Genomic DNA, 133864 nt, shown 5'->3' on the forward strand with positions numbered 1-133864 from the left:
TACGTGTGCTCTTACACTTTTAATCATCAAAAAGCTTTTTATCAATTTCTAGCTAAAAAGACTTTATCACATGGGTTCTTGCATTTTTTATCCAATTTTAGCTAAAATAGTAAACTTGTAATTTTTTAAAGAGTTGTACTAACACTTAATACACTAAAGAGGTGACAAGTGCTAACTGTCTTAAGAGATTAACTTATTTTTTACTAAAGCTTTTGCAACAACTCTTTTTCTTCCAAAAATAGAAATGTAGCCGTTTCTAACATAGATGGAAGAACACATCAAAAATCAAAATATTTTAACCCCATCTTGTTTGTGTGAGTAACAGCCATGGTGGTCTTTTTGCCTGTAAATATCACTCTTTCACTTTAAGTGTAGAACACACAACTCTATTTTTACAACATTCTCTTATCTAAAAAAACTTGTATTATTTTCATAATCTTTACATAGCTTTCTTTGCATCAAATCCCTATTTCACATTCATGTTAGATTACATTCATAAAGACTTGAACTCAATTTACTGTAATCTTCTTTTCATTGTAAGGTGTGAAAAATCCTTGTGAGAGATACTTATTGTAAAAGTATAAGTGACACTTGAACTACTTGGAAAAAACTTTGGTTGTGAGTCATTGAAAGGTTTAATCTTAAGCCTTGAAAAAGATTGTGATTGAAAGGCTTGATCCTTGAAAAAGATTGTGAGTGAAAGGTTTTTTAATCTAGATCCTGTAAAAAGATTAGTGTATCGGTAAGATCTCACTCGTTAAGAAGACCATGAGTGGATAATGAATGCTTGAACGGAGGTTTAAAGAGTGTAGTAGGTGATTGTCTAAACCACTATAAATTGGTATCTCTCTTATTCTCAATCTCATTTTATTTGTGCCTAGCATAATTGTGTGTTGTATCCGGAATTGATGTGTTAAATTTCTTGAAGTATCAAACTTTCAATTGAACACCTAATTCACCCCTCTAAGGTTCTATTTTAGACTTTCAGGTATTGTTAGCTTCAACTTTGATTTTTTTTTTTTTTTTTTTTCCTTAAGCATTTATTTTCATGAATATTTGCAGGCAGCTGCCGAAGAGAGATTCAAACTTTGTGTTAACGCATACAGATCATTATGTGATGCTCTCGCCTGAGTTTAAGCACCATGCTGCAACTGAATTCCTCACTGTCAGTCGCACCTTTTTCTTAATGGAAGCAGCAATAATGGAGAAGAGGTGTACTATATCATTTACTTATATTTCTTCACAATATTATAAACTAATTCTTTTGATTTTCTTTTTCGCTCTACCAACCCTTTCCTTAACCCATTTTCAATAGCAAGGGTTCAATTTGAGATTTCGATCATATTAGATAAATGGACACAGATGGAATTTTTTTTAAGTTTTAGAGAAGCTTGAAATAAATAATAATAATAAAAACCATGTTCTAAAATGGTTCATGTTCAATGCCTTTGATTAAAATATATAAATATAGGATGAAATGGATAAAATTAATTGATTAGGCATTAAAAAGAGAATATCCCATTAGAGATGATAGAAAAAAATTTCCAAAAAAAATTCTAGAAGATTCATCGAACTCCAAAAATATTTCACTTTTACCAGTTCTGCAGTAGAAAAAGATCATGTGAATAAAGAAAAAAAAAACAATAAATTATTTGATTTTATTTGGATTTGGCTTCCAATAGAAGATTATCTTTCAAAAATAATCTTCCATTTTTCCATATAAACAGCCTTCTTACATTGTAAAATGCAAAAGCCATCTTATTTGGTAGAGATGATAGGGCTCTGGTGCCTGAAAGTGTACGTATGAGTTGCTGTGGATTATCTGGGCCATTATTGTGATTTTAACACTGGCATGATCCATGTGGGACCCTTTAATTTGGACAAAAGCCGTGAATAGTTTACTTGTGTTTGAGAGATTGCGGTACTAATTAAATAATTAAGATAGTTTTTGTTTGGAATTATATTAAAATAATATTTTATTATTATTTTTTAAAATTATTTTTTAATATTAGCATATTAAAATAAAAAAAATTAATTTTTATAAAAAAAGATTCAAATTTTAATAAATTACCGTTTAAAATGCAATTTCAAACTCCACTTGATTCATCAAAGGATTCTAGCCGTGTTTGACTGAAGAGGTCATTTTGTGATAGCATGAAATAGAATGTCTTTTAGACACTTTTATGAATTAGATAGTTAAAGTAAAGTCTATGACGTAGCTCAAAAATGTCAAACATGTGGTTAATTTAACAAAAAAATAATCAAAAATTTAAATTCAAAATAACTATAATTTTAAATCCGATATTATTTTGATCTTATCAATATATTTTCTTGATTCTATATTCTCCTCACTTGTGATTTCCATATTGGTTATATTCCCAGTAGGAATAAAAATATATATTTAGTTAATATATGGGTTGAAAGTGAGTTCTATTCCCTCCTTTTTTATTATGGTTTTGTTCTTCCTTTTCTTTTCTTTTTTTAATTTTATCTTTATTTTTTTTTAACAATTACATGTAATGTTTTTACATTGATGAGTTGATTAGATCATGTCAAAATAACTTTTACATAAATAAAAAGATAAGTTAAAAAAAATTATGATAATTTCATTTTTTTTTTTAATTTCATTCTTAAATTTCTTTTATTGATTGAAACCGATTAAATTAACACATAAAAGTATAATATAAATTTTAAACCAGTGACTACTCACTTTCTGGCTACAAGTTTTCAACGGGTAGTTTTCCTCCTCCACTCAAATTTCAAACTATAAATATAAATATAAATATTAACACAGCTGCATCTATTTATAGATAAATAAATAAATATAAAAATTACAATGTCACTAGAATAGTGAAAACTTTATTTTATTTCTAGTTCTATGGTTTAGTAATAATTAAATATTAAGATCTAAACCCTTTATTTTATAGTTATTTAAAAAAAAAAACAATAATTTATAACTTTTGAACTACAATCAAAATCAAAAGCCATAGTCACAGCTAAAAATCATAACTTTTCTAAATTCAAATTTTAAAAAACTTAATTAATCAGATAAAATCCAAAAACCCAATTAAGTCAAAAACCAATAGAAACAATTGACCTACTCTCTCCCTGAATTGGGTGTAACAAGTATACACCTATTAACCTTACCCCCACAAAAAGAGTGTAAAAAAAAGGTAGCAAAAGTATTCATGATACATCCCTCAAAAGCAGTCCTCATCATGAGCAGTCATCATCATGAGCAGTCATCATGCCCAAGACCAAGCTCCTAGCATCTTTGAATGGCAATAATAAATTATTTCCAAAGAGAATATTAAATTAAGCATATCTACATATGAGTTCCTCTCTTGTTTTTGGGTATGCAAAAAAAAAAAAAAAAAAAAAAAAAAAAGGGAAACAATAGCTTAGCATTAAAACCAATCAAGGAAACATAAAAATGGGACTCCAATTTCCAAATTGTAATTTAAATCAAGAATTTAATTCTCAAAAATGAAAACAAATTCTTTCTCACATCAAATTATTGAGATTTGAAGCTATTTTCTTGCTCAACCTCTAACACTAAGCTTACACTTCTAAAAGACAACATGAATTTGACCAGCAAGCAAGGTACTAAAAGCAAAGAAGCACAACTGAAGTAGATACCATGAAGGCATAGATGAAGATCAAGAACCCAAAATGCAAAGCCCAGTTCCTCTTGAACTTACCGAAGTAGCTCTCAGGCGGTTCTTGATAATGAATCTCAAGCTCACCCTCATCACTAACAACAACGTGATCATGACCATACTCGTTGCTACCACTAGGCGCTGTTCTCATCTTCAACTCCCTTAACTTCTCAGTAGCCAAGCCAAGAGTGAGCTTGTGACACCTTCTTTGGTACTTGAAACCATTGATGCACCTAAGGGTCTGAGCCACGGAGACATAGAAGATGAGGTGTGATAAAGAGAGGAGGATAATGGGTGCCCAACAATGGCGGCATTGAAGGCGATTGGGCTGTGCCTCAGCCATGAAAATGAGAGAAAGGAAGATGAAGAAGAGGAGGAAAAGCTTGTGGAGTTCTTTCTTTTGGAGGTCTATGGCTCTTTTCTTTTCAAGGGTCTTCTCAAAGTGGAGCTGGATTATGGTGTTTATAGCTTGGAAAGCTGTTTCTTTTGGGATTTGTTGGTGGTGGTTGCTCTGGTGGTGGGTTTCATAATCTGCCATTGTTGAGAGAGGGGGCTGTAGGGTGGGGGGGACTCCTTGTTGTATGTGGCAGGGGAGGGCTAGGGGTCTGTGGAAAAGGCAATATTTTATAGTGGCTGTAATCCAATGGGACATAAAATTCTTGTGAGTATGTTCATCGACTGTTATAATAATGGGAAATTTGGAGCATTCAATTTATGGTTTGTTAATTTTGTTTTGTAAGTGAGTGTGTCCGAATTGTTGAGGGAATAGGTATTAAACTCGGGAATGGATCATGTTTTGAGTTATAAATCCGGAGAGGTAATTTCTTTTTTAATTATTATTATTAATAATATGAACGTTCGGCAACTTTCATTCACCTCAATTAATTCTACAGGTCCTGAATTTAATAATAATGTAAGTCTCTAGTGATCCTGAGAGGACTCAATCTTATGACCATTATGGAACAAACCCAAAATCTGACTAGTTAAGCTACCTTTCAAGTTTGAGTTAATTCATACTTTTTTTTTTTTATTAGCGTGAGGTGTCCAGGCCAGCTTGCGCGCATCACAACTAGTCCCCACGGCTCACTGAACACCCTGCAAGCCCAATAAGCAAGTAAGGCACCGCGGGGGTGACAGGCGTACGCATAGAGAGTCGAACCTGGGACGGCAGTAGGAGACAAGCCCCCACACACCGCTGGAGCACGACCCTCAAACGAGTTAATTCATACTTGTTTAGAAGAGTGGTAGGTTTTGTTTATTGAAAATATATTTGGTTTTAAAAAATATTAAATTGATGTTTTTTAATATATTTTTAATGATTTTAATGTACTAATATATAAAAAAAAAATCATTTTGATGTGTTTTCAAACAAAAAAAATATTTTTAAAAATACTTTGCTTCACAATACAAAACATATACTCAAATTAATTTAAAAAAGCATATATTTTTTTTAAAAAATAAAAGGTTAGAACAACATCGCTTTTAAAAAAAAAAAAAAAATCAACGGTTATTTTAAACCGACTTTCCCTGGATCAACTTAAATGTTTGATCAAATTCTGAAATAACTCCATCATTATTATTTTTTATGAAAGTTCAATCTAGTTTAATACTTACAAAAAAAAAATCATCAATTTAATATTAAAAAAATAATTTAAAAGGAAAAGGCTATAATAATGCTAAACAGGCACAAAACCATCCATTAGCTTGAGTTCGAGTTGATACGAAACTGAAATATAAAAGACACTCGGCTCTTACTAAAATCAGTAAAACTTGTCCAAATTAGGAAAAATCTTGCCAAATAATGAGTTTAAAACAGAAGGGGGAGATGGTTTAGCCTATTTTGATATAGTGGTGTGAGTTTCTGGTCTGTTATTATATCTTTAATTGAAATAATTTAATCTCTAAATAATTTATTTTCCCTGTCATTTTGTCTGTTTCTTTATCTAAATTAACATAAAAATCATATGATTTATACATAATATATTTTGATATAAAAAATATCCCTTACTTTATTTTATTTTTTGATTAACATGAAAATTTGGGTCAGCTTGCATACCCCTCGAGTAATCTCACAAGCTCTGAAGTTAACAACTATGTAAGCCTCTAATAACTATTATATTAGCAACCATATGGTTCGAACCTGATATCACAGGGGAAGCAAACTTCTTAATTTCAAATTTTTACAACTAGACCACCTACTAAATAATTATATTGTAGTCTTAATATGATAAGTAATTTATATATCTTTATATTTTACAAATTGTGTTCAATAACCCTTGTATATATAACTATATCAATTATGTTCTTAATTTTTAATTAGCTTATTCGAAGGAGGGTAGTTCATATAAAAATTAAATTTGGAATGAGAAATTTATTTGAAAAAAAAATCAGTTAATTTAAATTACGTATCACAATTTTAGTTATTTTTTAAAAAAACAAAACCCATAATATCTTGAAAACATGAAACGAACATTTATTATTAGAATTTAATGTTTATTAATTAAATATATAAAAATAACAAATTATATATTTTCTCATATAAACGTGCTCATCAGTTAATTTCAATTACGTATCACAATTTTAGTTATTTTTCAAAAACAAAACACATAATATCTTAAAAAACATGAAAAAAAAAACATTTATTATTAGAATTTGATGTTTATTTTAAATATGTTTGTTTGTTATGTATTAATTAAATATATAAAAATAACAAATTATATATTTTCTCATATTTTTAGTTACTAGGAGAAGAATGAAGAGGTTGTCTGGGAAGGCATAAACTTTATGATATAAACTAAGCTCATCTGTTAGCTGCACTGCTGCATGTAATTCCTGGGAAGCTGAAATCTAATCCCAAGTAACTGTTAGTCACATAATCACAAAGGACAGGGAAGCCTGAAATTTTTTATCATATAGTATAAGAATTGGCTGGTGATCCTAATGAAAATATTTTCCCATTAAAAATCTTCACCCTCTTGTTGCTAACATAATGATATTTAATTCCGAGTATAACCAATTTAAAAATAAAAATAGTTGTGATTGAGTCCTTCCAATTTTTTTAAAATAAATTTACATCAAAACTGTTTCAAAATTTATTTTTATATTTGTTCTTGTAACTAAACATGTTTTTATCTGTTTTGTTCTGGGACGCTTAACAAATGCAACTCCAAAGACATGCCTCTTACCTCTACCATAATTGTTATTTTTTATTGGATTAAGATGGTTTCAATATTAATCATTCTTCACATGCTTGATGGTGATCTCTGACTTCTTTAGCAAATTGTTAGCAGTGTTGAATACTTTACAAAGAAGTTGCAAGGGAGCCCAGATTTGCAGAGCTCGTCTTCATGGCCAGTCTTCACAAGACTGGAAACCTCCTCATCTCTTGGCACTATCAGAACCATGACCTTCACGCACCCCTTTCAACAGGAGTGTCCATTTTTCTCTACCATGATCACCACAGCGGCACCAATTTGCAGCAGTGAAACTTTCCAAGATCAAGAATGTTACACACATATGCCACAGAAGTGCAGAGCATTTTTCTTCCAAGCTTCAGGATTGGAGGCCTGCCAGGGCAAAGATACAAGGATGGATAGTAGATGGGAGGAGTCAAAAGGTACTGCTTTTGCCAATCACACCAGATCAGCTTGCGCACGGGTGATAATGATAGGCACTAGTCAAAAAAGGGAATCACTTTCAACGTGGTGTTAGTGATGAGGGCAGTCTGCCATTTTTTTTATCCCATAGTTTATTCCCTCTTTACCTGCTCCATGGACTGGTCCCTCCTACACAAAAATAACCAAACTATTTGCAATTTGTCATGTAAAAAAGTGATGCTAGTCTGCACTGCTCATGTAACATTTGATTGATACAAATATGAACAAACATTTTCCCACCTTTGCATACATGTGTGAGCTTTCAAAAGCTAAAAAAGTGAAGTGTAAACTATTTTAGTACATATTAACCTACTACTAATTTCAACCTCTATCTCTCTTGACATGTTTATTCAACAAATGATGACCATATACACTATACAAATGCAAAGATGCCTCTTTCTATGAGATGTATTCCTAATTGGTTCTTGACAATAAGGTCTTCGAAACTGGAAAGTTCATGGAACCATGGAAGAACTCCATAATCACTTTAACCCGCATCTCAGAATAAGGCAAGCTAAGTTTAGCTGTGGAAAGAAATTCGTTGTCTAAATACTCCATAATTTCCATTGAAGAGGGATCAATAGCTACAATTCCATTACTCCATAATTTCCAATGAAGAGGGATCAATAGCTACAATTCCATAACCATCTCCATCTTCTCTGCCTCTATAGTCTACTTGAATCTGATCAACATTTTCACTTTCTCTGTCTTCTGTTGTGGCAGAGTCTGGCAGTTGTTGATCTCCTTGGCCACCCATCATATGCATTAAAAGTTCTTCAGGCTTCAACTCGTAACTGGGATTATCAACCCTCCTCGTCTTCTCTCTGTATAGAGCATCAAGCTGCTGAAAATAAGGACAAGTCTTAGAATCCCCAGGTCTTTTTTTATTGCTATCTTTTACCCTCTTGAAGTACTTGTTCATATTCTCCCATTTCTCTTTGCACCTCTTTGCACTCCTATCATAACCGAGATTTTTCATTGATGTTGATATCTCCTCCCACAGCGGCCCTTTTGGTCCGTTTTCTTGATACTGGAATTCAAGATAAGTTCTTATCTTGATCAAAGATTCAATTTCTTCTTTAGGCCATCTTGATGAGCTCATGCTGACAAAACTCTCAATACTGCTATTTTCATGTGTCTTCACTAAATTCTCCACTGGAACTGCTTGGTTCTTGGACATCTGCACTGGAGCTGTTTGATTGTCAGGAAATTTCATCGGGACTGTAGGGTTGTCAGGAAATTGCACTGGGATACCTTGCTCAGAGAACTTCTGTAAGAATGCAAGCACAGCTGCATCTTTCGCAGCTGCAATCGCTCTTTCGTGAACTAAAAGCTCTTGTTCTCTCTTAATCCTATCCAATTCTTGCATCTTCCACACTTCTTCTCTGGCTATCCTTTCTTGCTCGCATTTCTCTATTGCTTCTAGAAACTTATTTTGCAAATTCTCTTGCTTTTCTATCACTTCCTTCATCAACCTCTCAAAAAAATTTGTTAATCTCCGCTTCTTCTTTCTTGTTCCTTCTGATTCCTCACTCGAAGTAGATGCAGTTGAAGTAGAGGTGGCATCAGTGCAATTCATACTAGGACTCTGGATAGAACATGGAACATCATTTGGGATGAAGCTCACTGGGTTTACCGAGGCCGAAGGCATTAAACAATGATCTTTATCTGACGATGTAGGTGACACTAATGCATTGGTCTTATCTATAGCTTGTAATTGTTCAAAAAACCTATATGTCTTGCCATTCGGCCTACCGGACTGACTTCCTTTGGTTCTTCTATGATACTTGTAAATATTTTCAAACTTCTCTTTGCATTTCTTGGCACTTCTGTTATACCCAAGCCCATTCAATTTCCTGATATCAACAGTACCAATAGGAAAAAAAAAAATTCATGGTCTCACTAACGGCTTAAACTTTGAATAAACCAATAACAAATATCAAACATGATTCAATAACTAAAAAAATTAACACGCAGTAATTTGAGCTAAAAAGCCATCCTTATTAGACCCTTCTGACATTATACACAAAATTTAATGCTAATTAACTTAGACTATAAAAAATGAACACAATAGACAAAAAGAACAGTACTTTTGCAATTCTGCTCAGATGGGTACCTAAAGATTGATTATCATGCAATAATTTGCTAAAAACAAGGTTTTCTCCACCATTTTCTCAGCAACCAAACGTAAAATGACAAAAAAACATAAAGCTCAAAACTTTACGTCATTTTCTATCAAACTCTCCAGAAGAAGCTAAAAAACTCACCTCGAAACCTCTTCCCAAAGAGGAGCTTTAACAACAGAGTCTCTAAATGCAACATCCATATCAGACCTTATCTCCAACAAAGCTAAAGTCTCTTGCTTTGGCCACCTGTTAGCTGTTGAGCACTGCACACCCTCTTCAGCTTGCACCCTCATCCCCTCATCGCCTTCCTCGTCCTCCCAGTCACCGGCGGCGGCGCTTGAATTTTCCAGGAAAGTGGTTGATGCTTCCATGATTTTGATACGAAAAAGAAAAATTACAGCTTTAGACAAGAAAGGTGAATTCTTGGAGTTAAATTTTCTCTCTTTTTTTTTGGGTTTTTGTTTTTTTTAAATAAAAATGGGGTTTTCAACTTCTCTCTTACTGCTACTACCTACAATTCTACCTTGTGGTTATGGTTCAATACAATGGTGGTGAAATTAAATTAGGGTTTTTGGTTTTTATAAAGGGATAAAGTTGGGAAGGTGTAATCAAGTGGTGGGTACAACAAAATAATAAGCTTGATTTTTTTGACATGTAAGTTTTGGAAATATTTTGGGGTTAAAGGAGATGGAGCTGGGGGTTGACTTTTGGTAAAAAATAGGAGGCTTACAAATAATTAAAAAATAAAATAAAATAATTGATAGATATTAAAGGGTAAAATTAAAAAAGTAAAAAGGTGAAAGAATATGGAGATGATTGTGGTGGCAAAGTTGTTTGTTCTTGTCTTAATTGCTAAATAAGAGGCCTACCAAGCCCATTGTTTTCCCTTTTCAGTGTCTCCATTTTACATAATGAGACTAGAGAGGAGGAATCCATGCCTTTGGATAGATATAAAAAAATGATCTTTAAGTTGTAATATTTAATATTTTTTATACTAAAGAGAGATATAAAGAAAGAATTCATTTCTCATATTTCTCACCCTTAATCCAAAATCTTGATAGATTTTGTATATCAATATTGACATATTAAGAAAGTTCAAGAAATCCAAAAAATATTTTTAAAAAATATTCTGTATATTATAATCTAAAAATCATATATATATATATAAAATGAATGCTTGTGGGTGTAGATGAGGCTCCATGTCATGATGCCAAGTTTTCGAGATAAGATGCATTTCACAATGATCTAGAGATCATTAAACAATTAAATTTGACAGCTTTGCATAGGAAATTAGGACCTCACTTTTACACCAAGGAATATGAGTGGAATACAATAGAATTGATTTTGATCATCCTAATCATGCAAAGCTGGTGAGAAAAATTAGTTTATATATATATATATATATATATTATATATATATAAGTGCTAGAATGGATTACTCAAAGTGTCTTTTTTTATAATACTTGGAGGCTGATTTTATAAAAATAGTTTTTAACTAAAAATATATTAAAATAATTTTGTTTTAATTTTTAACATGCTAATATATCAAAAACATTAAAAAATACGTTAAAAAATTAATTTAATATCTTTCAAGAAAAAATAATTTAAAAAACAAATTGAAACACAAGAAAAACCAACTCGGATAATCCTGAATGCCTTTTTCATAGATACCAAGCAAGCAACTACACGAAACAACTCACAAAAGTCCAATTTTTCAACCATAGGTTAAGGTGGTGAAATTGTGTTCTTAAACCACCTATGTATGTAGATAAATGGGACCTTTGTGAGCGTGACCATCCATTTTTATAGACCTTTTGTCCTCTACTTTGCTTCAAAATATCTTGAATGGATGCTTGCTGGAGATTTCATAGTGTCAAAATTGAAGTAAAATGGAAGTTATTATCATGGCGCCATGCATGAATGTTTTAATCCCACAAGTAACTCTCTATTCTTGACGAAGACGTCGTTTTAATTTCTAGCATTTGATTGTGGTTTAAAATACATAATTACTTTCTTCTTGCGTAAGGGAGTTCACTTTGTCAATAATTTCAACTAGCACGTATGTATGTGATTGTTTACGAGGTAAAAAGGGAGCTTCTAGTATGTTTTTTGTTTTTATTATTATTATTATAGAGTGTATTAATCAAAAAATAATTATTTAAAAAGTATCATCTAGAAAGTTGAATGACTTTTATAAAAAAAATAAAATATTTGGGTTATAAATATGTAGCATGTTATTATTAAATTTAAAGAAGAAACTAAAGCAAGTGGGAGAATTATTGTGAATCCTCTTTCATTTGTTTGTGGATTTTATTGTATGATATGGTGTTAATAATTGTTTTTTCAAAATATTTATTTATTTTTTAATAAAAAAAACTTTTCAATCACAAAAAGTAAATGTTTTGTCTTGCCCTATTAGATGTTGTGTTTGCTTGGTGGCAAGTTGGTTTCTTTGACTTTTGACGATTTCATCTCAAATGCTTAATGAGGTGCTGGTTTAAACCTAAAAACAGTATAGAAGATTTCCCCTTGTTTTTTTTAGTGTGGGTGAGAATATGGTAGTTTTTATTTTAAAAGTATTTTTTAAAAATATATTTTATTTAAAATAATAAACCGATGTTATTCTTAGTTTTTTTTTATAGTTTCTATGTATTAATATTAAAAATAAAAAATTATTTAAATAAAATTTTAAGTAAAAAATATTCTTAAAATGAACTCTACATCACAATACCATACAAGCACTTAATCTAACAAATTTTGTTTTCTTTTTCCTAACATTTAAGACCCGTGAATACATGAAAATCTTATGATTTTCAAGTTATAAATAGTGACATCTTATAAATTACTCGATGAGATTTAATTTAAAGAAAAAGACAAACACAAGTCACTTTCCATTGCAGCAAGAAGGGTGCTAGCTGCCTATTTCGCAAAGGAAAGAAATCCAGCTTACCTAAATCATACATGGGGTCAAGTTGAAATTTCCACCATGGAAAGTGAAAAGCATAGCTATCATCAACCAAATGGAATGGAGGGTGAGAAGTAAGCATATGAATGTGAAAGCTTCGAGGCTAAAAAAGAAAGGATTAAACTCAATGCATGTATAGTCTTTCTTTTTATATATAAAAAAAAAAAAATTGTATTCAAGTGTGTTTTAAAAATGTTTCGACATGAAAAATTATCAAATTAATTTTTTATTTTGTGAATTTAATAATTCTGATATGTTGATATCAAAAGTAAAAAACAATATATAAAAAATTATTTTAATATATTTTTAATTCAATAATATTTTTAAAAAAGCATTTGTACACTCTCTAATGATTGAGGAATTGCTTTAAAGGTGGGTAGAATGTGAAAACTTGTAGCTAAAAAGGAAAAGGTTAAGCCATAAGGCTTATGCAGAAATTGGTTGGTAATCCTCAATTTTTTTAAATCAAAGTTTCAATAAGGGATAATTAAAAAAAAAAAGTCTAATAGTTTGTTAATTCTTTTACTTTATCTTTATTTTTATTTTTAAATTACACTTTAGATACTAAATCAAACAAAATGATCAAATTACTGTTAAATATATAAAGCACAACTTCAAACTCAGCCTGCTTGCCTCTTTCTTGATCCTCTACTCTTTATTGCTTAACAGAACAGGTTTTATTTTCCTGTAATTTCAATGCATTAGAGAGCACATTGGCTAATGGCTTCATCATATCAGGTTATGTCCAGTTATGTACTTTGTTTCAAAGGTGTTTGAAAGAATAGTAAAAGTTGAGGTGGTTTAAAATGTTTCGTTTAAAAATATATTTAAATAATATATTTTAATTTTTAAAAAAATATTTTTTCACATCAACATATTAAAATAATTAAAAAATTATAAAAAATTAATTTTAAACAAACATAATTTCAACTATATTCTTAAACATTAACGACGATGCCAAGTGCTAGCAGCTTCGGCCACATTTATCTCTTCACACTCAGCCCCCTTCAGCTTCCCTAGCCCATTGACAATCTCAGTCAACTGTTCTTGGGAAGCACAGATAGGATAATTTAAGCCTGTCTTGGCCGAGGAGAGAGTGGTCGGAATTGAAAGTGGTGAAATGTAATTGATCCTAACCCCAATTTAAGAATGGAGCTTGAAAAAGAAAATGAAAAATTAGAGAAGGGATACCCTCCTTTACCTTTGGAAAAACTAAACGCCCTCAAGAGCGAAAAGATTCAAATCAAGATTGTAAAAAAATATTTTTTTTTTATAAGATACGGAATATACAATACAAAATTGAATCGTAAAATTATAAGTAAAATATATTTTAATTAATTATATATTAACAATTTCAATCAAGTATTTAATTAACAATATAACATAATTAAAAATAAACAATAAAAAAGTCCAAACACCTTTATTTTATTCATATTAATTCATCTACTTCTTGGACAAATCGACCCACTTACTTCGTCATTTACAATAAATGAGTCCCTTTAAATTTTGATAGACCATAAAAGGTCAAGCTTGCTAATTTACAACTTTTATTCTATATATTTGTTAGCTAAAATAGAATAATATATCAATTGATATGTTAATAGTCTACATAAGAAATTATGAAGAATGAATATGTATTTTAATTTTATGGAAATGAAATCCACAAATAACTTCTTTCGTTAAAAAAATTATAATAATTATAGTCAAAATCAAGTCCTTGATTATTAAATTGCACAAGTTTTGCAAAATATAAATTTAAAACAATGAAATGTTAAGATATAGATTACCAGAATGCACAATTTTATATTTTTTCAAACTCGTAGAATCGGTCCGATTTTACTGATTTTACCGAGTTTGAACGAGTTTGACCGAGCTTGCCCGATTTTCGAGTTTTAATTCGATTTGACATGTTAGATACATATTAAATCGTAAAATTTTAAAAATCAACTTGTTTTTTTAACTACCTTGATTCAAATGATCACAAACCCCACCATCATCCTTGTAAAATTATCACTCAAAAACAAAAATTATCACACTTTAACGAGGTGTTAAAGAATTACTCTCCACAATCCCAACTGTAAAATTAGTTCTCGGGAGCCATAAATGGGGAAATGACTCACATGAACCCCACCAAAATATTCAAATGACTCGCATGAACCCCACCAAAATTAATTGTTTTGCAATCATTTTGTCAAGAAATTGATTAAATTTTGGGTCCAAATTCCACTCATCTTCTTTGCCCAGCCTTGCAAAATCGAATCTAGCTCCAAGGCAGGAAAAGGGCGCCCCCAATAACTTTGTCTTGTCCAAAAATAATGGCTTCAATTATTTCCTGTGGGCTTGATAGAGATTGAAAAGAAAAGGAAGGAAAAAAAAAAAAAAAGTTTGCTACGATAGTGGTTTAGAGTTTTTGAGGTCAATGACAGAGGTATGATATTAGAATTAAATGGGTTTTTTAGTTATTAAATCAAATATAATAATAATTAATTTGTTGATTAATTCTTGGTTCACAGACTTTAGGATATAAATTATTATAAACATATAAAATTTAGGATACAATGTCTTCGTACCTGAGAGATCCCAAGAATTTGAAACTTGTAAAGATCAAAAGTTGTTGCTACGAGAGCAAATTCATTATTTTAGTGATACAATCTTCTAGAATTATGATGATTTCTGTTAAGAAACTATCTCAATTTAATAATTTAAATTGAAATTTATATAAGTTTTAAATATTATTTTTTAACATACCCTTACAAGTTTCAAGCTTGAAACTTGCACAAGTTCATATTAATTTATGTTTAATTTTTATCAAATAAATATAGATGGTAAGATTCGAACTTGTGACCTGGTCATCAAAACTCTAATATCATATTAAGAAACTATCTCAATCTAATATCTTAAGCTGATATTATTCTCTAACAATTTCTTCATTGATTTCAGTTGGAAATTGACTCATTGCAAGCACAACACATGTAATATATTCCATTCTGGAAAAACCAAATTCATCACTGCTAGGTTTTTACAAGCAAGCAAGAGATTGTCTCTGCAACCATTGAAAATGAAAAATCAGCCCAGCTGAATTGCCTAACTGCTGATATACGCAAATTTCCTCACCACATGCATCTTCTTTACAAAAATGAAATAATCAAACCGAAAGATCATCGATTTTTTAAGGGTTTATGAGGAAAAAACTCTACAACTCGTATACCCACACAATTCTCAATTACTTCTTATTCACATAAAGTGATCCTAAAAATAATATTTGTATCTGTCAAATGTTAGAATGAACATTACATGCAATTGGTTTTGATAGATCAGCAAAATAAATGAAAATGTACCATGATTTAATCATAATCAATAAATTCCAATCCAACATATCAGGCATTATAAATGAACAACAATGATGATTTGAGGGGGGAAAAATGAATCCGCTGTGTATATGAAACAACTCCTCATCGGAAACCTAACTAAGGCCGTTAAACGGATCAACTCGGAGACTTTAAACCTAAAATTAGCTTAAACCTACCAGCGAGCCAGACAAGTAAACTAACATCAAACTTTAACCTCACATCAATGGAAAACATAATTTTTTGGATTCAAGAAAACAAACTTAATCTGTAGTACATTTTCTGTAGATAAAATTTTGAAACTTAAATTGTAAGGGGTCAACACTCAGGAGAACCCCTCCAAAAATAGAGGTATGCCGCTATCTATGGAGAGCACACGGTATTCTTTAGTAAAAGGCGAAAGAATAGTTCGCTCTGTGCTCACCACACGGCTCCATGGTTTTTGGAATTAGCGATATGTTTTGTTATATAGAGATGAGGGCTAGTGTTGTATGTTTCTTTTGTCGATGTGGGACTGTCTTTTTCTTTCAAAACATTCTGCAACTCCTCAACTAGGTTTTCTTATACCATTAATCATACATCACCTTTCATATCCCATCATCTGTGCATCTAAAAACAATACAGTTGAAGAATGAAGCATATTTTTGAATGATTGCTGAAAGATAACAACTGGATAAGTACCATCCCTGGTATGTTTATAGTTATAAGACCCGATCTGACTTGACAATTTTATTTTATAAGTCACCGATCAATCTTGTGTAATTAAGGTCAGTGGAAAACATTATGGAGAAAATAGATATAAATAAGTAAAACCTTGTAATTAAAGCCAAAGAAAACAACTTTTAAGTTTATAAAAAGTATTTTTAGTTGTAATTAATTAAATTTAGATACATGTTTGATAAAAATTATGATTGAAATTTATATATAATAAAAAACATGTATAAAATGTTTGGATAAAACTTTTTAACTTTCTTACAAACAATGAAAAGGAGAACAATAAAGACTTTTTGATAACTACGTGTAAGTGTATTAGAAATATTTACGAAACTTGATTAAAAAAAACATATAAAAACTACTGCATAATAATTGCATTTGAAACTTAATTTTTTTATAGATCCCGCGACATAAAACTCAAACTCAATTATTTTAAAAACCAAATATGTTGTTGAGTGTAATTCACCGCTAACATGAAAGCTACCAGAAACAAACACAGTTTTAGTTAGAGAAGGATAAAAATCTTAGTCTTAAGTAGCGTTTGTAAAATTATATACAGTCACCTTAAACATTCAAAATTATATTAAAGAAAGTATAAGCAAATAATAAAGAGAAAGTATTAGCTGCTGTGTTTTTCTTAGAGCAAAACCAACGTATCAGAGCCTATAGGTTGGAAAGAAGGACCAATAGGTTGGGAAGAAGAAAAGGCGCGTGTGAAGCAGCAATGTATTTAGCAAATTAATCTTCCAAAACGATGACGTTAACAAGATTTATTTTTCAGAAGTTCGAGCACAAGACGTAACAGCAGTCTATGTTGTGAAGAAAACGAACCAGCAACGATATGTTCTTTGGAAGAAGAAAATCAGCAGCTTGTAACAGGCTCGAGGCAGCAGCAAGTCTCCTAGAACATGACAGTAGCAACGTTTGCAGTTGCAGAATCAAGTGGGCTGCAGACTCGTAGCAATGGAGTCTCCACTGAAGCAGTAGAAAAACCAGTTGCAGCAGTCATTGATTCCAGCTTCAGTTCCAGCATAAATAAACAAACAAAGCAGTAGCTTTTTACGTGACAGGTGTCCCAAAATAACATAGCGTGGTGGCAAAGGGCTTGAGATCTGTACAGCAGGTCTCGAGTTGAAGTCAGGGCGTACATCTCTTGTAAGAGCCTGGGACAGCCGGGGTTTTACTCACTCACCTGGACCCACAAAGTACGCTTTCCGGGGATGAGGTTTTCTCGAATCCAAAAAAAAAAAAAAATTATGTGACAGCTGTAAGTAAAGAAGGAAATTTGGTAATTGTAAAATCTTTATTAAAATCTTACGTTTACACTGTTGTAGTATATATACAAAAAAAAAAGAATTTGTAACGTTCTAGGTTCCTATTATAATTAGGAAATTTACAACTGTAGAATAAATCAATTCCTAGAATCTCTCCAATGACAGTAAATGCTAACACTCCCCCTCAAGTTGGTGCAAAGATATCTTCGATGCCCAACTTGTCAAGTGAATTCTGAAAATTTTGCTGGAGACGGCCTTTGTAAGGATATCTGCGAGCTGGTTTTCTGACCTCACGAATGGAAAATTAATCACCCCTTCTTCGAGATTTTGTTTGATGAAATGCCTGTCTATCTCGATATGTTTTGTGCGGTCATGTTGAACTGGGTTGTGAGATATTTCGATGGCAGCTTTATTATCGCAGTATAGGTTCATCTTTGATTCTGGACTGAACCCAATTTCGGACAATAACCTCTTGAGCCATAATAATTCGCATAGTCCCTTTGCCATTCCTCGAAACTCGGCTTCTGCACTTGACAAGGCAACTACCTTTTGTTTCTTGCTCCTCCATGTGACTAAGTTGCCGCCAACAAATGTGAAGTATCCCGACGTAGATTTTCTATCCGATATGCTTCCTGCCCAGTCAGCATCTGTGTATCCTTCAACCGCTAGATGACCATTTTTAGAAAATAAAAGGCCTCTTCCAGGAGCTGATTTTAAGTAACGTAGTATTCTAATTACAGCATCCATGTGTTCTTCATTCGGACAATGCATAAATTTGCTGACTATGCTTACTGCATAACAAATATCAGGGCGAGTATGTGACAAATAAATTAATTTTCCCACCAGCCGTTGATACCTTTCCTTATTAGTTGAAGCCCTTTCCGTAGAGTCCCCAAATTTCTGATTTTGAATCATGGGGGGTGTCAGCCGGTTTGCAGTCAAGCATTCCTACTTCGGTTAGTAGGTCTAGCACATATTTCCTTTGTGAAAGAAATATGCCTCGGTTTGATCTAGCCACTTCAATCCCAAGGAAATACTTTAGTCCTCCTAAGTTCTTCATCTCGAATTCGGTAGCCAATTGTTCCTGTAGTTTCAAGATTTCTTCTGTATCGTCTCCAGTAATGATCATGTCATCCACATAGATTATCAATGCAGTCACCTTTCCCTGTCGTTGTTTTAGAAATAGAGTATGATCCGAGTTGCTTTGTTGAAAGCCATATTTCTTCATTTCCATACTGAATCTCCCAAACCACGCGCGAGGTGATTGCTTTAGCCCATATAATGCCTTCTGTAGTTTGCAAACAATTCCAGTATTTGGGGATGAGGTATATCCAGGTGGGATGTCCATATACACCTCTTCTTCCAGGTCTCCATGCAAGAAAGCATTTTTTACATCAAATTGGTGTAGCGGCCAATCTAGATTTTCTGCTAGTGATAACAGCACTCGAACAGTGTTTAACTTTGCTACCGGAGAAAAAGTCTCCTGATAGTCCACTCCATATGTCTGAGTATATCCTTTTGCTACCAGTCTTGCTTTAAACCGCTCAATGGTTCCATCCGCTTTGTGTTTGATAGAGAAGACCCATCTACACCCAACTGTTTTCTTCCCCTTCGGCAGTGGAATAAGTGCCCATGTTTTATTTTTTCATCAGTGCTTCCATCTCCTCTTCTACTGCTCGTGCCCACTTAGGATCGGTCAAGGCTTCCTGAATTTCATGCGGGATATGATGAGCTGACAGCTTATTGGTAAAGTCTCTAAGTGGTTTGGTCAGCATTTGAGTTGTTACATGGTTGGAGATGGGATACTTCGATTGTTTTCCCTCTGTGCTAGGGGAGTATCTAGCTGGAGGCTTTCCCCTATTTTTCCTGGCAGGTAATTTGTAACCAATAGGAGTATTCAAAACAGGATTGGAGGATAGAGCAAGAGAGTTTACCTCATGGATATTCTCTGGCGAGGAATGATCATCGTCGAGTACAGAGAGTAGAGGGGTCTGACTACTAGATGTGTGTTCAGTTTCACTTTCCATTTCAGCTTCTTTATCCCCGGTGTCGACTGCCAAGTCTGCAATTAAGTCCTCCTCTCCCATGTCCACAGATACACCCATCTCTTCCTCAACCGTGGCTGCCCTTTTTGTTTCCATGTCTTCTGATGGAGTACCCGTGGCATCATCGTCATCTTCCCTTTCCACGTTGATGACTGCCCGTATGTCCCTCTCTTCGTCTGCATGTATAGGCAGTATGCCCATCTCTTCGTTTCCTGCATTGCCCGTTCCATCATCCGCGGGCAGTGCAGGTATTGGTTCTATATTTGGGCAGCTCCACCACTTCTCTTCTTCCGTCCATGTCTCCCCCTGAAGCTGAGAAGTGGACACTGGAGAATAATAATTTTCAGCTTCTGAGAAGGTTACATCCATTGTGATGTATGTGCATTTAGTTACTGGATTGTAGCAACAATAGCCCTTCTTTGATGCGCCATATCCCAGAAAGATGCACCGATCAGCACATGCATCCAGCTTGTTTCGTTGGTTCTTGTGAAGATGAACAAAACGCTAACACATCCAAATACACGTGGGGGCAACATTAGTATAGATGGTAGTGTAGTATGAGTGGCCAAGACTTGCAGCGGAGTCTTAAATTCTAAGACTTTAGAAGGCATCCGGTTCATTAGGTGCACAGCCGTGACCACAGCTTTATCCCAGTATCTATGGGGAACGTTTGCTCCAATTAGTAGTGCACGAGCAGTTTTCTAAAATGTGTCTGTTTTTCCGTTCAGCTATACCATTTTGCTGTGGTGTTTGACTGCAAGAAAATTCATGTAGGAGACCAGCATTGTGGAAGTATTTCACAAAGTCTTGATTGATATATTCCCCTCCATTATCCGACCTCAAAATTCTGATTTTTGCTGAGAATTGGTTCTGTATCATAGCATGAAACGCACAAAATACACCAAAGACTTCATTCTTATTTTTGAGCAAATATATCCACGTCATCCGGGTGCAATCATCTATAAAAGTCACAAACCATCGAAACACCATGAACCGTGGTGATCGGGGATGGTCCCCAAACATCCGAATGGATTAATGCAAAAGGAATATCACTTTTATTATAGCTAACCGGAAATGATACACGGTGGCTTTTTGCAAAAAATGCATGTATCACATTTGAGGTCTAAATGTTTTTGACTAGAAAATAAATCTGGAAATAATTGCCTCATATAGCCGAATGACGGGTGCCCCAAACGAGCATGCCATAGCCGAATCTGTTTTTCTTGTGCAGTGGTTGAGTTCTTCACCATATTGATTTTTCCGATACTGAACTCATCTATGTAGTATAACCCCTCTCTCTTAGTACCACGCCCAATGATCTTCTTCGTGAGAATATCCTGAAAAAGGCAAAAATGTGGATACATTAAAACAATGCAATTTAGGTCTTCAGTAGCTTGTCCCACAGATATTAATTTTGTTGTAAGAGAAGGAACTAAAAGAGTATTAGTTAAGGATATTGATGGTGATAATTGTACTGTTCCAGCCCCTGTTACTGGATACAAGACCCCATTAGCATTTGAAATATTGTTCCTTCTTGGCGTTATGTATTCATCAAGGTCGTCTGGATTGTAGGTCATATGGTCTGTTGCACCAGAGTCTACAATCCAGTCATCATCCTTTTGTTTCGTAGAAACTACCAAAGCACTGCTGGTATAACAGCAGCCTTTACCTTGATCACTGCCATTACTAGCCGTCTCTGCCTTTGTCTCTACACAGGGAATGAGAGAAAGAGTAGGTTCTGCATGTGCTATTGCTGGCCGTTCAACTCCTCCATGTGCTATTGCTGCCCGTCCAACTCCTCCATTAGCTTCCTGTGATTTCTTTGCTTTAAATTCATTCCACCATTCCGGATAACCATGTAGCTTGAAGCACGTTTCCCGTGTGTGTTTGGCATTACCACAATGGGAGCAGCCAAGTCCTCCAGACAGATTTTTGCTTCCCCCCGTTGCTGCATATCCGGGTGCTCTTTTGGTCATGCGCATCATTTGATTTTGTTTCCCACTCTTCGTTGCCATAACTGAAGCAGTAGGGCCACCATTTGTTTCAAGCATTACAGACTGCCTAATGTCCTCTCTTCGAACATATGCGTAGGCCTGCTCAACAGATGGAAACGGTTGTAATTGTAGAACATCACTTCTGATTTTATCTAGCCGATCGTCCAGTCCATCAAGGAACACATACACCCGATCCTCTTGAAGCAGGGTGTTGTGTCTCTGTACATCAATTGCACACTCCATTGGGTTTGGTCGCCGGTAATCAATTTCCCTTCATAAGCCCTGAAGACAATTGTAATATCCCTCAATAGATTCCCCATTTTGTTTCATTCGAGTGACCCTTCTCTTCAAATCGTATACCTGCGATTTATCATTCCCATCAAAATAAGTTGTGGCAATTGATTCCCATACCTGTTTTGCTGTTGGAAATCGGATAAAGTTGCCGACTAGAGAAGGGTCCATTGAATTAATCAGCCAACCCTTTACAATAGAGTTTTCTGTCCTCCATCTTCTGAATGTTGGATCATTCAATTCTGGTTGCGGAAGATCACCATTGATATATCCTAGTTTGTCTTTTCCTGAGATATACATCTCGACAATCTGAGACCATAGAGCATAATTAGTTCCATTGAGTTTGATAGCAATCGGTGCAGCAGTATCATATGTTACTGCAGGGGTCTGGTTCAGGCTTTGTCTCAAAGCCTGGGTCATTCTCGTAGTCAAATCTTCCAGGATAGCCTCTGTTCCTTGTTGATTTTGTTCTACTAAATCGGTAGGGGCTGCCATCGTATCTACTAAATCAGTAGGAATTTCCATCAAGTTTCTACGCTAACAGGGAGAGATAGTTTGTTCTGGGTGGCGGCTGCCTCTTTGTTTCACAACTCAAAGGAAAAAAAGGTTAAAAAATTTAGGGTATTTGCTCTGATACCATGTAAGTAAAGAAGGAAATTTGGTAATTGTAAAATCTTTATTAAAATCTTACGTTTACACTGTTGTAGTATATATACAAAAAAAAAAAGAATTTGTAACGTTCTAGGTTCCTATTATAATTAGGAAATTTACAACTGTAGAATAAATCAATTCCTAGAATCTCTCCAATGACAGTAAATGCTAACAACAGCAAGTCTCCGGCAGTCGCAGCTTGCAAACAAGAAGTTCAGCAGCAGTTGATTGCAGCAGCAACAAGTAAGTAGCACACAGTCCTGCAGCAGTAGCATCAAAATTTTTGGTTTTCCAGAAGCCAAAACAACAGTAGCATGGGCAGCAGCAGACAATTTTATTAAGGGGGACTTCGAAGAATTATGGCAATGATAGAAGATTTGAATGTGGATGTCATAATTATGGAAAACATGGTCACGTGAAAAAAGATTGTTGTTTTAAGAAGCTTATAGAAAACAATGTTGCTATTTAAGTTTAAAAATTCAGGTTGAAGATGAATGGGATGTTGAAGCATTCTTTGCCATAGAAGAGGAAGAATTGGCATCGACAATGATAATTAAAGATCAAATCAATTATGACCTTTATGTCTTGTTTGACGTTAAAGTATACTTGGAATTGTGATTTTGATCAAGATTATGACCATAATCTTTATCATAATGAGAACCCAATTCAATAATTAAAATTCTCTTTTATTATTTTTTAGATTAACCTGGTTATCCGGATCAATTTTCATCCATCTCGATTTATTTCATGAGCCCTTAAATTAACGATCATTTAAGTCTACAGTGGCCTTGAGATTTGTAGAACTCGAACTAGTAATCTCTAAAGAGCTCGGGTCAACTTGAGTGCATCTCGACTAATCTCACGGGCCATGATCCATGGGTTCTGAAGTTAACGACCATGTAAACCTTTAATGGTCCTAAAATTTATAGAACTCGAACTGGTAATCTTTAGAACTCGAACTGGTAATCTTTAAGTATTAATTTAGGAAGAAGAGATCTCAAAATTCAAAAGATCTTTTGCCTTCATACAAAGAAAATGACAAACAAGACGAAGAGCTCAATGATTTTAATAAGCCTGAAGTGTTTATAATTTCAAGTAAAAGTTTTGAAGCTTTAATTATAATTTTTGGGATTCAAACAATTAAACTAAAATACACCGAAAACGCAAAAATTTGGAGCTTGAATTGTTTGGGGGTCGACACAGAGGAGAACCCCTCCAAAAATAGAGGTATGCCGCTATCAATGAAGAGCACACGGTATTCTTTAGTAAAAGGCGAAAGAATAGTTCGCTCTGTGCTCACCACACGGCTCCATGGTTTCTGGAACTGGCGATGTGTTTCATTATATAGAGATGAGGGCTAGCTGTCGTATATTCCTTTTGTCGATGTGGGACGGTCTTGATTTAACTTAAAAATACATTTTTAAAAAAAATATATTAAAACAACTTCTTTTTAGATATATCATGCTGCTTTTAAAAAAACAAAAAGGGAGTTTTAGATTATTTCAATTTATTTCTATAGGATTGTGCAAATGGATCTGAAGTTCCCTCCAAAACCAATTGTCTCTTCTGCTGCAAAGGACCTTAGTTACTACTCAGGGAGCCTAGCGTGCTTGCGATCTGTGCTCATGTTCTCTTGTTTTTTTCTCTCTCTATGATCAATAGATGCTTGCCAGGGCTTCTGTAGAGAGATCACCGCTGCATAAGCTACCTGAGCATCCCTGGATTGTTCAAAATGTTGATCCCTCAGGCATCTTTAGAGGTTGTTTTGTCTCTATGAGATGCTTTGCTGCTTCGAGGGAATTGACGGTGTAAGATTTTGGAGAAGAACGCAAAGAACCTTCTGGCAAGTTCTGTGAATTTATGAAGAACAGGATCACACACTTTACAAGAGTTCAATATTGCCCGTGCTGTCTCCAAGCTCTATAGAACTAAAAAGGAAATCGGTTTATTGAATTTATTTCAATTCAATTTTATATATGTTGATATAGAGCCTGTGTTCTTTTCTTTTAAGATCCTCTATTTCCATTTCTAAATTGTACACTTTCTGCAACCCATGCCTGTTTCTTTTCCATTTTCAAACATCATGAGACAAAGCCTTTGAGATTCTGATGAATTCAAGATATATGCCTGATAAAAGTATTATTAATGCTAAATATAAATTATTGGGATATTTTTGTACATTTATTTAAAAACTGATGTAATTAAAATGAGAAAACTGAAGTGATTGTTTTTACTATTTTTATGGATAATAACTTACATATTTATTATTTAGTTTTGTAAAAAAATATTATTTGATAAATATTAAATATTCAAATAAACATGAATTTTTAGATCTATATAAATATGAAATTTATAACTTATCAAAATTTCGACGAGGGGGACATCCAAGAAGTGAAGAAGCATTCATAAATGTATATTTATCAATATGTAATGTGATGGAACGTATTTTTAGAGGGTAGAAAAGGAGATGGAAAGTTCTACAAAACATGTCCACTTAGCCTTATAAAACATAAGTTCCAATTATTATTGCATCAATAACACTAGATAACTACTATATAAAAAGAAAGTATCAAGATGATTGAATTTGATCATCATTTAAATTTTGTACCCAATGATATTTAATCAATGTTATGTCATGTTTATAAAGTCATGCAAATCATAGACCATCTCAAACATATGGTGTTAATGATGAGATTGGAATAATTAAACTAATTTATATTTCAGGATATTTATAAATAATAATAATATTTATATTCTTACTCGGATCAACTTCCCATTGATACATTTATTGTTAGCTTCTTTTTTTGGTTAAAGCAGGACATTAATGTTGTTTTGCTATATTTATTACATATTAATAATCATATATTTCTTATATAACCTCAAGTTATGAAATAACTACAGGTTCATTTTAGTTATTTTATTATCAACTGTTTTAATACACCTAGTAGCATTTTTTTTTAAAAAAAATTATATTTTTCAAACCAGAATGCCAAACACACACAGACTAAGCTTAGTAACTTATAACTTTGCCTTGGTCAATGCTTAATTGATTTCAATGGAGGAAACATGTGTTTTATTATTTCTTATTTATTTCAATAGAAAAGCAAAGGCAGAGAGCATTAGTCTAATATTGAAGTCATTTTGGCAATCGCTTGCTTTCTCTCCTTCGCATGTCCCTAAAGAACTCTTTATCAAGGAATTGAAAGAGTCCATTCCATAGGCTAAGTTACAGTTAATTCTAATAAAATAAATGCTCTTGGTTAGAATGCTAAGAATAAAATATTTTTCTCCAGGTATGCTTTCCAATTTTTTTTATTAGCCACCAAAGTGACGTAGACTAAGGAAGTCCCGTAAAAGAGGGGATCAATTCAAACTTAACATTTCAGTAGTGGTATTATTTTGTCGTTTTCCGTTCATTTCTTCTCTTGATTTGACCAGTCAACTAAAAATAAAAATAGTACTCACAGTCGTCCAAATGGAATCACTTCAACCAAACTGATCTCAAGTCAAACACCGCAGTATCTAACAAATAGTCCTCCCAAACATAGCTTTCAACCCCCAGACCGACTCCAGGACTGACCCTAAAAAACCTGGGGTTACTAGAATACTATAGGCCAACCCCGCCAAGCCAATTTTAGTTCTTAGTAATGCAGCTCAAAAACAAAAAATTAATTTAAAATACATCAAATGTATTTTTTTATTTAATTTTTTATATCATCGAATCCAATTGAACTACCGCAGGATACCAAAAGAACCTCCTTGTCTACTTCCAAATGTAAAAATCTGTTTTGTAATATAATGCAGTGTTGGTTAAAACCACAATTTAGAAAACATTTTTAAAACCTTGCTTGAAAAATAAAAAACAATTTATAGCTTTTGCAAAAACTAACACTACACCAAAACACAATAAGAGAGAGCTTGTTATTGCAGTGTGGCGGCACTTTAAAAAAAAAAAAATTGTGTTTTTATTAATGTGCTTTTGAAATTCAGATGTTAAAAATATAGTTAAATAAATATTATTTTAATATATTTCTAATCAAATTCACTTTAAAAAACAAAAACACAATAACAAACAATACTAACCCGCCAATCTAATGAGGTTGAAAGGCAACAGAAACTGATGACAAATTATGGATTGGATGCACCCAACCAATCATAAAAGGCACTAAGTGTCTGCCTTTATAAACAGAACGGCTTTGTACGGGAATAATTATTACTAAGCAACATTAAAATTAGATACTTCTACTAATTATGTCCTGACAGGCAAGCCGGCCTCTTATACAGTAGACAGACATGATTAAAAAAAAACCCTGCAGCCGTGTAAAACAAACCAACAAAGATATTCTAGAAAGGACTCAGAGATCCGTTCAAAGCTCAAACGGAGTATCAAGTACGATTTCAACAGGGTTTATGAAAGCAAATTGACACTAACACAAAATTTCTCATACAATAACTATTAACATTAATGTTCCCAAGGAAAAAAAAACACCTTCAAATGTTGAGATGGAAAAAAATAAAAATAAAAAAGCATCATCACAACCACTCTCCGTCTACAAGCATCCTACTAAAAAGACGCAAGGTTGAACCACAGATGATGTGGAGGAAAGCAAAGAGCTTGACTACCAAAGTCGCCACATCGAGAGGGAGGACCATTACAGTTACGCATCTTAAAAAGCAGCAATAACAACATTGAATCACAAGCCTATTCAATACATTGAATATCAGAATGTTCCCTCCTTCAATGACCCCCACCTCAACAAATTCTCCATATCAGCTAGGACTTTGAGTTCATGACACCTTGACACGAAAAAAGCCAACTAAATAGAAAAATAGAACTCACCATCACCGCTCTGTTGGAACTTAGAAGCACTTCCTGTGGACGATGGATGGGCCAGACTCGTCGTACTCACCCTTGGAAATCCACATCTGACACGACACAAGCCATGCACGTCAGTCTCGATCAAACACACAACCACACACTCAAGATATAAAGCAAAAGATAAAACGTTATTGAAGAGAAATCTTCACCTGCTGGAAGGTGCTGAGAGATGCAAGGATTGACCCTCCAATCCAGACACTGTATTTTCTCTCTGGTGGTGCAACCACCTTAATCTTCATGCTGCTTGGGGCAAGGGCAGTGATTTCCTTGCTCATACGGTCAGCAATACCAGGGAACATAGTGGAACCACCACTGAGCACAATATTACCATATAGATCCTTTCTGATATCCACATCACACTTCATGATGGAATTGTAAGTAGTCTCGTGGATACCAGCAGCTTCCATTCCAATGAGAGATGGCTGGAAGAGGACTTCCGGGCAACGGAATCTCTCAGCTCCAATGGTGATGACCTGACCATCAGGTAGCTCATAGTTCTTCTCAACAGAGGAGCTGCTCTTGGCAGTCTCAAGCTCCTGCTCATAGTCAAGGGCAACATATGCGAGTTTCTCCTTCATGTCACGGACAATTTCCCGTTCAGCTGTGGTGGTGAACATGTAACCTCTCTCGGTGAGGATCTTCATCAAAGCATCAGTGAGATCACGACCAGCAAGATCCAAACGAAGGATGGCATGTGGAAGGGCATACCCTTCATAGATTGGCACAGTGTGAGACACACCATCACCAGAATCCAGCACGATACCTGTTCACATGAGTAGCCACTCAGTTCCAAAATCATTTACCCAACCAATGCAAATACAACACAGATTTCAATAGAAATAGTTACAAACCAGTTGTACGACCACTGGCATACAGAGAAAGGACAGCCTGGATAGCAACATACATTGCAGGCACATTGAAGGTCTCAAACATGATTTGAGTCATCTTCTCTCTGTTAGCCTTAGGGTTAAGAGGAGCCTCTGTAAGGAGGACTGGGTGCTCCTCGGGAGCAACACGAAGCTCATTGTAGAAAGTGTGATGCCAAATCTTCTCCATATCATCCCAGTTGCTAACAATACCATGCTCAATAGGGTATTTCAAGGTCAAGATACCTCTCTTAGATTGTGCTTCATCACCAACATAAGCATCCTTCTGCCCCATTCCAACCATGACACCAGTGTGTCTTGGTCTACCCACAATACTTGGAAACACTGCCCTGGGAGCATCATCCCCAGCAAACCCAGCCTGCAAACATTACAACACAATATAACTTATTAAATCCAAACAAATTATGAGTAATAAAATGCAAAACCGAATTTTCACTAGTAAAGCAACCAACCCACCTTCACCATTCCAGTTCCATTGTCGCAGACAAGGGGCTGAATATCCTCAGAATCGGCCATTTTCTACAAGTTCTGTACAAAAAGTCAATAAATGAGTAAAAGAAACAAACTTCACACCAGAAAAATACATTCTACATAATTTACAAATACATCTACATATCTATGAGGCGTATAATCAAATACAACATATCTAGTTCCTCCACTATTTACAAATCAAAATAAACTAGCCAATTAACTATTCCAAATCATTAACCATCCAAAGCTTAATCCAATCAGCATGATTATCTTTCGTTATCACTCTACTATAATAGAATCCAAATATCCATCGAAAATCATCAATTTTAAGCTTAAAACACAGAAATGTAACCTAAATCACAATCAATTACCACATCATTTCCAATTTACCAAAATCTTCTAATTCACACTGGCAGATTATAATCTAACAATGACCAAACGAAGTAGGTCAAAATCAAACAGATCTAATAACTTGTCACAAAAACATACAGATCTAGATTCAACACAATCAGATCAAGCTCTCAAATCAAACGATCCAAATCAAACCACCAAAAACCTCTAGATCTAACCTTCAACAGCACAAAAATCATAGATCGGAAACAAAAAAACGATAAAACTTACCGATTCCAAACCAAAAACAACAAAAAGACGGCGTTTAACCAAAACACGATCTACAAAGCTCAAACCAAGACGAAGAGATAGAGAAACGGGTCCTTTACTTACCTTAAGCGGAGAAGTGTAAGAGAGAATGATCAGAGAACGAACCAAGCCAAATCTAGCTATAGACGTGGCCTGGCCTAAATTGCTTGCTTGTATTGCGGTTGCTGGTGCGAGCGAGAGAAAGAGAGAGAGTAAGGGTTAGCTGAGGAAAGGAGACGACGATTTTATATATACTAAGAGACAGATAGAAAGGAAGGGATTTTTGAAATGCAAATGAAATTAAGACTAAATTTTTAGACAGAGGAATCATTTCCACCACGAGAAAAGATAGGGTGACCTGGCTGGCTGACAGCCTTTTTTTATTTTATTTTATTTATGACTTCACTTGTGTTACCTACATGTTCTGGCCTTGAGGGCAAAGGACTCTTTCGGCTTTTGCTGACTTGGTTTTTGACCTTTTTTCCCTTATAATTTCAGCCGTCCGATCTCTATTTCGACGGCTTTGGCGGCTGGGATAATTGGTTTTTTTTTTTTAATTTATATAAAGTGTCTGAGTTAGCTTGCCCGTACCTCGATTAATCCCACAAACCTTAAAGTTAATAACCGGATAAGCCTCTAGTGGCCATTAATATTAACAACCACAAAACTCGAATCTAAAACCACAGGAGAAATAAACCTTTAGATCTCAAATTTTTATTATTGAACCATCTACTAAATAGTTTGTTTTGAATGGTCGGTCGGTTATGATGGGATTATTATTTGAGATACAATTGTGTTTGTTTATGTCCTAGTGTTTTATAAATTTTAATTTTAAAAAAAATAATTTTTTATATATTTAGATAATTTTGATATACTATATTTCATGATTTTTGTTCCAATTACATTATAAATCATATATTTAATAATTTAAGTTGTTAATATATTATTGTAGTTAAGAAACATTCTAAAGGGTTAAATTGAAATCGAGTTAAATAATTAAGGATAAAAGAAAATTTTAAGCTATTTTAGGGTATTTTAGGGTGCCAAATCTTACAAAATATATTTTTAAATAAGGACCGAATTATCATAATTTATAATGTTTGTGCGCTTACGGCCCCTCAAAATATATGAATTCATGCCACTGCAATAACTTGAAATAGATTATTTACTCAAAACTCAAGCAACAAGAGATTTATTTTTAATTCATGAAATTGGTTTTAAGGCATCCTCTTATTAAAAAAAAATGCAAAATATTTATGAACCAACATCTATTAATAGACATGTAAGATTTGTTTCCTTATAAAATTTTATTTGTTTTTATTAAATCAAGTATTCTTCCCACTTTCCTAAATCAGTCCAATTTTTACATCTTTTCAATAAATAAAAATAAATGTTGCCAAGTTGAAAGGTTTTATGACTTATAATTCTTTAAAGATAAAAATATTTTACAAGCCATCACTTGAATCTATTTAAAAGTGTGATTACGGTTATATTTTAAAGATTTTTTTATTAAAATAATATATTTTTTGTGTTTTTTAAAAATTATTTTTTATATCAGCGTATCAAAATGATTTAAAAATACTAAATATATATAAATTTATAAAAAAAAATTAATTTTTTTAAAAAATATTTTTAAAATACGAAAACAAATAGTTCTAATTTAAATAGAATTTATTATAAATATACGTTACAGTAACTCTTTGCAGCCCTTACTAGTACAAACCATTATTAGCAGCCCTTGTAAACGGCAATAAAGTAGCCACTTCAAGCTTCGAAAAAAAAAAATCGAGTCAATTTCAACTCAAATAAAGTTGATGATATCTTTTTTACAAAATTCTTGATTTTCATATTAAAATATATAACTGATCTAATATATCATAATATAAAATGTTAAAACATAAAATGATAGTATTTTGTCGAAAATTCTAATATTTAAATGATAAAAATCAATATTCACTTTAAGGCCTCGTTTGTTTCTTTGGAAACTGATTTTCGAAAACCAGTTTCCAAACTTTCTTGTGTTTGTTTGTCATTAGGAAAGTTGGTCAACGGAAAATACTTTCCGGTCAACGAAAAATACTTTCCAGTCAATTTTAGTCAATGAAAAATTTGTTTTGGTTTTCAGAAAAGTGTTTTCCCTTTAGCTGTGTTTGTTTTCTGAAAAGTGGTTTCCGGGAAATCACTTTCCAAACTTTCTTGTGTTTGTTTGCTATTAGGAAAGTTGGTCAATGAAAAACACTTTCCAGTAAAAGGAAAATTTGGCTTGGTTTTCAGGAAAGTGTTTTCTTAAAAAATTTGGGGGAAAACACTTTCCGGAAGTTGTGAAAAATTTAGAAATGTCATTATTTGCTGATTATATCAAATTTGATTCTCAAACTTTTGATCGCTATATATATTTTGTTTTTAATATTTATTTTCAATTTCATCTCTTAAAATTTTATTTTTATATTAATTTTGGTCCGTATTTTTATAATTGTTATTTACTTTTTTCTTATCATTTTTTTATTGAAAATTTTTATCTATCAGATTTGGTCCTCATTCTTTTGATTGTTACTTATTTTATTTGAAATAATTTATGAAATGTTGATTATTATTATTATTATTATTTTAATTTCTTCATCTTTTATTTTTTTAATTTTTTAGATTTGATCTTTATTATTTTGATTATTATTTATTTTATTTGAGATAATTTATGAAATTATTTTTTTTTCAATTTCATTCTCATTCAACTTTTTAATTTGTAAGATTTGTTTCTTATTATTTTAATAAACTTGAGAAAAATAAAATGTTAATAATAAGTTATTTTCCAGCTCATTTTCCATGACATAACCAAACACTGGAAACTGGAAAGTGTTTTCCAGCTTATTTTTCATTACACTACCAAATATCGAAAAATACTTTCTCGGAATTCACTTTCCAAAAAGAAACTACTTTCCAACAAACAAACGGGGCCTAAGTGTTGTGAGAAATTACTTATAATCTCTTTAAAGCAATTATTTTTAAGAGAACATAAGAGAGAAAGTCGTGAAAAAAAAGAAGCTTCATGTCTATTTTTCTATCAATTATATTTTCATTTAACTTATATTTTAGAATATAAAAAACCTTATAAATTTATTTAATTTATATTATAGGAGAAAATCATAATTCATATTCTTAATCTTATCATAAAATATCCATGTTCTTATTTGGTGAATTATTCTTTCACTTGATTAGACTAGAAACTTTCCTTCTTGAGAAAAAATATGATAATTAGAGAAACTTTGAAATGGAGGAGCAGAGTAATTGCATTCAGAGAAAAACTCAAAATTATATTCCAGTTATATAGGTAATATAAACTTCACCATTAAACAATTTCTTATATCAATTTTATTTAATTTTTTTTAAAAAAATAATTAAGAATACTCACCTATTTTTAAGACTTTTTATTCATATTTCTACCCAAATTATACTTTAAAAAATAACAAAATTATCTTGTAAAATTATTAATGGTCTCTGTTAATTTATTTTGAAAAAATAAAATAATTTGAATGTAAAACTATGGCTGTGTTTGTTTTTCAAAAAATGATTTTTAAGAAACTATTTTTCAAATTTTCTTGTATTTGTTTGCTATTAAAAAAGTTGGTTAACGGAAAACACTTTCTGGTCAACGAAAAAACTTTCTAGTTAAAAAAAAATTTTAACTTGGTTTTCAGAAAAGTGTTTTCCTTTTATTTTGGACGGAAAACACTTTCCGGAAGTTGTGAAAAATTTAGAAATATCATAATATTTACTGATTATATTAAATTTGGTCCTTAAACTTTTGATTGCTATATATATTTTGTTTTGAATATTTGTTTTTTAATTTCATCCCTTAGAATTTAATTTTTATATTAACTTTGGTCCTCGTTTTTATAATTGTTATTTGTTTTTTCCTTGTTATTTTTTAATTGAAATTTTTTATCTATCAAATTTAATCCCCATTCTTTTGATTGTTTCTTATTTTATTTGAACTAATTTATGAAATTTTAATTATTATTATTTTAATTTCTTCATCTTTCAATTTTTTTTATTTTTTAGATTTGATCTCTATTATTTTAATTATTATTTATTTTATTTGAGATAATTTATGAAATTATTATTTTTTTCAATTTCGCTCTCATTTAACCTTTTAATTTGTAAAACTTGTTATTTATTATTTTAATAAACTTGAAAAAATAAAACATTAAAAAGTTATTTTCCAGCTTATTTTTCATGACATAAACCAAATACTGGAAAGTGTTTTCCAACTTAAAATAATTCACTTTTCTGGAATTTACTTTCTAAAAAGAAATTACTTTCAGCAAACAAACAGGACCTACACCATCTTAATATTTTGTGTGTGTATTAAACTTGTGCCCTTATATTTATTATTAATGCCCTATTTATTTTTGCATTTCAAAAGTATTTTAAAAAAATATAAATTTTTTTTTATTTTTTTTTCTTTCAAATTAATATGTTTTTAGTATTTACAAATTATTTTGATGTACTGATGTTAAAAATAATTTTTAAAAAATAAAAAATATATATTATATTAATATATTTTCATATAAAAAATATTTTAAAAAATAATCATTAAACAAAATATAAATAAGGACACGAGGAGTCGAGTCTGAAAAATGGCAAGCTGGGGTCGGCTTGGCTTACAAGTTTTTTTTTGTCAAAAACATGAGAATCTTTTATTTCTTTTTGGCATTTAATATTTTCTCTCATGTCATTATTGCAGACAGCGAAAAATCAAAATCAGAGGGAAAAAATGTGGCCCTTTCGGCCTTACTTGCCACTGTTGCTCTGAAGAAATATTCATGCAACAGAAAATAGCTTGACATTTGGACAAAACCATTTCATGTGTATTATTGTCTTGTTTACAATTTGTTTGGTACTAATGGTAGTATTTGTCTTTTCCTCCAACTACGTATAAAAAAAAATTGTATGATTAGTTAAATAGTATAACGGGCTTTATATATAATTGCATTTTAATTTTTAATTTTGTAAAAATTAAAATAATATATATTTTTATAGAGATTTATTTTTTATTTATTTTAAATATAAAAGTTTATATCACAACATTTTTAATTAAATATATATTTTTTTAAAATTTTAATTAAGAGTTTTTTTAATTTATTTTTTTAAATCATAACTACAAATACTACATCCGTCAAATATACTTTATTTATATGTAATTTTGAATAGATGTACATCCAACAAATGCCTCACTTGAGTCGTATAATTAGGGTGCGCTCCGTCAAAAGAATTTAAACTTCTAGCAATGTTGTGAGAAATGGAAAAGAGTTTGGGTTACCATGTTAATTTACATGACATTGAGTGTTTGGATTTATTATTTTTATTTAAATAATATTATTTTATTTTATTTTATTTTAGGTGTTGATCCAATTGGATTTTGATCAAATTAGTTAGATGAACTAAATTATTAAAAACCCAATTAGATTGAATGAGTTTTGTCGAGTTCATATATTATCTAATTCAACTAAATACTCATCTTGGATCATATTTAAAATCCTGAGTTCTTAAGTTAATTTGTTAAACCAAATCAAGTTTAATAATTATACTCTTAGTACTATATTGATAATTTTTTTTTATTAAATTGAAGAGGTAAAATCAAATTTTAGTTAGTAAAAACTGATATAAAAATACCCATGATCATAAAAATCAAAAGAAAAGATAAAAATATCTAAAAATTAAATTAATGAAAAATAGAAAAGCAACTAATCAATAATTAGTTTTGAAATATTACCAATGTGTTTTACCTCATCCAAGGAGATAGGCATTGCCTACATGCATTTTATAGAATGGTCGAGTTTAAATACTGACTGGGACTACGATATTTGTTTAGAAAATTATTAAAATAATATTTTTTTTATTTTAAAAAAAATTATTTTTAATACCAATATATTAAAACAATTTAAAAAATTTTTAAAAATTTAAAAACTTGATAAAATGCTATGCAATTCTAAACATCCTCTAAGGCAATAGATGGTATGGGAACCTTGCTTATTATGGCTTATTTTGTTTGATAATAACATTATAGAAAGTGAAACTTAAAACTGATACTCTTACACAATAAGAAGAATATACCTTAAGTTTTAATATTAGTTTTGATAATTTAATTATACTGATCTTTTCAAAAAATAGCTGAAAAGATTTAGCTTGAAACTAAAAGTTTCCATCATTTTTAGTAAGAAAAATAGAAATTGGAGAAAAAAAAGAAATTTTTTTTTTTTATCTTCTAATCTTACTATGATCTAACACAAAGAGGAGAGTTAACATTCAACAACTCAAATATGCTTGGAGATGGAATTGGTTCCATTCCAAATAAAAATTCACGTTGTAATTTTTATTTATTATATGTTGGTGACGTTGTGTACATATAGATATAGACCGAACACTATATTTAAAATAAAATAGGGATGATTATTTTGGGTTTAGTTTGGTTTTTATATATAAAAAGTAACCAAATAAAAAAAACATTTTAAAAAACCCGAAACGAAACCAATTAATTTTAGTTCGGTTCAAGTTTCTTAGGACAAAAATCGGTTTAAACTGGTTTGGCTCGATTTTTCACTTTAATGCAGTTTTTTCCGACGTGGCTTTGTTTTTTTCCGGTTTGGGTTCGGTTCAATTTTTTTGGTTTCAGGCTTATAAAAACTAAACCGAACCAAACCGGTCATTTTTTTAAAATTTTAATCAGTTTTTTTCACGGTTCGATTTTTTCAGTTATTATTTTTCCTGTTTTCTCAGTTTAATTAGTTTTTTTATTTTTTTGCTCACCCCTAAAAAAATTAAAAAGGTTATTTTGTTCATGGGTTGACCCGTCAAGCATCATGGTTTGATTGGATCAATTATATGAACAATTTAAAAAACCAATCTAGGACACAATGCGTGCTAAAGTTTATTGTATTTTTTTTTAGAAAGTGAAAACATCATCATTTTAAACAAAAAAAAAGTAGTTAACAAGGTTATTTTGATCGTGGATTAATCTATCAAACACCATTATTTAATTGAATCAATTAGATAACCGGTCCAAAAAAACCAATTTAGAACACGATTTATGTTAGCATGTCATCAAGTTAACTAGTTGAGCTACCCTTAATTTCAGAACAATAAATAGGGTACTCAAGAACATGTAAGAAACGAGGGATAAAGTAGATGTAAATGGATCTAAAATATTTATCTCATTTGCCTGCAAACTTGCATGTGCTTACATGTGCAAATGCACAACTATTTCTTGCTAGACAAATTATCAATGAAGGTAGAGGGGGGAGCTGGGATTGGTCGGGGCTGCACATAAAATAATAGTGAATGTCAGGGGATATTGCTTGGGATTTCAGGATCTGCAAGAATATTAATCAAATCAAGGTGTTGATCAATGCATGTTTGCACTGTCTAAATGTCACCTTTTTTGGCAGCCACATTTCCACACTAAGGAAGAAGAACTTTCGTGTACTCTTAGTGGCATGCCATTACAGGGAATCGTGAATATTTATTCCTTGTGATAAAGTTCCCTCACGTGGATAGTGTCGTCAATACAAATCCATTTCCATTTTCCTTTTTATTATTATTATTATTTTTTTTTTTTTCCAGTTTCAATGATGGATTATCTTATTAACAAGTCAAGTTCAAGCATTTTCGAGACTTTATTGTATTTGATATTATAGTATAAGTGTTTTTTTTTAATTAAAAATATATAAAAATAATATTGATTTAGAACTTTTATATCAACATATTAAAACTATTGAAAAATATTTAAAAAATATATTTTTTAGACAAAAAACCACTTAAAAAAAACAAAAACTAATGCAATATTCTTATGATTAAAGAAAGTATGCATCTCAACCTTGAGAGATGTAGCTTAGCTGATCAGGCTTTAAGTTTGTGCTCTAGAGGTCATCAGTTCGAATCTCACAAATCTCATGGTCATTAGAGACTTATATGGTTGTTAATTTCAAGGTCCATGAAATTAGTTTAGATAGTCACAAACTAATTCGGACACTCACATTAATAAAAAAAGAAGAAGAAAGATGCATCTCATGGTGTAAATAATCAATCATGCTTTCTCTTACAAGAGTTTGCAATTGTGTATTGATTTTGCTTTACAATTATTTTACATAGAATCACCACGGAAAAAAAAGTGGATTCCAAGCAAAGACTCAATTATCACTTTGGGAATGTATGTCTAATGTAATTCAACGCAATGTCAAAAAGTATTGGTGTAAAATCAGTTCCGTGCTCTCTACTCACCCGTACCATAACCTAATCTTGTCCACTACCTAAGGAATCGAAAACAGAAGCTATCACCGCAATGCATTTTCCCACATTTGGTAGATCTAGTCATTTATGAGTCACCGAAAGCTTTATGGAGTTGCTGTAGCCTTGAATGATGATAATAAATCAATCTATATATAAGTTAGAAATGGTGATGTAAGGGATTTTGTATCCTGTTTATTTTTATGTTTTAAAAATATTTTAAAAAAAATTAAGATTTTTTATTTTTTTCTTTGCTTTAAATTAATTTTTTTTATATTTTTAGATCGTTTTAATGTGCTGATATCAACAATAAATTTTAAAAATAAAAAAAAATATTATTTTAATATATTTTCAAGTGAAAGTTTTTTTTTTAAAAAACAATCATTATCACGATATTCAAACAAGCTTTAATTCATATATAAAATATAAATAAACAACCCAGAGTCACATGTATAAGATAGTTAAAAGTAAGAATTGAACATTTTTATCCCATCTTTATACTAGATGTGATAGTTATAAAATTTGATATGGTTGAAGTCTTGGGTTATGAATTAATCAGATCAATTTACAAGTTGACGGACAATTTCAATTTTTAGATCAAGTTGTTGCTATTTTTGTTTTTAAAAATACAATCATGTTTTAGTTTTTTTTTTTTTAAAGATTCTAATTCAAAATAAAATCCAATTCAAGTTTTTTGATCAACATGTAATCAAATTAACCTATTAGGCAAGTGGGTGTTTTATAACTATTCTTGATAATTTTAAGGACCAGGAAGGAGAGCTAGAAAGTGTGATTAATTGCAAGTTGCAAAGTCCTCCGTCTTGTATCACTCTACTAACAAAGAAGAGGATATATCTCTCTCTTTTCCGGATTAAGTGAGATTCTTAGCAAAGAGAATATTTTTGGTGTGCAATTGAGGAGATGAAATAATGTGAACCGAATGCTAGAACTGCTAGCACGTGGAGTAAGTAAAAAAATCAAAAACTGATTAAATTCAAAAAAAATAAAAAAATAATAAAAAAATTGAATCATGAAAAAAAAATCGATTAAAATTTTGAAAAAAAAACTGGCCGGTTCGGTTTAGTTTTATAAGGCTAAAATAAAAAAAAAAAAAACCAAGCCAAACCGGATTGAACCGGTTTTTGTCTTAAAAACAGAACCAAACTGAAATCGGTCAATTTAAATCAATTTTTTTTTTTTAAAAAAAAATTTTAGTTTGGTTACTTTTATTTTAAAAAAAAAAATCAAACAAAAAATAATTACCTCTGCATGCTAGAACCAATATGATCCATCACTTATTGAACTCTTTTTTCTCTTTTCTCCGTGAAGTGACATGACAATGTCGAGCAAGCAAAAAAAGTTGAACTATCAAGGCCGTATTTACTTTCTTGACAAAATTCCTTTTTGTGAAAATGGATGGAAATTAATAGTTATTTTGAAATATAGTGGTTGCTTATTTTTTATATTAAAATATATTAAAATAATATTTTTTAAAAATTATTTTTTACAGTGCATCAAAATAATCTAATCATATATAAGACAAATTAACTTTTAACCAAAAACAAATTAAAATTTTTAAAAACATAATTAACCTGCATTTCCTAACACTCAACCATTGAATTCACAATTGCATGTGGTAAAGCCACAACTCCCAAGTAGAATTTAATTACAGGCATTGACTACATGGACACAAAGACAAAAAAGAAGCAAGACCAGGCACCTACTTGTCAAGAAATTCAAAAGTCGGTGCAGAAATCTTGTGGTCATGTGTATTATTTAATACATCTAAAAAGAGTTGGATGTCATCTCTCCTTTCACATAGTAGGTTTTTTTTTTTTAAAAAAAAAAAATTATTATTTAATATTTACTTGATTTTGAATTTCTTTTTATAAATTATATTAATATATTTTTTATAATGTTATTATAGTCTCAATTAAATATCCTAATATTTGATTCTATGCTCAATTTTATAAGCAACTATTTTTATTATTATATAATTAAGGTAAAAAATAATTTTAAAAAACAAAATTCTTAAACCTAAGTAGAGTCCATAATTAGGATCATGAATTTAACAGGTTAAATAGAAAAACCTAAGTCAATCTAATATATTGACATCTCAATATTAAAATAACAATGTTATCTTAATTTTTCTAAAATCAAACCAAAATTTGTACTAGTCATTTTTATTGTCTTAGAACCCGCCAATTCAACTAAATTATATTAGAATAATTTTCATATAATTTATTTTGATTTTTTTAAATTACTTGAGCAATAAAAAAATCCTATTGAAACTAGTTTGTACTATTTGATGAATCCCATGAGTGACAAAAGTCAAACAGTCTAATTAGAATCATGAATTAAGGTTTTTTAAAGTTTTTTACACTTAAAAATATATTCAAAATAATTTTTTTAAAATTTATTTTTAACATCAATACATTAAAAACATGTAAAAAATTAATTTGAAAAAAAAATCAAAATTTACTAAAATTTTTGTGCAAACACAACTCCGAACATGCATAAAAAACATGTTGTTTTCAATTCCGTTTTAGGAGTTACGGTGCAACCCACTTTTCATTAAAAAATGAATTTTTTTTCTTGCTTCAAATTAATATTTTAGTGTTATTGAATCATTTTAATTTTAATGTACTAATATAGAAAATAAATTTTTTAAAAAATAAAAATAAAAATTATTTTTAAAATAACTTATAAAACTTCTCCCAAACAACCCCGATTAATATTTTTATCCCAAAAACGTGTAAACGTGTCCGAATCATGGAAGTAAGAGCAGATCTTTCACAATCAATGATGACTAGTGGTGAACATACCGCCATGTTAATTTGAAGAAGAGATGGTAAAGCAGACACCACACCATTTAAAATTCAAGCATTAGTGGTGGAACTGGAGGCAATATTACCCAACAACCGCGAGCCATCATTTAACATGTTTCAAACAACAAATATATAAAATGAAAACTCTCTCTTTTTTACTTCAATGTATGCGCAATTAGTAGTATAATTATTAAATCTATACTGATCTGGGTAAGTTGATTTGATAACTTATTGATTTGAAGAATAATTTAAGTTTTATTTCATTTTAAATTAGTTTTGAAATTGACCCAAATAAATTTAAATGAGACTCAATCAAATTAATTTCAAGAATATTTTTCTTAATTTTTTTATTTATTGAAAACATCATTGTATTTGATTTGACAAACATGTTGCTCAGAAATGATAACTATGATTCTTACTTCCATTCCAAATTTATTGATATCGATTTAATAATAAACTACACATTTAAAAACACATATATAAAAAAATAAGGATTTTTTCAAAATAAAAAATAACTTTGTTTAATATTAATTGAATTTTGAATTCAATTGATAACATTAATAAATTAAAAATGAATCAGGAACGACCCTTATTTTTTGACTTGTTTGAAAATGTGATTACAATTATTTTTTCAAAGTGTTTTTCACTCATAAATATATTACAATAATATTTTTTTTTATTTTTTAAAAATGATTTTTTATATTAACATATTAAAATAATATAAAAACATATAAAAAAATTATTATTTAAAAAAAAAATATTAAAATATTTTAATTTTTTTTAAAATACAAAAACAAACATTATCTTTATATATTATGTCAAGAACTTAAACACCATCATCATAAAACGACATGGGAGTCGTGGTAGCCTCTACCTAACAATTGAGCCATTCTGCACCCTAATTTTAACGAATCTCTTGTAACCCTAAATAAATGTAGTGGCCCCTAAAGATGGCTACTTGTGTTTACGTTTGGTTTTGTTTGGCTAGGGACTATTTGGACCAACTAAAGTTCTCCTTCACACTTCAAACGGTCTTTTAATTATACTTTCTAGTTTCTCCATGAAATATAAAAGTATGTTGGGAAATATGGTTGTACCCATATTTTTAAAAAAAAATTAATTTTTTTTTAATATATTTTAAATTGTTTTAATGTGTTGATTTTAAAAATAATTTTTAAAAAATAAAAAAAATATTATTTTAGTGTATTTCGGATATGAAAAACACTTTGAAAAGTAACCGCAACCACACTCCCAAACAGACTCGTACTATTTGAGTGTTAAACAAGGTGATATCTACATAGCGACAGAGATTGGTTTTTGAAATATTTTTTATTAAAAATATATTAAAATATTTATCAAAATGATCTAGAAATATAAAAAATTATTAATTTTAAACAAAAAAAAATTAAAATTTAACAAGATAATAGTTACACCACATAGCCAAACATCCCTAAATTCAAAACATAAGATCATCCACCCCATATGGAGAAGGAAAGACCAAGGTCTCATGATCCCATTTTTTGCCTAAAAATAATCTATTTGCTGGCCATTCTTGAATGTGGAAAAGGTTCAAAAAAGCTTTGAGGCAAAAAACAAGCAATCACTTGATATGAAAATACCAATAGGAACGTAGTTTGGTAGTGGATTACCATCTAACATAGTACACAATTGATATTTATAAAAAAAAATTAGCGTAATTGATAAGTTGATTTTCAAAAAACATTTAGCGTAATTAATAAGTTGATTTTCTGTTTACGCTATAATTCAAGGTTAATTTGGACCCTAAGAACGGAGACAATAAAATATACGAATATACCAACCAAGCTAAGATGCTTTATGAGAAATCTTATCAAGAATGTAATTAGTTTTGAATGAATGGAGCTAGCTTGAAAGCTGACTCAAGAATATTCTTATTGATTAAAAAACAAAAACAATTAACCTTTTTCCTATGAATGCAAGCTCTTTTTTTTTTTTTTTTTTTTTACTATGAACACAATATTTTTTTGGTTAATTGTCAATATTTGGATTAGTTTACGTGTATCTCGATTAATCCCTTAAGGTCTTGAAGTTAACGACCATGTAAGTCTTCAATGACTCTAAAATTTGTATTGTTCAAACTAGTGATTTTTAGAAAATAAACTCAGGATCTGATTAATTAAACCGCATCTCTCATAATAATAAATATAATGTTTTTCATTGATCAAAAGGCACGATTATTACTCACCGAATCTCATTCATTCTAAAAAAAGAGATATAAATTGCAAGAACTCATAACTTGAAAGATTGATTTGGACTCGTTGCCATAGTTGGAGGATTGATTTGTACGTTTGCCTTACACACGCACACAACTAGTTTTAGTGCCACTATCTTTCGAATTAGGGTTTGGTAAGAGGAGGCCAGGGATTGTGGATTAGTGGTTCAAAATCAAGCGATACTGATTGGCTGGGACATGATTTAGCTTCAACATCAAAATTTACTTTTGGATTTTCTCTTCGATTGATAAAGATGTTGCCATCACTTTCTCCTACAGGGCTTTGATTTGAGCCCCGATTTTGTGCCCCCCATGTCAAGGTGTGGGAGTTATCTTGAAGGCTGGTGCCATGTCCATCACAAGTTAAACTCTCATTTTCTAATCCCATGGAGATTCTTCAACATGTTTGGTGACCACAAAATAAAAATAAAAATGGCATTTTAAGCTCAAAAGACAGGTTGCCATCGTCGATGGTCATCTTGCATCAGGCTCTTGTAATCACCAGCCTAGTTTTCCTTCGAGTTTGGATCTTTTACAATAAAATATCTTTTAAAATGTGTTTATGATTATTTTTTAAAATATAAAAAAGTAATATATTTTTTATTTTTAAAAAATTATTTTTAACATCAACACATTAAAATGATTTAAAAACACTAATTTGAAATAAAAAAAAAATAAAAAAAAAAAATACTTTTTTTAAAAAAAAAAATATAGCTTTTGATGTAAAAAAAAAATTAGTTATGATTTTTAAAAATATATATTTGGTTAAAATTGACGTGAGATAGATTTTTTTACATAAAAAAAACAGTTTTCTATATATAAAAAAACAAGTAAACACATATTTCTATACATAAAAAAATAAGTTATTTTAACTTTTATAAAATTAAGATTTGAAATATATATACGACTCAGTGTAAAAAATAAAAAATATTTGGCTAACAAAACTATTTTTTTTCTTTATAGTTAGGCAAAATCTAATTAACTCTATAATTCTAAATGATCTCTAAATATACAAAAAAAAAATCATGTTTCTTTTTATTAGACGAAACAATAGTTTTACTTGATTAATTTATATGTAATTAAATCACTTTAATGAGTTTTTTTATTCTTTATTTGAGCACATGAGATTTGAAATGAAGAACTCAAGTGAGAAAGCAAACTATTTTTTTAAAGGTGTTGGAGTTGATTCAAATGTTCGATGAGCTTTAAGAAAATATGTTTTTTATGAATAAATGAAATAAATAATTTAATTTTGGGTTGAAAATAATATATTCTTAATACATTAAAACTAATAAGATAATATTGGCATTAATATCAAAATTATATCTATGCAAGTTAGGCATATTGGTGAATTGGGCTGAGTACTTGACCCATTAAAAGTTGAGAAAACCTAAGCCCAGGGCCGTCCCATGAGATATTCAACACAACTGGGCATTGTTACTGATGCATTTATGCAAGTGTGATTGGCCCTTGGGGGAGGAGACTCCAATTTTTTAAATATCTGATGGTAGTTTTGTAAGATTATCATTTTAGGGTATTAATTGATTTTAGAGGCGGCCTTTCATTTTTACATATTTTTTCTTGGAAAATATCAATTTAGTCACATAACATATAAATTATATAATACATTTATTAATGAACAAAATTTACTTTTCTAGTTTTAAAATTCTAATCTTATCATATTTATATAGCATACCATAGTGTTTATAATGTTTCCATTTATATTGGAAATCTCAATTTTCCTTTTAAAAAAACATTTATATTCTCACATGTTGATATGTGGAAACTTTGATTTTAAATTAAATTAATCAGTTTCTAGAGTGTTGTTATTTTTTAAAATGTTTTTTGTGCTGAAATGCATCAAAATAATATTTTTTTAATTTTTTAATTTTTAAAAATTAAATTTAAAATTAGTGCATCAAAATCATTCCAAACATATAAAAAATATTAATTGAGCTTCCCAGTGGTTATTTTGTAAGTTGCCAGACTTTGAGTGAATGCAGCCCATGTCTGAACCAAGAATTTTCACCAGATATGCACATCTCATGTTGATTAAACTTTTCGTTTAATAACTTAAACTTTTCTGATATGATTTGTGAAGAGTTTGGATTTTATCATCTCAAATTCGTTCAAATTTCAAGTTCATAAAAGGTTTTATTATGTGTTAATGAAAATATAAAATCATTCTCGAGAATTCATCAAATAACATGTTTCTTTGACAAGATGAGCGCTTGTCTACAGATTTTCTCCCCCTATTCACCAGCTTCCGTTGTCTTTCTTTGTCTGATAGCAAGTTCATAATTTTCTTTGGTGCACACTTTTGAACTGATAGCTGTCCTGAAGCCCCTCTGTGCTTCCTTCTGTGCCCTAAACATAAACATTCAGACTTTTGCTTCCACTCTGGCATGGTTCTTATAATGAGGAGACCGATCCATCTCCACGATGAACATGATCAATCTTGAATAAACTATGTACTTTTGATTGGCTTGACTATCAGGTGTTCGTTTATGTCTACGTTTTTTTCCTGTTTTATCTCCCGTCTCAACTCTCTGAGAAAACGTCTAGAGTGACAAGGTGACTTTATAGACAACGTGTATATGTATATATATACATGAAATCTTTAATCTATATAAAAAATCATATAATGTTCAATGACATTTATCTTTTCTAAAAAAGTTGTCTTGAGATGTCCTCTCTATGGCTTGATGATGCACCTTTATGGGCTAAAGATTAGATCATAATCTATCTTCAATAATTTAACAAGGCATCAAGAACGTGGAAGATCTTTGCTTCTTCGATTCCAGGCCTACCTTAAGGTGTAAACCTACCCGATCTTTGTTCCTTGATGGCTTCAAGAGACTCTATACTTCATTTTGTTTACAGAAATTTTGTATTCACTGCAATGCAATAAAACTTGATCTAAAAGTCGACTTGATTCAAGGCTCAAGAAGCAGATTTGGGATTGACTCGGATCAACCTCATCAATAAATCATTAGGTTCATCTACCTAGCCAGACCAGTCGAATCTTAACTAGTCACGGTGCCAATGCCTTGGCTTCTCTTTAGTGTCATTTAAGCATTACAGTCAGATCAAGGACCCACCTTCAACATCCATAGCGCATTACATGATTCTTTGCAGCCAGGGAGGAGTGATTTTTAACTCTTCTCTACGTGTCACTTTCATGCTACTACTATGATACAAAACTCCCCTTTATTTCATTTGGGAATGTGTATTGCGTTCATCCTCAGCTTCCATTGATCTTTGAAGCTCCTTTGATTGGATGAACTTATTGTTTTACACATTATTGCGATGTTTTCAAGTCTTTTCAAGTGCTCTTACAATGAGGCTGTTTCCCTTGCTGTTGATTTCTTTGAAGTAAAGCTAATGAAAACAATGAGCACTCCTAGTGGGTCAAGATTCTTGGAAAAAAATTTGTGCTTGCTTGCCATGAATATAGTATGAGGGATTTTCCTTTACTCTTTACACTCCCTCTTGACATTTATTCCTATGTTGAGCTGCTCCTATATGAATATTACTATATATTATACTGCTGCAATACCGTCCTTTGTAGGTCTAGCACTAATACTGAGACTTGCAGCATTCTTTTATTATTAGTAAAGAGAAATCTTTAGCTAATTCACTCACCTTATTGGCCTTCCACATTAAGACAAGGGAGTTTTTCAGTGATTTTCCTTCTCAGTTTCCTCTAGCCAGCATATTGAACCAGCTAGGTGTTTGAGGGATCCTACATGGTTCCAGGTCCTTCAAGCTCTGTTTTTGGCCTGCAATTCTGATTTAAGAACTACTGTTTAACACATTGTGAGGAAAGAAAAATTGTGCATTATGTTAATAATTTCAAACTGCTAAAAATTTACATGTGTACTGCACTTCTTGTGGATGGTAGCCTATAACCTGTGGCAAATTAAGGCCTTCAAGTATCATCCTTCAAGGGGCAGGGCTAAACATATCATACAATAAAAAGTGAAAAAAAGAAAGGAAAATTCTTAGCTATTTGCCCTGTAATCTCGTATCAAACCTTCAGGTTCTAGTGGCAATATGCTCACAATGGTTTCTTGTACTGGTAGAGAGGGTCCTGATGTGCTAGCCTGGCTACAACCAATAATTTTTTGACATGTCTCTATCAGGCAGTGCCTGCATGTAGGGCAGGATGAGTGGGAGCTAAGCCACTTATCAATGCATTTGACATGGAATCCATGGTGGCACTTAGGAAGAAGCCGCACACGCTCACCAGGAGTGAACTCTGAGAGGCATATTACACACTCTGTGTCAAGGCCAGGCAGGTTCAAGTCACTCGAGTAATTTACCACTGGAAAAGACTTTAATGCTTTTCGATTCACTCCAGTGTTTGCTGACTGAGTCGAGGGGTTCGCAGCAGATTCTGAAGCTGCTATGTTAGAGCACCTTAATGCACACCTAATGATGGAATTTAGCCCTAGTGAGCAAATCAGTGCACACAACAGAACTGAAAGGACCATAACAACATTCGCATCAAAGCTGCTGCCAGTGCCAGTGTTAGGTTCAGATGGGGCACTGTTTCCAGGAGCTGGAGGAGTTGCTGTGTTTGTTGATTGGTAAAGAGGGCTATGTAATAGCAATCTTCTTGAGTAGAAGTCCCCAAGAAAATCTTGAAAGAGTTGAGTAGTTGAGGTAGAAGCAGACATGTTCAGATAGCTTGGACTTCGGAGGGTAGAAGACAGAAATATTTGTAAGTGGTTGCGTATTGATGTTATATATATATAGGGAAAGTTGAAAGGATCCAAATTTCCACTTGATCTTTGATATAATATTCACAATTATTACACTAATGAAGCTATAATTTCGAATATTCTGAGGGTTTTAGCACGCAACAAGTCATTATCTCTTATTTTATGTAGGTCTCTGACATGTGGATGCTCCACTGAACCTTTTGTATTTTAATGGGTTTTCTTATCAAACTGGGGCCATTCCACTTGCCTCTGTTCAGACAACTACATGCATCAATTTCATTTCAGGAATCAAAACCTCAAAATGCTGTCAGGGACCCAGAAAACTCCAGGAAGGACTCACGAAGGTTCCTTGGCTAAAGGTGACATGAAAAATATGGTTTCGAAGTCAATTCAAATGATCTTTTGTACACTTTTCTATAAGATAGAGGTTCTAGTTTTTCATTTTCAATTTGATTCCGGAATTGTTTTGAGTCAGACACAACTCAGTTGTGATTGAGCACAAATCAGTTAACAGATACGCAGCTAGTATTTACACTCATTGGTCTCTCTGTAGCAAATTCACCTTGTTTTTCCACCCCCTTTTTGCTTGGCCTTTAGAATCTTAATTTATCCTTTTCAGTGTGCTGAATCAACCTTAGCTAATAGATTAGCTACTGAGTGGTTTGCCTCTCAAATTCTAACTAGCTGCAGTAAACATTCTGTATGAAACCTGCTAGAAAGAAGTTCATAGTTTTTTCCTTCTCTTTTAGCATAACCTGAGTGATCTGTCTGCATCTCAATAATTATGTAAACCTCCACTAATTGGGAGGACATGACACTCCCAACTGTAAGCCACAACATTGTGTTCAACCTCCATTTCACATTGGTAGCATCATGGGTATATTCTTATTATCATACTAACCTCAACATTCTTAAATATCTGTTATATATGTTGTCTAGATGGGTTACTGTGCGTCACCAGCCCTCGATTATACTTCGACAAGAATCATAAAAGTTAGATTTGGGAATTGTACTAAAGATCCCATGTTTTGTTGGTCTGCAAGCTGTGATCTTTTGCCACACAAGTAGGTTGATTGTAATCCTAGCATGTTCTATTTGTTAGCTTCTTCATGTGGCTGTAAATTAAAGCAATATTCTTAACTAGATCTTCAAGGAATCTGTGGTAATATAAAAATTCATGTTAGTGCTTGATGAAAATGTTAAAAATTTGAAGGCTAATGTCAAGGCTAGTGTAAATCTATTTTGGTTATTGCATTCAAACGCCAAAAAAATAAAAGGCAAAAAAAAAAAAAAACTTGCAAAATCTACGTGTCAAAAGATAATCTGAACTTAAAAAGACTGCATGACCCAGGAAGATCCAAGCTAGGCCGCAAAGTCACAACTTGTAGTCATACCTTGTTTTGCAAAACCAGCAGCCATATGGTTAGTATCGTGCCAAACACGAGAGAAAGATACCGATCCTCTGTGTTATTATCCCCATATTATAGCAAGACCTCTTAGTTGCATGCCCCGATCCAGTGAGACAATTTTGCTTAAGCTAAGAGCAAGATCATGCATCACAGTCACAGATAACATGAAGATACAGATTATGGGGAAGATTTTATTATGGGGAAGATACAGACAATTTTGCTTAAGATACAGATTATGGGGAAGATACAGACAATTTTGCTTAAGATACAGATTATGGGGAAGATTTTATTGCTTGTTAAGCTAAGAGCAAGATCATGCATCACAGTCACAGATAACATGGCAGCCCACTAAGTTAATGGGGGTCAAGCTTCATGCATGGCTGACATTGATTATTAAGTGAACAAAAACAGCTCAATAGAGAAGAGGGGGGTTGACTTTTGGAGAAGACGAGCAACGAGCTGAGGTCCCTCCATGAAGACATGAATAGGGAGACCATGCGATGAGGCAATTAAATTGATAGGGCGAGTATTTGTAAGTGCTTGAAGTTTCAGAACACTTGAATTATGGTTTTTGTGCTCTTAATCACATCAGCTAAAGTAGAACACAGAGATTGAAACAAGGAATAATTGGAATATATCTTTCAAGCTTTTATTAATCCGAGGCAGGATTCATGGCTTCAAATCTATTTCTCGGCCATCATCAAGCTTATCATATTGGATAGTGAAAAGATGTGTTCTCCAGTGGCACACCATGATTTTTTTATTTAACAGTATCAAAGAACTATTTCAACCTAATAGCTTAAGCGGTTAGGTAAGATCTAAATATATAATTTATATTATTCTATAAGATACCCTTTCAAGTGAAAGCCTTTTTAATCTTGAAACTTTCACAGGTCTATATTACCTTATGCTTCATTTTTATCAAATAAATAAGAATTGTGAGATTCAAACTCGTGACTGTTTGATCATCAAGGTTTTGATATCATATCAAAGAACTATTTCAATCTATAAACTTAAGCTATTAAATGAAATTTAAATATATAATATATATTATTTTCAATAAATAGGAGATCTCTTGCTGGTTGCTATTCCTCTAGAATTTTTTATGAACAAAAATAGAATCATAAAAAAGTATGTACACTACAGTGACAGTACTCAAGTGTATGGTCTGACTTGCCTTTTGAATTCTTATAGTCAAGTTCAAAAAAGTATGTATAACAACAGGAGCTAGTGCTATTGGAACGAAAGGCTGGTAAGTCAAGATGTAATTGAGAGAAGGGATGCACCCATTATAAAAACCATACGTGGTGATTTTATCAAGACATATTAACCATTGTAATTGTTAGACCGGCTCGGAGACTATCCTGGATGAGTTTTTGGGCTATTGGGTTAGTATGTTAATATGGGGATATCTGTATCAAATCAAATCAAAATCAACCTATAAAGGTGATATTAGATTCAACAACCATGTTAACCCTTATAAACAATAAATTAACTGTTACAATTATAAAAATGATTTGAGGATTGGGTTGGAATGAGATTAGATTTAACAACCATGTTAACCCTTATCAATAATAAATTAACTGTTACATTTATAAAAATAATTTGAGGATTGGCTTCGAAAAAAGATTTAGGTTATTAGATCAACTTGAATTAATTATTTTTGTTAAAGCTATATATATATATATATATTTTTTTTTTTTTAATAAATAAATTCTATTAGTGTTTATCGAGACTTAAATTTTACGACTAAATCAACCAAATTATATATAAACTAAGCTAAATCAATTTAGTTTTCTTGGGTTAATATATTTTCAATTCAACTTAAACTCTTGACCAAAACAAGTTTTTAGCCCAAAGTATTTTAAATCAATCCATCAAAATCGAGCCAGGTGGGAATTTTTGTCTATAGTCAAGTTCTTCTAACTGTCTTCCTTAAATTGATCTTAATAATTATTTGATCCGTCTTCTTGTTAATGGTCTGACTTTGCCAATACCTTTTAATTCATTCTACAATGCCTTTAAAGCTAATATATTACTCCTTTCGTCCAAATATGTTCATCCATATTTCTTTTTAGGGATGTCTTACATCTTTCTATTTTGAAAAATAAACACTTGTCCTTCTTTCTATATATTTTGAGATATCCCACAACTAATTATTATGTCATATAAATATGTAAAAATAAATACAAAAACAAAAACCAGTGCATGAACTTGGATTCGAATCCATTTCAACTTAATTAATGGTAAATTAAACTCCTGACCATGAACTTTATTGTATTAATTTAATAAAATAAAATAAAAAAATAACATTGAAAAGTAGTTTGAAAACAGATGATATCATATGCAATTAATTGTATTTTTTAAATACGTATAAGAAATTAAATGATAATAAAATTTTAGAATAGAGAGAGTGATGATTGTCTATTTTTCAAATAAAGCATATAAACTTTTTAGATTATTTAATTAATCACAGCTCTATTTCAAGAAATATTCAATTCTAAGACTATAATATCTTTGAGATCATGCACATAAAGCAATAGATGAACGTTTTAATAACTAGATGGAAATCCAAGCGTGGACAAACTCAATGGGAGAAAATGTAGGAAGATAGTATAGTGGGTGTGTTCGGTAATGGGTCTCAATTATTTTTTAAAGTTATTTTTAAACTATTTTTCACAATAAAAAATTTATTAGATTAATGTTTTTTTATAGCTTTAATGTGATGCTATAAAACAAATTAATAAAACAAATAATATTATTTTAATACATATTAAATAAAAAAATACTTTTAAAAAAATACTCTGAATCATATTATTAAAAACACTACAAGAACATGCACAACTTACTGTATAGTTAATTTAAGGGATGTATGAGAGTGCAATTCATTTTTTTTTTTAAATTTAGAATTTTTTATATTTTAAATTAATTTTTTAATATTTTTATATACTGATATTAAAAATACATTTTAAAAAATAATCTGCACCAATACTCCGTACTCCTCTTGATTTACTAACTAGCACGTTAACATTCCTGCATTCCTACCACTATCAATCAATAGGAGAACCCACTAACAAGTGTCTCGCTACAATAATACACTTCTCTCCCTTTTTATTTTTAAATATTTGAAAAGTTTATAATTTAATTAATTTGTTACCAAAAATTATCTTAAAATCATCTGTTTGTGATGCCTCGAGTGACATTATAAAGCAGATGGTTTCTCTCAATAAATGCCCCAACATGTAGGCCTAAGATTATTGGCTTTATACATAATGGGCATCCTTTAATTATGTTTTCTCTTACAATTATTCCCTTATTAAAACTCCAAAAAATTATATAATATACTTTAGTTTTAGCTGGATTTTGGGGTCCAATTAAGAGCTAACATACCAGACTTTGGAATAAGACTTTTTTAAAAGTATAGAAAGCAATATTGGTGCTACCGCTTGCCAACCATCTTAGCTATGTCCTTGGTGCCGACAATTGATGATAGAAAGTCTCAATAATATTGGGTGAATAGGAGATAAACGTGTACAACTATTTTACCTGCGGTATATTGTGGGCTGAATATTTTTTTTTCAATAAAAAAAATTTGAATATGCAAGTATTTGCAATATATATATATATATATATATATATATAATATCAAGTATAAATTAAAAAATTTATGCATATATCTAATTAAAAAAATCAAAGAACTCTCTATGTCAAAAAATAAATAAAAAAATCATCAACACTAATTAAATACGTATATGGAAAAGTCAAGAAGCGAATATAAATTAATATATTTGAAATTACAACATGATCCATTCACTCGATTGTGTTCAATAACTATGTTTATTAAAATAATTTTTTTTTTTAATTAAATTATAGTGGAAATAAATACACACATAAAATTATATGAATAAAATCAAAGGAAAAAAAATATCTTGCAAGGTTGTACTTACTAGAAATACTATTCAAAAATAAATATTTTTCATCTTAAGAAATAAAGTTCAATTATTTAAAACATAAAAAAATTATAGATGAATTAAAATTATCTCTTCAAAAATTGAATACATCCAAAAATAATAATAAAACAACCACCATTTAAAAAAGGCTAAATACATAAATAAAAAAATCAAAGAGAATGGACATTAATTTCAATATAAATTAAAAAATATTAAAAAAAAGCATGATTTTTTTTAAAAAGAAAAAATTTAAAAAGAAAGAAAGAAAGAGGCAGGCAAGGGCTTCCAAGGGCCTAATATTTTGTTTTTTTAAATTCCATTCAACACGCTGTCTCCTAAGGTAGATAATGTGTTACCTGGTATTTCCCAGATTAGTGGCCAAAAAGATTGAGAATATGCTTTTTTACTCAAAAACTTATTTTTAACCCAAATTTGACCTAAAATACCTAGAAAAAAAGCCTAAAAACATTGGAAAATCCATAAATAGCCTTAAAAAATAAAATAAAATAACCCAAAATCAATCCGAAACAAAAACTCCTTATGAGATTAGATCTGGTTTTTAAGGCAACTTTAAGATAAAAACAAATATATAAGTTGAACTCCTTTCATAAAATAGAACATCATAACACTAAGATAGATCATTTTGGTGGTCAGAATCAGTGTAAATGTTGATTTTTTCTCTTTACCATTAAACATCTGGCATCCTCTCTCAAACAAATAATTAAAAATTAAGAAAAATAAACTTTTATTCCAAAATTGAATTGACAAACTATTGATGATTGAAAATGGATAATTTGTAAAGTTTGAGAACTAAAATATACTCTTTTTTTTATGATAACTTTGAAAGCATCACCCATTTGTGATGCATTTTTTTCACTTTGATTCTCATTCTTTCAATTTTTTCTTTAATCAAAAAATTTGTTTCAATTTTTCTTCAATTGTGCCAAAAAAGGATGCAACCGTGCTAGGTCAAATAAAAGTATGTGCTAGGTCAATCGATCGAATCAGTGCCAAATAAAAGTTTAAGGACCAGAATAAAAAAAAAATAATTTAAATAGTAAATCCACAATAAAATACAAGAAGGTAAACAATGCATGCGTGCACAATGTTTATAACATAACTTGTAGTCTTTGTAATAAATAAACGTTAAAAAAAGTACTTCATGGCCAAACCTGGCTTCATTGCCTAGGTAAAATATATGTTCTTGGTAAAGTTATTAAAACTGATGTGGTTTATGATATTGTTAAAGGTTCGGGTCATGGGTTGAATGGATTAATCTAATTCAATTAAAATGATATCATTTTTTTTAATAGTTAAAACAAAGTTGTTTTGATTTTTTTTTTTTTAAATCAAACTAAGTTTTAAAAGGGTTGTAGATTGACTCATTGGGTTACCGTAATTTAACCAAGTCAACTCCTACTTTGTTTTTTTGAAACCCAATTCAGACTAGGTCCTAAGTGGACATGATCTTAGTTTGATTTATCAGGCTGAACTGAGTTTAATACCACTACTTCTCAAAGCTATAATTATGATGAAGTAGTTTAATAGAGATTATCATCATGGAGCAAGTAATTTAATACTGATATCATGGTGCTAAATTCTTGGAGCAAAACAAAAAAAATCAGTGCCGTTAAGGATAAACAATTGAAATGCGTACAATGGAGAGAAAGGATTAGCAGGCCTTTAAATAGTAAAAAGGGTTGAATTTGGAAGGGATTCTAGATTGGATTAATGTTGGTTTTGTAAGCCAAAGAAAAAAAGAAGAAGGAGAATTTGGTCACTTGTATCAATACTGAAATCTTTGTAATGAGTTTTAAGTCATTGGATAATTTTTGTTTCTGTTTCAATAGCAATATTCTATTTTTAAACTGGGATTTTGATGTAAAAGTTGCTTGATTAATGGATTTCTTTAATTCATAAAATAAATAAATAAATAAAAAGAAAAGAAGGGTGTGGGTTATCAATATTAGAGAATAATATAAATCATGGGGTCACTTAACAACCAAATTTTTTGGATTGAAATAGTTTTTTGACATGATATTAAAGTTTTAATGATTTAATGATCATGAGTGTAAATTTCGAGTCTAAAAAGCTTTCACTTAAAGATATGTATTAGATAATAATATAGATCATATCTTTGAGATCTTACCTAACAATTTAAGTTTTGAGTTAAGATGGTTCTTAATTTGACACTCAAGGGTCTTCTTATAAGAAAATATTGGAAAACATTAAAGTTTGATTGTGATACGGTGCAAAGTGCTTTTAAAAAATGTGTGTCTGGTAATACGGTGCATAATGCTTAATTTAAAATTGTTTTTTAATTAAATATAAATTAAAATGATTTTTTTTTTTTAGATTTTTTTTTAATTTTTAATATAAATACATCAAAACTATAAAAAAAACATATAAAAAACACTTCCTATAACTTATGAATGAATGACATTTACAATACCTATATATATATATATATATATATATATATATATATATATATATATAAGTAGTAAAGTATTTGTGCAAATGGATCCAGCTGCATGGATGTCTTTGACAATCTTATATATGAATAGCATTTACAAACACCCATTTTTTAAAATATAAAAGTAGTAGGATATATGTGCAAAGGGATCCACCGATGTTGATTTCTTTGGATATCATAACTATTATTCCATCTTGTTTATGAAAAACCATCTTGTTTTTCAAAGAAAAGAGACTCCACGTCAACGTGCAAAGCTATAATTAAGGGGTGCGGGGGCTTACGAAACATGGGAGGAAACTGTTTAAAAAGAAAAATTACATATATGAACTTTGAAAACTAATGATAGCAAGACTGATTTTTTGAAAAGTTTGTCCCTTTCTCTTCAATCCAAGTATGCCCTCATTGACGTTTCGATGTTCAAGAAAATCATTTACACAAAGTACTTAAATGAAAACGTAAACGTAAGAAATTATAAAATAATCAAAAATTGGTTGGGTAAAAATATATGTATATATATATATATATTTTTATAGTTTTTGGAAAATATGTTCAACACAAAAGATAAAAAAAATAAAAAATTATGACATAAATACTTCAATCTAATACCTTTTTACATCTCATGTCAAATCCGTATCACTTGTTATAATTCAAAACTTGGTTAGGTCAAAAATATATTTTTTAAAATATTTTTAATTTTTATAGTTTTTGAAAAATATGTTCAATAAATAACATAAAAAATAATTTATAACATAAATACTTCAATCTAGGACCTTTTTATATCTCATGTCAAATGTAGTTTGCAAAATATCATTAACATAAATAAAAAGATAAAAGATATCACCACCTTTAAATAAAATGAATAATAATGTGTCAACTTTAAAAACATGAAATTCAACAAAGAAAAGATAATCACTCAAAAGAATTATATGTCAAGGAACTTGTTTTAAATCATATAAAAATTTATATAACCAACACACATGAGAGGAAATAATATAATTAATAAAATTTAGAGGTTGTTGCATGCAGACCTTTTCATCATGTGTCCATAAAAAAACATTATATATATATTTAGCAATTTCCTATGATATTGGTGATAAAGCTAGCAAGAGCTGAACACTAAGGCAATGGAAAACAATTCCTTCAATGGCAAAGCCCAAAAACCAATTGGAAAAAATATCAATTATAATTTTTTATAATATGAAATTCCCCTCATCAATTGCATTAATCTAATTTTTATTTTCAGGCATAGATTGATGAAAAAATAATAATTTGTGGATAGATGGAAAAATTCTATGAACATGGGCCTAGGGTTGGTTTTGTTTTCTTTCTTATGGGAGAAGAAGTTAGATAGAAAAAACACAGAAAAAACAAACCATATAGTTTATTGCCTTAATAAAAACGCCCTTCCAATCCCTCCTACATTTCCTTTTCCACCTTCAAGATCTCCAGTTAATACATCCCAAATACACCAATGAAAGTCACATATTTCAATATATAATGCCCCAAAACCCACTAAAATCTATTGCCAACTTTACCACCTTCATTTTAATTCGGGCATGAAGAATTATATAAGCTTACTCTTACCAGGTACATGCGTCCTCTGAATGGCATTAGTTCCCTCCTCTCGTACTTTTACATCCACTGAGTATGCCCAGCAGATAATGTTTTCATAGATATTAGCTTGATCCTTGCTGCACAATTGGCTAACCTAGCAACAAGGTTGCCATTATAAAACAAGCGAGCCAATAGTTGCAGATAGGACCAAACATGATGACTGAAACAATATTTCTCGAGGGTTTTCTCTTAGGAAATCTTGAAAGTGTTGAATAGATGTAGAAGAGGTGGGGTTCTAGACGTGCTTGTTGAGTTTAGTGAGTTCTTCGCTGGACGTATATGGTTGCATTTGAGGTGATTTATGTATGTAAAACCCAGTGAAAACCCGGTTTTACAAAAAGAAATTCATATATATATATATATATATATATGAACAATCTCTAAAATGTTTTTCAAATATGCTTTAAAATGTTTCATTTTAGAGATTGTTAAAGCATATTTGAAAAACATTTTAGAGATTGTTCATATATGCTTTAAAATGTTTCATTTTAGAGAATGCTAGTAGTTTATGCTAAAATGTTGGGGTTAATATAATTCTTTTGTGACTCATGCCTGAGTCAGGATGCCACAAAATTACAAGCAACAAGTGCTTTTAATGTATATATAATATTTTTTTTTTGGAGTCATGAAGACACGCCTGTATCCCACAATCTTTCTATTGTTTACCTCAAGTCCTGTGCCATTATTTATTTATTTATATAAATATGCTTTGGTAATCATCACCAATATGGTCATTTTCAGCCCTCTCATTTACTTAGGCAAGATAATTGGCTGAAAATGGAAGTGCCCGAGCAAGCCACCCTATCTTTTTACTCGTAATCCCTATTTGTACTCTATATGTATCCGCTTATTTATTGAAATCAATACACCCTTGTTTTTTCTTTTTTCTTTTTTCCTTTTAATTTAAATGAATGCTGTGAAAGTTATTAAATTATTACAATATTTAAATATCACCATTACCAATAACTAATATTTGATTGAGAGTTTAAAAAATAATGTATTATAATTCTTGTTCTTTTTTTTTTAATATGATTTATATTTTGAATTGATAAATCATCGAATTAACTTTTTATATAATTAAACTCCAAGCCCTTAAACTTCTAATTCATGCTTGCTTTGATCCTCTATGGACAAATTATGGATATCATATGACTGCACCATATTATGTCACCGACATACATACATAAAAGTGGATATAGGGACTTAAAGAACCATGACTATTGTTATGCCTGGATTTTTAGGGGAGATGTTAAAATGGCAAATATATATATATGTCCAAACCCTTAAATCCGAGCTACAAATCTTAAAACAAGCACAATAGAAAGACTTTGTCATATTACAATATTTTTTAATCAAAATTGAGAGTTAGTCTAACCTTAAATCCGAATCAGACGACCAAACCATTGAGTCTCACACATTACCTCATGCACTTACAAACATTGAACATATTCCTAATGATTTCTTGAATGTGTTAACTCAAATATCTTTCAAAAAATATTTAATTAAAATTACTTTAGTTTTTTTAGATGATTTCAAATTAGATATTATTATCTTATTTGATATAGATACTGATTTAAATTCCATTAAAAAAGACATAGTTCCACACACAAACACACACATATATAAAGAAAAACTTAAGGGACCATATGTAATTTATAGGGTAAAAAATAAAAAGGTTTAACTTTTTCTTTTTTTAAAAATTTGTTATATAACGAGCCTAAAAGCTAGTAAGATTCCTATTGATTTCATATTGTTTGGTGTTTGGTAACAAGATTCCTAAAAGCTAATGATATTTTTAAAATATATTAAAATAATATTTTTTATTTATATTATCAGCACATAAAACTATTCAAAAGGAATATAAAAAATATTAATTTAATATTTTTTAAATAAAAAATAATTTTAAAAACCAAATCACTCACGTAGTTATCTTCAAATTTTATATGTATCCACTTGCACTTCTTTTGTTTTGTAGTTCTCTTGAAAATGAGACAATCACACCTTTTTCATAAAAATGTATATATAGGCAAGATCTCTTTCATGAATCTGTCTGCAAATGTGTACGGACTACTACTAGCCCAATGGTTGGTCGATAGTTATCCCAATAATCACACCTTATCCCGTTCAGTTGATTAAAAATATCTTTCACACATTTTATTATATGTCCAAAAGGTTGAAGCTTTTCCACACCAATCAATATATTTAGGTTATAATTTAATGGATCAAATTTTAAATTTATATTCTAGAAACTACCAATTTAAGTGTTATAAATTTCAGGATAATTAAAGACTTATATAATAATTAATTTCAGGGTTTCGGAGGATTAGTTAAGATGCGTATAAGTTTGTTCGGACACCAACGATTAACAATTTTTTTTTTCATACTGCGGTAACTTTTATTTCTTTTTCAACTATAAAAAAAATCTTTAGTTAACTAAATTATTTCTACATTTTACATTATGTCTTGTATATAATTATATTTTATATTTTAATTTTATAAAAACTAAAATAACTTACTTTTTAATCATGAAAACTTGTTTTCCATTTATTTTAATTGCTAAAATCCATCTTACAATAATTTTAACAAAACAAATTTTTTTCAACATATATTTTTAAAATTACAACTAAATTTTTAATTTATTTTTTAAAACCGCAATTGCAAAAAATGGTAAAATAAGAGGCGTAACATTCTATTTATAGGAAACCAGAAAACCTTATAAATGGTAAAATAACAAATTTCCCCTCTGAATAATATCACACATATTATTTCAGGAAAAAAAATTAGAAATTCATTCAATCAAGTCCCTACTTGATTTTTCTAGGTCTAGAATTGTAATTCTTTATATAAATTACAGTATAGTTCTCAATTTCTAAAACTTATTTACAATCAAGTCTGATTAATTATCCCATTTTAGTTCTCAATATTATTAAGGCTTTTTCGGGGTGAAATTGAAATTTTTGGCTATTGCGTTATTCTAAATAATATTTCAGATAAATTTTTTTGCAGTTTTTTTTTATGCTTATATTGTGAGCAAATGAATTGTGTTATTCTCAATAATATTTTGGACATTAACCTCATACAGATTTTATATCCTTATATTAAAATGAGGAATAACAAATTATTATCCTTAATAGTATTGTGGATATTGACCTCTATTAGAGTTTTTTATCCTTATATTAAAAGTGAATAATATTTTCTTGCTAAAAAAAATTAATATTTTTGAAATATACATCAAAATCCTTTGGAATTTTACAAACTTGTTATAAAATCAATGTAATATCATTTTTTTTTTGAACATGCCAAAGTATTTTAGGTTTTCTATAAATAATTTTAAGAATTTTTATCCATATGCAAGAAAAAAGGAAAGTATTTTTTTATTGTTTCTTAGGCTTTGTTTGGCAAAAACTTATTTTTTTTGTAATAAAACTAGCAAAACAGATTTAAGAAGGTGTTTGCCAAACTAACTCTTAAGCCAAAAAAACCTTTAGCCAAAATATAGCAAGCCAATCATGGTCTTAATCTTTGACTCAATTTTGACCTGATTAGATTGACCCAAGATCATTGGTTCGACCATAAACCAAACCAAAGATTTGGGTTCGACCCAAAAAACAAATAAGAAACAAAAACAAATTGATGCAAATAAATTCTAGATTATTGATTAATTAAATTGCCTAGATGGTTTAGTCTAAAGAATTAGACTAAAATTGATTCAAATCATGAAGCCAAGACAAAGTTCTTTTCAAGAACACAAATAACACTACCCAACAACCCAGAAATAGCTTAAAAACTAAGCACATTGTCAAGCCTTCAAGACTAACATTTTTTAATTCTAAAATATGCTTTGTTCATTCTAACAAATTACATATATAACCATAACCAAACATGTATGAGTATAAAAACTAACAAATAACATGAAAACATCAAAATCATGCAAGAGTTTTAGGACCTAAATCATGTCCAGGAACCAAGCACACACATTAACAAATTAGAAAAAAAGACATCAATAACCCTACTTCCAGATTTCTTAATCACTTTATTTCATTTAATGTAAACATCTAAACATCCAACAACAAATAGACAACTCCAAACAGGATCACACAAAGAAAAAAACGACATTCTGCGCATTACTTAAAATCAAAGCTAAAAGTAATATAATGCAACAAGTGTTCAAAAACACCATAAAATATGAAAGAACGGCCTAAAGATGTGCTTCATGGACATCATCTACTAGCATAAATGAATGTTTTATATCTTCCAAGCTCAAATAATGGTTGTTGCCCTTCGGTTCTTTCTTTTCCAAGTTTGTTACCTACTCTCAAAGTTAAGGAAATCATTGAGTTAGGATCTTAAACCTTCAAAATTTAGAGTTCTTTTATCAATATTTTCCTTACCCCTCTTTCTCTCTCTCCCTCTTTTCTTCCCCCCCTCTTGCCCTAATTTTTTAAGGGGTATTTATATGGTTTCAAGTTATGATTTTTATAGATTGAATAAAATATTGATCCTTTTTCCTCAAAGCTTGTCCCTATGATCAAAATGGAAGAGTTTTAGGTATGTTTATAGTTGTGGGCTTTTTACCTATACTAGTTTTACAATGGTGGTTTTGCAACAAACTTGGTTTTGGAGATTTTGGTGGTTTTTCCAAATTTGGAGCTTGTTTTTGGCTTTTTGATCTTGAGAGAAACACAACCAACATTTGATAAGAACCCACTAAGAAAGCTTGAAGTGTGAACACACGAAAAAGATTAGTGGTTTTTTGAAACATGTATCATAACCATCGACAATTTAGTTAATCATTTTTGAAACTTCGTTGGAGCAACTCCAATGTGGTGTCAGTGAAGACCATCTAAAGTTAGTAGATGTTGTACACACATTTTGTTTGGGTCTGACCTTGCTTAATTTGAAGGTCTGTAACTCCACATTTATTTGTTTGAAAGTGTCAACTCGATCAACTCAGAATCTGAAAATGAGTGATGGTTGATTAGAGACAAGATATTGTTGAGTTCATTGAAGAAAATAGGATGTAAATGTTTAATGGGAGTTGTTGATCTTTGTAAAGGAGGTGTTTCTCAGTTGAATAGTGGTGGTTATACCCCTGAGGTGGTAAAAAATACCACATTCATTCGTTTAAAATCGCCTCCTCGATCAGCCAAAATTATCAAAGAAGAAGCTAAATAGTAGCCGAACATTGCGTTGTCTAGGTTAAACCCTAAAATTAGGGCTTGTTTTTTTTAATTTGGGATTTGAAAAACTTTAAATTAGTCCGTATTCTTCCTATTTTTTTTAATTACACCTATAATTATCTCATAAACTCTTAATTACATGCAATTTTACTCATGTCAAACTTAATTATTAGCCCCAAAGTTCAACGCCTTTTTTTATTTTGGTGTTTATTTAAGGTCCCAAAATAAACTTAAGACTTTAATTTCTTAAAATTAAAGCTTAAATTGACTTCAAAAATTAAATTTTCTTGCAATTAAACCTTTTAAAAAAATCCTATTGAATCCTTAAACATCCAATCTTGAAATTTCCTCCTTGGATTGAATTTTTATTGCCAATAGAGCCTTTATGAGTTAAAATTGAACTGTCAATTTTTAAATCTTGTGTATTTTGATCTTCCTCAACCAATCTTTAATAGTTTTTTTTTAGTATTCTTCATGTTCTCCTCACTAATATATCTTTTTATTTTCTTTAATATGTTTTTCAATTGTTTGTATTTTCTCTTTTTTTTTTCTTTGCATGTTTATTTAAGGTCCCAAAATGAATAACAACAAATGAAAAAATAACATGTATTAGTCTCAAAAATTCTAATTAATATCCAATTTTAATAGAACATTAACTAGAAACATTTAGGAACAATACTATGATACAATATGAATCTTGTAATTATGATAACTTTATAGTTTCCTTTAAAAAGTATTTTTGTCCAAAAAACTTTATATTTATTTTAGATTCATTAATCAAATATTTGATGAATTATTAAAGATAAATAAACTTTTATTAATAAATTAAATATATTTATATAAACAAAGTTAATGTTATGTGTAACCAACCGATTGGCTACAAGACATATAGACTAACATCTAATATTTAGAATAAAGTTATAAAAAGGGTTCTTATAGACATTTTAATTTCTTTCCGAATGAAATCATTTAGTTTTAGATCATTCCCACTATCTGTTTTATCCAATTATAATCATGTGTGTGTGTATATAATCTATGTTTATGTAAGAAGATTCCTACAATAGTTACATTGACAAGGAATTTTGTTACAAAAACATAGATTGTATTTGATATGACCAATAACAAGTATATATACATTAAAACAGCTCTAAAGTGGTGTAAATTGTGAGAATTTCAGGTTCAAACCCTACTAAAAAACAAAATGCACCTCTGTACCGCAGCCGCACCTTGAGTGCCGTATTCCAAATTTCAACCTCATAGAAAAGGATAACAAGTGCATTAATTATTACTCAGCCACCACCTTTGACAGACAATAGAAATCCTTGAATGCGATTTTCCTTGCCAATTTGGACTGCCTGGAAATATCATTTTCTCCCTGTAGCTAGCTAGCCACAACTCCAATTGGGGTCATTTTGACAGCTTTGAGCTCCAAATTGAGTAGCCTTAACTAGATTTTAAAATGGATGACAAAATAGTTAGCAGAAATTCACTTAGCTGACTCCCCTGTAACTGCTGACCAAACCTTCACGCTCGAGGGGTGCAATGTTCACAACTGTTTCTTGGATGGGAGGAGGTGGTTGTTCTGATGAGCTAGCCTGACTCACACCAGCAATCTGGTGGCATGTCTCCTTAAGGCAGCGCCTGCATGTCGGGCAAGATGAGTGTGAGCTCAGCCACATATCAATGCACCTCACATGAAATCCATGGCTACACTTTGGCAAAATTCGAACACGATCACCAAGTACAAACTCTGATATGCATATGACACATTCTGTGTCCAACCCAGGCAATTTACTATCCTTTGCTGAGTAATTCACTACAGGGAAAGTTTTCAGGGCTTTTTTCTTGATCCCTCTATTGGAAGAATTTCCATTTAAGCTTGAACACCATAATGCACACCTTATGAAAGAGTTTAGCCCTAGTGAACTAAAGAGTGCGCACATTAGGACTATGAAGACGACGACAACATTTATATTGAAGCTCTTATCCCATGTGGCGTTAGGATTCATTGGATGATGGGCGTTACTAGAAGGTGAAGGAGAAAGAGGGTTGTGTAGTAGCAATTTTCTTAGGTGAAAAACACCATGAAAATGTTGGAAAGGTAGAGGGGGTGTGGAAAAAGTAGTAGACATTTGTGTTGAGTATGGTTTATGAGTGTGGATATTTCTTCTTGTAGCGGGATTATATAAAAGAAAAGAACAAACTTTAGATTAAGTTTTTTATGAATCTTTTATTCTGGATTTGATTTAATTAACCTCTCCAATAGAAAGTTTAGAATACATGAGGTTTCATGACCCCACAAAAGGATTTATCTTCTAATTATGAAACATGCTCAGCTAGTAGGCTAATCTGAAATCTAAGTAGATTCTTGCTGGATTTTAAAAAATAAAAGAGAATTGATCAAGTTTAATTTAACTCCGAACTCGTTTAATTCAGACAAAATTCAATTAAAATTTATTAATTTTAAAAAATAATATTTTTTAAAAATAATTAATCTAATCAATCAATATAAAACCGGCTTATTTCACCAGGTTAATTTTCAAATCAAATTTTGATAATTATAATTTTTTATATTCTTCATTTATATACTATTTCTTTTTTCGTTCATATTTAAAAAGGAATCGTACGAAGGAGTGATTCTAATCTTTCAAAAAATGTAAAATAAGCAATACACTTATCTTATCTTTTTAATTATTTAATTGGCTTTCAATTCAAAACTGACTAAGCCACTTTCTATTGCAAAGCGGGCAGCAGCCTTTCTTTGACAAATATCTGCATATCGGACCTGGGATCTGCCCGTCGAAGACAAGCTTATCGGTTTAGATTCTAGCGGGTTTTTTAAGACATAATTTATTCAACTTGCCTCAACCCCGCCAATCAATTTGTTTCCCTGTAGATATATCACCTCGAGAGTTAAAAGTTGATTCGATTAAATTTAAATGATATAATAAATTAACATATAATATAGTTAATTTGATTGAGCTTTAATGAAATTTAATTGGGTTAAAGTTAAGGATTTTTTTCTAAAATATTTTTCATTTGAATCTATAATTTTTAGTTTGTTTTCTAAAAAAAAATAATGTTATTTTTTATTTAAAAAAACAAAAATAATTTTGTTTTGAGTTAGATTCAATCCGAGTTTGAGTTATATTAACCTTGAACAAGATGGAATCATGAATTAGATCTATTAAATATGATTAAAACTAATTAGATAAGAATCAATTAGCAATATGCAATTGGCACACTTGTTTAGATGGATTAATCAAACCGGAGAACAACCTATTAAATCAATTAAATTTTATGGAGTTAATATATTTTCTACTGATGTTAAAACATGAAATAAATGAAATTTCAAGTTATATCAGAATGGTTTGTAAATATTTCAAAGAACAAATGTTTGCTGAATTCTGAGAAATTAACCATCATGTAGATAATCATTACAATTTCCATCCCCTTCAATTCTGCCAATTTCCCATTAATTTTACACTCCACGAACTCTCCAATCTCCATATTCTAATCAAAGATAATTAATGTTAATACTTTACACTACACCATCATTAGGCAGCGTGTCCACCAATCATCAGCCACATCCATCCACTCAGAGGATAAATTAGAGAGAATAAATGCATGGTCCCTCCACAGCACTGATCAGCTCCTTTAGGGCTGCAATCAAGCAGTCAGATTTGCAGTCTGATGGCTACTGCCTGTGGCTTTAAGCAAAAGTAATACTGTGTACTAGATCTTTGTGAAATCTTTCCTAAGCATGCAAAAGCTTCAAAGTAGAGAAGTGATTAAAAATAAACATCAAAAGAGGCTTGGCAAGGTTCAAATTATTGATGATTTCATTGTATATGTACAACATGCATATAATGAGCTTGCATGATGATTCTGGTTGTTTTTCAAATAACTTTTCATGTCAAAATACACGTTAATAATATTTTTTTGATTTTTTAAAAATTATTTTTGACATTAACACATCAAAATAATTTAAAAACATATTAATTTGAAGTTAATAAAAAAATAAAATTTAAATTTAAATTTTTTTAAAAAATATTTTTAAAACACAAAAATAAACATTTCGTTTGTAACCGTTATCTACTTCTGCTTTTTTGTTCTTTTCTTGATCCGTTGGCTTTCAGTATCTTTTGTGATAAGAAATCCGACATGAGCTCGCCTGTGTGTGTGTGTATTTGCTAGAAGCACCACTTGTTTGCATATCCAACTTGGTCTAGGCTGGATTTCACTAGGCTTTTATTTGATTTGTGAGACCGAGACAGAGAGAGATCTGTTATCTTTTCACAAACACTAGCAGTTGAGAAAGTTGTCTAGTCTCAACTACTTGGATATATCCAAGTAGATTTGCCTCTCTCGAATGAGTGGTACCATAAGATATGTTGTCCAGGCTCCATAGGCGAGAAAATGTTTTCAAGTAAAAAAATATTAGGCTTAAAAAAAATAAAATTTTAGTGATTAGTTCAAGTGGTAAATTAAATAACATGAAAAAAAAACTACAACAAAAAGTACACCAACAAAAAAAGCAATAAAAAACAATGAAAAGAAAAGAATCTGAATCTAACGGGACTATCAAATAGCCCAATACTAATCTAATAGAAGGAAAACCATAGAAAATTAATAGAAAAAAAAAAGAAAAAATTTCAAAGAAAAGGAAAATACGAAGCGAACCTTTTAAACCTAATCTAATCTTAAAAACCTACAACTCGTTAAATCTTGAACCCGAGTTTAAATAAGAAGATTAATTGTCAACTAATTTAATTTTGAAAGATGAAATCGTTGAAAAAATATCAATAAAAAAAACTTGCAAAAGCAACAAAAAGAATGAGAACAAAATTTAAAAGAAAAGCACCTAGGATGATGAAATTTGAAAAACAATTCCAGACAAAATAAATAACAATTAAAAGAATGAGTATCAAATTTGAAAGATTAAAAAAATATAAGGGATGAAATTGAAAAATATTTGTAATTTGATAAATTATTTATAGATTAAAAAATAGTTGGGGTGAAATTGAGAAATATTATAGAGGGTTAACTCAATAGAATCAAACCTAAAAAATATGAAAAAAGAGATTAAAAACAAGAAAATATGCTCAAGAAAAAAGAAAAAAAAAAACAAGCAAAGTTGGACAAACCTCTTGAGCCTAATCTAATCTCTAAAACCTGCAACTTGTAAAATCATGGATTCAAGTTCAATCATGAAACTTAACTCTAAAAAAATCTAATTTTAAAAGATAATATTGTGAAAAAAAATATTAATAAAAAAAACTTGCAAAAAAAAAAAAAACAACAACAACAACAAAAAAGATATATTAGGGTCTCGTGATATCGGTGGTAAATTTAATAAGTTAACTCAAGTTGGTCCGAATCGATCTAATATGTTGTCATTTATATATTAAAAAAAAATATCTTCATAATACTAGTTATAACTTTGTATTTAAATGATCAATTAAAGCTAGTAGTGGAATGATACTAGTTATAACTTTGTATATAAATGATGTGACCATAGGAAAATGATGTATTTTGTGTTGACAAGGCATTGGTTGAGGAAGATTTCTCTTGAAAGCAAAATTATGATCATAATTAATGACAAGGATATGCCATTAGTAGAAATGATTGCGATGGCTTGTATTGTAATGGAAAGGTTCATAATTAGTATTATTATGAGAAGATCAAAGTCCGTATAGAAGAGTTAATTAAAGTTAAATCCTAAGAAGTCTAGAGTTCCCATGGTTCAAAGGGGTAATATAGTTCTGAAAAAAATCATGATTTGTAAATTTTGTATGCTCCTTATATTGTGTTCAAAGCAAGGATGATTTGAATATAAAAATATTTGTTTTTGTATTTTTAAAAAAAGTTAAATTTTTGTATTTTATTTTGATTTTAAATTAATTTTTTATATATTTTTCTATCATTCTTATGTCTTGATATTAAAATTTAATTTTAAAAAAAATTATTTCAATATATTTCTTAATAATAATACTAAACAATATTTAACATTTAACATGTTTAAAAGTAATAAAAGGAAAATTGATGTGTCATGATTGTACGAGTTGATAGAAAGTGAAATTCAAATTAATTAGATGTGAATCATCTAATATATTGTGGTGCATAAAATGTATTGTTTAATTAAACTCGAGAAAATAGGCAGTTTTGATTTAATGATATGCGGTAAAAAATATTCATATGAAGAAATTTGATTTTTTTGGTGCATATAACCTTTAATTTTGATGATAAAGTTTTTACAGAATAAACTTTAATAAACCATTTTCTATATATTTATTATGATTTATGATGATGATTTACATAGCAAACTTGTATCAAAATACTATCTCAATTTATACAAAGGAGTACTTGGAAACATTATTAGATATTCTTTTCGAAATCACTTTTTAATAACTTTTATAAATTGAATTAGTTTATGGATGTGTTTAATTTTTATATGATTTTTATTGTAGTTTTACTTTTATTTTTATGCTAGTTTATCTTAAATCTCTTTATTTTATACAGTTTTTTTTTAAAATTTATATAGAGGAAGAAATAAATTCTTGAAATGATAGGCTTTGAAGTGAAAAATCAGCATTCAAGCTAAATAAATTTTAAAAAATTAACCTTAACGAGGTTTGATTGTCTTGTATAAATGTTTTGAGAAAGAATAAAAGTGAAAAAATCAGAATATTGTTTTTTTTTTTTTTAATTTAATATTTTAATATTAGGTTGTTTTGTAAATTTTGTTTTGTAATTTGTTTTTTTTTTTATGGGTTATATATTGGTCTTAAGGATTTAGATATTTTTTTCATTTCAACTTTTAATATTAAATATATTGAAAGTGGGACTTCATATTTTTAAAATTTTGTTTTTTATTAATTTATTTCTATATTTCATGACACTAGTTACAGATTTAATAGGTTAACCCATTTTAATTTAATAATTGTTTTGGCCTCTTTTTTTAATTGATTTTTTTTTATTTTATCTTTCAAGACTAAGTTGATTTAAATTTAGCCTTTATTATTATTATTATTATTATTATTATTATTATTATTATTATTATTTTATGTGGGGTTATCCCAATCTTATTATTTGGGTTATGAGTTTCACAGGTTTACATGAGTTTACTCGATTCATTTCATATTCAATTAAAAAAGGAGTAAGAGAAATGAATCAAGTAAACATGTCAAACCCATATTTTTTTTTAATTTTACCTCTAACAACTCAATCTTCTTTTTATTTTATTTTTTACTTTTATACTTTAATATTAAGTTGTTTAGTATATTCAATTAAAAGAGTAAAAGAAATAGATCGAGCAAACATGTCAAACTCATATTTGTTTTTAATTTTACCTCTAACAACTCAATCTTTTTTTTTTTAATCTTTTTTTTCAATTTTATCCTTTAATATTATATTGTTTAGGGAATGAGCTTCATAATGTTTTTTCAATTTTCTTTCTATGCACTTACCTTAATTTCACGGATTTAGTTTTTTTTTCTTGATTTTAACCTTCATCTTTGGATCTATTAGAAATGAAGCTTTGTATTTTTTTTTCTTTTTATTATAGTCTATAACCTGGGTTACATGTTCAACAAGTTAGCCTAAGTTGACTTGTGTTGTTTTTTTGTTTTTTTTTTTAAAATTTAGTTTTTTTATTTCATCCTTCAACACCAGGTTGGTTTGAAATTGAGCTTTGTATTTTTTTAAAAAAAATTACTTTATATGGGGTTATTCCAAACCCATGACAAAATTTGAGAGTTTAGTACGTTGACCTGAGTTGATTTTGTTTATTCTTTTAGATCCTTTTTTAATTGAATAATTTTTTTAATTGGCTTTGTATTTTTTATTTGCTTTCTATAGGGTTATCATGATTTCATGACCTAAATTGCAGGTTTAGTGGGCTAACACGAGTTAACTCAATTTATTTCTTTGGCCTTTTTAATTGAGTATTTGTGTTTTCAATTTCTCCCTCCAACAACTCAATCTTTTTTTTTTAAGTTCTTTTTTAATTTTATTCTTTAACATTAGGTTGTTTGAGAATTGATTTTCATAATTCTTATTTCAATTTTTTTTATTTGAAGTTATCCTAGTCTCATGGATTTATTTATTTTTCTTGATTTCATCTTTCAACTTTGGATAAGTTAGAAATAGAGTTTTGTAATTTTGTAATTTCCTCTTTATGAATTTATCACAGTCTTATGACTTAGGTCAATGGTTTAATAAGTTAGCACAACATGACTTGTTTTTTTTTTTTTCTTTCTTTTTAATATTATTTTTATTGATTTTATCCTTCAACATTGGGTTGGTTGGAAATCATGATTTATGATTATTTTTTTAATTTTCTTTTCATGGGATTATCTTAATTTCATGACCGGGGTTATTGTATTTGTAGGTTAACTCGAGTTTATCTAAATAGTTTTTTTGTTTTTTTTTTTAATTTAAAATATTTTTTTTACTTTCACCCTTCAACATTGAGTTAATTAGGAATTGAAATTCATAATTTTATTTGGTTTGCCTTAGGATTATAACAATCTCATGATCTAAGTTGTAGATTTGACAAATTAATTCGGGTCGATTCAATGTGTCGTTATCACAACAGTTAAAATAAATGTCATCTAATATGTCATTGTTTTAATATTTTAAAAAATATTTTGTTGTATATTCATCATATTTTGAGTTACTAATTAGAATTGTTTTATTAAAAAAAACATGCTAGTTGTGCTTGATTTTTTATTTTTTTACATTACAATTTTTTATTCAACCTACGTATAGCACAAACGAATAATCTAAGAATGCTTTTATTGTAATGGAAACGTTAATAATTAATCAATATTATTATGAGAAGATAAAAGTCGGTATAGTATAAAAGAGTTAAAGCTAAGTCCTAAGAACAGAGGATGCATACGCCATGGAAGATGATAGCATTGATGACAATGTTCTCATGGTTCACTAGGTAATAACTTAAGAAAAAAAAAATCATGAATTTTAAATCTTGTACACTCTTTTTATATTTATTCAAAAAATGATGATTTAAAATCTGGATCGATGCTTGATAATGTTGAACACGTTTTAAAGCTTGGGAGGAATTTAATTTTAATTGAATGTGGTTAGATGCATGTACCCTGCTGAAGATGGAGCTAAAAATTATTCAATCAACTTTGGCGGTAATAAAAGGAAAAGTTTTGTGTAATGATTAATTGTATGAGTTGATAGAAAGTGAAATTCAAATTATAGGTGAAAAATGTAATGTGGTGCATTAAAAGTAGTGTTAATATATTAAATATTAAATACAAAACTAAAAAGCATGGGTTTATCATTGTGCGTGATCTCACTGTTCATCCTTTGACATATTACTTTAGATGAATTGTATAAAAAAAATTACTTTTTAATTTGGTCTTAATTGAAGTTCAATTGATTTTCATTTTAAATAAAAGGATGAGGTTGAAAGAAGAGGGATCTAAATAAAAACGACATCAAACATTGGTAGCGTGCCATGAGTTTTACAAAAAATACACTTTGATTCTCGAACTTAAAAAAAATACAGATTAAAAAATTTTGGTACTTTAATATTTTTTTTAATTCAATTTTGATATAAATTTTGTTATTTTTTAGTCTCTATTTGAGAAAGGAAAGAGGGAAAGGTCGCTGGATTCCAACGATAGAAAGATAAACATAAAGTGGACACCGATTTAGGCCACTAAAATGAACGATATTTATGTCAAATAATTTTTTTTGATGATTAGAGTTCAGATGTTTTTTTACCTTTAAAGTTCTTGAAAAAACATATTTGAGCTAAAGTTGATTTTTTTATTTCGAGTTCATTTTGGTTTTTGGATTTTTGAGGTCATTGTTAGGTTTATTATGGTTCTTAAGGTGTTTTGGGTAAAACAATTGCTTGAAAAATGGGTTTTTGGGTAAAACAATTTAAGCCTTGATTTTTTTAGGTAAGAATAGATTATTGTTTTTTGTTTTTTTTGTCTTTTTTTTTTAAAATAAAATTAGGGCAAACAACATTGGAGCAAAAAAAGGACCTAGTCACGTGGGCCCTAACAAAATGGGATAGGCGTGCTAGGATAGCTTGCTAGGCCTAGCAATGCCTGAATTGTTTTTCTTTTTTAATTAATGCTTCTTCTAATATGTTTTTTTTAATATTTATATTTATATAGTTAGGGATCCATTTTTCCCTCATTTACTTTTATGATTTTATCATCCCACATTAATTTTCTTATTAAAAAACTTGTTTTTTGGTTATCTTGAAATTTTTTTTTTCTAGCAGTTTATTCTGATCTCATGACATAGGCCACGAGTTTTGCAGACCTTTTTTCTATAGAGCTTTTTCAAAAAAAAAAAATGTATTTAATTTTTGAGGAATTTTTTTAATTTTATATATATAAGTTTTATTTTATAAAAGTAGTTATTTTGAAATAATATTTCTGATATGTCTGGCTTTGAATATTATTTTTTTTTCCTTTTCTTTCATTTACTTAGTTTCATATGTGTTTTTATTTTTATTAGTTTATATTGATTTTAATAAAAGAATTTAGTAAATACTAATGGATAAATATCTCATTTTATTAAATTAGAAGTTTGGATAAACTTTTGATTTACACTTTGAATAGCTTGTATACTCAGGGTTTTTCCTTAAAAAAAAAGATTTACGACCCACAATGGAAGGTGATTTAATTAGCTAGTGTGTGTAGAGAGAGAGAGAGATTGTCATGACCTGTTTTTTATCATAGTTTTTCCAAATATATTTTAAAAAGAAAATTAAAAATGAAAAAAAAAAATTCTATAAGCAAGGACGAAAAGGGGGCTACGAGGATGAATGATCAAATAAATAATATAAGATCATGCAAATGAGAAAAACAAAGATAAATAGATACTCAAGTAAAATTACAAAAAATTGTAGAGAAAGATTTGGATAAATAGATATTTTCCAGTTTTAATTTTTTTTTATGGTTTTGATAGAAACTCCAATACTATAAATTAAGATCTAGGGTACACATTAAAAATACATTAGAGAACCCCACATAGAGCCCCACTGTCACGATCGACGACTATCTCTCTCGTGAAGAAGCTTCATAGTGTTGAACACGTTTTAAAGCTTGGGAGGAATATAGTTTTTATTGAATGATTCTACTCATATGGTTATGTGCATGTACCTTGTCGTTGAAGATGGAGCTAATAAAAGGAAAATTGATGTGTCATGATTGCACGAGTTGATAGAATGTGAAATTCAAGTACCAGGAATTTGAAAGTATGGTGACAATTGTTTTTTAAAAATATTTTTTATCTTAAAATATATCAAATTGATATTTTTTTTATTTTTAAAAAATTATTTTTAAAATCAGCGTATTAAAACGATCCAAAACACATAAAAAATTAATTTTTAATAAAAATAAATTTTAAAGTTCCCATACAGTTAAAATATATTGTTTAATTAAACTCCAAAAAATAGTATGTTTTGATTTAATGTTATGATATAAAAAATATTCATACGAAGAAATTTGATTGTTTAGTGCATACTAGATAATTGTTTACTCTACATTGCAGGTGGAATCAATTTTTTTTTTTAATAATGAAAAAATACCTAGGTGTTGTTAGCGTGTTTTCTAGTAAAATAAATAAATTTATAGAGGTTAATCTGATATAACTTAGTTAACCTTACAGTTCTAAATACAAACGAATAGCCGGTTAAAATATAGTTTGATTAAAAAATTAAAATAATATCTTTTTTAAAATATAGAGAAAATAATATATTGGATCAACTTAGTTTAATATGTCAAATCTCCGACTCAGGTTATAAGACCTTAATAACCCTTTAAAAAACAAATAAAAAAATTATAAAGTTCAGTTCTCAATCAATTTAATGTTGAAGAATAAAATCAAAAATAAAATTTAAATAAAAAAATAAGTCAAGTCAATACGGGTTAACCTAACAAACCTGAGTCATGAAACTAGAATAACCACATAAAAAGAAAATCAAAACAAACTAGGAAGCTCAATTCCTAATCAACCCAATATTAAATGATAAAATTAAAAAAAATGACATAAAAAACCACTCGAGTCAACCCAAGTTAACCGACCAACTCTATAACCCGAATCATGAGGCTGAGATAACATTTTATAGAACAAATAAAAAAATTGTGAAATATAATTCCCGATTAACCCAATATGAATGATATAATTAAATAAAAATCAATTAAAAAATGACAAACAAACCCTAAGGTATCTAGGTTAATTTGCAACTTAGGTCATGTGACCATTATAAACTCATAAAAAACAAATCAAAGAAAAATATGAATTTTAATTCTCAATCAACTCATTATTTAAGGATTAAAAAAAAAACAAAACAAATATCCCGAGTTAACATGTCAAACCCAAGTCATGAGACCAAGATAACTTTATAAAAAGAAAATTAAAAAAAAAATCATGAAGTCAAATTTTCAATCAATTCAATATTAAAGGATGAAAAAAAATATATTCAATTAAAGAAATGATTAAAAAAACCCGAGTCAACCTGATTAATCCATAAAACTGGAAACTTAAGTCTTGAGACTATGATAACCCTATAGAAAGAAAATAATAAAAAAATAAATCTCAATTCTCAATCAACCCAATGTTGAAAGATGAAGTTGAGAAAAAAAAATCAATTAAAAAAATAACCCAAGTAAATTCAAATTAACCTGCTAAACTCAAGTTCTAAAATCAGAATAACCATATAAAAAATAAATTACAAAGTCCAATATCTATTAAAACAATATTGGAGGATGAGATAAAAAAAAAGATGGAAATTTGAACTTAGAAAAAAAAAACTTAAGGATCAAATCATAAAAAAACAAAATATTTCATTGTTCATTGTTTACAGTAAAATGTAAAAGCATTTTAGTAGATTTTAATAATCCTTAGTTTTGATGATAAATTTTTATAGAATAAACATTAACTAACTATTTTTTTATATTATTATGATGATTTACATAACAAACTGGTATTAAAACTTTATTTCAACATATACATCTCTCTATTTTTTTTTTAATTGGAGATCACTAATAGAAAGGAGCAGTTGCAAAACATTATTAGATATTTTTTTAAAATCATTTTTAATAACTTTCATAAATTAAACTAGTTTATTGATGTGTTTAATTTTTATATGATTTTATTGTACTTTTAATTTTACTTTTATGCTAGTTTACCTTGAATCTCTATATTTTATATAGTTTTTATTACTATTTTTAATTATATGGAGGAAGAAATAAATTCTTGAAATCATGGACTTTGAAGTAAAAATCAGCCTTCAATTCTTATTTTTTTTACAATTTGAAATAGACAATAGATTAAATTGGTTTGTTTAGTTTTCCTTTCCTTTTGTTTCATATTTTGAATTTCTAATTAAATATTTTAGGATAATTTATGATTTTAACATAGTTTTCCTTGTTGTATGAAAATTTCTAGGAGGAAATTATGATTATGAAGATATTGTAAATCTGGTTCTTATATGAATGTTTTATCATTGCTACCATGAGAATGATGTTTTCTAAACCTTTTCCTTGGATAACTGTAGCAAAAATAAATTCATGTTATAATTTATAATTTTTAGAAGATTCAAAAAAATATCAAGGAATTTTTTTTTTCGAGAATATTTTTTAATGAAAAAAAAATCATGCTTTTTTTAAAAAAAAAATACAAAAAATAATAATTTACAATTAATTATTAGGAAATATAATAAAGTAAAAATTGGACAGTCGAATCTTAGAAAAATGTGTTACAGCTTTCTAATCATGTATTTCTTAAAAAATAAGCTTATATATAATTCTTTTTTTTTAAGTCCTGTTTGTTTTTGTTTTTTTAAAATATTTTTAGAAAAAAATGAAAATTTTTATTTTAAATTAATATTTTTTTAATGCTTTAAAATTATTTTGATACTTTAATTTTAAAAAAAAATATATTATTTTATTATATTTCTAAATGCAATGTTTTTTGCTTTTCAATCAGACATGCGTTCATTGAAATTTTGTACCAGAGAAATGTGATTTATTTACTGAGTTAGGCCTAGTACTACACTGAGCTGAGCTTTTGTTCGATATTTTACAATTTCATTTCCATCATCCATATTATACATCTGCATTTATTTTTTGTCCATTGACATGGGCTAGGTTTCAATTGTAAGTCCATATTGAATTGGGCCGGAAATGGCTCTTTTGGAGCATTGTAAATAAGGCTTGAAGCCCATGTAACAAACTTTTATTAAAAAAAAAAAAGTCATTTGTACCACGGGCTGGGTTAGAGCTGTGATTTGATTTTCTCTTTTAATTTATCCATGTGGTAGACCGTCTCAGATAATTTAATTTTTTAAATGAGTAGGGAAAAAAATATTGGAATTGCGATTTCAATATTTTCTAGAAAAAGAATGTAGTCTTCATTATAATATTCCTTACCGTCAAATGAAAAAAAATTGCTTTTATTCTATTAGAGTTTAGTATGTGGTATTATAGTAGTTTTTGTGATTATAATTTAAAAAAAAACATTTTTAACTGTACTTTTAATAAATTTAGTTTAAGAAAATATATATTTAGTTAAAATTGTTATTATATATATATATATATTTGGGGGGTGGAGGGGGATCCTCCAAGGTGACGTTTTCTAGTGAAATAAGAAACTATAAAAGAATTTTTTATTTTATTTTGGGAAAACTTAAGGAATACTCTAAGTATATATAGTTTGTATTAATTTTTCTATTAAATTTTTTTTTTGATGTTATCCTTCTAATTCTGAAAATTTTCAATTAAACCTTTTTTATACATATTTAATAGTATATTTCATCTAGATTTTTTTTAAAAAATAATTTCATCTGGTAAGCAATTTAAAGTTTTTTTTTTTAAAGAATTCTGACATAATTAAGAAATTCAAATTATTTCAAGATAAAATTTAATAATAAAATATTTTGGAGACAAAGTTGATCTACCCCAATTAGTTGAGTTATATTTTAAAGTTTTTGTTTTTATTTTCTTTTTTTTTAATAAAAGTCTTGTTAAGCACAAGTAATTAATAAATCAATATAAATTAACAATTATACATCCCCGTCAAGTGACATCCTAATAATAAAACACTGATATTTTATTATAAAAAAAATCTAAAGTCAAATTTTATAGTTTTATGTATCGTAACATCATTTGGATTTAGAGTTTAATTATAGGGGAAGTTGAAGATATTTTTTATCATCTTATAATTCAATTTTATTAAATAAAAAAATAATGCAAAAATATGATGTAAGATGATTTATATGAAACATTTTCCTTAGTTGTTTTTATTCCTACTTGGTTTAAAAAGTATTGTCCTTTGTATTGTTTTATCTTGTTCCTATTTAGTTTTAAAAATTAAACATTATAATCGGTAATATTTTTTCCTTTTAGTTTATGAATCTCTACTATCAATTTATAATTATTTATTAACATTTTTTTCTCTATTTAAAATAGACATATGACTAGTATAGATAGGAATGTTAAGCTTGTGTTTGAGCAATATTAGTATTTTGATAAATTAATAAAGGGACTGATTTTTATCTCTTTTGTGAGACACTATTTACAACATCTAGGGTTTTTGTCTCAAGCTCTCTATATTTAGATTTTATCTTTTCCATTCTTGTTTTGTTTTTATCTAGTTTGGTTATGTTAATTGATATCAGAGCTTAAAAATTTCTTATGACCAGTTATGAGCTATTTAATAGCTATATTGAAAAAGATCATACAACATGGCATAAAGAGAAGAAGGAATTTTGTCTTAGGAACAAGATGTCAAAGAACTTATAGTTAAGGATCTACGAGGGTAGGTATGAGCCAACCTACTATTTCTTGCCTATAATCAAATTTCAAAAGTTAACACTTGAAGAATTTTAAGGAAGTTTTGTTGTGGTCAATCAAGGTTTCTTGCTAAAAAAGAGCATTTTAGTTGATATGAAGGATAAAAATATCGTGCTAGATTCTAAATTCAATGCTTAGTTAGGAGATTTATATTTGATAAGTGCAATAAAAATTGAAAAAGTCTTAGATTAGCCAACTAAAAAATACAATGTCTTAATTGTTGCGCACTACTTGAAGTATCTATATGAGCATGTTATTGGCAAATATGCTATTTTTAATGGATAGACAGATGATTATGTAAAAGGTTGAAAACTTTGTACATCCATCGATCAAGAGACAAGAGTAATTTGTGTTAGTTTATATGTTTTATAACAAATTGGTTGGTTATATATGAAATTGACTTTGCTTATGTAAAAATATATTTATTATTAATAAAGACATTAATTATCTTTAATATTTATTTATATTTGATTAATGAGTTTAGAGTAAAGATAAAATCATTTGGAAAAAAATTATATGTGAAGTAAATTAAAAGTTATTATAATTATGAAATTTTTATTGTATTAAAGCATTGTTCCTAAATATTTATAGTTAATACTCTATTAAAATTGGATATTAATTATAGTCATTAAGTATGGTACACATTATATTCTTTCTTTTATAAAAGAAAATAATTGTTCTCATAAATTAAGGTATAAAAAGCACCTACAACTAATATGTAGGTATTTGTTAGATGATATATATACTGAAGTAACTTGCATAAGAATTCCATATAGAAAGATCACTTCTGTATATGAAAAAATCACGTGATAATTTTGTAACGTGATATTTTTACTTGAGATCACTGAGTGGTTTTATGTAAGGAATATTATACTTTGATCCTAGATACAAATTGTACTAATTAACGGTAAGAAGCATATAGATATTGGATATATCATAAATCATTTAAAGATATTTAAATAATTAAAAAAAAAGATTCATTACCTTAGATGAATTAATAAAAAAAATGCATTTGTTCTTAAATAGTACTAATTGTGAAATCTTTACGCATGATAAAATGAGATTTAAGGATTATTTCAAATCTTATTCAAAAAATCAATAAATATAGTACGGGAACAAATATAATTTGATGGAACATATACACTCCATATTCTAATATCTAAATCAAGAAATTCTTGATAAACAAATAATAATTACATTAAAAAAACTAATCACTAAAAATATTAAATCAAATTATATATGGCTTTTATGTAACAACCTTTCATTTTATTCTTATTTAAAACAAAGCATTGACTCATAATTATGGAGATAGCGTGTATTTTCTTTTTTTTTAAAATGTCATTATCATATATCAATAGAAAAACGATAACTTTATTAGTTTATTATACGAGCTTATCATCATGGAAGGACTTGCATAGAATTCGGTATTTTCAATCCTTAAAAACATTTACAACATATATAAAATTAAAGCAAGGAAAATATTTTACCACCACCAATTAACCAAGTTTGCATTGTTCCTTGCACTATTTCTTCCGAAAATTGCTCCTTTCACTTTCCAAATCGCCTTTTCTCTCTTTAGAACGCTAGGTTTTTGTCTTTAATTCAAATTCTAAGCTGTTTCACAATATCTTCTTTATAAAACTAAAATAATTCCTAAAATCATTTAGGCCCCACCAACAAGCTATTCCCTGACATGGCAACATCAAATCCATGATCATCAGACCCCAGAAATCACAAGCCGAGGCATCAAGATTTTTTTTGATGAAGAAGTAGCCTAACAATTTTCCAAACATATAAAAAGAGGATAGATTAGCCAATCAAAAGGCAGAAATCCAAACTTCCCTATGGCATCACAGAAGAACCAAACTGCACCCACCTGGCTCTATCTCTCCCTCTCTCTTTCTCTAAATATATCTGTATGGACATGTGTTTCCATGTCAGGGTTTTTTAAAAGAATCCGAAAAAAAACCCGAAAAAAACAGATAAAGTTTAAATTTTTGAGTGAAAAACGCAATCTTTATCATTGCCCTGATGAAAAAATAAAGAGAGACAAAAGGGACCCTTCAAAGTTATATACTTCTCTTTATGACAAGTTGACAACCTTAAACAGAGCCCAAGTGAACAGTCAGTCCATGTATTCTCTCTCCGACAGTATTGATGGTTGTGGATTTAAGGTTAAATATCATTGATTGTGTTTGGTTTTTTGCAGTAGTTGATGATTAAGTTAATGTTAATTGCTTAATTCAGTTTATGTTGAATTTTGGGTTTCTTGGGGTTTGTTTTTTTTTTTTTTTAGAGTTTGATGTTCTTTTGCTATGTGTTCTTTTGTTTTGCAGTGAAATTCTGTGAAGTGGGGTACCAAGGTTTGTGTAGTTTGTCTTCATCTTTTCCTTGAAAGGGTTTGTGCCATTTTTAGTAGTTCTTTATTGCAAATATGGCATCATCTAATAATAGTACCGACACTGAGGCTGCAGAGATGGAACAAATTATCACTGAATTTTTTCCTAAGAGTCTTCAGATTATACTTGAGTCGAGGTCTCCTTTCATGTCCTCGCGTAATTATAGTGGTGAACAAATGGTATCCTTATCTCCATCTTCTTCGTCCTCCTCCTCGCCGAGTGTGAGGCCAAGAGATAAATGGTTCAATTTAGCTCTTAGGGAATGCCCGGCTGCTCTTGAGAATCTTGATCTCTGGCACCAAAGCTATATGGAACCGATGATTGTTGATGTGATTTTGGTGCAGGTGCCACCAGGTCGGTGGGATCCTGTGAATTATCCCCCTCGAAGGGAGCCTGTTAGGAATTTTCCGACCAAGGATCGGTATCCATTTCACTGGAATTCAGATGAGGAAGAATTAGGGTGTGAGGGTAAGATTGAAAAGATTGTAGAGAGGTGGGAAGTGCGGTATGAGGGTAGGAAGTCAAGGGATAGTGGTACTGGGAGCAGGAAACTTAGCAACACCTTTCAAACATGTTATATGAAATCAATATTACTTTTCAGGTCTTTGTATGCAACTGTTAGGCTTTTACCTGCATATAAAATTTTCCGTGACCTCAATTCATCAGGGGAAATTCGTGCATACACACTTACACATAGGGTGTCTTCTTTTGTTGAGCCCTTCACACGCAAAGAAGAGGCTGAAATGCAGCGATTTGTGTTCACTCCAGTGGATACTTCCTGGGGTAGGCTTTGCCTTTCGGTGCTGTATCACTCTTCATTATCAGATGTCAGGTCTGAGTCGTCAACACCTATGTCCCCCCAATTTATCCCAGATTATGTTGGGAGCCCTTTGGCAGAACCAGTGAAGAGATTCCCCTCTCTTCCCGTGTCGCAAGGTTCTCTTTCATCTTTGCCATTCTCAAGACAACATAATAAAGCCTTACCACCTTCATTTTCTTTCTCACCATCACCTAATCGCTCAGGAAAGCATGGATCAATATCTAATCCTAGTTCCTGTCGATTCCAACCTTCAAGCTTGCCTCCTCATCCACCCGAAGTGTCTTCAGTTCATGAGAAGAATACGAGCTTTGATGAACATTATCCCTCTCCTAGCTATACACCATCTCCATCCCCATCACCACCAATCTGTATTCCTGAGAGTCATCTTTCCACAGTTGTTTTACAATCTGAAAGTGCACCTTTTAGCATACCTGCTACCAAGCATGCTAGTTCTCCCCTGTTGTCCAACAAGCAAAACTTGCCCCCATCTCCACCACTCAAAGCTACCACATCTTGCAATCCGAAGACTGATGAAAGTACAGGTTTGGTTCACCCTCGTGCAGCAGATGAGAAGGTATTATATATGCTCATAACAATGGTCTTATGTTGCCAAGGCATTTGATCAATAGGATTCTCTGTCTACTGCAGTTGTTCTCTCCTGGGAAAGATGACATTAGAAAATATGCCAGCATGAAAACACTATCCAACAGCTCTCCACGGATTTCATTTTCCAGAACTTCCAGCAGGTAATATCAGGATGATTTTGATGATTCTGAGTTTTCTTGTCTGTTTGATGTGGAATATGATGACATAATGGATCTACATGTGAAATATTGTTTAATTACTTCTAGCGCATTTAATTTTGGTTGGTGCTAGCATTACATTAAGGGTGTCTGACTCCCTCTGTTCTGCTGAATAAATTATCTTGCTGATGATATTTGAGGTGATGGACTCATTAGATGTTAAGCATATGTACATTTGAATAATGGAATAACAGAGTAATAGAGCTTCTGGCAAAAGAGTTGAACTATCCAGCTTTCTTATATCATGGTTCTTGCAGAACATCCGCAATACTTCTGGTAGTATAGGGACTGAATATCAGGGATCCCATCAAATGTTTTGTCTGACACACTCATTTGACATCTTTAATAGCTAGTGCTTTAGGTATATATCCTCACAGGATCAGAAGTTTGATGACAATCTGTGGTCTGAGATCAAAATCAAGTAAGGCTTATGTTTTTATGCGGTATCATAGTGTCAGTGTTCATCAGCCTTGATACTTTCTTCTGGTTCATTTCTGCCATGATGGATTTTTAATTTCTTAAAGATTGTAATCTGCAGGATTACCAGTCAAAGTCTTTAGGACCTTTTTAGGAAGGAACTCAGAATTTAACTAGTGCTTATTCAGGTTCTCTTCTTTATTAAGACTATTACTTAGTCTTACTAATCTACAAAATAATTAGCCAGCCTTATTATTCCTTTGGCTTTAGATTGCCCTATGGTTAAGTTTACCTTTCTACCAGGATTTGGTTTTCTTACTTTCTGTTTGCTTTCACACCCATAAATAGACAATGGTTAGACATCAAGACAGAATAAACATCGGGAGATTAATTGAGTTTTCTAAGAATTGGCTCTCTTGGGCCTATTCACTACTTGAGTCAAATAATCTGATTGGATTGATGTTGAAACAGAGTCCATCAATTCACTACTTGAGCTTGTAAAGAAGGAGGTTGATATTTTTACATCAAAGCCTTTGCACTTGTCAAATAATCTGATTGGATTGATCATGGTGGTAGATAAGTCTGAAGAGATTGGTGTGAAGCTCTTTTGAAGATTATTGTAAAATTAAGAACTAGCAGTTAGAAACAGCATGCTGGAACCTTTATGCGCAACGAGTAAAACATGCCATTGATCTAGCGTGTTCTTGATTCGGGCTGGTTAAAACTGACCCTTCAATGTACTGTCTGAGCCCAATTATGTGGAGCTGTTATGAAAATTGTTTATTTAACCAATCTATAGAACAAAAATTGCAATCAGGTTGGTTCTATCATGGTTAAATTGCTGTAAATCTGGACAGAATGTGTTTTTCTTCATGAAACTTTGTTGCCTTAAAACAATATGCCCCAAGTTGACTGGCAGAAAATGTACACGATCTGCAAGCAAGAAATGAAAACTGGTATTCGATCCAAACCGTTTGGTCATTCAACTTAATGTGCTTTTTGCATCCTGCAGACCCGAGACACTTGATAAAAAAGGCCATCTATCTGACCCCCTTGAGCCCGGAGGTCTCTTTCCGATTAAAAAATCCCAAGATGCAGCTGTTGGTGCTCCTGTACACACGCTGAAGAAACCCCCACCTTTATGCCAAGACCTCTCTGGTTCGGCTGATTTGCCACCAGATTCTAGGTCCAAAATGTGGAGCTGCAACCTCCAAGAATACAATCCAATCTCCGGAACACAAGCGGGTCAGCAGGCTGCTGCGTCTGGTGTTGCATCTTCAGGTCTCATTGCTTCAAAAACAGCAGCTGATGCATTGGAAGAACTGAAAAGATACGAAGAAATGAAAGACTCGTTGCTTAGCCAAGCTGGCAGGTCCAACGCTTAAGCTAATTATGCTTCAACGCCAAATCCTACTAGCAGCAGTGCAACTGGATATTGAACTCGTGTTGATGGTTGCACATCTGTACATAGTCTTGGTTTAAGAGGTGATTTCATGGTTTCTAGGAAAGCGCCCATCTCCTTGTGTATGAGGCGACATGAGATGACGATGATGACGACAACCGAGGTTAATGTAACAACAGTGATGTTGGTGTTCTTGCATTAACGCCAATTGGGCAGGCTGTTAGATAGCTTAAATGGTGTTGTAGGGTCATTTTACTTTCATGAGTATATAACTGAGGTTGAGTCTCATCTATGCTTGTTTCGAAGGACGGAAAGTTTCCTGCATGACTGGACGGGGAAAAATATATAAATTCCTAACAAATAAATATATTGGAATATATATTTATTTAAAAAATAAATATTAAAAAATAAATGTTTAATTAAAAATGTTTATATTTTATTATACAAGTAACACGAACATTCTATTCCATATTTATGAGATTTATTTTCACAACCAAAAAAATTAATTTACACTGAAGAAATATTTTGTTGTATTTTTATTGGTATAAATATTATCGATAGATTTACTAATAGAAATGTATTATCAATGAGTATCTCATTAGACATTCAAATCCTTAAGTAATTTATTTGATGATTTAAATTTCAAAGAATAATAAGATAAAATATTAGTATCAATGATAAAAATAGGCACATATTATTTTTTTATCAGACTATCCATCAATAAATATTACAATTGGAGTGCCCCCTTAGTAATATATTTGTAGTTAGACAAATATTACTGAGGGGGTACTCCATTGGTAATATTTACTGATGGACTGTCAATATATATTAAAACAGCTTGTAACTTTCTACAATTCTTCAAAGAAATGGGTTTATTATACTAATAAAATCACTGAAAAATATATTTGTTTGTCGGTATTTTAGTAATTTTCTTTTTCTTTTTGAGATACTATCACACAACTTCACATTAAAAACGACATTAAACAACATTGAATAAATAAATTAAATTGAAGAGCACATTTTCTATTATTAATTTTACTATAAAAATCAATTACAAATATTTATATACATTAAAAGGTAGTTGAAGGTGAAGGTGGAGATGGAGGCGGAGGGGGAGGAAAATCTTTGTGTAGACAAGCATGTCATTATCTTCTTCCAATGCTTCGTACTTTGTTCTTTATATTTTGCCTTCATTTTGACTTTTGGAGAACTAATTCATTCTTAAAGCAACTCTTTAATAGATGATGATGGATGCCTTTGATTGGATTTTGGGGTGCCTATAGCTAATATAATACAACTTAACCTCATATCTTGGGTTGTTATCATAAAGTTATTATAATCTTAATTTCTATTTTTGATTTATCAGTTGTTTCAGCCTCCAACCATAATTTTTAATTTTATTTTGGATGGATTGAAGGGTCTTCTCTGTGTTTAGCACACATGCCGGCATTATATTATTCCTAAGAAAAAAGTTCAAGACGTTGACAAAAAAACATTTGTCCAAAAGATATACAAAAGGTTTCAAAGTTTAACGAATGTCTTGACTCGACTCCTCATGAACTATTGCACCATTTTCTTTCTATCATTCCTTTGCTTATGTGTTTCCAAATACAACCCTATTGGACTCACACTTAAGTTATGTAGTCTGGAAAATAAATCATTAGCAAATTTTGAGTAATAATCATAATCACTAACATTTAAAAAAAAAATACTTTAAAATAAAACACAGTCATAGCGCTTTGCCTGGTTAATAGAAGGAAGTGACATGCTAGTATGCTTGGTAATGGAATCGTTTGTCTTCTTGTTTATGTTTGAGAACCCACTCCGTGACCACCCCTTGCAACTTTTTGACGTCAATAACTCTAGATATCTCTTCTAATTACACTTAGTGATGTGACGAGGTCTAAAATTCTTTTACCCCTCAAAGTCATCTAACTCGACTCTTTGCTTAGCATATGTGTGTGTGTTATACTAAAAATCACACAACCTGGTTAAGAAGTTCGTTAAATTTAAAAGAAATGATGATGAAAAGATTACAATTTTACAAAAAAAAAAAAACATTAATGTTATTAAGGGATTTTATTTGGAAAAGAAAATGTTCTAAGCCTATTAGAAGTAGAAGACACTTTGGTGGGATCTCATGGACATAAAAAGATTGTAGTCAGTTTGATAATGATTGAGTGACATTGCTTCTTCGGCTCGAACCAGGGAGTTCCTTAGATATGATGCAAAATGGATCTTGTTTTATCATTAATAAGAGATTTCTCTATATATAAAAAATATGAATAAGAGTTTGAAGAAGGGGAAGTAAAAGGAATCCTCGTCCGCCCGCAACAAATAAAGAAGGATTGATTCAACCACATAGTTTGAGCTCTTAGAAGATAGAGCTCTTGGACCTTTCTATTTTATTGTATCGAAAGGCCCAATTCATTGTAATTTTCTTATTGGACTAGTCATTTTGACGTAAGTAAATCATCTATGATGAAGAGGCCATATCTAAATTTAAGCACCATGTGCCTTCTTAAACTTTATTTTTGGGTTTAGTTTGTGGAATTTTTTTGTTTTTAAATAGATTTCTTTAAAGATTGTTTTTTTTTCCCTCTTGGAACCTCATTTCTAAGATTATTTTCTTTATCATTTACAACTAACGGTATAAAACAAGAAAGCATCAATCAATAATCATTTTCTTTAAGAAATTCTTAAAGGCAAGGTATAAACAAAACTAGAAATAAAGATAAATAAATAAGATAAGAATAAAAGATCAATATAGCTTTTTTTAAGAAGGATAATTAATTTGATTGTGGAACTCTCGAAGAAGAAGAAGACGCTCTTTTATTGCTGTCCATGACTTTGTTGCACATGGACGTGTGTAAAGTCTTGAACTTTATTCTCCAACTCAATAAGCTTTAGTAAGTTAAGCTCTTCGATAGAAGCATCCCACCATGGTTGTTAAAAATGCGTTTTAACTCGTAAAATCGTACGATTTTACGAGTTAAAACCAGCAAAACGTGTAGAAACGGAAGCAAAACTCAAAAACCATTAAAATCGCATAAAACCGGGTCAAACTCGCAAAAAACCGGTTCAACTCGCATAAAACGTAAAACACGTTACGTGTTCACGATTTTAAGGAAATGTCACGCACGGGCTGACGGGCTCACATCACAGTCACGGGTAACTGAATGGAAATTAGCAATGAAACAAATTTAGGGCACTAATTGACTAATATATTTTCTTTCCCAATTCCCACCCAACTCCCCGACCAGGCGACCACCCTCTTGACTCAGGTGACTTCGTCAATCGTCGGTTCGTCCCTGTCTCAAGGTCACCCCACGGTCCCCAGACTCCCCACCTGCGACTTCATCGTCCCTGACTCCTTCTCTCACAGACTCACACTCTCCTTGACTCCAGAGTCCAGAGTCCCAGACTTCGCCAATCGTCCCCTCTCTGTTCTTGGCGAGACGAAGGTAAGCATTGATTCTCAATCCCATCCCAAGCTTTGTTATTTTCTGTCTAATGGTGGGTATGTTGTGATTTGGGTATGCTGTGAAATTGTGAATCCATGTTTATGTCCGGGGAATATTTTTCGGTTTGATCTGGGCAATGGGCATGCTGTGAAGTGTGAATGTGAAGTGTGAATCTGTGAAGTGTGAATTGTTTTCGGTTTGATCTTGCTTGCGGTGTTGCAGATTATGTAATTCTGCAATCTGTGAATCTGTGAGTGAAGTGTGTATTTTTTTCGGTTTTATAGATGGTCAGCCGGTTAGTTAACTAAGTTGTTTTGAACTTTTGATCATAAAATTAAGTTTGATTGTTGTCTGTGAATCTTATTCAACACTTGGAAACAATGTCAGGAAAGAAAGTAATGAGAAATTGAGAATATATCCTGGCTGGTGCAAAGCAGATTGTTGAAGCCTGTAAAAATTTATGTTAATGTTAACTTGAACTTAATTCTTGTCGCTTTAGGTTTTAACCCTGGGTATTTGATTGCTGGATCGGATATGGTAATATTTAAGATCCAGTTTGTATCATGAATGATTTTGATTGCTTGTGGTATCATGAATGATTTTTCATCAAATCTTCTAATTTCTTGTGCTTGTGGTATCATGAATGATTTTTCATCAAATCTTCTAATTTCTTGGCAAAGGGCCGTTAAGATAACTCCGAAAATAGCAATGCTATATTTACAAATAAATCATACAAGCATGCAGCAATTATTATTTTTATGTTCAACCAGTCATTTATCGCATCTATCATGTAAAAACTGGCTTGGTCGTGGGGTCGGCCATGTCTCTTACAGACTTGGGCTTAGGATTGGTGGAAACAGGGAACATTGTGCCAATGCTTGTTTCTCATCAATTGTAACCTGGTGCAGGGAACAGAATCATCTCATCAATTCCAGGCCTTAACTGCATGCGAAATATTATGTTATTTGTGTTGGCTTATACAAATGATTCTTGAATTGTAGGATACATGGCTTCTAAAAAAATTACAAGTGGTAATAGACTTGACGTGGGATGGCAATATGGTATAGATGTTGACAAGAATTCAAAAAAAGTGCAGTGCAAGTTTTGTCAGAAAATTATTAGTGGAGACATTTTTCGTTTCAAGCATCATTACCATATACAAAGGCAATGAAGGTGTGTTTAGTTTACATGACACACCTACAGACTGTTTATTTTAGGTGTGTTAACTTTTAGTTATTGAAATACTATGGACATGTATGAATTTTTATTTTTATTTGAATTATGTATTTTAAGATGTTTGGATATTTGTATTGTTTATTTTACTTTTATCTGAATTATGTAATTTAATATGTTTGGATATTTGTATTGTTTAAAATATTTTACTTGCGATTTTACGATTTTAGTTAAAATATTTTACTTCTGATTTTACGATTTTTAGGTAAAAAATTTTACTTCCGATTTTACGATTTTACGATTCGATTTTACGAGTCGAGTTTAAATTGGATGTTCCGTGTCGTGTCAAAAAAGCGTTTTTGACAACCTTGCATCCCACCATCCCTTTCTCTTATTCTCCATCAACTTTTCCTCCAGTTCTTGAGTACCCTTTTTCGTATCAGACTCTAGCTGTCTAATTCTTGAATTCTTACATGCCTATGTGCCTCCACAAGCAGCTGAGCGCCATCGCTAATGGCGATTCTCCGCCAAGAAAGTGATTAGTGACATATTCCATTGGAGGATATATGAGCAAAGGAAAAAGGGTTACCAGCAGGTGAAAAAACAACATACAGAATTTCAGTAACTGTTTGTTTTTTCATTTTAAAAATATTTTTAAAAAAATTTAAATTTTTTTTTATTTACTTTAAATTAATATGTTTTTGATGCTTTTAGATTATTTTAATATGTTAATATTAAAAAATAAAAAAAATTATTTTGATATATTTTTAAATAAATAAAAAATATTTTGAAAAATAACCACGTCCCAAATAAACTTACATGGGACAAGCTTCAGGACTTACCTCTTTGTACCCAAATTAATTTGATGGTTTAACCTGATTATTTTTTAAAATATATTTTTAAAAAATATATTAAAAATTATTATTTTTAATATTAATATATCAAAATAATATAAAAAACAAATAAAGCAAAAAAAGGGATGCAACTCACTCTTCCATTACTGTAAAGTTAAGACTTCAAAAAAGGGCCCAAAAAACACATACCTCAAGTCATATTGGCAATAACTATCTACCGGCATAATTTTGTTTTATTCATATTTTAACTGGTAAAAAAACTTAAATATCAATTTTATATTCATTGGTTTTTAGTTATTTGTATGTATATTCATTATTTAAGCAAGAATTAATCCATGATTATATTTATATCAGCTTACTTCGAAATTGATTTTTATGATATTATGTGCCTCTAACATCAAATCATTCATTAGAGATGTGTTAATTATATTAAGCTAATTATGAGGTTAATGACTAAAACAATTTAAAAGATATTCAATGGATTAATTCAGAATATTTGAGTAAGAACAAGCTGGAAGACTTCTACTAGTGATGTTGGATCAGATCTTAATTAATTTTGATCAATGCAAAGGAAAGAGCTAATCCATGGGCTTGAAGGTTACGAAAATATTGGCAGCAATAGAGAAAGACGGCATTTATGTTTTCCTTATGATTTAATTTTCCACACATGGCAAGGTAATATTATTTGGCATGGAAAACATAGGAGGCAGGTTTTCCTTACTCTACATGGATAAGAGGCAGCTTAGGAGTTCTATTTTCACAAGGAATCCTAGTTTTTTTTTTTTGTTTTTGTTTTTTTATATAGTAATGAAGAAATATCATTACGATTCCAGGGCTATTAAGAGGTAATGGAGAACTAGAAAACAAGAGGAAAACATCATCTTGATTACTTAGAAATTAAAAAAATAAAGCAAAACAGATGATAATGTTATAAACAAAACAGTTCTACGTGTTTATTCTAAAATTTTATTTGAATTTTTATAAAGGTTGTGATTGTTTTTTAAAGTGTTTTTATTTAAAAATACATCAAAATAATATATTTTCTTATCTTTTTAAAATTAATTTTGAAATTAGTGCATTAAAATAATCTAAAAACATAAAAAAAAATTTAATTCAAAGTAAATTTTTTTTTTAAATTTATTCAAAAACATTTTTAAAATTAAAAAACAAACAGGGTCTAAAAATATCTAAATCTAGCAATTGATCTTTAAAACCAATTTATTTTTAACTAGTTAAATATTCCATAATATTCCATAACCTAACAAAATAATTGTTCTACTATGAAATCTTTCACTTTCTAGCATATACCGTTGAATACCTAATCAATTGAAAAACTTGTTGCATAAAATTTAAATATATATGCAATGTAGAAAAAAAACGACCAACCACTTTTGTTTTAATAATAAAAAGAAACAGTATTCTCATGCCCAATTAAATTTCAAGAAATTCTCTTGTATACAATTTGTTTAAAACTAGTAACAAAAAATAATAATATATATTTTTTTTGTGGGGCAATACCGAAGATCACCAGGCAATATAATATAACAACCCTACCAAGGCTAAAACAAGACAAAGTTGGCTACTTTTCCTTAATTATCAAGGACTTCAAAGTCGGTTTTGCAGGGATATACAGAAGTCAACATGTCTTTTTTTTCTTGATAAAAGTGTGAGAAAATGTGTAGCTGAAACTTAATCACAAGGTTGAAGGCAATTTCGTCAACATAAGAGAACAAACATAGCCGTCAAGACTCAAGCTCCATTTTTTTTTAGGATAACATTTTCTTGATTTATTTTTTCATATTTCGTGTAAGATAGTCTAATTAAAGGAAGTACTGGGATAGATGTCAATATAGACTTCAATACACACTAGTTTTTGTGTTATATTATATTTTTTAAAGTGTTTTTAAAATTATTTTATACTTTAAAAAGTATTAAATTGATACAGTTTAAGTATTTTGAATAATTTTGATATTCTAATACTAAAAATATAATTATTTTGATGCATTTTTAATTGAAAAAAACTTTTAAAAAATACCCTACATCACAATAACAAACACACATTTGTATAGAAATTCATTTTTTATATACAAATATTTTTGTTTTACAAGACAAGCCAACCATGTTGAAATTGATTGGAAGCTTGAGTTGCATATATGGCTACTAATGGCCATATGCAACTCAAGCTTGACAACCTCTTAGAAGTGATGTGAAATATTATTTTTTGTTTATTTTTTGTATTTAAAAAATATTAAAAAAAAATAAAATTTTTATTTTTATTTTTTTTTGTTTTTAAATTAATATATTTTTGGTGTTTTCAAATTATTTTGATGCGCTGATATAAAAAATATTCTTAAAAAAAATAAAAAATATATATTATTTTAATTCATATCTGAATAAAAAAATACTTAAAAAAATAACCACAATTATACTCCTAAACATCTTATCAGCTGCAACTAATACTACTGGTGGATTGACACTAGTGGCTTGCAAAGACCATGACTAAAAATAAAAAATAAAAAAAAATATAAATTGAAGTTGAAATATCAATAATAAAAATAAGAAAGTTGTAATTTTCAATAGGAAAAAAAAAAGAATGAAAAAAAAAAAAACGCTCCATAACATGTACTCTACCAATAGAAAGAGAACATAACATAACATGAAATAATGATATTGTTGAATCCTGAGAGGCGTCATATGAGCCATATAAAGGGTGCATGCACCTCTCATGCACTACCTGGTGTGCCCCACACACATATTTAGTTTTATTTAATTAAATAATAATGTATTTATGAGCTGACTTTCTAATTATAAAAAAAAGCCATTGTGAAAAACTAAACATGCCCTTTGATTTTAGGATTTTTTTTAAAATGTATTCTTATCATTTTACTATGAATTTTAATAAAATTTTTTTTATATTTGATTAAATATTAAATTGCTCCTCAACTTGTATTGTAATAACTAAAAAAACCATTGTGAAAAGTATGAAAATACCCCTTGAATCCAAGTTTTTTTTTTTTTCTTCCAATCATTCCACTATGAAATAAAGATGAGATAAATATTTATTTATCCTTGATCAATTTAAAAATGATAAATAAGCCATGTCAAAGATTTCATTGCCCTTAGACGAGAATGTAAAGTTTTTTTAGGTGAAAGGACGAAAATACCATTACAAACAATACTTGTGGATCTGAAGCTATATAGTTTTTCAAAAAGGTTTTATATTGTTCTAATATTATATCTTCAAATATCATATATTATTTTAGCATGTTATTATTGGTTTTAGCCTTGTAACATTTAAAATAAAACACCAATAAGGATTTTACTTTTGGAGTTTTCTTTATGGCTTAGAATTTTTATGCAATGAATAAAATGCTAGATAAAAGAAGATTTGAGAACATTTTCTTTAAGGTAAGAAATTTCTTCTAATAATATATAAGTAGACAATTTGCATTAATTTTCATTAATATCTTTCATTGATATTAATGTGTACCCTGCCTTACCCATCTAGATTTTGTGCTAGGCAAGCTTACTAGACAAGGTATATAATATTGATAACTAACTTAGTACGTAATGTTGGGGATTCAAATGTGAATATAAAGCCTCTCACAGTCTTTTTTGACAACATGCCCAAAAGGATCAAATTTATTTCTCAATTGGAGTGCCCAAGTAGAAAATGCCGAATGAATTTTATGTACATCCAACTCATTTTCAATAATAATAAAAATAATTTTTATGTTTAATTTAACAGTTTAAATTCTAGATTGAGTTAATTATTTAACATGAAATTAAAATTTTGTTGACTAATTGTTATAAATTTGAATTTTATATATTATTTCATTTTATCCAAATTTCAAACTTAAAATGTTTTCAGTTGAAAAGATATATTAAAAAATAATATAAGTTATATATGTCATTCTCACTTAACCTCTTGACTGCTTTATTTTTCAATTCAAAGCTATACAAATATCAATATTTCAACTGCCCATTTTTGTTTTTATACTCGTTGAGATAAGCTGAGAGATTCAAATTTTTCTTCTGTTCTTCTTTTTGTTTTTTTGTTCACAAAAAAGAGCTCTCGATATTTGATCATTTGATATAAAAGGGACATATAATCATATATAGTTGTCAAATTCAGCTAATATTTGACCTTGTTTTAGGGCTATAATCATTGGATCAATTAAAGCAAAGTTCTTTCAGATAAAATAAAAAATATATATTCTTGAAGCTAACATGATTGAGTCTCATCGGGGTTTTCTACAATCAATCTACCAATTTATTCAGATTTAACCAGTTAAATATCCAATACAAATCAAAATAAAGCCTGGTTCAAGTCTCATCTGAGTTACCCGTTAACGTTCTTGAATAAGATTTAACTTCAATTTTATGTGTTCTCCATTTTTTTTTATGACAATTAATAATAGTTTTACATTAATTTATTAATTAAGTGAGATTAAATTCTTTTAAAAAATAACAGTTCAACAATTCGACCACAATCCCAATCGCCCGGCCCTCAATGAGGCCTAATATTTATGATTTATACCCTTATGGTACAAGCAATTGACAATGAATTGGATAATAATATGAACACGTTTGAAAACGGATAATTGCTGCCTGACTCTTTTTTTGCCGTGCCATCATAGAGAAATACGGTACGTCGGCTCCCTCAGCTATAAATAGATTGCAAATCTGAGACTCAAGATGCAAAGAGGGCTTACCAGATTGCTCATAGAATACTCTTAAGAAAAAAGAAAAAGAAAAACTGTATTTACTATTTACTTTGTTTTGTTGTGTGAGATATCTAGCTAGGCAGCCATGTTGAGACTGATCGGAAGCTTGAGCTTCATCTGGCTACTTATGGCCATTTCAACAGCGGCTCAACCCTGGCCTCCTGTGCTTGATGCTGATGGACAACCTCTTAGAAGTGGGGTAGAATACTATGTGCTTCCAGGTGTAACCGATGTTGGAGGTGGTCTGACCCTTGTTGATCGGAATGGCTCGTGTCCACTTTATGTTGGTCAAGAACCTCTTGCACCTATGGTGTCCCGAGGTATTCCGGTTGTTTTCACTCCTCGTGTTGGAGACACAATTATAAGGGAGTCCAGAGACTTCACCGTTGCATTCTCCGGAGCCTCAACTTGTGTTCAATCCACTGCATGGATGGTCGGCGAGGAGAATCCAGAAACAAGGAGGAGATACGTCGTGACTGGAATGGAGCCACGGCCGTCGTCTACACTCTGGTACTTCAACATTGAAAACAATGGACAAGGTGTCTATGCTTTGAGATGGTGCCCCAATTGCCTGACAACATACTGTCCTCGGCCAAGGTGTGGATCTGCTGGTGTTATTGATGAGAATGGAAAGCGCTTGTTGGTCTTGGATGGTCCTGCCTTTCCTTTCATATTTAGAAGGGCTTAATTAAATTGCTCTCCATGTATGAACCGAGAATAATCATGACTTCTTGTCATATTACGAAATAGTAAATAAATGAAGTTATTTGATCTGGTATCAAGTAAATGAGCTTAATTAAATTGTTTTTTTATGTATTAAAGTGTTGATAACAAAATTATTTATAATTTTGAATTTTATTATTCTTATTTATTTAATAAAAATTAAGTATAAGATATATAGTATAAATTTGTGCAAATTTTAAGTTTAAAGTGTTTTAACTTAAAAGAAAATGTTAAATAATAATATAAATCATATCTTTGAAATTTTATATAACAATTTAAGTTATTGAATTGAAATGGTTAGAAGATATATAAATTTCTTTTCTTGAATCGAATATTAACTTCTTTGATTGAAATATTAACTTCTTTGATTGAAATTGAATAATAATTTTTTTTTATAAAAAAAGAAAAAATTTCAGCCTACTCTTATTACTACAAGTTGCCTCACCAAAATCCCTATCTCTCCCTCCTTCGTGTGTTTGGAAGTCTCCATCTTCATGTCGAACTATTACATGGGATATCGAGTTTTTCTCACAATTCTATGTCTATGAAATCCCTTTTGAAGATTTTCAGTTTCCTTTGTTTTCAATTGATTTAACAAGTGGAAAAACATAGAACTCAAAAAGAGGAGAAAGGCTTGCAAGAATTGATTAAGCAACTCATAACCATTAACAAGCATTGCGTGTTCATAAAACTAAGAACAGGGACCAACACATGTTTTCCACTTATCCAGTTCATACTCTCAAGCTACACAAGCATTAGGCAAACCACCGGGTCCTCCAAACTGGAATCGGTAATCGGGATGTGTATTCTGCTTACTAGCTTTGAAACATCTAGATTGTAGAACTTGCACAGGATTGTCATAAGGAGACACGAATGTATTTCCTATGTTGACTTGAACCTTCACCATGTTGCAAGTTGAATTGTAGTTACCATCTTCAAAAATACCACTTCCCATGGCGGGTGAAACATCAGTTCCGGTATGGACCAGACCTCCCCATGTTGCGTTGTAACCTCCAACACTAAATCCGGAGAATGAGAACAATTCTCTCGGCCAGTAACCTATTCGAATGTTATCATCCTGCATTGACAGCCACCAGTCTTGGCTTAATGGATCCTGCATGCCAAGATTATAACAAAAAGAAGAAGGTCAAATAGGCGATTAACTTTACTGCTTAATCTTTCAGTTTTCAAAAAATGGTTTTATGTTGTTTTTTCAACAAATACGCCCAACTTTCTCATGATATCAATAGAGGAGAAGGATTGCCAATTTTATTTTTATTTTTTTTAATATTACAGGTACATTTCTGGGTGCTATCAAGATAAACAGTGATTCCTAGGGCTAGATACACAGGTGAAAAAGGATTGCCCTTTGATTCACTTTCAAATATTAAGAAGGGTAGCCTGAGTGTTCCCTTTCTGTAGTCCAAAACCCATTAAACCTTCTGCTGAGAAAAATACCAGAAAGTGAGGAAATCATACCAGAGTTACCATCATCCACTGGAAAACTTGAGACCGTTGAGAAATGGAGACATCGTTAAAAGCTGTATCAATAGGAATGTTTGGATTTGTTACAACAAATCCTGAACAAAGTGTGTTGTAACAACCGTCTACAGTTCCATCATGTTCTTCCTGTGGAAGACAGAAAATTTGTTCAAAATCCATTACATTTATCTTACAACGTATGTATCCAAGAAACAAGGACACTATGTTCTTACACTCCATTTGGTGAACAATCTAGCCCTGCTGTCACCATACAATTCTGGATCAATCTGCAGAAGGTAAAAATAATCATATAATATTGGATAAGGAAAAAAAACATGGAAAAAACTATAATTAATTAAAGAATTATATTTCTTTGATAAATAAGAAATAAAATAGTTTAGAAATATACTGTCCATCCAACTTGAATACTGCCCACTTTTGTTTCAGTCTGAGTTTGAAGCTGAATCAGAGCTGTACTTGATTGCTGACCACTAACAGGAGGCTGGTATACGCTCATGCGTGCTGCAATCCCCTTAAATAATACATTGGCTGGTGGTGTTGTAACAATTCCTGCAAACTAAATAGAGAAAACTTTTCATGGGATAAGGCTATTTTATTTAGAATTTTAATACGAGGAATTGGTAAGATGAAATTAAATCCATTTTATTCAGAATTTTGTGTTTTAATTGTTGGTGGGAGAAACCACTGGTGGTGGCTTTGAAACACTCAGAGGGGATAAAACACACTGTTTTATTACACAAAACCGAAGCTTACAATTAACAAAAGCTTAACAATTACACGCCCTCTCTCTCTCTATTCTCTTTCAAGTGTTCCTCTCAATTCTCTCCACACATATAACATAAGCTGGGCACTCTATTTATACACAAAAACAGAATACGAAAATTCAAACTTTCTTCAAGTGTGAAGGCGGCTGGCGGCTGTGGCGGCTGGTGGCTGGTCGGTTGGTGGCAGCTGGTGGCTGGCTGGGCGGTGGTTGCCTTCCTTGACCATCTAGGAGCTTCTGGATTGAGTTTATTCAACAAATCTCCCCTTTAAACTCAATCGAGGGATGTCATGCCAAGCATGAACACTTCTTCCTTCAATGCCTTCTTTCTGCTTGTACCCTTTATCCACTAATTTGGCTTTCGTCTTGTAGACCCATTTGACACCTATTGCTCTCTTCTTTTCTGGTGGATCATTATCTGCATGGAAACAAAATAGAGTTGTATCTTCTATAACCTGAGTGGTATCGTACAACTCTTCAAGATTCCGCATCCTTCTTGGTCCTTCTGACGAGGATGCTGATGATGGTGTTGATGATGATGCTCCTGGTGTGTTCCTTCTGTTGAATACAGGGAATCTATGTACCGGACTTTGTGGTTCAGCTGCTGGTATAAACACCGGACTTTGTGGTTCAGCTGCTGGCACAATCGGTTCTTCTACAAGTACTGTTGGTACTTCTTCTCCTTCAAGGATCAAATCAAGATTGATCCATTTGATTGCTTCTTGATCACCATTCCATTCCCAAGATTTATCTTCTTCAAAGATAACATCTCTACTTGTAATCACCTTCTTCGTGATGGGATTATACAGCCTGTATCCCATCCTTCTTTCACCATATCCGACAAAGATGCATTTCTCGCTCTTATCATCGAGCTTTCTCCTTCTTGCATCTGGGATCTTTGCATATGCCACACAACCAAAGACTCGTAGATGAGTTACACTTGGTTTGTGACCACTCCATGCTTCTTCTGGAGTGACTCCTTGCAAACTTCTGGTTGGGCAGCGATTCAATAGATACACTGCACATGACACAGCTTCAGCCCAGTATTGCTTGGGCAGCTTCTTTGCTTTGAGCAAACTTCTGGCCATGTCAAGAATCGTGCGATTCTTCCTTTCTGCTACACCATTCAGCTGTGGTGTATAAGCTGGTGTCGTCTGATGTCTGATGCCTTGTTGTGTACAGAAGGCTTCAAAGTCATTTGCTGTATATTCTCCTCCTTGATCAGATCTCACTGTTCTGATCGTATAACCAGTTTGCTTCTCCACAATTGCTTTAAAATCTTTAAAACAATTGAATACTTCTGACTTCCTCTTCAGAAAGTATATCCACGTTTTTCTACTAAAATCATCAGTAAAAGTGAGGAAGTACCTATTTTGTCCAGTCGACATAGGCGTGATTGGACCACACACATCTGTGTGTACTAACTCCAGTGGCCTCTTTGCTCTCCAGTTGACTTCTTTAGCAAAACTGGATCTGTGATGTTTGCTGAGGACACAACTCTCACAGACTTCATCTGGATGATCAATGTGAGGCAAACCTTTGACCATCTTCTTGCTTGCTAGCATCTTCAAACTCGTGAAATTCAGATGTCCAAGCCTCAGGTGCCAAAGCCATTCTTCACTGTTGGTGATGGCGCTCAAACACCTTGCTGCATCATACTGGATGTTCAAAGGAAACATCCTGTTCTTGGACATTTTCACGTAGGCCATTAATCTCCAATTGTTGTCTCTAATTGCTAGATGACAATTCTCCGAGTAAAAAGTATAGCCTCTCTCCAAAAGTTGACCTAAACTGAGTAGGTTCTGTTTTATGGCTGGGACATAATAGACATCGGCGATGTAGCTGGAATCGCCATTCTTCATCTTGACTGGGATGTTGCCTTTAATCTGATGCACCAACTATCATAGTTGTCTTTGGTCAGCTTCGGAATGAGTGTATGTGTACCTTCTGTAGTCATTTTGCTTTTGGAATGACTATATCACCTCTTTGGGAGCCGAATTTGGACAAACTGACACTGTAGATAGATCCGGAATGGTCCAAATAGTAGGGAACCGGTCTGACTTTGTTGAAATCGGGTCAGAAAATGGGTGAACCGGTCAAAAAACCAATTCTGTACGGCGGGCGGTTCGCTGGGTTGAACCGGGAATATTCTGGGAATATTCTCTCGCTCGGCTGCGGCTGGAACGCGGCTCGGCTCGGCTCGAGGGTCAGCTCGGCTTGTGGCTCGGCTAGGAGTCGGCGTATACGGCTCGGCGCGGCTCAAATATGGCGCGCGTGTGGCTCAGTCGTCTTCAACCTCGGGGCGCGTGGGATGCGCGTGGTCTTCTGCGCGGAATATTCAGGCGGAGCGTGTGGATCACCGCGGTTTCCGATCAGGTTGATTCTTGCGACAGTGAGTTCTTCTTGATGAGCTCTACACTGTGGAATGATCAAAACTTGTTTTGGACAATTTTGAAAATTCGGATATACCCCAAAACTCTTCTGTTTTCCGGCGAACGGGGCTCTGATACCAATTGTTGGTGGGAGAAACCACTGGTGGTGGCTTTGAAACACTCAGAGGGGATAAAACACACTGTTTTATTACACAAAACCGAAGCTTACAATTAACAAAAGCTTAACAATTACACGCCCTCTCTCTCTCTATTCTCTTTCAAGTGTTCCTCTCAATTCTCTCCACACATATAACATAAGCTGGGCACTCTATTTATACACAAAAACAGAATACGAAAATTCAAACTTTCTTCAAGTGTGAAGGCGGCTGGCGGCTGTGGCCACTGGTGGCTGGCGGCTGCGGCTGGTGGCTGGTCGGTTGGTGGCAGCTGGTGGCTGGCTGGGCGGTGGTTGCCTTCCTTGACCATCTAGGAGCTTCTGGATTGAGTTTATTCAACATTAATTACCAAACGTTAATCTCAGAAATACGATATTTTGTTTTTGTTACTTTTGTTGAGTACGAAACAGTGATTAAGTAATAATACATGGACCATATAAATCAAATGAAGTATTAATACAAAAAATATATATGAGAATTTATAGTGGAGGTTATTTATTACTTACATCATAACCTTGACCAGGGTTACTTGGTTCAAAACTCGACAGTCTTTTGAAACTAGATTTAGCCCTTCTCAAATCTTCCTTTGTGGCCCTTCGTAGAGGGACAGATCCTGCAGGGCACCCTTCTTCCAACCCTATTTTTGTAGGGTTAGTCTCCAATAGAGAGGCATCCTTCCTTGAAGCTCTTAAAATCTTTTCCAAAGCTAAGCTAGCCCTCGTCTTTTCGCACAAAGGTGGGAAGGAAAAGGAAACGTCCACAATATTATTTATTTTACTCAAAACTTGTAGCAAAATCATCTCAAGGCACACATAAAATACTCAAAACTTCTATTCTTAGGTTCATAAGATCAAAACATAGGCAATAAACCTTGGCTTTGTGATCCTTAAGCAGTGGATGGTAAAAAGCAGGTTGTTTGTTTATGTCCACACAGTCATATATGTCTCCATACTCTGTCTGTGATCACCAAAAAATCAAAACAATGTAATAATTGATAGGAAAAAAGAAAAAGAAAATCTTTTGTGAAGTTTTTCAATGAAATAAAAACCCTAAGAACATAAAAGCATAACCTCACCTCAATAGTTTTTATGCTTGGCTTGTTTATTGCTGCAAGTTCCTTCTCCAGCTCTACATCTTCACTGTGTATAGATCTTCCATTCACTACACATCCATTTGACGCGATATATGCTGTCAAAACAATAGCTACAAGTCTTATTATCTTTCTCATATCTCTAGCCTTTTTTCTCTGAGTTGTGAATGGACAAGGAGCATCATGCATGCAGATATTTATAATATGCTATCAATGTTACGGGTAGAATCTTTAATGCATTTTGAAATATAAAAAAATTTAATGGAGTAATGATAGTTTCTAATCTCACAAGATTTTTATTCCCAAATCAGTTTCCGATCGATAATTCATGTATTAAATGAATATTATAATCTATCAGCTGGGAAGAATTTTTGGATACAAAATCTTCATATCATTGAGAAACGATTTTTAATTTTTGAAAATTTCATGCATTGAATGAGTAGATACCATTAATTAATTCTATGAATATAAAATCGTTGGTTACAAGATCTTCATACAAAATATATGAAAAATATGATGAGATGCGAATATTTAATACATAGGCATGATATAAGAAAAATAATAATAATAGTTAAGTCTTTTTTTGGGAGAATATTTAGGGATCTATCGAAATCTTAGTTTTACATAAATTAATTGGTTATTATTTTAGGAAATATTTAAATATTTATGCATACATTCTTATTTAAATATGTTAACATATATGGTATGAATTTATAAATATACGATGCATAAGTTTAACAAGTTTCTTTTTTACTTAGCCAATATAAACTCCTCTTTTTTGTCTAATGGTCATCTTCTTAATTATTCCGTTTATAGCACCTTTCCAAACATCCTCTCATAGTTTCCATATTTTCCAAAAATACAATAAAATAATTATAATTATTTCACAATTTAAATTTTTGTTATTATTTATATATCATGTATTCTCTCATATTTGTTCACGTCGCTCTTCATAATCACTAATTTATGGGCTCAGCCCTATAAATTGGGTTGATGATTAAAAAAATGTTTTATTTTTTGAGTTAAGATTTTATAGTTTTTTTAATATAAATGTAGAGAATGTGTCTTAAAATCACTAAAAAAAAGATTTAGTATTGATTAACAAGCAAGTTAATCCGAAGATATCCTTATCATAAAACAATTATAAAAAAAGACATGGGCTCCATTCTTGGACCGAAGCCACAATTGTTACACAGCACTTGGGATGGACTTCGGGTATTTAGGCTAGTCCTGTAATACATGGCTATGCTTTTGTTGGTTTGCAATTTTAAGCTTGTTTGGTAGCATGGTTGTGGTTGATTTTCAAATAGTTTTTTGTGTTAAAATACATGTCAATGATATTTTTTGATTTTTTAAAAATTATTTTGAACATCAGTACATCAAAATGATTTGAAAACACTAAAAACATATTAATTTGAAGTTAATAAAAAAATAAAATAAAATTTCAATTTTTTTCAAAAACGCTTTTAAAACGCAGAAACAAACAGGCCGAACGCTGCTGCTGGGCAAAAAGCAGATGCAAATAGGCATATATTGGTGTTTTGATTCATTATTGTGGTTAAATAATTATTAAAAAAAAAAACAACTAGGGTTTCCTAGCTCCTTCACAATTCATATGAAAAGTGAAGGAGATACCCCCTTCTTGTTCTTTTTCTCTTTTTAAAATTTTTTATTTTATTCTATTAAATTTTTTTATGATTTAATTAGATGAAATTAAGTTTAGAGCTGTAGTACAAATATTCAATTAAAAAAAATAAAGGATTGATATGTAAAACATGAAAGAAAAGGAAGGTAAATCTCAAATGCGCACATCAATTCTTATTTTGATTCAAAAATTAATTTTATTTTATTTTTTAATTTTTAGGTTTTGCAAACTATAGGAAGAGTTGGAGACAAGAGAGAAAGTTGCTGGAAAAAGATTAAGAGAGAAAAAGTTTTTGTTTGTCGCTATTTCAATAACTAAAACAATCAAATTTTATGTTAAATGGTTTATTAGATGAGAGAACATTAATGGTGGTGATTTACGAGAAGTTTTGTGATTTCAATTTGTTTTTGTGATATTTTACTCTTTTTTTTTCTTTTTCTTTTTTATGACCATAAATGGGTTTGAAGAGATTTTCAAGGTGTCTTTTAGGGTGTTTTTATGCGAAAAAATAGTTAAGAATGAGACTTTTTTTTTTATTATTATCAAAAAGTCAAAACATGATATTTCATTAGATGATTGAGAATGAGATTTTTTTTTTATAGTAAACAACGCCTCATTTGTTTTAAATTAACAAAATGAGGATAGAAATGGTACAATCATGGACTCCCAAATCGTCTAATGGACTTTAAAATTTATAGCAGCAAATTATTACAATTATTATTATTATTATTATTATTATGTTTTCAACCAGTGTACATCAAGATGTGAGTTGTGATTAAGTGTTTAATAATAGTTTTTTTTTTTTTAATTTCTTTTAGAAATATATTAAAATAATATATTTTTTTATTTTTTAAAAATTATTTTTAATATTAACATATCAAAATAATTTACAAATATATAAAAATTAATTTTAAATAAATTAATTTTTAATTTTTTAATTTTTCTCATTCTGATTGGAATGGAATACAAAACGAGTGTTTAGTTTTGTCATTATAACAATTACAATGGATAAGACAAATTTAATACCTTTCATATGCCAATAAAGCAGCTCTTAGCTAACCCCTCAGGGAGTTAATAATTGGCTAATAAATGTAATTAGGGTTGTTGTTTTGGATTAGACTCTCAAAAATAAGTTAACAAGGGAGGGAGGGAGTGAGTGATAGTATTGCATCTTGAAGATAAAACTATGCAAGCAAGAGAGTCTTTTGGTACTATGAATTGGGACACTCATAGCAGAGTGTCAACAATTCAGAAAGAGGATCTGCATGTTGCCTAACCATGTACAAAGCAATCAAGTCTTTATTTTGTTCTTGATTATAATGCTTAATGTATCATGTGATTCGAGATTTTTTTAACTCCAATAATTAAAATATAGATAATTTTTTTAAAATAATTTTAAATGATTATGGACTATAATGTAGAAAAAAAAACATAATTTAACATGACAGATATACTTTATGTTATAATATTAAATCAAAATATTATTGATGAAAGGATATTAATTACATTTATAAACCGGTCAATGAAATGTTAAATCAAATCACTAATGATTTTTTAAATATTTAAAAATCATGACAGGTTGCTAAATGATGCACTTGATCTTCAAATATAAATTTAATTTTTGAATTGATAATAAATTAAATTGTTTAATTTATTTAATTTTATTTAATTAGAATTAGAATTTATATTTGAGTCAATTTATTAGAAACCTAAAGAGTTACACACATTAAGAACCATTAGTTAGAAATTAAACTGGGATGATTTAATTACGTATGATTTGATTAAGATATATTTTAGAAATTAAAGACTATAGTATAATTAATACATGGATTATATTTCTAGACATAGAAAAATTAAGTAAGGACTTGATTGAGTTGATTTCTAAAATTATCTTGAATTAATATATAGATATTATTCAAGGGATAAATTGATATTTTGTTAATTTATAGGGTTTTTTATATTTATTTATAAATAGTAAGTTATGTCTCTTATTTTTTATGTGGTTGTCTGTTAGACAAAAAAATATTATGTAAATCACAAAATAAAGAGTTAACACTATAGACATAGCAATCCCTCTCTTCTAGATAAGGATTCATGAGATTTTTTACTAGTGATTCAAGAGGATTACAGTTAAATGTTAAATAATTAAATAGATTTATGGTTTACGACAACTCAACTTTTAAAAAAATATTCAAAGTTAAAAAATACTAAATCTTCAGTTAGTAAATTTTTAAACAACTCTAAATTTATATAACAAGATTCTAAAAAATTTTAAATAATTTTATTTTATTATTTTTTACTGGATATATATGATATTCAAAAACCTAACAAGCATACCACAGCTCTGCTGCGGTACACCACGATTATGTTATTTAAGCCGAACTAGCCTTCCCCTGTTATCTTTTGCTGCGAGCAAAGTTGGCAACACAGATTCTAATTTTTAGTTAGGAAAACATTGCTAGTGATCTGTAAGTTTGTAAAAAAAGCAAATGCAATCCAGGCAAGGATACCATAAATAGAAAATATAGACATCTATACTACAGGTGGAGTATATGAACTGGACTGAGCTTAATTCAAAATCTTTCATTACTTTCTCTGTTGTAAAGGCTGGATGACATCATACTAGCCCCCAGGTAATTAAACTAACACCATAATACTTGGAAAAACACTTGCCAAGGCTATGGCCAGTTTGTATTGGGATTAATCTAGGTTAAAAATCGGGATTTTCACTTATTCTAAACAAATTCCGCAATGAAAACTGTCATGTTACCTTTACGTTGCAAGTTGAAAATTACAATTATTTTTGTGTTATAAAATATTGAATGAGTTACGTATAAGTAAAATATGTTTGATAATTAGCGCTTGCTCAAACATAAATGTTTGGTGTTAAGACCGCCATTAACGACACAAAAATTCAGAACATATTATTCAATGAACATGTATTTTTTTACTAGTACTCTGTAGGCTCAAAATTGATATTAAGTTGTGTTTGAAGATATGGATGCGAATTGGTTTAATGCGCTTTTTGATAACCATTATGAAAATGGTATGAATAATGTTGGTCGGTATGTGTCTGATGGGTTTGCTGGTACAAGTACTGGAAGTGGTTTGGGTGATGGTTATGGGAACTATAACAGTGAGGTTCAGGACGACGACCTAAATCAACAGGATGATGATGACGGTGGCGATTTATTTTGGCATAGAGAGTGTGATCACACTAAATTAGTCATATGCATTGTTGGAGCACTGAATTTGTATTACAATACGTATATTTATAAAGAACCATGTATGGATTCATACAACACTGACATGCGATGGTTGATTGAAATTTTAAATAGCCATTGGATGCGTTGTGTGAACATGTTTTGAATGGATGCAGACACATTAAAGAGTTTGACTTTTGAGTTGGAAACGATGTATGGGTTGAAACCGTCTAGACGGATGAGTGTTATTAAGAAAGTAGGAATGTTTCTCTACACTTTAGCTCTAGGTGCTTCAAATAGGGAAGTTTAGGAGTGTTTTCAGCATTCAGGTGAAACCGTTTCTAGGAATTTCAACGAGGTTCTTTGTTCTGTGTACTTGCTAGCTGCTAATTTAATTAGACCAGTAGATACAGAATTCACAACAACACCATTAAAAATTGAAATGAATCCGAGATACATGCCCTATTTCAAGGTAAGCAATACTTTGTACAAGTAGTTAAATATTTCAAAAGGTTACAATCAAATATTTAAGTGCAATTAAATTGATTCAGCAATAAATTTTTTGTTTTTGTAGAATTGCATTAGAGCGATTGATGGAACACATGTACGTGCATGTGTTTCACAAGAAAATCAAATACCTTTTATTGGTAGAAAAGGTATACCGACACAAAATATAATGGTAGCATGTAGCTTTGACATACAATTTATATTTGTGTGGGCTAGGTGGGAAGGTAGTGCTCACGATACAAGAATATTTTTTGAGGTGATTGGAAATACAAACATACAATATCCGCGCCCACCAGAAGGTATTCACCCGTAAAAAAATTATTGATGTTGTTCAGCTGGTCTAATTTGTTTTTCTATGAAGTATTTTGTAAGCGTTAAACAATAATTAAATTTAGGCAGGGAAGTATTATCTCGTTGATTCGGGATATCCAAATGAGTACGGTTACTTAGGTCCATATAGAAGGGAGAGATATAATCTTTCAGAATTTCATCGACGAGGACAACCACGAAGTCAGGATGAACTATTCAACCGAGTCCATTCATCATTACGATGTGTAATTGAATGTACATTTGGAGTTTGGAAGAAAAGATGACGAATCTTGCAAATCATGCCTGAGTTTCCTTACAAATCACAGGTTAAAATTGTTGTCGCATCAATGGCGCTGCACAACTATATTCGACAGAAGTCGGACCAAGATGTTGCATTCAACAAGTTTGATAGCCATCCTGATTTCGTTCCTCTAGATACTTTTCCCGATATCGTTCCACAATCACAAATAAGTGGGCACCAGTGGGCGTCACGTGTGGATTATATTTGTGATGGCATTGCAAATAGTTTGATAGGGCAATAATGTTTAATTGTAATAACAAATAACGCTTTTATTATTTTGCTGGTATTTATGTGGACAAAATGTTTTATTTCCTCTTAACACAAAGAATTATTTCATTTATGTCCTTTTTAGTTATTTTTGGTACAAAAGCAACCGCAACCACAAGTTTAACCAAACATGTTTTTAACCACAATAAAGTCAAACCACACTTTTAACCAAACACACAAAGTATATACACAAACCACATAAAAAGTGCTTTTTTTTAAATCACTTTTTTCCAATCGCAACCACAACCATAACAATTACAACAAAAACAAACACTCTATAATTGTAAGAGAGTAACGTTGCCGCTAGGCAGAAAGCAGATGCAGATAGGCATATATTGGTGTTTTGATTCATTATTGTGGTTAAATAATTATTAAAAAAAATTAAAAACAACTAGGGTGTCCCTAGCTCCTTCACTATTCATATTTTTAAATATTTAGGGATTATGAACACGTTGCTAAATGATGTACTTGATCTTCAAATATAAATTTAATTTTTGAATTGATAATAAATTAAATTATTTAATTTATTTAATTCTATTTAATTAGAATTAGAATTTATATTTTAAGTCAATTTATTAGAAACCTAATGAGTCACAAACATTAAAAAATCATTAGTTAGAAATTAAACTGGGATGATTTAATTACGTATGATTTGATTAAGATATATTTTAGAAATTAAAGACTATAGTATACTTAATACATGGATTATATTTCTAGACGTAAAAAAATTAAGTAAGGACTTGATTGAATTAATTTCTAAAATTATCTTGAATTAATATGTGGATATTATTCAAGGGGTAAATTAATATTTTGTTAATTTATAGGGTTTTTTATATTTATTTATAAATAGTAAGTTATGCCTTTTATTTTTATGTGGTTATCTATTACACAAAAAATATTACGTAAGTCACAAAATAGAGAGTTAACACTATAGACATAACAATCCCTCTTTTTTAAATAAGAATTCATGAGATTTTTTACTAGTGATTCAAGAGGATTACTGTTAGATGTTGAATAATTAAATAGACTTGTGGTTTGCGACAACCCAATCTTTAAAGAAGTATTCAAAGTCGAAGAATACTAAATCTTCAGTTAGTAAATTCTTAAACAACTCTAAATCTATCTAACGAGATCCCATAAAATTTTTAAATAATTTTATTTTTATTATTTTTATTGGATATATATTATATTCGAAAACATGCCAACATCAACAATACCACAGTTCTGCTGGGGTACACCACGATTATGTTATTTAAGCCGAACTAGCCTTCCCATGTTATCTTTTGCTGCTTGCAACTCTCCACTCCACTTGAAAGTATCTTTTGTTGCGAGCAAAATTGGCAACACGATTCTAATTTTTAGTTACAAAAACATTGCCAGTGATCTATAAGTCTGTAAAAAAAACAAATGTAATCCAGGCAAGGATACCATAAATAGAAAATATAGACATCTACTACAGGTGGAGTATATGAACTGGACTGAGCTTATTTCAAAATCTTTCATGACTTTCTCTGTTGTAAAGGCTGGATGACACCATACTAGCCCCCAGGTAATTCAACTAACACCATAATACTTGGAAAAACACTTGCCAAGGCTATGGCCAGTTTGTATTGGGATTAATCCAGGTTAAAAATCAGGATTTTCACTTAGAGCCCTGACATTGAGACTGGGATCCTCAGATGATACCTGTATTGTGTTGGGATTCAGGCAAAATTAGAATAAATTTAAAAGAGAACACATAGTTAGAGGCAACTTTTGTGTGTAAAGGTGACCTGATTCTCCTGCAATACCACCTTCATACGTCTGACAGCTAAAGTTGGATATCAGAAAGAAAGACGTTTAGTTGCTTACACCATCAAGAAATTATATAAACAGAAGGTAAGTGTTATACTTTGAGGAATTAATCTTGTATGAAAATAGAAAAACTATACACTATGTCTCGTCAGAATAGTCACCATCATAAAAGAGTATTTTGAAACAACGAAGATCTAACGAGAAAATAGTGTAACTGAAGCATATTGTTTGACAAATTATATGATGTTGTGTAGGAAAAAGGAAAGTTTACTTGTTTGTTTGTAAATTTCTTACATTTTAAAATTTTATTATTATTATTATTATTATTATTATTATTATTATTATCATCGATTTCTAGAATATGTTGTTGTTGTTATTGTTATTATTAAAAATATTTTATTAGGTTCTTACTATATATTTAGTTTAGAATACTAGGGTTTAATTTCTTGATATCTATATAAACACATTCTATATGGAAGAGGGAAGACTTGTAATGATGATAAATTAAAATTCAGAGTTATTATTGTTTTTTCTATTTATTAATTAGAACCCTTTTACAAGGTTTTTTTCTTTTAAAAAATAAATGATCATGTTAAAAATTGAAGAAAATATCTCATAACCTAGGTATAAAAACAAGATTATTTATAAAAGGTTTTTAATTAGGATATTTATTTAGAGAAAATCTTTTCACTCATAATCAAGATGTCTTTAATGCATGTTATGTTGGGTATAACTACTGTTTTGAATCTTAAGTTAAAAGCTTCATGGTGACTTCAATGAGAATATATATATAAAATAATCTAAATGGTTTTAAAGTAAAAATTAAATTAATTTTATAAGTTGAAGAAGAGTATTTATAGGTTAAAGCAAGCTCCAAGATAGTTTAAGTAATAGAACTTTTTTGTTGTGATATAATAATTTGAGAATAATCCATCTTAATAAGTATTTTATTTTTTTTATTTTTGATTAAAAGCATATTAAGATTGATTATTAATGAATTCAAGATTTTATAGAGATAAAATACTTTGTTGTTGAGAAAATCTATAATAATGAAAATATATCTGATATGATAACCAAGGTTTTACTGAAAGAGAATTTTGAGTTGTGTAGAAGATAAGATAAGGAGGCTTGATAGAGCCCCTAAATGAGTAGAAAGGGGGAGAATTATTTGGCTTTAATCATTTTTTTTTGTCATAACTGATATAAACTAAGAAAAAATTGGAAAAAAGATTTAAAGTCTTTTAAGTATTATTATAAATGACTATGTATAAAAACTACTTCGATTTATTTTTAAGAGTGAAAGCTAACATATACAAAAAAAAAAAAATGAGAGTGAGTTTTTGGCCAAGAAAGAAATGAAGAAAAAAATATTTTTTTTGTGCTTTAATCAAACTGTGATTATTTCCTTAATTAAAATGAGATTTTAATATGTTATTTCAAGCAATTAACTGTTTATTATTTAATTTTTAAAAAATATTATTCTCATAATTCATAATTAATTTTTTTTTATTAAAAAATAAGTTTGTTCAAAAAAATAATGTGTATAGCACCGAGCCACAGTGCCTAAAATATAATTTATCGATAAAGAAAATCTAGACTCTCATCTCTTTACCTTTGCCACGTTCACAAACAGACATATGAAAACAGAAGAACAAAAATCCAAGGCAAATAGTAACTACAACGTTTTCAGTACTCTTTGTCGAACCATCCAAAAACCAACAGAAATGGATCTTGAAGCAACAAAGAACCTCTCAGAATCTCACACAATCGGAAACTACATCCTGAAATCAAAACTAGGTGAAAGCTCTTTTTTTCCACAGTATGGAAAGCAGAGAAAAAATAACAGGGGGGAGTGGCAGTGAAGCAAGTTTATCTCTCTAAACTCAACAAGAATTTGAGGAACTGCTTAGATTGTGAGCTTAATTTCTTGTCTTCGCTCAATCACCCCAACATCATTCGCCTTCTTGATGTCTTTGAGGTAAGTTTTCCATACTCTTTTGAGTAAGTTTGTTGTTGGTGTTGATGTTGTAGGCTGATTTGTGTTGTTTGATTGATTGTAGAGCTGGTTAGTTTGATGCTTAGGGGATTTGTAGGGTAACCCTTCTTGTAAATTTCTTTTGTGATTGATTTTTTTTTTTTTTAACTTGGTTTTGATTATTTAGGTGATTTTTAGCATACCCTTTTATGAAAATATGTTGATTTAGGGAAAATAATGGAAAAGTTGGTTGATTTTGTTATTTAGGGTTCCTTCCTGTTGTAAATGTTGAATTAGAAGCAGGTTTTGTTTTACTTAAGATAGCTTGGGTTATTTTTTAAGTCAATTATTATTCATTTTGAGATGGGATTTGATGTCTTGGACTGAGGATGCAATTTTAAAATACTGTTGAGTTGATGGAGTACTGTGGAGTGTGAAGATGAATCTAGGCATGATGTTCACAGAAGCATTGTTGTTAAGACATGGTGCTCCTAAAGAGTATATGGAGTAGTAGTGCATCTATCATGCTTAAAATATTATAGCAAAGTAAGAGAGATTAGAATTTGATTCAACCAAATTCTAAAAGGCTGGAAAATGTGGATTGCCACCATGGGGACCTCTAAACATGCCAAGGGCCAACCCTGGCAACACACTAGGCTATAGAGGGATAATTGAGAACCAATTCAAGTCCTAGATTAAAATACCATAATTCTCATCTTCTATGTGTTTAACCTTAAACTAGACATCTTCCAAAATCTGCAAGAAAGGAAAGCATGTCATCAAGCCTTGTCTTTCTAAAGACTTAATATGAATGGTGTCATTGGCAAAAGCACATAAGAGAAGCAAAATGTCCTCATCAACATTTTTTTCACTAGCTCATTATCTACCCTTTGTATCAGACATCATACTAAGGACCATGGAATACCAGAAACAAAAAACTTATGCTCTCCATTCACCATGATTGAGGAGAAAAAAAGGACAGAGCATGATTTTATTTTAGTTTCTCCCACTAAATACCTCAAAGACCAGATACTCATGAGAAACAGTGGTTGGATTCATTTTGATTGTGTTGGTGAAGAATTTTAAGAGAAGTCTTTCTCTTTTCTTAATATATTACCAGCAGTATTTTGTACAATAAATAGAAAGAAGAGAAGCTAATCTACTGACCCTCAAAACAGGAAATAAATACTAGATAGGAAAAGTATCCTACACTAACTAGAAAGCAGTAATCTAGAGAATCTGGATAGTTAATACAGATTCTCTTTCCTAAGCCATATATACTAAGATTTCTCTAAGATCCTAACTGATTTTGAGAACTGACTTCCACACTCCCCCTCAAGCTGGGTTGTATATGTTATACATGCCTAGCTTGTGACTCAATTCTTTCAAAAATTAGTCCTTGGTAGAGCTTTGATGAGGATGTCTGCAATTTGAAGATTTTGTTGGAGTGTAGATGATGTGAACAATGTTCTTCTCAATCTTTTTTGTGATGAAGGTGTTGATCTATTTCAATGTGCTTTGTCCTGTCATGATGAACTGGATTCTTTGCTATGCTTATGGCTGCTTGATTATCAAACAATGCATTGGATAGGTGTCAATGATTCCATGCCAAGTTCCTTAAGTAATCTTTGTATCCACATCCCTTCAAGATACTAAGTAGCTAGAGCTCTAAGCTCAGATTCTACACTGAGATACCACATGTTGTTTCTTGCTTCTTCAAGTTACTAGATTCCCCAAACATAGGAGCAATATCTAGAAAGTAGATCTCCTATCTAAAAATGTCTCCTACATAGTTTGGATCTGTGTAGATTTCAATATTTATGTTGTCACATTTCTTGTATAGAAGGCCTTTACCATGAGTCATTTTTAGGTACCTCAAGATTCTATTAACGGCTTCCATATGATCTTCTGTCGGGTTGTTCATGAATTGACTTACAAAACTGACAGAAAAGCCAATATCAGGTCTGGTACGTGAGAGATAGATGAGTCGACCCACAAGTCTTTGATATCTCCCTATATCCACTGGTATACTACCATTTTCTGCTCTTTATCTTCTTTGTTGAATCCATTGGAGTGTTTGCATGTTTGCATCCAAGCATTCTTGTTTCTTTTAGTAGGTCCAAGACATATTTTCGTTGATAAACATATATACCTTTCCTTGATCGTGCCACTTCCATGCCAAGGAAGTATTTGAGATACCCAAGGTCTTTGATCTCAAATTCCTTAGCTAAAAGTTTCTTCAATCTCACAAGTTTTTCTTCATAATCCCTAGTTAAGATGATGTCATCCACATATACTATTAGGATTGCTATTTTCTTTTTCATGGAGAGGTTTTTACAAATAGTGGTGTGGTCTGCTTGGCACTAAGAATATCCATATTGTGCTACTGTCTTTGTAAATTTGTCAAACATGCCCGAGGGGAATTGCTTGAGTCCATATAGTGATTTTTTTAGTCCTGTATACTTCTGTTGAGGTTGGAGATGTTTCTAGTCCTAGAAAGAATCTCCAGTACACTTCTTCTTCAAGTCTCCATTAAGGAAAGCATTTTTTTTATGTCTAGTTGATGTAATGGGCTAGTCTTGGTTAGCTGCTAGGGAAAAATTACCTTTGATTGTATTTAGTTTGGCCATTGGAGCAAATGTTTTTTTGATATCTATTCCATAGAACTGAGTAAATCCTTTTGCAACCAGACGAGATTTTAACCTTTAATACTCCCATCAGCCTTATGTTTGAATAGTAAAATAACATCTTACCCAACTGGTTTTTCTTTCCAGGTGGAAGTTCAGAAATTTTCCCAAGTTCTATTCTTGTTTAAGGCACTGATTTCATCATCACGTACCTTTTTCTCCACATTGAATCTTAGAGAGCTTCTTCAATAGATTTAGGAATCTGTACACTGTCAATTGGCTGAAACAAATGCATGATAGGTGGTATAAGCCTTCAACATGAAACAAATTTTCTGATGGGATGACTTGTGCATGACTACACTTTTTCTCAAAGCAATTGGAATTATTTGAATCATCAATAACAGAGACAGTATTTCACAGTCAGAAGCTTTCCATGCCAGAATAATATTGGGGCAGAATCTAGATTTGGTTCTGAATATTGGGTCCTGTGTAAGAGGTATTGTGTGTTCTATCTCCTTTCCAAGTTTTTTTTTCTAGAATAGGTAGAAGAGCTCAATGATTTGTGATCTGTTTGGTGTAGGATGAACTTGGTCAGGAGATTGGACTGAGGCTAGTGGTGTTGGGATTGATTGGATTGAGGCTAGAGGTGTAGTGTAAGGATCAAAGCTCAGGAGAGTTCATAGGGGAATGGATTTTGGACAAGGACTTTGGTTGTCTTTGAGTTAATTAGCATGATTATGTTGTATATTTCCAAATTCTGATATTTCTATGGTTGCCCTTGAGATTCGAACTTGGGATGATGATGCTTGATGTTCAAAAATGGTGACATCCATAGAAGTATGGACCCTTTTTGTGAACAGGAAAAACATTTGTAACCTTTTGGTGTGGTAGTATCTATAAAAGATAACTTGAAGAGGTAGGGTCTAATTTTTCTCTATGGTGTATATGAACAAACACTGGCCCAAATACTTTAAGGTAGTAAGGAAAAGAAGTATGGTGTTGGAAAGGCTTGTAGGACTTGCTGGGAGTTTGAGTTTAGGATTTGGAAGGGCGTTATGTTAGAATGAGATATGTGTGCATATGAGTTACAGCTCCGCCATCATTGTTTTGGCAATTAGTAAGAAGAGCATAAGGGATTAGCACTTAAAAAGATGTCTATTCTTCCTTTAGCACGTTACATTTTGTTTTATGGAGTTTTAGAAAAGCTTAATATGGATTAGATGTCTTGATTTAGACATATGTATTTAAAGGCTAGAATGAAATTTCTTTGGCATTAAATCTAGTTTTTTGGAAAAAAATTTGGATTTAGTGTGAAAATTGAGTTTGTATACATGGATTGAAGTTTTGGGAAAATCTAGCTGAGAACCATCGAGTTCAGTTATATGTGCACTGTGAGGGGCTCCATTACATCACTAATGATCATTGCAATGGATGTGATGGTTTATATGAAATGGTGGGATAGCTTTGACGACATGTTTTAGGAGAGTTGACAATTTTCACATTTAAAGGATTTCGTGAGCTTTTATTAGAAAGAAGGATAGGAAACAACCTTTCAAGGTGCGTGAAGTTATGAGATGATCAAGACGATAGTGCCATACAAATCACTATTTTATTACATGAAAATTTAAGCTAGACTAGACCTTGGATGATACATGCTTTGTTGAGTTTGCCTTCTTAGAGGAAATTACTTTTGAGGAAATAGAGCCAAAATTCTTAGCTTCAGTCTTTCCCGTATACAGATCTAAAATATACACAAATGAGAAAGAATTGCACACTTTCGGGTCACAGAGTCCAATTTTCTAATTGAGAGTAGGTTTGAGTTAGGTGGACATTGGAGAATAGAGTTTTAGATATGTCCTTGAGAGTTTGCTCAAGCCTATTCTTAACTTGGAGAAAGACCATCAACTATTAAAGACTGTAGATGATTAGTGCAATTGTTGTATTTCTAGAAGAGTGACATCTACTTTCATAGATTGATGCTCGAGTCGATGACCAAGGGCTTGAGTGTTTCTTACTACAATAAGGGCTGTATTGAAATTTACTTTTGTGCTAATAGTCCAGATCAGAACCAAGAGGTGTGAAAAAAAAAAAACAATTGGGGTCGAAGACAAGTGAATTCTGGAATGAAGAGTTTCCTGTACAGATTCAAAGTTTTTTTTTGCTGAACAGGATTGTTCTGCTAGAGAATGGTGTTCTTATTCGTTGTTATCCTGAGTAACATTGTTGGCACATTGTCTGTCATTTATTGAATTTTTATGGTTTCTCAGTGAGAGGTTTGCATGAATCTTCAGCAATTTTCTTGAAATAGTCTGTTTGTTGCAGTTGATCACACAGGGTCTTTCCTTTCCTTTGTCGATTTCATAATAGTTGCTGTTGAAATGAGCCTTGACAATCAAGGGCAAGATCCTTCATTATTAGAGCTAAGTTTGTGAAGGTCCATCATCCTTTCTTTTATTTCTTCATGCTACCCTTAGAGAATGCTTCTTTTTGAGATTTGGAAGAGTTTGATTCCTATTATTCTCTTGACTTCATAAGATTCTTGTTGAGCCAAGAAGAATTTTTGAAAGTCATCTGCCTGCTTTCCAATTCTCTACATAGGACTGTGTCTTAGGGCATTCTACTGTGAATTTCAAACATATCTAGGTTTGCAATGAAAGGCAGAGCAGTGTTTGAAAGTTTGGAGTAATAGAAAGATTCTTGGCGTGATATGTAACACTGCCTCCAATTCAAATAGTTCTATGTATTCAGAACTTGAATAGGTTTCTAATATGTTAGCTTCCTAGATTTCTTTGTTTTCATATAGGAAAGAAAATTTTTCCAATTTCATTGTCATGTGAATTGATTAGCCATGACATACCATATGATTTTCAGTCTTCCATGTTCGAACATGGGATACGATTCTTTTCTGGTATGACCGAATTCCTTTGAGGTAGTCATTTACCTTTCACAAATAAACATATGACTGATGATGACATTAAAAGATATTATAATCCATTGAGTTTTGTGTCATGTGATTTGGTGTGATGTGATTAGTGCTTCCTAAAAGGCTAACAGGTGAGGCTGTTCTGGCATATGAGGTACTCAGAAGAAAGCTTGTCCTGCTGCTGCATGCATTAGAGAAGCAGATTAGGGTTCAGGAATAGGCTCTGATACTATGAGATTTTGAGAGAAGTACTGTCTCTTTTTTTAATATTACAGCAATATTTTTGTAGCAATAAATACGATCAGAAGAGAAGCTAACCTAATTTGACCCCTCAAAAGGAAATAAATACCTGAGAGGAATGCATTACACTAAACTTAGAAAGCAATATCTATAGAATCCTGGATAGTTAATATGGAATTCACTTCCTAAGTCATATATACAAGATTTTCTACGATCTAATGATTTTTTTAGATTGATTTACGACAGTTGGCAATGCAATGTTGAAGGCCTTGACGCCAGGTGTTTTTCTACTTAGCAATATCTGCAACTCATTTCCTGCTCTCTATCCTAGCTGTCATCCTTGAAGAATTGTAATAATGCTAGTTATCTAGATTATTAATTCCATTAACATAATTCTTGAAATTCTAATGACTGAATACTGAGGATATTGATCTTAGATTAAGTGGAATATAGTAGAAGGATCTGTAATCAAATAAAGTTGAACAATATGTAATAGAGGAGAATTTCATTGAGTTTAAACTTTATCTGTTTCTACCCTCTGTAGCTGTGATTTGATATGCTTTCTGTTTCATAATATTTCATTTCTGCAAATCGGAAATATTGCCAATTCGGATGGCATGTTGCGATTGTTCCTGGTCCTAGAGTTTTTTGTTCTGGAGGAATTTAGCTTCTTTCTTCGACAACTATGGGAGAGTTCAAGAGCAGATTGCTAAAAGATTTACGCAACAGATGGGTAGCGGATTCAATTTGATATTGTTTTCAAGTACAAATATGAGTTTGCTTGTATACTCAATCTCGGTTACATAATTGTATCTCGATGATTTATATGGTTAAGGGGGATGGTTGAAATTCTGCAAGAGCCATCATATTATTCATAGAGACTTGAAACTGAGGTATGAGGTGTTGTACATGCAATTCTTTACCTACAGTGGAGTTCAAAATTGGTGGCTGAAGATTGAGTTGCCTTGAAACTGGCTTACAGTTGGTAAATTTTGTTGTAGAACATTCCCTTTTGGCAAGGAGAGGGTGATGTGGTGCTCAAAATAGCTGATTTTTGTTTATCGAGGTAACTTTTGGCAGAAAGAAAGGTAATGAGATGGTTTCCTGGAAAGTTTCAGGGAGACCCCTTGAAACTATGTTGTTAATTGTTTCCCCATAAAATTAGAAAAAAATGCCAAAATTTTGTATGAAGACATCAGGCAATGTATTAATTTTATTTCTTCTTTCTCATCTTTAAATAGAAGGTGATCCTGATAACTATGCGAGACAGTAGTGCGGATCTCCACTTTTACATGGCTCCAGAAGTTCTTCAATTTCAAAAGATATGATTATAAGTAATGATTTTGCTAATGTTTTCCTTTGGCGTGCATTGCTTTCTTTGCTTCAGAATAGAATTTAATGAATTAATCAGTGCTTCATTATATAGGTTGACATGTTGGAGTGTGGTGTAATTCTTTTGAGCTTCTTAATGTTACCCACTTTCGTGGCAGGAATAATTTTCCAGGTAGTGCCGTTCCGTAAGTTATAATCCTTGAAATTGTGATCGCTCCAGTCTCTAATAAAAGATAGTTCTTAATTGACCTCAGTTGCTGCAGAACATCAAGTCAAGTTCATGTACTTCCTTTCTCTCAACACCATCCTTTCAGGGTTGCATATCCGGATGTGTTGAAATATATTGCTCAAGACTTCTTTCTGCAAATCCAGGTTATAGCACATGGCCTGACCCCAACAAAACATATCTTTCTTTCCCTCCTGACATTTGTGGAACCATTCATTTTTTTGTATCTCTCTTGTTGCAGTTCAACGTCTTGTCCCTTTGATGAATTCTATCATCATAAGTTCTTGAGAAGAAAAGGGGTGGGAGTACATGGTCAATAATAGGTTTTAACATCTTCCAATGTTCTACTCTCATGTCTTGCGATGCAATCTATATTGTATAAATTTTTTACCACAGATAGCCCTGTGCTTTTGCTTCACTATCATCCCAGATTCAAAGTTATATTCATCATTTTACAAGGGAGAGATCTCTCTGTGCCATCTGCTACAAGATTCATAGCAATGGCCTGGAATATTTATAGGTTGAAGATTTAAATGGCTGTGGAATGCAGTTCAACTAATTGAAGTGGCCTGTCTGAGTTTATTTTTTTCGTTTTTTTTTTGTTTTCACCATCTGCTGGCACACTGTGCTTGCTTGTGTTACATTTCCTTGTTAATGCTCTAATTAAAAATGGCATTTGTCTAGAAGTAATTTTGTGTATTTAACTAACAAGTTTCAGTGCTTGGAGTGCTAAACTTGTTGAGCAGCAGTTCATTGTGTATACTCTTATGTATCAAGTCAAATTTTTTTCTGAAAAAGCTTTCAAAAATATGTATGACGGCATTTGGAAGAATTCTTTATAGCTTGTTATTAAACAACTGTATTGGACTTTGTTTTTGGATGTAGTTACAGGATGATCTGACTAGATCTTAATGTGGGTTGGCTGTCGGTGGTTCAGAATTTGTGCCGTTAATGAAACTGTGTTAGTGATGCTGTAATGAGTTATTTTAAGTTGTTATTGACACAAAGAAGATGAAACTGAAAACTTGATGAAGTGTTTCGGCAGATTATCTCCTGATACATTGCTCATTGTCCAGGGTTCTTAGTGTTTTAGTTTGGATTTGCTAGGAATTATATTAATATTGTCCTGAAAATTTAATGTCATTCGGAAGGATGACGCAGTAACTTGTACAAATTAAAAGAGGCAAGAGGAGATGGCTTGGGAAATTGTCTATGCGTTTTTGATATACTGGCGAGAAATAGAACATTTTCTTGGTTGGAGGTTTACATGCACCGTGAAAATGTGTCCGGTGTTTGTGTTAAACCGAAAGGTATCATGAAATTGATGTTTAAACACATGGTAGGAGTTACATTGTTCTGTTTATGCAACCTGTAGTTCTGATTTGTCGTTTATGTTATATTATTTCACATTTGCGCTGAAGAACAAACAGGAGCAGTTGTTATTAACATTATTAGTGTTTGGTATTGTGTAGCTTTCACATTTTGTCTAATCAGAAAAAAAAAAGTATTGCATTAGTGAAATAGCTTTTGGTTTTGTATTGGGTTCATTACATAATTGTTATTTTATTTTATTTTGTAGAAACTAAAATAATCTTTGTTTTTTAATAGGAATTTATTTTTCATTTATTTTACTTGTAAAAATTTATTGCATTATAGTTTTACTAAATACAATCTTTTTTTCTTTTTAAAATGGAATTGAGATAATGTTTGTGATAATTAAGAGACTAACTTAATTAAAAAGCTAAACATGGTCGACCTCATTTTTGTTTTTTCTTTTTGAAGTCTTTTTTTGGATGGATGTAGAAATTCTATCACTTCGAACTCTTTATTTTATATGCTCAGCTACTGATACGATGTCAGCCATTGAAAAAATTAAGCCTCTGTTGGGACCATCCGAGGTTTTTTAATTTTGTGCATAAAGACGTGTTGTCAGCTTCAGACAGGTGCATTTAATTTTCCAACTTCACATCTACTTTCTGGGACTGACTTGTGGCCATTGAATCTTGCTTTCCAAAACAGTATGTGGAGACTTCCTGTTCATGAATTGAAGAGGCCATTGAATCTTGTTTTCCACAACAGTACGTGGAGAGTTCCTGTTCATGAATTGAGAGGATATTTAAGGTTGTGGTAGTTATTATTTTTAAAAATATTTTTTTAAAAAAATATATTAAAATAAAGTTATTTGATTTTTTTTAAAAATTATTTTTTTATTTGTCATTCGGATGACGCAGTAACTTGTACAAATTAAAAGAGGCAAGAGGAGATGGCTTGGGAAATTGTCTATGCGTCTTGATTATACTGGCGAGAAATAGAACATTTTCTTTGGTTGGAGGTTTCCATGCACCGTGAAAATGTGTCTGGTGTTTGAGTTTGTTTTTGTTGCCTGGAAGAGGCTCATCTTGTTGTCTACACCGAAAGGTATCATGAAATTGATGTTTAAACACATGATAGGAGTTCCATTTGTTCTGTTTATGCAACCTGTAGTTCTGATTTGCGTTTATGTTATATTATTTCACATTTGCGCTGAAGAACAAACAGGAGCAGTTGTTATTAACATCAATAGTGTTTGGTATCGTGTAGCTTTCACATTTTGTCTAATCAGAGAAAAAAAATATTGCATTAGTGAAATAGCTTTTGGTTTTGTATTGGGTTCAATACATAATTGTTTTTTTTTATTATTATTTTGTAGAACTAAAATAATTTTTTTTTAATAGAAACTTGTTTTTTTTTTATTTATTTTACTTATAGAAATTTATTGCATTATAGTTTAACTAAACATATTCTTCTGATCTTTTTATTTTTTAAATGAAGTTGAGACAATGTTTGTAATAATTAAGAGGCTAACTTAATTAAAAAGGCTAATGATCTCCTTTCCTTTTTTTTTTTTTTAATGGTGTAGAAATTTTATGATTTCTGATTCCTTGTTTTATGCGCTCAGCTCATGTCGTAACATCAACCACGGGAAAATTAAGCCTCTATTGGGACCATTCGAGGTTTTTAATTTTGTGCATAAGACGTGTTGTCAGCTTCAGGAATCAGGACAGGTGCATTTAATTTTCCAAGTTCACATCTATTTTCTGGGACTTTGACTTGTGGCCATTGAATCTTGCTTTCCACAACAGTATGTGGAGACTTCCTTTTCATGAATTGAGAGGCTATTTAAAGTTGTGGACCTGTGGTAACTATTATTTTTAAAAATATTTTTTATTTTAAAATATTTTTAAAATATATTTTTTTTAATTTTTAAAAAATTATTTTGTGTTATTTGTCATTCGGAAGGATGACGCAGTAACTTGTGCAAATTAAAAGAGGCAAGACCGAAAGGAAAATGAAGCCTACATGCAATGCACATAGACCATCTGAAGAAAGGAACAGTTTTTAATTTTGTGCATAAGACATGTTGTCAGCTTCAGGGACAGGTGCATTCATTTTTACTAGTTCACGCCTACTTTCTAGGACTGATTTGTGGCCATTGAATCTTGCTTTCCACGACAGTACGTGGATACTTCCTTGTCATAAATTTTTGGGGTGTTTTAAAAATATAATAATGATTTTTTAAAAAATTATTTTTTATTAAAAATATATTAAAATAATATTTTTATTATTTTTATATCAATACATCAAAATAATCTAAATATATATAAAAAATTAAACAAATAAAAATTGGGTGAAAAGCAGATACCCTGGAACCCAAAACACCCCTCCATAAAGTTCTACCCTTGCTTCCAAATTCACTAATCAATATATTTTACCAAATTCATTTGCTCAAAAGAGCTATAGTTAGCAAGTGTTGCACATGTTGTGGATAGTGGGTCTGCCTCTTGAAGATGTGGTTGGTTTTTGGGTGTAATTATTAAAAATTATGATTATAATTTAGGAGTCGCCACTTTAATATTATAATTATTAGAAATTTTATGGTTTGTGAGAGTCTAGGTAAGAGACTAATTGTGTAAAGAGAAGATGCATTATCCCTAGTACACACTACCTTATGTAAACTGTATTTTTATTTGATTTTTTTTTTCTAGGTAATGTTTCAATTCGTTGGTATTTTTCTAAGGTTTGAGGCAAATCTCCTTTCGTGAGGAAGTTTTCTACCTTATAGGGCAAATCCTAACCATTCTAAAGTCTTATTTTAACATCGCATTTATTTTTTTTGTATATTTAATATTTGAGGGTATAATCTACAGTGTAGTTTTACATCCGAAATATTAAAGTCTACAGCTAAATCCTAATACTTTAAATATAAAGTGAACAAAATGATTTGTGAATGATTTTTGATATTTTGATCAAACATTAATGAATAATCATAAACTGGTTACAATACCTATTTTTACATTTTTAAAACATGAGAAAGATGCAAATTTTGTTTTGTATGAAAATATGATTGGAAAACCTTTAGAATTTGGTTGTATGCATGAAAACAAAACATTTTTCTTTGTGTTTTGAAATAAATATTTTTTTTCCGGTAATTTTGGAGGAAATGAGGTATTTTGTGTCGGGTTTGTATCTTACTATGTAAGTTTACGAGCCAATATTGAACAAAGTTAGTAGAAAAACTTGCGAGAAAATCATAAATTTTTTGAAAGGACCCTTGGAAATTTTTTTTGGAATGTTTTTGTTTTTTTATAGTATTGTAATATTATTATATGGGCTGGGCCCACCCATCTGGGCTAGACCCAGTCGGGTCGGGTTGGGCCGCCTTGTGGCGGAACAGATTAGGCCTCCTCTTTGTTTTCTTCTATTTTAATGGGCTGGACCCAACCCGACCCAACCACGTGGGCTGGGCTGAAGCGGGTCCAGCCCATTATAGTATAGTAATTAAGCCATCACTGCATACAAATTTCGCATGCAATGGCTGGCCGGGGGGGAGTTTTGGAGGAGGAAAAGAAATGAATGGCTTGCCTGATCGGGGAGAAAAGAGGCTGGAAGCATTCTTAGTGTTGCAGGGAAGATCTTGCATGGTGGCTGGAAGTGGTGGTGTCGCTAGAAATGGAGAACAAAAGGGGGAAAGTGAGGCTAACGAAGGAGAAGAAATAGGTTGGAAAAACTGAGGTAGAGGGCTGTTTTTTTTCAAACTTTGGCTTCAATTTTCTTGACGCTCAGGCCATGAAATCCACCCTTATTTATAGGAGGTGGAAGAGGGCAATCTTGTCTTCATTGGAAAAAGGTTTCGACCCTTGATTCAGCTGGGAAGGATCCCAACCATTAGCTTAAAGTAGACATCATGAATTGTCAAATTTGACAGTTAAAGGCTACTTGAGTTAACCTTTTTGGGATGATGCCATATCCGTTGTGGTGAAGTTCAATTTAGTCTTTGATTGCTAATTTTTCTCAATTACACCCCTGATTGGTTTCAAACTTTTCATTTTGTGCAATTTTGCCTCTATCGAACTTCAATTTCAGCCCCAGATTTATGCGTCTTTTTCATTATAGTCCTTGGTCTTGGATTTATGCAACTTGATCCTCAATTGACCATGAAACTTTCAATTCTCTTCAATTTCACCCTTGATGTCAATCAATTGGGTCTCCATAGTTCGACCCTTTTTGCATATTGATCCTTAGCTGTGAATTTCTTCAATTTAATCCCTAATTGACCCCAAAACTTTGTTTTTCTTGTGATTTTACCTCTGATTTCAACCAATTGACTTGGTAAAAAATAAATTTGTCTCCTAAAATTCCAATCATCTCAATTAAGCCCAAATTAGACTCCTAAACTTAATGTTTCACCAATTAATTCCCTAATAAAATTAATTTGACCTATTTAAAATATAATTAAGTACTTGCACCTAATTAAATCTTTCATTGCGCCCCAAATTAATTCTTAAATATAATTGAACCTTTAATTTAGCCCATGATTAAATCAAATTGGCCTATTAAAAATTTAATTATGTCTTTAGGCTTAATTTTTATGCAGGTTTGTCCAATAATTATTTAATTTGACCTTGAATCTGTATTGTCTCTCCAATTTGGGGCACAATGGAGTGCAATTAGTTTCTCATCCCCTATAAAATTATCGTCTTGATTCCTCCATAACACCAGTTCCTTTGCTATCATTATTTTTATTTTTTATTTGAAAAGAAAAAAAAGGGAGATTTGGGGGAATAACCCATAAATGGTTTATATAGTTAAAAGGACCTAAAGAAAGATGATGACCCATCATGCATAAAGATTCATAAAAAGCCAAGCCTATAAGATGATAATCTAGTTCATTTCCAAACCCAACTTCATTGTTGGGCCCAAACACATAGGGGATTGATGAGACGTCAGACCTCACTCCATTAGGCTTAGCCACGTGCTAGACCCAAGCATGTATGACTTAACAAGATGTTAGATCCAACGCCCTTAGGCTGAGCCACGCGCTGAACCAAAGCACATAAGGGCTTGACAAGACACTAAACCAAACGCTCTTGGGCTCAGCCATACGCTAAGCCCAAACGCATGTGGGTCTATCAGGATGGCAAACTCAACTCTCTTGGGGTGATTTACACACTAGGTCCAAACACATGAAGGTCTGGCAAGACACCAGACCCAACTCCTTTAAGCTTAGCCAAACACTGAGTTTAAATGCATATGGGTCTGGTAAGATGCCATACCAAATTTCTTTAGGCTTAGCTATGCACCACACCTAAGCACATGTGGATTTGATAAGATATCAGACCCAACTCCCTTGGGCTAATTTACGCGCTAGGCCCAAGCACATATGGGTCTGGCAATATGTCAAATCCAACACCCTTGGGTCTAGAATCATTTCATGTCCAAGCATATAATTGATAATCCTTTTCGCCTCTTGTTTGGTTACAAGGCTATCCGTACAACTCTCAACATAAAATGTTTAAAGCCTAAGATAATCATCTCCCTACATCCTATATGTATAAAAGTCCTCTGTAAAGGTTATTCTCATTAACATTAATGTTGTGTACGAAACGAAGTATGAAAGTCTTTTGTACGCACGTGGTATTACTATTAACAGTAATGTCATGTAAAAACACTTCTTCATCACCATTAATGCTGATGTAAAGGATTTATTCCTCACTCGTATATTCAATAAGAAAAGACTTTCAACCCCTTCAGCAAAAACAAGAAGGTTCAAGGTACTATGGCTATAAATATTTTTGAATCATTCAGGTAAAGGGTTCACAATATTTATTCTATTAGAATATATTCTCAAGGGATTTATCACACACAAAATAAGAACAAAAACTTTTGTTTTTAAAATTTAATGCTCATTTATTATAATCTCTTATAATAAAGTCACCAATTTAATCATCAGAGGGTCCTAAAACCCCACTTAAAAGGATTTTTTTTTTTTAGGAACTACGACTTCTACCACCGACCCTCTACTCTATCAGTTCCTAAGAATAGAATATCGATGTAAATGTGTGATCATCCAATACCCAAACACTCAAAAACCCTATTCTTGAGCTTATGTTAAAAGCTAGGTCCAGAAGAATAGTTGATGGCTTTTTGATGGAGAGCTCTCCACTTGAGCGATCCATTAGCTCTCTGAGAGGTCTCTCTCATCGATACGAGACCTTTCTAAGAAACAATCACTTCAAACATGATCTCTCATTAGATAAGGGGGTCTCTTTTATTCAGACACGTCTTGCATACTCATGTCCCTAAGGAGTATATCTCCACCAAAATGACCTTAGACAACTACGAAGGCTTGGTAAATCTATGAGAGCATACCTAGAACATATGCAACAACCTTAAGCTGATGAATACTCCATCCGAATCCTTCTTAATGTTGAGTGATAAGTGCTTAAAAGTGAATTTTATTAAGATTTTATATTATTCTATTGCACTTAAAGTATTCTTAACCTCTCTAACTTAAGCACGTTTTATAATAACAACTCTAATAATATAAGATATCTTTAATTTATGGTAAGTGCTTGGTTTTAATGCAAGACTGATTAATATGTGTTTGTTGTTTGGGTTTATATGAAAAGACAAAAAGAGGGCTAGAATTAGAGAATAAATCCTAGTTTGGCCGGTTCTATTTAAATTGGAACACTATTCTATTTTTGGGTTATAACTTGAGCTATCAACATCGAATTCAGATATGGTTTATCTTAATGGAAAGATAATATGTAGGCCTAAAACATTCATAAAGAGTCCAAGACTCAGTATTTCCATCATTTAGCTCAAATCAGAGCAACAAAAGAGAAGTTTGAATATATTTTGCAACCCGAACGCTATTCGATCTTCAGCCTATATCTTGTGTTCTAGAATTCCAAATGAGCCCGTTATTATTATTATTATTTTGAAAATATGAGACAAGTACCTATAATGTTTATGAAGACCATATGATCAAATTATGATGTTATAAATGATTTTTTGTCCAAGCAACAAAGTCAATAATTAGCCATCTAATTAGTTAAACTATCATATTAATTAGCCACCATCAATGTTCTAAGTTTTAGGCCTATAAAAGAAGACATTTTTCATTCATTTATACATCTTGGATTTCAAATCAATATCATGTTCTTGCTTTCTTTCTTTATGTTTTTATAATATTCAAGTTTTATTTCATGTTATATTCTTTTTAATCTTTTGGTTATGCTTATCATTTCATTCACTATACTTAGTTAATTTATATCATAGCTGTTGTTACTCAATTTTGGACCCCATGTGCTGGAGACAGTGTATATCTCTTTTGAATTGAGTTTAGGAGTAGAGAAAGAAATATACTTTTTTGAAACCTTGTTTGAGTTGTTTTTTGCTCTTTTTATCCTTCTCCTTCGCTACCAAAATCATCAGGTTTTCTTAGGTTGATCAGGAGTCTTCATAATGCTAAATTCGTTCTTTCTTTATCTGGTCTTTAAGGTTAGATAAATCCCTCAGAATTTGCACTAAAAAAATGGTTATGCTATTGTTGCTACCCAATTTTTTTATCCATGTTTTGATAAATTTTTAGAAAAATCCAAAAAATATGTTTTTTAATATATTTTGCATCGTTTTTAGCATTTTCAGCATCGTCTCAAAAGAATTTAAATTTTTAAAGATCTTTGGAACGCGTTTGACTTTTAATGTGTTATATTTTAAAATCACCGATTTTCCTCACTTAAGGCAATGTTGATAAGAAAAATCTAAAAAAATAAGAAAAAAAATCAAAATTTATAAAAAAAAAAGTTGAGGGACCAACTTTGAAAACCTAGCAATATTTTTACTTATAAATACTAGTCTCTACAACACACACGAGGGGGGACAATTTTAAAACATTAGAAAAAACACAAAAAAAAAACCTCAACCCTAAAACCAATCTCTTTCAACGCCAGCAGCCGCCCCCCTATCTGGTGATTTTTTTTCCTCTTCCCCGGCCATCTTCCCCCTTTAACCAGACCTTCCTTCACCCTGCCACAAGGTCCCCCACCGTTTACCAAAGTTTACATTTTCCTTCTCTTCCCCCTATTCAGTCCTTCCTTCTTTCCTAGCCGGCCACTGCAGCCCCTCACCAGGCTCCCCTCCTCTAGCTGCTAGCCCTACTTAGAGAACCCCAACAACAGGCCCGCAACCATCACCAAATTCCCCTTCATAGAACCATAACTTCCTAACACCCCACTTCACATCGCCTCCCCATTTCCCCAATCTCCTCCTTCATGCCCTCTTCCCAACAGTGGTGTCACCACACCAACACCCACCGATCTGTCCTTTCCTCCACCTCAACACCGCCAACAACCTCTCTCATCTCCACTGCAGCTCCAGTGGCTACAGGAAACAGCAGCAAAGCCAACTAAAGTTGACGATCAGACCACTTCATTCTCCTCCATCTCTGCCAACTAGACCCGACAGAAGCCTAGTCATCGACAACCCCTTGGTCTTGCCGCCACCTGAAACAAAGAAGATTGGGAAAGAAAAAGAAACAAACAGATTTGCCTAAAACAAAGAAGAAGAGAAATAAGAAAAGATTGAAAACAAAGAACAAAATTAAAATCAATTGCCTGTTGTGTTTTTGGTTGTTTTACAAGTCACCCCTGGCGTAGGGAAATAGAAAAGAGGAAGAGGCTCTCGATCCACCAGTTCTTGTTGCCATCATTGGCGGCGGCGTATGAGCCCATGCGCGACCACTGGGGATGGCGCTTGGAGCAACGCGCCGCCACTGTTCTTGTGGTTCCAGAAGGCTTCCAGAACTGTTATGGATTGTTGGGGGTCTATTTTGTAATTTTTAAGTTGTTTAATGTAATTTTCTTTTGTTTAGTTGTTGAATTTTTACATTTTATAGTGTGTATGTAGAAAAGAAAAGAAAAGAAAAAAGAAAAAAATATATAGTAAAAGTGTATGTGTGTGTTTATATTTGTTTTATGGATTTTATTTTTTTTATGATAAAATTGCAAAGAATAAAGAAGAATTTAATATTTTGATTTGCTCACGGTAAAAAATTATGAACTTACACGCAAGTCATATTTTTAATATCCGATGAAAAAATAAAATTTTTAAAACTTCTTTAACACATTAAAGCCACGAAGCAGCTTACCTTAGGTAGGGTGTGTTAGGGGTGCGACTACCTTTCCTAACCACAACCAGTCCTTTACCCATGAATCTCTGACAAGACTTGTATATCCGGGTTTCCTATTAACCCTCAATCAAATACTACGTGGCGAAACTAACGAATCAAATCAAACAGAAAACGAAAAATTATCAGTCGATGCTGCACGGGTGACGTGCGACAACTACTGTCGTAATTTTTTGTTCCAACTTAGGCTCTAATTCTGACTTGGTTTCGTACAATATATGACCATCCTAGCTATATTTTGTCACTCATGACATGTTGAAAAATTAACCTACACCTTTATTAGGTCCTAGGGATCATTGTTCTTAGGGTAGATTCTCAGTCAGATTTGGATGCTTAGCATTGTCAGATCAAGAACCTTTTTGACCATCTAGATTATTACCAGATTCTATTCTCTAAAACAATTTTATCTCACTTTGACTCCTTCATCAAAGTTGTATTTGTAGACGTGTAGATAATTTTGGTCTTTTAAATCACTTGATTTTGATATCAAAAGCTGAAGATATTCCTGTTTGAATATCTAACGAGAAGGTAGAGAATTCTGTCGTGAGAAGGATATTGACCCGATTCTGCCGTGAGAAGGATATTGACCCGAGTTGGCACTAAAAAAACTATATTTCCATCACAAAGTTTGTGATTTTTGTTCTTAGTTCATACTCTCAATCATATCGAGACGCTCGACATTGTTAGTTTCTGAATTAGACTCGGAGATCCTTTTTGACCAACTAGATTACTACCCGATTCTGTTCTCTAAAATGATTTTATCTCACTTCAACTCCTTCATCAAAGTTGTAGTCCTAGACGTATAGATGAATTTGAAATTTTGAATTGCTTGATTTCAATATCAAAAGCTCAAGATATTCCCGTTTGAATATCTAACGTGAAGGTAGAGAATTCTGCCCTGAGAAGGATATTGACCCGAGTTTGCACTAAAAAACTCTATTTCCATTATAATTTTTGTGATTTTTGTTTTTAGTTCATACTCTCAGTCATATCAAGATGCTCGGCATTGTCAGTTTCTGAATTAGACCAAGAGACCCTTTTTAACCAACCATATTACTGCTAGATTCTGTTCTCTAAAATGATTTTATCTCACTTTAACTCCTTCATCAAAGTTGTAGTCCTGGACGCGTAGATAAATTTGGGCTTTTGAATTGCTTAATTTCGATATCAGAAACTCAAGATATTCCTGTTTGAATATCTAGTGTGGAAGTAGAGATTCCTGCCGCGAGAAGGATTTTTTTGCTCGAGTTTGCAGGGACACAATTGCAAGATGCTTAAAGATTGAAGACCAATTGCAGGCCAACTTGAATCCTTTTTTTGGACCAAGGACCAAATGGAAAAAATGCTAAAATAAGGAGGATGATTGAAGATAAAAAATAGAAAGGAATTCTGCCGAAGGAAGACATTGAAGAAAACATGTTTTTACCTGCATAGCTAGCCATTTTCTTTCTTTCCTTTTTTATCTGAAATTTCTGGTTTGGTTTCCATGTTTCTCTCGCTTGAATGGAGAGCTGAAGACCACGTTTTTATTGCCTCATTTCAAAGGGAGCAACTGGCCCTATGGAAGGAAAGAAAGGAGCAGCACCATCTAACTTGGAAAGAAATCACTGCTGATCACATAATCAAAATTAAATATTCTGGTTTCCTATTTCTGCTCACCCAAGATTACACCCTAAAGTTAATGTAATATATCTTTCCTAAATAGAGTTGCATGTTAGGCTATATAAGCCTCTTCTGCTGAGGGAATAAAATGAGAGAGAAGAGGGAACGAGAGAGGGATAAAAAAGAAGAAGAGAAGAAACGCGTCTTTGCTCCATTTTTCTACAAATAAAACTGCAGAAATGGGGAAAGACAGTGCAGGAATCACTAGAGAGAGTGACGGAGACGTAGGGTAAAGAAAGAGAGGAAATAAACAGACCCAAACATGGAACAAAAGAAGAAGGACGGACACAGACCAAGCAACCATCACTCTTTCAATACCACAATAGTTTCTTCGTCTCTAGGTTTGTTTTCTCTTCACCTATTGCATGCTTTCTTTTTCTTTGTGTTAGCACTATTAGCGTGGCCTCTTTCCATTTGTGTTGTAAATGTTTCTGTACTGTTCAAGTGAATTAATTCACTTGAATAGTAGCTCTCCATTCATAAAAGAGGGTTGCGCCCCTTTTATATCCAACCAAGTCACTTGCTTAGGCCTAAGTGACCCCGTCAGACCTCCTTTTTTTTTTCTTTAAAAAAAAAATAAAAGAAAGAGAAAGAGATTTATGATTTTCTGCATATTTATTTTAAGGTCTGAATTTTTATGTTGTAAAAAAAAAATATCAATCTCATGTTTAGAATACCCGGTTTTTGACGCACTGTGACAAATATTACATATATATCAAAAAATATTTTCTTGTGTGTTGCATACGACCAATACCCTAACATGTTTTGAACATTTATTTTTACATAAAAAAAATATTCAAAGTTTTGAAAATGTGTTTTCACATGGATTTCTTAAACAAAACAAAAACCATTTTCTTGCATTTCTGGATTTTACAACATGTTTGTAAAACTTCAAGGGGTATTAGCCAATATTCCAAAAAAAATAAAAAAAAATCTTATTTTGGAGGGAATTCATCTATTATTCATCTTTAATGTTTGGATAAAGAAATCCTAAAGGGATAAATATCCAAAATATTATTGGGAATAACTTGTTATTATTCACTGTTAATATTTGGATAAAGAAACCCTAAGTGGTAAATATCCAAAATAATTTTCTAGGAATAATAAGTCATTACACATCCTTGAAAGAAGCCTTGATTATAATCAAGGACATTTCAATTTTTTTTACTTCACGGTTTACGAGCCGTGAGAGTATAAAAACACTAAGGCAAAAAATAAGTTTTTTAAAGCACCCTAGATTTCTAAATTTTTGTCCCTCCTCCTTGCGATTTACGAGTCGCAAACTTTTGAAATACTAAGGAAAAAATGAGCTTTTAAAGCACATGGAATCTCCTTGGATTTCTATCTTAATAAATTTAGTTTGAATCAAACCTAGGAAAACTGATGGGATTAGAAAACACCATCACCATAGAAATTATAAAGCAAACCAAACATCAAGCAGCTTACCTTAGGTAGGGCGTACTAGGGGTGCTAATACCTTCCATTTATGCAACCAGTCCCTTGCCTTAGAATCTCTAAAAGATCAGTTAGGGTTCCTAGTGATCAAAATACTAGGTGGCAACTCCCTTATAAAACAAACAAACAAAAAAAAACAAAATCAATCGAGGGTCGCTGTGAGGGTGCGACAATAACTATGTTCTTATATTATTTATTTATGTTTTTCTTTTTTATATTATGTTTAGTTAAGTTTATTTTTACCAATGTGAAAAGGTTACACTAATGGTGTGAAAATAAATATAGTACAAAATCAACATGGACTTTAATGTTTATATTCAAGAAAGTTTGTTATTAACATGTTTTATAATTGTTATGTTACTCAACTTTAATACCCTACTTGTTAAGTAGGGAGTATAGATTCGTGGTGTACAATCCTTGGCACAATAAATACTTGATTCTTTCATAGACTAATGTATGGATAACCAACACATGTGCTATAAAAGGATCTTGATTTGTTGTTGACATAAGTTAGCATCATGAATACTTGACAACATTTACAAGTATTGGCATTACTCAAGTAAGATAATTAATATGATCATATTAATAAATTAGATTGAGTCATTAATGATAAATCATTTGATTAGATCCTCTTATGTTTGTGGTTTCTAGTTGAGTAAAAAAAACAAGTTTAAACTTTGTTTGTTTGTTTGTTTATTTGTTTTTCTATATCCTTAACCTTTATGTGGATGGACCCTAGTCTTATCGGGTTATTTATTACTTTGACACTCTTGCACTTGAAAAAAGACATCAATTATTTGATCATGTCATTGTGATTAGATATTTGAAGGAAGGTGATTTTAGCTTTGTTGAGTACCTCCAGGAAATTAAAATCATACTTCCAAGCTCACCAAATTATAGTATTGATGGATTAACCTCTACAACAAATCCTCTACATGCCAGACATGTATGGACGCCTGGTGAAATGGGTAATTGAATTAAGAGAGTATGGACTCCTATACCAGCCAAGACCCACCATTAAAGAATAAACCTCGGCAGATTTCATAGTCAAATACTCCTTTTGGAATAAGGACCAAGACAAACTTATGCCAGCAACTAAGTAGGTGGTCACCCTAAAATTCAGGTGATCGACCCTGCATTGAGAACTATTTATCGATGGGTCTTCCAATTCTGAAGATAATAATGCTAGAATAATACTTGTGAGCCTCCATAAGCAAGTCTTTGAGTACAACATTCAATTTGAGTTCTCAGCCACTGACAATATATCAGAATATGAAGTTTTCTAGCGGGATTAGGTCTAGAAGAAGCCTTGAAAGATTTTCCCCTTCACGACCACAATGATTCCTAATTAATAGTAGGACAACATCAAGGGACTTTTAAAACTAGAGATCTTACCTTGAAAAAATATCTACAGAGAGTCCAAACACATCTCTAGAGAAAAGATGAGGGTAAGGAAATTATAATTGATTGAATTCCAAGAGAAAATAGCACTAGGGTGGATCTCTTGTCCAAGTTGGCAAGCTTTAATTCAGTTGAGCTCTCTGTAGAAGTATGAATTGAACTCCTAAAGAACCTTAGTATAGAAAAAGGGTCGATGACCCCTTCAGTCTATATAGAGGATGATTAGAGAACTCCTATAGAAGATTACCTACACATATGAGAACTACCCCTGGATAGAAATAAAGTCATTCATATAACTAGACAAGCAGCAGGGTATTGCCTAGTTAATGGAATTTTGTACAGACAATATGCCCTAGCTCTTTTGTTAAAATGTTTGTCCCCAACAAAAAGCATTTATGTTTTGTGGGAAATTCAAAGGGGAATCTATGGTCTACACACCGGCTCCAGAGCTCTTCAACTTAGGTCACTAAAGCAAGATTTTATTAGCCAACGATTCTCAGCAATGCTACCAACTTGGTGAAGCGGTATGATCTGTGTCAAAAATTCATATTAGTTTTTAAACAACCCTTTGCAAGATTGACCACCAAATCTTTTTCATAGTCTTTCGCCTAGTGGGGAATGGACATAT

At 31.1% G+C, this 133864-nt stretch overlaps 9 protein-coding genes, 1 long non-coding RNA gene, 1 other non-coding gene and 2 pseudogenes across 13 annotated transcripts in view; 5 read left to right on the forward strand and 8 right to left on the reverse strand.

The window, feature by feature from the left end:
* LOC118062805 (uncharacterized) overlaps positions 1 to 1337 on the forward strand; it is a 5704-nt gene extending 4367 nt beyond the window's left edge. The window contains exon 7 of one of the 2 annotated variants that reach the window (XM_035076650.2): positions 1 to 1039. This exon is cut by the window's left edge and continues 1036 nt beyond it. Coding sequence is in view for 1 of the 2 variants with exons in the window: in XM_035076651.2 (XP_034932542.1) it covers positions 1063 to 1131 (69 nt within the window). In the remaining variant the exon portion in view is untranslated. Of the gene's footprint in view, positions 1040 to 1062 lie in introns of those variants that run through there. The other variant, XM_035076651.2, reaches the window with a different exon arrangement.
* Positions 1338 to 3378: 2041 nt separating this feature from the next.
* Positions 3379 to 4406, reverse strand: LOC118062801 (uncharacterized). The gene has a single exon (XM_035076643.2). It carries the CDS (start codon positions 4309 to 4311, stop codon positions 3607 to 3609), a length of 705 nt encoding a protein of 234 aa, XP_034932534.1. The 5' UTR covers positions 4312 to 4406; the 3' UTR covers positions 3379 to 3606.
* Positions 4407 to 7496: 3090 nt separating this feature from the next.
* Positions 7497 to 10259, reverse strand: LOC118062803 (trihelix transcription factor DF1). Its single transcript, XM_035076646.2, has 2 exons — positions 9583 to 10259; positions 7497 to 9171 (listed from the first exon to the last, which is right to left on the reverse strand). Exons 1-2 carry the CDS (start codon positions 9810 to 9812, stop codon positions 7911 to 7913), a joined length of 1491 nt encoding a protein of 496 aa, XP_034932537.1. The 5' UTR covers positions 9813 to 10259; the 3' UTR covers positions 7497 to 7910.
* A 5814-nt stretch (positions 10260 to 16073) lies between these two features.
* Positions 16074 to 16186, reverse strand: LOC118062811 (U5 spliceosomal RNA; annotated as a pseudogene).
* Positions 16187 to 23916: 7730 nt separating this feature from the next.
* On the reverse strand, positions 23917 to 24031 carry LOC118062812 (U5 spliceosomal RNA). Its single transcript, XR_004689832.1, has one exon. It is a non-coding gene; the product is annotated as a U5 spliceosomal RNA (small nuclear RNA).
* Positions 24032 to 27143: 3112 nt separating this feature from the next.
* LOC118062810 (actin-7) lies at positions 27144 to 29856 on the reverse strand. The gene is made up of 5 exons (XM_035076657.2): positions 29683 to 29856; positions 28945 to 29016; positions 28453 to 28846; positions 27751 to 28364; positions 27144 to 27648 (listed from the first exon to the last, which is right to left on the reverse strand). The coding sequence occupies exons 2-5, from the start codon at positions 29002 to 29004 to the stop codon at positions 27583 to 27585; spliced, it is 1134 nt and encodes a 377-aa protein (XP_034932548.1). The 5' UTR covers positions 29005 to 29016; positions 29683 to 29856; the 3' UTR covers positions 27144 to 27582.
* Positions 29857 to 46780: 16924 nt separating this feature from the next.
* Positions 46781 to 47754, reverse strand: LOC118062802 (RING-H2 finger protein ATL78). Its single transcript, XM_035076645.2, has one exon. The coding sequence runs from the start codon at positions 47637 to 47639 to the stop codon at positions 46962 to 46964; it is 678 nt and encodes a 225-aa protein (XP_034932536.1). The 5' UTR covers positions 47640 to 47754; the 3' UTR covers positions 46781 to 46961.
* A 15639-nt stretch (positions 47755 to 63393) lies between these two features.
* On the reverse strand, positions 63394 to 64482 carry LOC118062809 (RING-H2 finger protein ATL78). Its single transcript, XM_035076655.2, has one exon. The coding sequence runs from the start codon at positions 64443 to 64445 to the stop codon at positions 63804 to 63806; it is 642 nt and encodes a 213-aa protein (XP_034932546.1). The 5' UTR covers positions 64446 to 64482; the 3' UTR covers positions 63394 to 63803.
* Positions 64483 to 79998: 15516 nt separating this feature from the next.
* Positions 79999 to 84299, forward strand: LOC118062800 (autophagy-related protein 13b). Of its 2 annotated transcripts, none has more exons than XM_035076641.2 (4): positions 79999 to 80344; positions 80507 to 81963; positions 82038 to 82135; positions 83622 to 84299. In XM_035076641.2, exons 2-4 carry the CDS (start codon positions 80605 to 80607, stop codon positions 83992 to 83994), a joined length of 1830 nt encoding a protein of 609 aa, XP_034932532.1. In that variant the 5' UTR covers positions 79999 to 80344; positions 80507 to 80604; the 3' UTR covers positions 83995 to 84299. The 2 variants fall into 2 exon arrangements, with proteins under 2 accessions (XP_034932532.1, XP_073263135.1); XM_073407034.1 differs by lacking the exon at positions 83622 to 84299 and adding an exon at positions 83081 to 83425.
* Positions 84300 to 87023: 2724 nt separating this feature from the next.
* Positions 87024 to 88769, forward strand: LOC140955180 (uncharacterized). Its single transcript, XR_012168945.1, has 2 exons — positions 87024 to 87475; positions 88477 to 88769. It is a non-coding gene; the product is annotated as an uncharacterized lncRNA (long non-coding RNA).
* Positions 88770 to 94205: 5436 nt separating this feature from the next.
* LOC118062807 (kunitz type trypsin inhibitor 104) lies at positions 94206 to 95000 on the forward strand. Its single transcript, XM_035076653.2, has one exon. It carries the CDS (start codon positions 94315 to 94317, stop codon positions 94915 to 94917), a length of 603 nt encoding a protein of 200 aa, XP_034932544.1. The 5' UTR covers positions 94206 to 94314; the 3' UTR covers positions 94918 to 95000.
* Positions 95001 to 95691: 691 nt separating this feature from the next.
* LOC118062793 (protein neprosin) lies at positions 95692 to 100994 on the reverse strand. Its single transcript, XM_035076636.1, has 7 exons — positions 100842 to 100994; positions 100637 to 100723; positions 100273 to 100488; positions 96844 to 97011; positions 96668 to 96721; positions 96432 to 96581; positions 95692 to 96066 (listed from the first exon to the last, which is right to left on the reverse strand). Exons 1-7 carry the CDS (start codon positions 100992 to 100994, stop codon positions 95692 to 95694), a joined length of 1203 nt encoding a protein of 400 aa, XP_034932527.1.
* Positions 100995 to 110567: 9573 nt separating this feature from the next.
* LOC140955025 (serine/threonine-protein kinase ATG1t-like) lies at positions 110568 to 117975 on the forward strand (annotated as a pseudogene).
* The last annotated feature ends 15889 nt before the right edge of the window (positions 117976 to 133864 follow it).

This window comes from Populus alba, chromosome 19 (genome assembly GCF_005239225.2).
Source record: "Populus alba chromosome 19, ASM523922v2, whole genome shotgun sequence".
In the NCBI taxonomy this organism is placed as follows: Eukaryota; Viridiplantae; Streptophyta; class Magnoliopsida; order Malpighiales; family Salicaceae; genus Populus; species Populus alba.

Excerpts from the sequence above, each read along its gene's own strand:
- LOC118062801 (XM_035076643.2), bottom strand. The coding sequence starts at position 4,311 with ATGTCCCATTGGATTACAGCCACTATAAAATATTGCCTTTTCCACAGA.
- LOC118062803 (XM_035076646.2), bottom strand. The coding sequence starts at position 9,812 with ATGGAAGCATCAACCACTTTCCTGGAAAATTCAAGCGCCGCCGCCGGT. Across the intron at positions 9,172-9,582 it reads CTTTGGGAAGAGGTTTCGAG|GAAATTGAATGGGCTTGGGT; the intron begins GTGAGTTTTTTA and ends TGTTGATATCAG.
- LOC118062810 (XM_035076657.2), bottom strand. The coding sequence starts at position 29,004 with ATGGCCGATTCTGAGGATATTCAGCCCCTTGTCTGCGACAATGGAACT. Across the intron at positions 28,847-28,944 it reads ATGGAACTGGAATGGTGAAG|GCTGGGTTTGCTGGGGATGA; the intron begins GTGGGTTGGTTG and ends TAATGTTTGCAG. Across the intron at positions 28,365-28,452 it reads TGCCAGTGGTCGTACAACTG|GTATCGTGCTGGATTCTGGT; the intron begins GTTTGTAACTAT and ends TCATGTGAACAG.
- LOC118062802 (XM_035076645.2), bottom strand. The coding sequence starts at position 47,639 with ATGTCTGCTTCTACCTCAACTACTCAACTCTTTCAAGATTTTCTTGGG.
- LOC118062809 (XM_035076655.2), bottom strand. The coding sequence starts at position 64,445 with ATGTCTACTACTTTTTCCACACCCCCTCTACCTTTCCAACATTTTCAT.
- LOC118062800 (XM_035076641.2), top strand. The coding sequence starts at position 80,605 with ATGGCATCATCTAATAATAGTACCGACACTGAGGCTGCAGAGATGGAA. Across the intron at positions 81,964-82,037 it reads CTCGTGCAGCAGATGAGAAG|TTGTTCTCTCCTGGGAAAGA; the intron begins GTATTATATATG and ends TGTCTACTGCAG. Across the intron at positions 82,136-83,621 it reads TTTTCCAGAACTTCCAGCAG|ACCCGAGACACTTGATAAAA; the intron begins GTAATATCAGGA and ends TGCATCCTGCAG.
- LOC118062807 (XM_035076653.2), top strand. The coding sequence starts at position 94,315 with ATGTTGAGACTGATCGGAAGCTTGAGCTTCATCTGGCTACTTATGGCC.
- LOC118062793 (XM_035076636.1), bottom strand. The coding sequence starts at position 100,994 with ATGAGAAAGATAATAAGACTTGTAGCTATTGTTTTGACAGCATATATC. Across the intron at positions 100,724-100,841 it reads CAAGCATAAAAACTATTGAG|ACAGAGTATGGAGACATATA; the intron begins GTGAGGTTATGC and ends TGGTGATCACAG. Across the intron at positions 96,582-96,667 it reads GATTGTTCACCAAATGGAGT|GAAGAACATGATGGAACTGT; the intron begins GTAAGAACATAG and ends TGTCTTCCACAG.